Source organism: Polyodon spathula, chromosome 11, assembly GCF_017654505.1.
Source record: "Polyodon spathula isolate WHYD16114869_AA chromosome 11, ASM1765450v1, whole genome shotgun sequence".
Lineage (NCBI taxonomy): Eukaryota > Metazoa > Chordata > Actinopteri > Acipenseriformes > Polyodontidae > Polyodon > Polyodon spathula.
In genome coordinates this window covers 2,924,520-3,048,066 of record NC_054544.1, presented here as the reverse complement: position 1 = coordinate 3,048,066, position 123,547 = coordinate 2,924,520, and the positions used below count along the sequence as shown (strand labels likewise).

The following is a 123,547-nucleotide window of genomic DNA, read 5'->3' as shown; positions in this document are numbered from 1 at the left end:
AATCCGGCCCTAGCTGTAAATCTAATACCGCTTTGCCAAAGTCGAACCTTTCATATATAAAAGCGTTATCAAATATAAGATGGGTTGCTTTTGTGCAACCACAAAAGTGGTAAAAGACCTGCTTTATTTTCCTTTATATTTCTCATCTATCTTTAAAATGCACAGTTAGGAATAGTGCTTTCCTTACATAGCTTCTGTATACATACCAAATCTACCTGTTTTAATGCTTTAATGTGAAACAAGTCAAGCTGGGATTGGAATGATTCATAGATTACAGTCACTAAATAAAAGTACAATTCTATCTACAATCTCTCCATACATATCATACTTTTTTATAAGCACTGGCAAGCATTTACTAACATCTCACATTCAAACAGGACCCCTATTTTCAAGTATTTCAAGAGGTGCTGCTGCAGCTATCACACACTCCAGTTATACAAAACAGACATCACACTCTCTAAACAATTCTCAGGCTGCAATACCTAGTTACCAAACTACAGTAATCATAGAGTCTAGTTCAAAAGCACACTAGTCAGCGCTATACCACATTGTAATAAATTGAATGCATTACTTATTTCCAGTTCCCTAGGACTTGTGTACAGTCCACACATCAGGAATGAAACTGAATCCCATTGCCACACTTCACTTCATAAAACACAGCTATACTGATTGAGTAGGGTTATGGGTTAGGGTTAATGAGCTCTAACATGGGCTGCACAAGGCTACAGTGAGTTCAGATTTGAATGACTTCTCTGGTTTGCTAAAAGCTATTAAAAGAGGCCCACAATTTTATGTCCTGATATACCTGTATCAGTAAGGGACGCTGCTTTAATGAACCAACTGGAATCAAGGGACGTCTTTTGCTTGAACTTATTAGACTAAATGCTCCTTGTCAAACAAAGTACAGACTTTGGACACAAAGGTTCAACCCTGGTTAGAGGGGAATCTAGGAACAATCCTGCATATGTGTGTGTGTGCGTGTGTGTGTACTGTTCTGTAAACATCCTACCTTTAAAGGCCAAGGTTCTGACTGTTTAGCAGACATTAATAGGTTAACCCTAAGGAAAGCTGTTAAATCTTGTGCAGTGCTTGTTACAGATTCATAATGTAAGCGTTTTCTAGATGTAAATGTGTTGGGAAAGCAGCATGGCTCAGGTCAGCAGTTCGACTTCAGCAAAGCAAAGCTCTGTCCCTGATTCCTGACATGCTTGTTGCTTCAGAGTCTCATCGAATGAACGGCAACCTCTACACGTTGGAAACCTTCTCTGGTAACCTCAGAAGCTTTCTTCCATGCGGTTTTCGTTGTACTTGTTTTATTTTGGTTAAATAATGTGTTTAGCTAGCATTACAGAAACATCTGGCACTAAAATCAGGTCACCGCTTTTGGCTGTTACAGAAAGCACTTCATGCTATATTTTTTTTTCCCCCAAGAGCAAGTATTATATATATAACAGTGGAAACTGCAGGGTGCAGGAAACACAATACTGCAAAGAGAAGCTTAATGAAACATTACGTATATTATAAGGGATAACACAAATGGCCACAGAGAAAAATATACTATAACACTGTATCAAACAGATGAGAGACAAGTGTGATTCTCTATGTTTTTTGTATGTTTTTTTTTAAGTTTATACACAAAAACCTATTGTTCTAACTGTTATTTGAACAGACACAGATTTGAAATGCTCCCTAAGTTAAATTTAATCAAATAACTATTATTTAAACAGATTAGTTATGTGACTGCAAACCCTCAACAATTCAAGGTCCATTTTTAAATGTACTCAGAAATAAACAGACAGGGTTTCGAAACAGATCCCTGCTTAAAATAATTCAATGGGCCCAAACGCCATATAAAACATAAATTAAATTAAAATACTCAGTTTACAATGCATGCATGCATGCATTTTTAAAAGCAAGTTGCTTTTCAAACACACACACACACACACACACACAGGTAAGTTTTGTTTTCCTGAACACTGAAGCTCAGTTTTAAAATAGTGTAATACTCAAAAGAGGCTCGGGGATGTTATTATAATGGTGCTGCTGCAACCTAATGTTAATGTTACACCAGAGCTCCCATTATAGATATTAATACTGGAGTTTTTAATACTGGAGATACCTTTCCCCAAAACCAGCACGCTGATATTGTGAGAAGCTGTGCATTGCCTCATACTGGTTTATTAAATACATGTTTGGTATTTAGAGGGTTTTAATTCTAGAAGATTTCTATTAAGCTCATGAAGCATTGCAATTATTAATTATAACAACACTCTGACACAGGTGTAAAGGGCCTTGGAGAATTATAATACAGCACTGCTGTACATTTTCATCCACCATTTTTTCTGTGAGATACAATTAAAACATGGACATCTTGAGAGCACAAGAAGAGCACAGTTTTTGTGTATCATAATCACTAATATCTACAAAACATGAAGTATTTTCCCATATCCAATAAATCAGTAAATAACTTACTAAATGTTTTTTAATAGAAAATAACCTCTTTTTTTGCACTAGAGTTCATACATGCTCATCATACCATTTAATTCTTGCAATAATAAGTTATAATTGAGGTTCTCCCTTTTTAAAATTGTATGCAGAAATGTTGCCGACAAGTAGCCTCGTATGTATATGTATATCAATATTCCCTGGACTAGAGTGAACTGCCCTATTGCAGTTGTAAGATGCATGTTTGTAAGTCAATGCAATATGAGCAACAACGTTTACCATGTGGGATGGTAGCATCACTTTGTACCCATTTAAAACAAAACAAAAAAAGTCAGGAGTGCTTTGTCTGTCTGACACGAACGGAAAAAAAAAAAAGAAGATCATTTTTTTTGTTTTTCTAGGACACAGTCACAAGTGGTGATCGCTTATTTTTTAATAATCTTTTGAGTAATAATCGGGAACCATGCTTAGCAGGGTCCCAGTAACTGTCATGCTGTGCCATGAAGGAATGATGTAGATAGCTTGCTGTTGTTTGAAATCATGAATACGCTGCACTACTGGGCAGACAGAGTGGACACAGGGAGGTGCTCACAAGCCCTGCTTGGCCAGCGCAGCCGTCACGTCCTCGGCGAGGGTGGCGAGCTGTGGGGACTCCAGCAGGTTGATGCTGCCCGAGGAGGAGACGTTGCTGAGGTGGTGAGGGGAGGTGGACCCCGATATACCTGGGGACTGAGTCACAATCTCCGCTCCATGGTCCACTCGGGCCCGCGCTGACTCCCTGAAGGACAGCTTGTGGCTTTCGATCTAGGGGGAAGAAATAAACATTCAATGAGTCAGCATGTAGCACCCATTATAAAAAATAAAAACATTGTGGAATACCCTTATATAAATATATACTACAGTAATGCTGCATCGTCTGGGGGCACTGTGCAATACTGCTGCATAAGCCATCGTACTGGAGCATTCGGAATCTCTCTTGGGAGTATTCCTTCATTGTACTGCAGTAACATTGTGTTATTAAGTTGTCCACAATATTGCATTTTATTGCAGTTTTACTGTATTGTCATAATACTGCAAAAAGAAACAAAAAAAACAACATCTGTCTATTTTTTAAAAGGTATAATTGTTTAAGTATGGTAAAAAAAACGTGCAGCAAAGCGCAGTGAAAGCATGGAAAAAATATGGTGAGCTTTTCTAACTGATGTGATTTCTGTTGCATAGCTTTATTTTCTCTGTGCTACATTTATTTCCACACCATCTCTAAAACTGACCACTAAAGTGTCAGGTATATATTTAGAAAAGAAAAATTGTGTACATATCCTCTCGTTTTTCTTTATGCCCCAACGTACCTTTTAATTAATGCTTTTTGATTGAACAGTTAAAAGAAGCATGTTTTTACTACCCAGTTTAATGGTGCACAGGGGGTTCAATGAAAAGCAGGGGTCTAAGTATAATAAACCTACCCGGTTTCCTTGCTCAAAAATCTCCACAGGGTAAAACCTGTGTAAGATTATACCAGTCAGCATTATCATGTTGTGGTGAGTTGGCACTGTCAATACAGTTTGCAGAGATTCAGCTGACAGAGCTCACCTGTATTTGACCCCCTCCAGGTGTGTGGCGGGCGTTGTCCAGAGAGCCCACCTTTGCGTGAGCCTTGTCTTTGAAATCCAATTTCACACTTTCAATCCTAATATTTCCACCACCTGCAAGAAACGAAGAACAAGACACCCGCATATTATTCTCGATAAGTCAGATTAGTAAAAAAAAAAAAAAAAAAAAAAAACAATGTTAGAAATTAGAAGCTTTACTATCAGGGTGGTGCAGTGTAATGATGGAGTCAGGACATTCTGGGTTGAAATGCCTCTGTGTATGAGGGGACTGGAGACCCTATTCACAAAGCTTTAAGGACTGTTTGAAGCAATGTTTTATTAGGGGCTGGTTTTGTTTTTTCTTCTTTTTAAAGCCCATTTTGCCTTATTACTTCCAGTCTGTGGTTTCGCAAAACCCTTTTAAGGGTTTTTTGAGAATGTTAGTTTTCTCGAAAGAAACATTTCTTTTAAGTTCTTTGGGTAATGCCCTATCCAGCATCTCTCAGTCCAGGTAATTGACTGCATTTAGATTAGAATGTGAATATGTACCACCAGCAGCCGAGCCTGCAATTGAGAAACTTTCCAGCAGATGGCGCTGCACTGTCCAGAAACCTGAGTCCATGATCAAGGCAGAGGACAGTATATGAAGACATGACAGTGTAAATAGATTGCACTGGAAGTTACCTGGTCTGTAGCGGATGTTGCTGAGAGATCCACACTTTGAAGTCACATGACTCAGATCAATCTTCTTGCTCTGAATTTGTATCTGGAAAAATATGACCAAAATTTACTACAGTTTTTCTGTTAAATATATATATATATATATATATATATTATATATATATATATATATATATATATATATATATATATATATATTATTTTTTTTTTTTTTTCTTTAAAAAAAAGTAATACTGTTTTGTTGAGGTGTGTGCAGGATGTGGTTGAGAACTGCTTTTGTATTCTGCTCTATGCGGGGGCCTATCCTGCCACACAGCTCTTCCATCATGGTTTTGAACCCTGCCTGAACAGGAATTCAGTCACAGGAAATGAGTGCTAAGAGTCGTGGGGAAAGGGTCACATGACATCAATGACAGTCACTGTGCTTTTGCTTGGTGGCATAATACAGTGTGTGCTTGCTTTCAATAGGAGAGGCACTGGCTTGCTTGTTTGCTTGTTGCTTGTCTTTATGTGAACATTTACGCACCAAAAGACTGCAATGCACCTATGTAGAAACATTGTGCTACGATTGAACACATCAGTCAGTGACTAGAATAAACAGTAAACACCGAATAGGCCCATTTCTCCATGTAAATTAAAATGTAAGGTTCAATTAAATAGGTTTTGTATATGTATCCTGAGTGGCAAAAGTAAAACCAAAAAAAACAAACAAAAAAACAACAGCATATTGTGAGAGCAAGCATGGCAAAAATAAATAAATGGAAGCATCATAATATATAGAAAGGATTTCTGTTTTATACTCAATTCTTTAGTTTTTAAGCAGGAAAGCTCCCTATTCTTACATTTTCATTTTACGGAACTGAAATTCTGCTTACTCAAGTAGGTATGTATTTTAATCCACATCAAACCAACCCAGTATAAATGCATGCAGGAAGATGGAGCGTGTGGGACTGGAGTGACCGTGAGAACATTTCAAGTAAAAGCCCAGCTTTGTATTTTTGTATGGATGGTCCTGGAACTTTTCTCCTCCAGGTCTGTCATGATTGACTAAAAGGAAATAAATCCAGCCTGTTAAGAATGTACTCACTGTTGAGTACAGCTTGCTTGCTCAGGTGGAGTTTAACTGGGTTCGACTCAACCCAATCCATTCTAGACATTATGTATTGTCTGGGCTTTTTACACCTCAGTCAACATGAAAGACAAGGAAGACAAAGTCTTTCATCATTGTTTAAAAAGCTGGCGTTCAATTCAAATTCATATAGTTTCTTCTAGAACATCTGAGTATTTCACATCCTGTTATTTGTGCCCCTGGCCAAGCCTGACATTCTGACAATGAAAGACATCATACAACATTGATTGTTAGAGGTTAAAAACTCACATTTCCAACTGTAGGGGAATATTGTCTTTTCTCCAGGGAGCCGCATTTAGCCTGAACGTGGCTAAAATCAACTTTTACACTTGGTATGAGAACCTGAAAATGATAGGCACTTTATCCAAACTTAACGACACAGTTTTGATTGGTTTTTTTCACGTGAGCTTGGATCAAGAGAGCCAAGACTAAATCAATGGCATGTGCTTTTCTGGCTGACGTCAGCAGAATGCTAAGGGATTGGCAAGGACTGGCAAGTAGCTTTATATTAGCAAACCTGATCAAACGAGCACAAAGGTCATCGGAAGCAACATGTATTGCCATACAACAAACTTCTTTGTAAAACGCAGCCCAAGTTTTTTTGGTACATGAGTGCTGATTTATTTATTTATTTTTTTATGTTAAAATATGTTCAGATAATAACTTCTGAGATTATTTTTGATTGTGTGACATCTGATGTTGCATATATTTGTTCTGCTGAGGTCAGCTAGAAAGAGGCCGTAATCAAAAAAAAAAATGACACAAAAACGGTTAAGTATAGTGACACATACTTCTGCTTCAATTCAATTTAGAAAGGAGGTCCAGGTCATTCCCAGATGGATTACAAAGCCTACAGACTGCTCCACTCAGTTTCTCTGACATGGGAGCAAGCTTTTATTAAGCGCTGGAATAGGACTCAGATGCATGCTTCACCGTTGTATGATGCTTCATCATTTCAAATGGGATGTTTTAAAGTTGGAATGTTATATTCAAAGACTAGATATCTGGATGTGTAACATATGTAAGCAAGTCTCTATTCTCATAGCTTGGACGGAATCAGTCTTGTCTGTTACCAAAATGCATCCTATCCTGTGGGCAAGTGTACTCTCCAGGGCAAACTAGAACTACTGTATGTCCATTTCATATATAAATAGCTATGAGTTAAAATTCCTGTTTAACCAGCATGGTATGAATGTCACAGCATTTGCAAAAAAAAGAAGTTACTAAATAAAAACAGTTGAGCATAAGACACATTTCTTGCAATGCACAGGATGGTGTGCTTAGTGTATGTTACCCCAATAAAATAATAAAAGAAAGGAATAAGAAAGTTCAAATTAAGATGGCACATTGGCATGAAATGGATCCATGATGATAAAAACACTTACATGCACCTATTTACAGTATCAAAGTAAAACGCATACTGTACTGTAGAGTGGGAATGTGTGTACAGGTGAGACACAAATATTTTCAATTTAATACCCAAACAGCAAGATTACTGCTTGGAAATAGGCCTTTGGAATGGCACATTTGATCTCTCAGTGCCCGACCTCATTTAATAATGAAGTTTGCATACAAATGATACAGCAGTTACCCGCCAAGCATAAAAAATAACTTGCTACTTCAAATCTTAGATTAGATTGCTGCCATGGAACCCAGACAACTTTCCCTTGAAACGCAGCCTTCATTTGTGGTGGTTCGACACAGACTATGGCAGAGGCTTGTGAAATGGATGCTGAGTATGGGAAGGGTCCCAGCAGACAGGTAGGAATGTCCTTAAACAGACTGTTTGTAACCAGGACTGCAGCTACTGACGTCACCATACTGAATCAAACATCCAGGGTAAGAGCCGGCACAGTATATGAGCATTGAGGACACCTGAGTGAGGCAGCAGAGTATACCATCTTCCAAAAGAGGCACAGTACCGTTTACACCTTAAATGCAGGATTGCCAGTAGCTAGTTGTGATATTTATGTTGTGATGCAGACCCTTGTCCATGATATGGGGTCATCAGAACTCACCTAAGCCAACAGCAGCTAGATTACAATGATTTGTAATCACTATGGACCTGGTGTAGAACTCAACATGAACCTAGAGGGGAAAGGCCCTCTTAAGAGACTGCCAGCACATGGACCCTACCAAACTCCTATCGTTTAAGCCTCATTCTATTAAACTACTGTGTCTGAAATAACATCCTTTCTAGTTCTTCATCTGCTGCATAATCTCTCTATGTGGAATTGACTATATTTATCCCACCGGAGGTGAGAAGCAGGGTACATACATTGCCTCCTCCTGGAGAATGCTTCAGGTTATCCTTCGATCCACACTTTGACTGAATGTGGCTGAAGTCCAACTTCCTGCTTAAAACCTGAATCTAGAAAGATATAGAAATATATATTTCTTTAATTTTATATATATATATATATTGACTGGTATATATATATAGTCTAAAAGGGAGTTTCTAGGTCTATTATGCTCACCTCCCCTATAGATTGATGGTCAGGCCAGATTATGACGGAGTTTCGTAAATGGAACATGAATTCAGTGGACACGCCTCTCGACACAGACTAAGAGCAGAACATGTAGGGTGTATTGATCAAGCATTTAGGGCAACACAACGTCTAGCACATACTAGCGCACTCCTGCCGTGTAAAGCACACACCTTAAAAGAATGGAAGGAAAATCTCTGCGAACGTACAGTAAATTTAGTAAAAAAAAACCAGCAGACTGTAACAAGATAGTAACCACCCCGAAGTGTAGTTACAGTAAAGTTCAACTGCAGTCCACTACACTCTTCTGCTGTTTGCACCAATTTACTTCCCCTTCATTGCAGTTGATTCTCATATGGTCAATACATTGGACAAGGGGGGGGGGGGCCTGTTCTGGGTGCAGGGAGCAGGAGGTAAGGTGATGATGTGCCATCGGCCTCTGATAGAAAGGGTGCTATCAGAAGTTATTCACCTGCTGAAACACAAACTGCTGATGCTGTATTTGTATGATCGGTAAGGGATTAAATATATCATCTTTCCACATACGGGAGATAAAGTGCTATCCTTCCCCTTGCCTACACTACTCTCATCTAATGCATGGAGAGAGCAGAGTGCATGATTTTCCTGTCTCACAATTTTTCATCCAATTAGTGCTACTATACATTCTGGCCCTGGGGCATAAGTAGTTATCTTCTTAGGCTTTTCTAACATGCAGATGCAAAGAACTGCCTTGATTTGTTTTTTCTAATGTGTTGGTTTCTTGATAAATGATTGAATGTGTGCTCTGTTAAACATACAGCAGTTCTGAAATTTGCTGAAAACATCTAAAATTAGAATTAAATAGATATAATAACGGCACCATAAGACACAAGTATACAACACAAGGAACATATAAGGTTATACAGAAACCACTGGACAATTGCTGGGAACAACTATGGGTATAGTTCAACAAACAAAAACAAAGCCACAGATCAGTGATAAAAATCACATTTGCATTGCTTAAAATGAATAAGACAACACCTACGAAAGACAAAAAGCTTCTACACTAGAAAACAGCAACGGTAAGCTAGACCACAAAGAGGTACATAAGAACAAGAAAACAGGGTTAACCAAACACAAAACAAGACCACTAATATCAATGTAGAGGCTGTGGCAGGCTAAACAAAGGGAGGACAACCAGTCAGAAGACAGAACTGTTGTCTACAAAGTAATACAGAGAACTGTCGTCTACAAAGTAATACGGACAATAACTTAGCAGCCCCACTCCACCTGACAAGACAGCACTTACCACACCCTTTTCTCAACAATGTGAATTGCAATAGCACTGCACAGTGAAAAGACTCTCAAGTTAAGGGTTATGAATGTGAATTCTTCAACATTACAGCCCCTTCTATCTGATAAGACATGGCCTGAATTTCTTGAATTAGTTCCTGTAACAAAGAGGGGGAGCGGGTTTAGTCGGCCTACTTTACGGAGGCAGAAAAACACGAGCCATGTATAAAACGACTGCATACGAGATGCTGTTTTCTTCTTCTCATTTGTTTTATTGAATACTGCTGCTCGTGCACAAATTGCAGCACAAGTTAATGAACCCACACTCTGAGGCTGCAGTAATATATACTGGCCCTGGAGGAGGACACTTCAGTCCACTTTGCAGCTTTCTTCTAAAAACTAATTTATTACTTTGGCATATTTAGGGGAGGCCTGGAATCTGATGTGGGAAATCCCTTTGCATTACAGAAGCTAAAGTGTTAACAATTATGTGGTTCTATACATCTGGACAGAGAGATGTCACTGCACACCATATGATACGATTGACACTGGTTTATTACTTAAAAATAAAATCACTATGAGAACCAGTATTCCACTGTAACAGTACATTATCCTGCAAATGAACCAGGAAGTTAGGGATGTTTTGAAGCAGATCAAGAGCTGCATTTACTGGCGATATTACTAAAAGTAAATGTGTAGCTGGCATTGTGCACCACTGCAATCATGCATAAAGTGGACAATGGTAAACAGCCATAGACTGATTCAGTCACAAAGAATGAACTTCAGTCTGGGTTTAGAAACAGCTATTTTTTTTTTTTTATCAGTTGATCTGTGTTACCTGATGTTCAGCAGAAAATGCAGGCATGAAAGAATCTGGAAGATCTCAAATGAAATCCAAAGCAGCACACTAAACCAGCAGAACCATCCTCAAGCTGATTTTAAGAAACCAGCAGTGTATTGTCATGCCAGGTAGTAGCATACTGTATCCACAGACAAGGTAAAGCAGGCCTACGCTTCCCCAGTGCAGCTTTCCCTGAGTGCTAAATGAAAGGTACTTTCCTCTAATGAGATGTCTTACACCTAGAGTTGTACCAGGGATCATGCTTTAAGATTAAATGCATGTTTTCTCAAACATGTGCTTCCTTACAAAAGGCCGAGACAAATTTAACTTCCTTTTACCTAAAGTAGTAACTGATGTCATGTTTTAAATTTTAAATTCATGTTGGCTATAACATTCCTTTTTTGCTTCAAAACTGCACATTTGTGACCTATGTAGCTAATGGAATTTCAAAACAGCTAAGTGTTATGGAATTACTTTGTTAGCTACAATTACTTTATAAACATATTCCTCTGACGCTGACAACACAGTCAGACCAGCCACTGACTATGCTGCATCAAACTTTTCACTGTGATCACCATGTTGGTTGTTCCTTGGACCCTCATGATAACAAGCTGTTCTACTGTAGTTTCCCTCTAAGTGTGCCTGTGATGTGAAACGAGGAATATACCACTCAGGAAAAATATATGGAAATATCTTTGTCTAACAATAAATCTTGAACCAGATCATCTTCTAACTATTTCCTCACATCCTGTCATCCGTTGCGTGCAGATGGAGGATACATTTAGACAACTCCAGTCAGCCGTGGTGGAAAATTCCTTATTTCTGCTCTAAATAAACTGAAAAAGTGCTAGACGGTCATTACTTAACTCGGTCCCCAAGCTATGAACCTGATTGCTCACAGACAGCCTGTCATCCAACCCAGAACTGTGACCTGAGCTGCCCGTTTAGGCAGCACTATATTCCAGTCCATCTCTTACGCAACCGCAGAAGGACAGCATGGCTTACAGCAAGATAATCGGCGGTAAAGCAGCACTGTGTAGCATATTAGACTTGACGTGGAATATAACATTGGGTATTAAGGGGCAATCTTTACTTTGTAACAAATACTGCATTTCTGTATAATGCAGTATATGACATTGCCTGTCACACAGGCAAAGCAACTTCAATTTGAAATCTGCAGCGGTTTCGCCATCACTTTCCATTAGGCTGAGGATGACACTGGCCAGCCAGTCATATTCACGCTTCACTGCACCAGACAGCCTTCCCCTTTCAGAGCCAGACATGATTCCGAGGAGTCAGGGAGACAAATCCTCTGCAGGTTCTTTTCTGATTCAAGTCCCTGGCTAGACTCTGTGCTGGATTATAAAAATGTACTGCTTTACTATTAAAGCATTGCAAGGGTATCTTAAATGACATAAAAACCACAGCAAACCATTTCAATAATGTGCTGTAACACTGAATAGATATACCCACTAGATACTGTACATAACACACGATAAGTATCAATGCCACAAAAAAGTAGATCACTATGACCAGCATCCCATAACAAATTCCTGTGCATAGATCAAAACTGCTAATAAATGATGAAGAGTTTAACTAACTGAAGGCTTGGTCTAGTAGGGAAGTAATTTCCATCCAATCCCTTGTTCATGTTGTGTGATGAGCTTTAGGAGGTCTCAGTCCTGTTCCTACATCCCCAATGACATTGTTTCATAAGACAACAACAAAACCATGACTGGCTCTTTTTCAGGCAGCCTGTGAGTTAGATAATGAGCTAGAAAAGCATAACATCTCCTCCCCCATTTCAAGGCGGTTCTGTACCTTTAAGGCAAGCTGGTGGGGCAGCGACTGCTGATGCCTTTCTCTTTTCACACATTTCTTTCAGATCACAATTCAGCTTCACACTCCTAAAACACCTGTTACCAACAGGCAACAGCATATTCTGCACAGAGCAAACATCACAAGCCCAGTCACTTAAACAGAACCAGTCAAAGAGCGCTGTCTGGTATTACAATGCAGTTTGTAAAGCAGGCATTGACCTTCATTCTGTACCAGCTCATAAGGGAGTGAGTCTGTCGCAGTTGCTCATTGACTCACGGCTCCACACACAGGCTCTGCAATAAGCATTATACGATGCAACTACTTCTTATTTTACTGAACCTTTTAGTTTAAAAACCGTGTTAGAAAAAACAAAACAAAAACACACACACACACACAAATAAAATCCCCATGACTAACATACTAAGAACACAGAAACAGAATGATACAAAACACACAAAACCTCACACCACAGTGTATGATTCTTCTTCTTATTGTTCCAGATGATGGAACTCTCCTTACCTGCCCCCCCTTCGGCTGGTACTTGATGTTATCTGTGGAGCCGATCTTAGACTTGACGTTCTTGAGGTCAGGCAGGGGCTGGTTCAGAGGGCGCAGCTGTTTTGGGGTCGCGGGCGACTTGGGTGGGGTGCGGATGATGGCCACCTTCTTCTCCTGGCGTGCCAGGCTCATGGATCTGGGGGTGCCAGGTGTGCGGGGGGTCCTGGGGTAGCTGGGGGTGCCTGGGGTCCCAGGGGTGCGGCAGGAGTAGCTGGGTGGGGTGCAGGGTGTGATCGCTGTAGAGCCCGGGGTGATTGGAGTGCAGGTTCCACTCCGTGCCGATCTGGAGCGAGCATGATCAGTCCCTGTGGATAAAGCAAATCATGTTAACGGAGAGCCACTGTTTTGAGAGAACTCTCGTTCCTCTGTGAGGATTTCATACTGTCCCTGCAAATACATTATAAATCAATTATCTATGGAGTCTGATAGGGGTTTCATTCGTCTTCTCTCTTTAACCCAATTAAACAGTTTGACAGTGCGCCAATCAAATCCCAACCTTCCAGCCCACACTGGATTTATAGTTTTTGTTTTCTGTCTACCAAAGAAATAACATTCCCCGCAACAAAACTCTCAACCCGTGAAACAATGGTATTAATTTTGGAGTAATGTGTAATTCTGGCCCTTTTAAAACCCCAGTCTCGGTTGAATTCCCCTTGGACCTTAAAACACAGAGGAATGGTACTTTTGAAAAAATGCATGTTATCTTAAAAACTTACATCATTATTTTTCCATAAATAATCAAAATAATACTCTGCACTGACAGTATCAACTATCTCATCAACTACATACAGTATTAATCTTTTACGTGCAAACTTTCCTGTGACTGAACATTTCAGCACCACATATAATTTCTTACACTCGTGCTGAGAAATGAAAGGATGACATGCTCAAGGTGGAGGCAGTCCGCTAAGGAGGTTCTAGTGATGTGATGAGGATATGGCGTTGTAAGAAAGAAGTCCGCTAAGAAGGTTCTAGAGATGTGATGAGGATATGGAGGGGTAAGAAAGCAGTCCGCTAAGGAGGTTCTAGTGATGTGATGAGGATATGGAGTTGTAAGAAAGCAGTCCGCTAAGGAGGTTCTAGTGATGTGATGAGGATATGGAGTTGTAAGAAAGCAGTCCGCTAAGAAGGTTCTAGTGATGTGATGAGGATATGGAGTTGTAAGAAAGCAGTCTGCTAAGGAGGTTCTAGTGATGTGATGAGGATATGGAGGGGTAAGAAAGCAGTCTGCTAAGGAGGTTCTAGTGATGTGATGAGGATATGGAGTTGTAAGAAAGCAGTCTGCTAAGGAGGTTCTAGTGATGTGATGAGGATATGGAGTTGTAAGAAAGCAGTCTGCTAAGGAGGTTCTAGTGATGTGATGAGGATATGGAGTTGTAAGAAAGCAGTCTGCTAAGGAGGTTCTAGTGATGTGATGAGGATATGGAGGGGTAAGAAAGCAGTCCGCTAAGGAGGTTCTAGTGATGTGATGAGGATATGGAGTTGTAAGAAAGCAGTCCGCTAAGAAGGTTCTAGTGATGTGATGAGGATATGGAGGGGTAAGAAAGCAGTCTGCTAAGGAGGTTCTAGAGATGTGATGAGGATATGGAGGGGTAAGAAAGCAGTCTGCTAAGGAGGTTCTAGTGATGTGATGAGGATATGGAGTTGTAAGAAAGCAGTCTGCTAAGGAGGTTCTAGTGATGTGATGAGGATATGGAATTGTAAGAAAGCAGTCTGCTAAGGAGGTTCTAGTGATGTGATGAGGATATGGAATAGTAAGAAAGCAGTCTGCTAAGGAGGTTCTAGTGATGTGATGAGGATATGGAGTTGTAAGAAAGCAGTCTGCTAAGGAGGTTCTAGTGATGTGATGAGGATATGGAGTTGTAAGAAAGCAGTCTGCTAAGGAGGTTCTAGTGATGTGATGAGGATATGGAGTTGTAAGAAAGCAGTCTGCTAAGGAGGTTCTAGTGATGTGATGAGGATATGGAGTTGTAAGAAAGCAGTCTGCTAAGGAGGTTCTAGTGATGTGATGAGGATATGGAGGGGTAAGAAAGCAGTCCGCTAAGGAGGTTCTAGTGATGTGATGAGGATATGGAGTTGTAAGAAAGCAGTCCGCTAAGAAGGTTCTAGTGATGTGATGAGGATATGGAGGGGTAAGAAAGCAGTCTGCTAAGGAGGTTCTAGTGATGTGATGAGGATATGGAGTTGTAAGAAAGCAGTCTGCTAAGGAGGTTCTAGTGATGTGATGAGGATATGGAGGGGTAAGAAAGCAGTCTGCTAAGGAGGTTCTAGTGATGTGATGAGGATATGGAGGGGTAAGAAAGCAGTCCGCTAAGGAGGTTCTAGTGATGTGATGAGGATATGGAGGGGTAAGAAAGGAATCCAGCTACCTGCCACTCCGCTTCGACTAGCCCTCTGCTCAGCTCGTCCTTCAGATCGAATCGCTACACAGCGAGTAAAGGAAGAGGGAGATGCAGGGCAGGGAAGGCAGGGGAGAGAGAGGGAAACACAACCGTGAATAGAGGCTCTACTGGCTCTACCACGCCACAAGGAGCACTTGCCAGGGTAAGGAGTAAAGCATTTGTTTTGTAGTACTATTTTTATTTTATTTATTTTATTTATATTTCAACTTTCATACCACAGTATCTCAAAGGTGCTTTACATGTCGGTTGAAACAGAAAGAAGTCTGCAGTGTCAAGAAGCAGTAAAAATGATAAAATAACAATAAACAATAACAATATAAACAAAAAACAACAATAAAAATATAGCAATTGAAGAAAACAGGAAATTAATAAGAATTATAGATAAAACAATTACAAAAATAAGCAAATAAAACAGATCAAAATAATTATGTTTACAAGTCAGGTTAAAAGGCTAAACTGTAAAAGTAAGTCTTTAATCTTGACTTTAATCTTGTTACAGAAGATAATATACACTGCAACCTTATAATACTACTTAATCATTCTACATTTTAAAGCTTTAAATTATAATCTTGCTCATTTGTTGTGCCTGGGCAATTACTCTAGTGGTAAAGAAGCAATGTAGGCTTTATTCAGTGAGTTCAGGTGCCTACGTTCACTCCCATCACTTGGTGTTGTAGATGTTTGCCATGGAATTAAGGAATGCATCATGGCTTTATTATAAAAAGGAAATTTACTTGTGCAAAGTCTCTTCCAGCAAAGTCTCTCATGGGTGGAATGCAGAAGGGAACATTACATTTATAACGTTTAAAAATCTTTCATCTATTCAGTTTAAGAATAATCGTGAAAAACAGATGGTAACAGGTACACGCAAAGCTTGAAGCATGTACACATTTTGGAGTCATTTAAGCACCCAAACTACATAACTATCTGTGTGTGAAAATACATTCTGCTTGTATGGTTACATACAGTACGCGCACACATACACATATACACGCCCACGTGCACACACATACACACACACACACTAATAATGGGGGTAATCATTGAAACACATTCCTCAATTGTTTATTGTAAATTCTGTAACTTGAATTAGGACAAAAACTGTGCTAATACAATGACGCTTTGGAGTAAACAGCCTTGTGAATGTTCCACCAAGTGTTTTCATTACATTTCATACAACATTGTGGTATGTTTATTTTGTTTATTTATTTTAAATCTATTAATTCCACAAATAGATTTGACAATTTAAATGCTTTTTTTGGTTTGTTTTGTTTTTAATGATTTTATCCTCAAACACAAATTATACTGCAATTACATTGTAAATTCTGGTGCAATCAATAACGAATAGAATATTGTTTCCAAAATGTTTTGTCGTTAAATCAAAATCAAGGCAACATAATCAAGCCGCGCAGTGTTTGGTGGAAGCTCTGAGGACACACTCACATGTTGGGCGTCTCGGTGCAGTGGAGCCAGAGCTGGTGATGGAGGTGGAGCTCTCCTCGCGATCGGCAGCACCGGCTCGGCGCGAGGTCAGGATGGAGGAGGGTCTGGGCAGGGAAGAGCGCTTCTCAGGGCTCTGTGTGATGCCATCCTATCAGGGAATCAACCCACAAATCACAATTCTAGTAGCTGGTCCACGTGGGCGTGTGTGTGTGTGTGTGTGTGTGTGTGTGTGTGTGTGTGTGTGTGTGTGTGTGTGTGTGTGTGCGTGCGTGTGTGTGTAGCTACTCTGGTACAAAAGTGAGAAATTTTTTGTAACAAAAAAAACAAAATGCCTGTATAGCTCAAAGCATTACTGGTTCTACACTACAATACATCTGCTGTTAATATACAGCTCTGGCCAAATTGCAGGGTCAGCATGTTTCTCAATCTATTTATATGTCATTTTAGGGAAAAAAAGACCATAGAATGAATAAGGCTCTAAACAAAATGTACAGTACAGTATACAGATGACGGGGTATACAGTCACAAAAAAAAGTGTAATGGATGGATGATTAATGGACCTCAGATTGGCTCAGTTTTTAAGTTGAACTGAGAATGCCTTTTTGGACCTAATCATAAACTTCAAGCCTCAGCTGTCAGTTACAGAAAAATATTGAGATAGTAAGATAACATTCTCCTCACATCCACCTGCTGATCATATACTCTGAAATAAATGATGATCTCCATACACAATTCCCCATGTTCACGGTGAGCCACTGTAGAATCGCTTATTAAAGTTTACTACAGTATTTTTGCATGCCATTTCTGCAGTTTTCCCATGCTGTGAATTTACCAGAGTTTACCCTGGTTTTCCATGTTTATTCACATGCTTTACCATACCTCTCTGTACAATGCTTTCCTACGCTTTACCACCCTATGATTTATTACACGGTGCTATGCTCTTTTAGTGGGAAACTCTTTGGTGCTTGATGGAGCCCCCTTACCTGTACTGTATCATTTATATTGTAGTCCCTGGACCCTGCAGAAGAGGGCCGGACTGAGTAAAGCTCTGACTTAAGGCAAGCATTGTTCTCTGTGAACGAGCAAGCTGAGCTGGATCTCGGAGGAAAGAAAGCTGCTGCTGCTCGCTCTTTTGTGGTAGGGATCTTTGTTTGAGCAGAGGAGGATGAGTTCTTGTGATGAGAGAGAGGGGGGCATGATGGGGAGAAAGGGGGATACAAAATACATGTAAAAAACAAAACAAACAAAAATCAAATGTGATCAAAATCAACAAGCACAGCAAACAACACAAAAAAAAATATGTATATATACGGTCATGGAAAATAAATAATACAATAAATATAATATGAAGTCTTAAGAACGGGACACTTGAGACTATAGTGATGCAAATCTTTAACCCCTTAAGGACCAGGCATTTTCAGTTGACCCTTTCAGAAGCTAACAACAATTTATTATTAGCAAAAGCTATAAATGTGATAAACATACAGCATTTACACCTACTCCAGTTGCAAAACTCCTATTTAGTTTTTAAAAATACTGAATGAATGATTAACAATTAGCTGATATGTACAGTATACAAAAATAAATAAATAAATAAATAAATAAAAGAAACAGAATTAGATGAAAATGAACTTACAGCGATCTTCTCCCTGGATTGTCTTGCAGTACTGAGGGGCTGCCTGCCTTCGACAGCTGCGACCATTGCTGGAAAGAAGGCCTGGACAGTTAAAGGCTGGCATTTGTGGAAAGGCACAGAGAAGGCAGCAATGATCAGGGTAAATAATTACATATGAAATATCAAGTCTAATAAAGCAGCAGCTGAACATGAATATGAAAATTCACCCTCTAGAAAACTAGCGATTAACAAAAACCACAAACTATGGGATACTTACCTAATGTATATACTAGCGAGGGAGATGGTTCTCTCTCTTATGCTCTGTTACCTCTTCTTATAGCTATTATGCACTATTAAATGCTTTTTTTTAAGGTCCTGGATTTAAAGAAGTGTAGTTTGTGCTGCTTCTGCTCTGTGCCTAAGTGTTTATGGTTGAGCATGTGTGATGTTTATCAAAACTGTACCATGTTCTATTGCTATTGGAGGATGACAGTGTTTGGAATCCCAAAGAAAGTGAACAGCATTGTCATTTAATAAACCACAGTGTAAACTGTATAGATAAAGAGATTGCAGTTCAGTAAACGAACCCCAAATGATTAAAGCTAATAAAATACTGGGGCTACTGATGGCTATAAATACCGTCATCATTTAAATATTAAATTAGGACCACAACATATAAAAAATAGACTTTAGACTTTAGAGACTTTAGATGCTGGTAAGTCCACTTATTGGAATGATTTAAATGACAGTAGTATTTAAATTCACCACCATTTCTATCAGTATCTACCTTTAAACAAATGATGGACGTAACTTGATTTTATTTGCATTTGGGTCATGACCCAATAAAATACTAAGGTGTAATTTTCCACCAGCAATTGATTTCATAAACCAGACCATTACTGACCACCTGGTAAGTCTAAACTCTGTGATGACTTCAACAGAATGCCCTGCATGGGGGCAAAGGGATCCCAAATGCCCAGAAAAAGAGCAGAGCAGCTTTGAGCCTGGAATATCAGCCTGGGCCACACTGTATGTCAGTATATTGGTTAAACACACACTTGGCATTGCTGGGCCTATATGGAACTTTCATATGGATGAAAGTTTCTTACAAAATATCCTCAGTTTTAATACCTGCCAAACAGAGAATCCACAGAAAACCTATTTACGCAGGTGCTGTACAATATGCCCATGGTATGGTAAACCAGCTGATGGAATTATTTCTCATTTTGGCACCAATATACAATATGCCTGAACAGAAAGTCATCACTGCCAAATACAGCGAAGTATACGTGAATAATGCACCATGCCAACGTACCGCCATTGCATGAGCACATCTGTAGCTGATACAGTAAAAAGCATGTATGATCATGGCTGCTGCCAAAAAAGATGCAACTAAAACATAATAAAGAAAGGAGGATAACTCACAAATGGCATAAGCATTTAGAACTACAACAAAAAAGCAAAACAGCCCAGCAGTTTCTAAAAACAACAGCAACATCAACAGCGCACAAAAAAACCCAAAACAAATCAAATAAAATGAACAAATTCCACTCTAGCGATGATATACGAATGTCCATGTTTGCCAGCCACATTGCAGATCGTTTGGTTTTGAGTTTACAAAGTCACCTGTCGGTTTCCGTTTAGTAGAGGAATGATGGTGAGCTGGTCTAGGGTACCTGACCGCTGGTTTTAATGGGATTTTCCGGGAAGGAGACCATGTCTGAATGTCAGATTTTTTAGTAAGTTCAGCCTTCTTAAACATTGCTATAAGAAGGAGAGACAAAGTCAGATAGGAAAAGTAAAGCACTGACAAAGAAAGGCTTAAACATGATGCAGGTAACCCCCTTACAAGCTTAGGAAAGCAGTTTAATTTCCAATATTAAAAACGTAATTATTACACATGCTTCTACTGTGCATTTATTAATTTAGGTTGTATTTACTGTGTGGTAAAGTGTGGATATTGTCATTTAAATACCATTTGACATGCCTAGCTTAATCAACAGTTTCTCACTAGTCAACAGCTGCAGCTTAATCTTCCCTATCAACACAAAGCAGTCAGAAGTCACTTTTGCAGTCTGCTTTCTAGGTTCCATCTGGGGACTTCAAGGAGGACCAATGGGGCTTTGCGCATCACATCTCATTTACAAACATTTTGTAAATGTGATGTGATGGTGCAAGAGCTAAGCCTGCATTGGCTTTCCAAAGCTCTTTCAAATCTTTATGAATACAAGGATATCAGAATACCAATATGATAATCACATGCTAATCATTGCACATAAGCTTATATATATATATATATATATATATATAGTCCAGCAGCAAGGGGGTTGCCGATACCATTTATAAAAAAAAGTACAGCGATTGATGAAAGTTTACCTTTTTTTTTACAAATTACATATTATATTGTATTTACCATTTACCAAATACATTGTATAATGGCAGTAATAAACCACCATACAAAAAAGAAGTATTCATGTCTAGGGTAGGAACCTTTTTTCTTCTTCATGTCATCCCTCGGGACCATACTGGGCTCCTTTTTGGCCGCTTTCCTTTCAGGGGTGGACACTCTGCCTTTCCCCCTGCTCAGTGCCTTGTCCTTCGCGTGTTTTTCCACAGAGGGCCTTCTAATTTTAGGGCTCTCAGTTTTGGGGAGAGGTTCGATCTTTTCGGTCATGATGCTCCTGTCATCATCTGCAGTTCAGAATGAGCAAAACACAAAGCCATGAGCTTTGAGTGGCACAAGAACTCTTTGGGCAGGGGGCTTTACACAAGGTATGGTAAACCCAGTTACAAGTACATGGTCTAGATACAGAAAGATATTCTTAATTATACTAAGGTTATCTGGTATCAGGTACTGTAGTAGCATCTTATCTGATTTAAAAACTGTACCTCCACCCACCCCAATATCAGGTTCTCTTATCTTACACATACTTACACACATTATACAGAGATGGCTACATACTCACTATATACATGGCTACCTCTGTTTGAACACTCCCTGCATTAAGGCTGCAATGCTATGCACCCCTTAAAAACACTCCCTTAAAAATTGTGCAATGCAATACTTCCAAGGTAAATCTGTCATTATACAGCAGTTGATTTTAAAAACATACACAAAGACAATGATTTAAGAGTGTATTGTACATGTCAAACCCTATCCTAGTACTAAAAGGCAAAAGTTTAAAACCACACCTTGAGCATCCTGCCAAGCGCTGTCCGTATCCAAGATGGAGTCATCGATGGTTGTTTCATCCTTGTACTCATCATAAGTCTCTGTTCTATATCCGGATACAGGGACTTCCTTCTCTGGAGAGGAGGGAGCTACAGGAAGCTCCTCCAGACTTGCAGCCTGAATCTCTTCTTCTTCAGCCACCTCAGCTTGCCCATCTTCATCTTCAGTGGCATCCTGCAAGACCTCTCCCTCAGCTGGGTCTGAGAATCTCACACTATGGCAGGAGTCATCACCCTCCTCAATAGTTTGGACCACTGTAATGAAATCATCTTCCACGGTGACAACCGATTCTATAGCCACCTTGGTTTCAAGGGCTTGATCAGCATCCACATCCTCTGTAGATTCCTGCATTACAGGGGCGATTTCTTTGATTTCCTCCAGAACCTCTTTTGGTTCTTCACCCACTTCTACAATATCTTCTATAACACCTTCTTCTTCTTCTTTCTGTTCCACAGCTTCCAGGGCCTGAGCTTCCAAAGTCACTGGAGCAGGTTCAACAGCCAGCACAGGCTCAAGAGGAGCTTCCTCAGGCCTCTCTTTATCTGGCCTCTCAGGTTCAACAGCCAGCACAACAGGCTCAAGAGGAGCTTCCTCAGGCCTCTCTTTATCTGGCCTCTCAGGTTCAACAGCCAGCACAGGCTCAAGAGGAGCTTTCTCTGGCCTCTCTTCATCTGGCCTCTCAGGTTCAACAGCCAGCATAGGCTCCAGAGGAGCTTCCTCTGGCCTCTCTTCATCTGGTCTCTCTTCCTTTGGCCTTTCTTCCTCAGCTATCTTAGCTGTTGGGGGCATTTCCTCAACTGTCTGCTTTGACTCTGCAGCTTCATGCACCTCTATTGTTACCTCTACAGATGGTACCTGCTTCACAGGTTTAGGCTTCGCACCTCCTTCCTCACTGGAGCCGAGGACACCCATGAGCTGATAGGCGTCCTCTGCATCCACTTCTTCATAGGCCTCCTGGTGCACCAAGTCTGGCTTGTCTTTCATTTTATCTTTTGTTTCTAACAGTTCTCGCCCTTCAACTGAACTCAGAGGTGTACCCTCGAGCTGTGGTTCTTTTTCTGAATCTGTGTCTGATTTTGGTTCTTTTTCAGAAGCAGAATCTGGTTGAAGTTCTTTTTCAGAATCACCCTCTGCTTTTAGTTCTTTTTTCAAATCAGCCTTCACATCTGTCTTTTCCTCTGCTGAATGTTCAGGCTTCATACCATCAGGGGAGACCTCCTCTAAAGGTTTAGCTTTGGGTTGAGGCTCAGGGATGGCCTCTTGACTTGTCTTGTCTGGCTGCACTTCATCAGTACCTTTCTTAACCTCCTCTTGCTGGTCAGTTTTCAAGGACTCTGAGGCTTTGTGTTCACTTGGAATCTCTTGCTCTTCAACCTCAGGAACAGTCTGCCTTTTGACATCAGGAACTACTTTAGGCTTAGCTGGGAGAGCTAGTTCGCTTTCCTTTTTGTCTTCATTCCCTGAAACACCAGCCTGTGTATCTGTCTCTGCTTTACTGCTTTCTTTACTAACCCCTTCCGTGGTTATACTTTCCTTGATTTCAGAGGAGTTGTCATGTTGATCAAATGATTCTACTTTAGTATAATCTTTTTTCACTTCTTTGTCCTCTGTTGTTTCTTCCTTTCTAGTTTCTTCTGCTTTGGGTTCTTCCATGAGAACTTCCTTCTCAACAGGCTCTGCCTGAGTATCCACAGACTCAGTTGCTTTCATAACTTCTTCCTTGTACTCCTCTAAAACTGGCGTTGTGAAGATTTGGAGAGGTGAGCCCAGTGGGCTGTGCAAATCAGCAGGTGAGGGCATAGGACCAGTGTAATTGAAAACACAGTAGCCAATCTCTTCTTGGCTCTCACTTCTAGCTGCCTTCTGACTCATGTCCACTATAGAAAGCTGAGCCAAGGTGTCTCCCATCAGGGCTGGGATATCAGCAGGGACCGACTTTCTTCTAATCAGCTCAGTATCTGTGCTCTCAGAAGTCAGTCTGGATCTGGCTCCTGCCAAATCTAGCATCTCTGGCAAATCGGGTGCCATCACACTGCCATTTTTGTAATAATCCTTCATTTGGAACTGGGACTCTAAGGGCGGTTTTCTTTCACCAGTGGGTAGGAATGAAGGGGAGTCTGCATCTGTGGTTTCCAGAATTACAGGAGGGAAAACTGGCTTCTTCTCTACAGCAGGTGTGGTAACTGGTAGGTTGTCTGTTGGCTCATCTAGACTACCACTGGTAAAGGATAGAATATCTGAAGCCAGAGGTGAAAAGGTCCTTGGTGATTCCAAGGAAGCCATGGGTATGTTCAGTGAGTAGCTTCTCTGTTCCAACGACAACCTGCCTACACTCAAACGACCTTCATCCTTCTTCTTCTCCAGCATTGGCAAGGTTTTCAACTCGTCCTCCACAGGGCTTTTCAGGATGTCTGGTTTGTCCACTGCTGGTTTCACGTCTTGAGTTTGGGCCAGTGTGCTATAGCTTATCTCCTGGACTGAGGCAGTATCACCAGCAATTTGGAACGTCTCCATCAATCCACTTGCATCAGATTCATCAATCACACCCTGAAAATATTCAGAGGCTTTCTCTCTTGCATTGCTCAACTCGTAATAGCCTTCCCCTTGCTGTGCATCAGCCTTTGCCTCTTCCTCTTTCAAGGCAGATGTCTCAAAATAGGCTGACATTCCTGATTTATCCTTTTCTGCGCTTTTTAAATGTAGATCCAAAGCACTGGAAGGTTCAATTTTGTCATGCAAGGCTGGTTGACTCTTAGCCTCAGTTATCTCCTTCTCCTGGATGGTTGCTTGGGTTTCTTCTTTCTCTGCAGGCTCCTGCTTTGCTTTAACCCCTTTCCCTATCTGGTCTGTTGGTAAAACTTCAGTGTGGGCTTCCTCCTTTAATTTGCTCTCTGGTGCACCTCCAAAAGAAGTTTGGGGCTGTTTGACATCTTTATCCTTCTTGTCTTCACAAGGTTCAGAGGGTTTGATACTAGAGACTCCCTGTTTCTCTGGTTCTTCCTTTGGATACAAAACCGGTTTGCTTTCACTTTCTACTGCAGTTTTTGACTTAACCTCTTCCCTGTCCTCTTTCTTCTCTTGTGTTTTAACAGAAGAATGTTCTTCTTTACTAGAAGCTGCCTCTTGTGAGATAATGACCGCTTCCTTTTTCACACTAAGGTCTACAGCCTGTAATGCATCTGGTTTGACATCTATGTCTTGTTTGGTAATTTCTGCTTTGTCTAAACTGCCCGTACCAGACTTTATCAAACTAATCAGTGGCTCAGGGATCAACTCTTGAAGCTTGTCTTTTGTAGTCTGGCTATCTGCAGCCTGTGGTTTTGGACTGCTTGGTACATCCACGTCTCCTGGAAGTTTGTCAGCTGGGGTGTCTTTGGTTTGGGAAACATCAGTGAGGTTTACTTTCTGGTCCTCTAGATACGTTTTATCTGAATTCTCTGCAGTATTTGTTGGAATCTCACTAGAATCTTCTATAATGTCAGTGTGTTTATCTAATTCTTTAGACAATGGTTTTGTGTCATCTTCAGAAATGATTTTTCCTTCTGCTGGAGAAGCAGTGGCCCCCAATGGACCTGATTCAGCTTTGGGTGGCTCAGTCACAGCAGGTGTCTCTATACCTTTCAAAGGGAGGGTTTCTGAATCCTTGGACTGAGGAGCTGGAGCATGGTCTTCCTTGTTGTCCTCCTCTGAAAGTGAAGCTGTCTGGGCTTCATTTTTACGCTGCACATTAGATTTCTCCTCTGACCCCTCAGCTTCCTTGAGGTCCGAGCCGAGGGTAGGGGCTTGACCGCTGACTGCCCCCCCTTGGCTGTTTGTGTCCATCTTCAGGGCTGCAAGCAAATCTAAAGTAGTCTGGTTGTTCTGTTTTTGCAAGCAACACATTACAAACAGGCAAAGCTCTCCAAAAATGCATGTCTTCATACCACACAATGCACTAGGTGTTTTGAGAATGGTCAACAAGAGCATGAAGGTACAAGAAAAATGGAAATGAAAAAACGACCTGGATGTCACTATGGTAACATGCAGAGGCACAATGCAGATGGGAATCAAAAAGGAAATGCCTCAGAAATAATGCGGGAAGTCCAACCCTTTTCTTTTTTTCTCTGTCAAAATCATGTCCTTGTCATTGTCTTTATGGTGTGCTTATTTCTTGGATCATGGTAACCTTGATCTTGCTTTTGAAGATGAGGACATAACACTGTACTTGTTATTTCTGATCATGTGATGTACTTAAGACATCATTTAACAGTATATGTTTGTAATGAACCTTTTCAAGTTTTAAAGCTTGATTAAACATAGTCAATTAATATTTCGAGGGTGCTTTGAGTGTAAATCAATACATGGCATCACCCCAACAAAATTGATGACAGGCAAAATATTACTAAACATTAAAGGACACTTAAGTGAAGTCTAATTTCAACTTTTATATTTACACTTGAGTTACAGGACCCGTTTAAAGTGTTAATAAACAAATGAAAACACAATCAAAAACAGTTGTGTACATGTGACAGGAAAAAGTAAAGCCAGAATCTCAAAGGGTAAGGTCATAACACCATTACTATAATTGCCTAAAATAGGTCTGTACGGATATATACTGCAACTTTAAAAGACATTAATTGCTATGCAGTTATGCAAGAAGGTACTTTAGACAGATAAAGTACATATGCAATTGCAACTGCAATAAGACACATAATAAACTAGAAACTACATTGTAAATGCACAACTTGTGACAAACTCATTTATGTCTCGAGAGAACGCGCCCCGATCTCTTCATGATTTGCACAGATAAATTTTTGCGAATTTTATTAAGCTATCTTTGAAATTACATGTCCATGGTTTTGGCAAATTTGTATATATATATATATATATATATATATATATATATATATATATATATATATATATATATAGACACACACACACACACACACACACACACACACACACACACAGGAAAAACAGGAATTGGTTTGAAAATGAAAAAGGATGGAATGTCAGCACCAAGACAGAAGAAATAAAATAAACATTTTGAAACAGCAACTAACATCTCTTTATCTAATCTGTTACCTAGAAAGCAGGTGAATCAACAAATTTATCAGCAATGCAGCTGGCAAACACACACTAAGCAATGGGGTTTAAAAACTGATGAGACACGTTGACCCAGCGCTAGCATTAGCATGCTGCATCATGGCTTCAGCAGCTCAACACTTGGCAGCGATAGCAAATGGTACAATGTTGCCCATTAAACCAGCAATAACCAAAAAAGAAAATACACACAAAAAAATAAACAAAACCATACCCCCTAAGCATACTCACGCATCACATTTAAATTGCCACAAGCAGAAATACTGACAAGCTCACGAAACTTACAAGCTCTGAACGCTGAAAGTAGCTTTTTTTTTTTTTTTTTTTTTAACCCTTTCTACAATTATTATTTTAAAACATGCACACTGTCTGGAGGACACACCTTCCTGAGGGGTTTTCCCCTCCCCTGCCTCGTCGCCTCTCCCGTTGGGTGCCGCTGCCTGCACGTGAGCTTCACTAGCTGCCTTAGCCTCGGCCTGTGAACAGGGCTGAGCCTGGGCCTCGCTTTTTAGCTTTGCCTGCTCTAAGTGCTCAATAGCATCGGGCCCATGCTCAGCTGCTGCGGCTGATTGTTTTTCCTCGTCGGCAGCCGAAGGACTCTCTACAGTTTCTTCTACTTTAAGAGGGGGAAGAAGTGGACACATCAAGACTAAGGACAACACAGAATTGGGTTACAGCATGGGTAAAATATGCATGTTAAGCAGACTTTGGCATTGAGCACTGAAGTTTATGTACCTTTATCCTTTTTATAAACTCAGTGTATAGTTCTTGACAAATAAGCACATGTGTTTCACACTGTAATGGAAAGGGTAGCCATAAAAGCACTTGCACTCTCAAATTGTATCTTTCTCTGTGCATTATTGTTGGAAATTAATGGTATTTCTGTAAAGTCTGTTTGAAAATTGTATGTTTCTTTTTTTCAGGTGCTGTGTAAAATGGCAGAGATTTTAAAGCCATCGTACATGTTTCTACAATGTACAGTATGTATGTGTACTGTGTATAGCTTTTTCTGACTGTGAAACAGTATACAAAATAATATTTAGATTGTTACTGGATCAAAAGATAGAGATGAATGAATATTTACATCAATTAAAACATATGACTAGATGCTGTAGATATATTGCTGGTAGAGAGGCAGATATAGGTAAGCAGGTACAGAAGATCTACAGATAGATCAAATGAAATATTATACATGTATAATGATATATTATATATATATATATATATATATATATATATATATATATATATATATATATATATATATATACTGTAGAGAGAGATATATTGGCTGCTTACACAGCCTTTTGCTAAAAATGTAAATATGCAATGTTAGATACAGAGTCTTACATCTGATTTCTGCTACAATTTTTGTTTACATTTTTTTTAAACCTTCCAGTACGGAACCACATTTTCTAAGAGCAGAAAGTCTTCCTGTGATCTACAGCTGCTGGAATTCAGAAGGTGTTTAACACATGGGTTGGTGAGCACTCACAGACTTGGTGTGTGTGTGTGGTGTGACAGTAACATCAGTAACATTTATGTTGTGGACAGATCTAACACAAGAGGCATAAGAAAGAGTGCATACAACTTGTGATTCATGCACTGCTTTTTTCCCAAATGGGCAAGTCCTTTCTGCCATGTTTAGATGCAAGTTATGAGCATGTTCAGTTATTGCATGTACATGTACACACATGTATTTAACGTTATGCATCAGTTGCATGAGCATGCATGGACACACATGCATCGATATGTATCAAAATGCATGTGTGCACATACAAACATGCATGCGCATAGGCCCACATGCATACAGTGTGTGCATGCGGATGTCTGAGAGCAGATCAACTGGGGACTGATAAAATATATATAATGTTTGCACGGAGTGTGTGTGTCTTCTGTACAGGTATGTACATGTCAGGCTGTTTAACATCTACTATATGTGTAAGCGTGTAAGCAATATATTCAAGGACTTGACCATCATATGAAAAAAAAACGAAAGTTATTGATAAACCATGCAAGACAAAGATGGAAAAACGGAAGACGTGAAGGAGAGGAAGTGAAAGAGACAGGGAGGGGGGGGGAGGAGTAGTAGCAAAAAACAAAAATGAGGAACCATGCGTGGTTCACCTTCAATCAGACTAAACAAGGCATCTTCCCCACTGGGGAGTGTGCAAGAGTGAGTCCACTCGGAGCTGAATAAGGGGTGATCATAGTACTCGTCATCTGAGTGGTGGGGATCATCGTCAGGCACAGAAACCGAGATGGAGGGGGCTAGGAACTTGCACCTCTCCCGAGAATTTTGGAACCTTCGGAGAGGGCCAGCCTTCTCCTTATCCCCTACAACTACAAACAGACACAGGAAGAGAACTGCAGGGAAAACTGAACAGAGAGAGACCGGCAAGACACACAGACAAGCTACCACAACAGAGAGAGACTGGCAAGACACACAGACACACAGACAAGCTACGACAACAGAGGGAGACTGGCAAGACACACAGACACAGACACACAGACAAGCTACAACAACAGAGAGAGACTGGCAAGACTCACAGACACACAGAAAAGCTACGACAACAGAGAGAGACTGGCAAGACACACAGACACAGACACACAGACAAGCTACCAGAAGTACACAGACAAACACACACACACTGCAATGGATGAAACCAGCCATGATTACCTATGATGGGGGCAGGAGATATGAACTCATAACGAGCAATATCAGTGACATCTCATTTGAAGTATTGTATATGAAAAAGCATGGCCACTAAAATGATATCTGCATGTTTTTTAAACAGCGTCCTTTGTTCAGGGTTTTCGATCAGCTCTGTGTATGCTTGCTATCCAGACACTACCATGATTGTAATTACCTTCCGTTTACAGTACCTCTCTGACTGACGGTATAATGTACATCATAAACAGGTAAGGGCACTTTAAAACCCAGACACATGCCACTTCTGTGTTATTTTCTCTTTACATACATCAAGTGACAAGCTCCTTAAGGGACGGGTAATAGACAGAGAGCTTGCTGCTCCTCTTGGTATCATGATAGGCTGCAAGGGGAAACAGCTTATTAATATTGAGAGGGCCAAATGTTTTAATGGCTAGAGGCAGAACTGCTTCTTAAAATTTAATTAATTAAAATAATAAGGATTACTGTTTCAATGCAGGGTCTTCAAACCAAAACATGCATCCCACCACCTTTATTTTTTTTTTCTCACTGGGATCCAGAAGTGGGAAGATGCCACTATTGCTGGAATTTTAAGAGAACTCAGTAAACTGGTGGAAAGTCCTTGGTTTTCCACAACTACGGACAAATTGCCTGCAAAACTATAAAAGGCACTTCGGGGCTCTTGTGGCTGTTCCGATTAGCTTTTTGGGCATTGGGTAATTTTCACACCTGGTTTGATCTCAGTCTGGACACCATTTGCTGAGATTTCTAGGGCACTCAAGGCAGATGGTGAGTAATTATCAATTATTTTCCCCTAACCAGCTGAATCATTTATCACCTTGGCCAAGAAAATCTGCATCTTTCACAGATGCTGACTTTGCATGGCTGGCTTCATTCACTTGCTGGTTGTGGAGGACATGTGATCACTAAGCACCAAACATAATGAGTTCCAGTCAACAGACGAAAACCACAACTTGAGGAAAACATATAATAAAACAAGCAAACAACAAAAACAAAAACGAGCAAAAAAATACTTGAAAACTCAAACGTCTCCACATAAAGGGAGCTATTGAGGCCAAGAGGCTAGGGACACCCAGGTCATGACATCATGCAGATGCTATGTTCAGCCCAAACCCCATGAGCACTAATTGAGCAGCCCATGGGAAGAAGGAGAAACATGGCATCAGATACTGGCAAAATGAAAATGAAAACTTCCAGATACTTAAACAATAAAAAATGAGCCTCTGAAAGGATGTGAAGGAGGAGGAGGAGGAGGAGGAGGAGGAGGAGGAGGAGGAGGAGGAGGAAGAGGAGTGATATTAGGTCTGCAATTTGTGAAAATGATACATTTGTTGTCTTGGCCTCAGTTATGTCTTGCTCATGTTACCTTTGGGCTCAACTTTTCCCAGGACCATCACTCTTGGCTAAACCCCAAGCCCATTCTAATAACTTCCCATGGACACTGTGTCATCTACAGAGAGGGTTAGCAACCTGAGGAAGCACAAACGGCAGCGACAGAACCTTTTGATTGAGGAACGCTAGCCACTCGGACTAGCAAACCTCTTTGAGAGCCTGGCTGGGCTGAGCTGAGCATTATAGCAGGCTACGGAGGACAGCTTCAGGTTTCAGCACCCCCTCGATGCCTATAAGAGGCTCTGTTTCACAGCACACGAGAGAGAAAGTGAACACTACCCTGTGAGCTCCTACCTTGCTCCAGAGGTCCGATCTGTCCTGAGGCAGGAGATGGGGGAGGGGAGGGTGGTAGATTGGAGTCTTCAACTGAGTGGAAAAAAAGATTAGATTTTTTAAAACATGTGCAAGCTACCCCACACTGCGCTGTGGAGGAAATCATGTATTATCTTACCTGAGGGCAGCCTTTTCACTGTGTCCTTGTGCTGCAACTCTGTGTCTTGCTCTCCCTTCAGGACCGCGACTGCTTCAGCTGTCACCTCTTGAACTATTCTTGCTGACACTTGCTCTGTAGGACAGAGAACATAAGCAGATGAAAGGTTATGAAGAAAATCAAGTATATTTCCAAGTAGCAGGTTCCAGAACCTTGTTCTAGGCTAAATAGATTCAGTTCAGTTGTTTTTTACACAGGTACATGGGCAGTCCAGTTCTGGCAGTCTAGACAAGCCATTTCTTCCGAGCTTGATGATGGCAGTGCCAGTCAGGCTGCAAACAAGCTTTTAGTGGCACCCCAAAATAGACATTTGTCTGGCTTAGCAAAATAAACAAATACATAAATAAATAAATAATCCAAGGAACAAAAAATGTAAGGAAAGTTCAAGAAAATCATAGTTTTGTTCAATGAAGAATCAGCATACTTAACACAAGTTCACTCATAATAATAATTTTTACATAGTGCCTTTCATAGTGGCCCACCATCACAAAGTGCTTTACAAGATACAAGACTAGGGTGTGTGAACTATGCATCAGCTGTAGAGTTACTTATAACAACATCTCACCTGAAAGACAGAGCACAAGGAGGTTAAGTGACTTGCTCAGGGTCACACAGTGAGTCAGTAGCTGAGCTGGGATTTGAACCTGGGACCTGCTGATTACAAGCTTTTTTTCCTTTAACCACTGGACCACACAGCCTCAGTAGTCAGTAACTACTGTACTATTAAATATTAAAAAAGTGTTTAAAGTTTAGAATTGAGCCGTATGTTCTATGTACAGGATGACATCTGCACACAGGATAAGATGGACTGGAAGCCGTGATATGATCTGTAGCAGTGATGACTTGCTTTAATATACGTGATTTAAAATGAAGGAAAACGCATCCAGGTGTTTGGAGCTCCTCTGAATGTGAAGATCATGAGCTAAACATGGCTATAGAACTCAGCTTAACAATATCAAGTATATTCAACAAAACTACAATAATGCACACATTCTGTGCGCAAGTAATAATGAAGTAGGCTAATGGATTTATAAAATGACAAAACCTGTTCTGCAATGCTTCAAACATTCTTCTATCTATAAAACTTGATTAAAGAAGCTGTTGGCAGTAGAATCTCCAAACACTTAGATAACAACAACAAAAAAAAACCCCTTTTAATTAACAACATTTTTTGCTATACGGTCTAGCTGCAAGGTTTAGTTGTATGGTATTGCTATATCCTGTGTGGCAGAATTCTAGTGAAAAGAGCCATAACCTTGTTAAGCCTTAAAAAAACACATTTATCTTTTACTTCTATACCAGTGATGGTGCAAATCCCTGTTTTAAGATTACATCAATAGAATTCCAGAAAGTTCTTTCGGTGCAGTGTAAACCTATAAAGCTGAGATTAATCTGAAGGGCTTTACTAATGCCATGAAAAGTTGCATTGTATTAACCCCTCAGCTTCCAACCATTTTTGACATGTATGTCAAGGACCAATCAACAGCACCATGTCAATAAAACATCCTACACCTACTGTATTAAGTTTTGTAATAATAATAATAATAATAATAATAATAATAATAATAATAATAATATGATGATGATGATGATGGTAAAAGTTACAAGTTTAATATGATATGGTATGGGGCACACTAGAGGTATGTACTAATGCTGGACAATTAAAGGGATGTGGTTTCAATGCTTTAAAATAAAACAAAAATGCACAAATAAAATCAATTCATATATTAAATACATCAATATTAAATACATCATATATTAAATACATCATGATTAACCTTTATTTGTATGTCGTATTCTTTATTTATTCAGGTCTCCGTACAATCGATTTACAAACCAGACTGGATATTTTTAAGGCCATTTTATGAACTGGTCCATGTTAATAAATTGAGAGTATGTCAGCAAAGAAACGCTTACCAAATATGCATTTGTAGGAGGCATTAGCAAACAAACCCTCACGGAAACCCGTAGCTTCCTAGAGACAAGTTCAGCACATGATGAGATTTTTTACTTTATAGAGGTATTGAGTGGCGACGATAATGTGACGTCACGTAGATACAGCGCCCTTCAAAAACAAGAGCTAGAGTCGGCTCATCGCAAAATTCAGAGAAACTTGAAATTAATCAGAAAGGCTCTCTTGCCAATGTTAAATTTCAAGGCAGCATTACCTTCAAGATGATTTCTAAGTGTCTCTGCCTCGATTTATCATTCCCGTTTTGGTTTATTTGGCTACAGAAAGGCAGCCCAGCAGCTGCCTGACAGTGGGAAGTCCATTGCCACTGCATACAGTTAACAGAGAGCCAAGTCTGCATTGGATGTGCACTGACTACCAAACAAGGCGTTGTTGAGAGCCAATCCAGGAAATTCACAAGCTCGTACAGTTGAGTTAAATGCATCATTTTAATAGCAAGACTACAGTTTACAGAAAAATTACATTTCCAACAGTATTGCTCTGAGGACGATGACGACAGCAGAGCATAACATATTTCACAAGACTTTTTGGTTGATGAAGAAAATACTGCGTGTGCATAGGCAGACTGACTGACGCCTATACTGACAAAGAGACAGACAGGCAAAAAAAACAGTATACAGACAAAAAAATCAACTAGAATATTGTGGAATAGTGAAAAAAATCAATATTGTAATAGAATAAATGCACCTATTTCCATGAGCTGTTCTGTAAACTACACCCACGCTCCCTTGAAATGCATTCCTCCAGCAAGGCTAGTCAAGAAACAAACACGACAATATAACTGATCAAACCTCTGAAATGGGAGCCTCTGAGACGACGGAGAACACGGTGGCCCTTTATCCCTGCAATGCAGCAGTTAAACTGCCGCTAAAACAAATCACCCCTTTGACAGAAAATGAAACTGGCTTGCTCGGTGTGGACGATGGGTGTATCTGCAGATTCTGAAGGAAGTCAATGCATTGCAATGCACAAAAGTCTCTCCATCAGGCGTGCTCAGATGCTTGAGCTCAGACAATAGATGGCTAAATAACCCCCTGGTACACACAGGCGCACACACGCTCTGTGCTGGCTGGCTGAGCAGAACCCTGTGCCAAGAATCCTCAGTGTGTGAGCTGAGCTGTTGCTGTGGCAACGCTGAGCCTGGGCCCGTATTAACCCTGCGGGCTCCGGCACCCTCTGAGTGATGCCGGTATTTGCATAGCACTTTGTTGTTTCACTGTATCCATTTTAATATAGTACAGCTGTGGTCATCTATTATTTGAAGATATTTGTATTTTTTAATGATATAGGAATGGTACAGCACCTATTGGAGCGAGAAGAAAATGCTATCAGCAGCAGTGATTTCACCTTGAACAAATACAGTATAGATGGCACCCAGATAAATAATAAAGGATTTCTGAGACAAATGTTCAATGTATGAATGGCTGGCCACCAATTATTGGTTGTGACCCAGCTTCAGTCTACAAGCTGTCTCTTTTCGTAACAGTGGCATTACACTGGAAGCAATTCAGAAAATGTCTTGGGCGAGGTGACATGTATGTACTGTATTAGGTTGAAAACAGCAAGAGCTAACACAATAATGCATAAACAGATAAATACTTTTACTTTCGGACGTGGGCAACCCCGAAGGAGCCTTATACGGTTCCGCGGGGTGGTGTGGAGTTGTTGGGGGTGTGTTGGGTGGTGGTCGGGGACTGCCACGTTCCTTTCCTTCAACTTGTGTCCAGTGTGGTTGAACATGACGCTGGTGCACAGGCACCAGTGCTCACACAAGGTGCTGTGCCCCTCCGGCGTTTGTTCGCTTTTCGGCCATGGTCGGACGGGAGTTCCCTTGGCGGTAAGGATGTGACTCCCGCTCGTAGCGGGGTGACTTTTGCGCGTGGGCCCCGGCTGACCGAGTCTTTTGGGGCCGTGACTCCAGTGGCTGGAATTTTACATACTCGTACTTCTGCCCCTCACTAAGGTGCCGCCCCTCAAAAAGATGACCTTTGCCATGTTCACGAGATCTTGGTAAGGGAAGTCCCTAGTTGGTTTGATGCCATCTAATGTCGGGAGGCTGAATCACAGACCGAAAACCCTTTGACTCTTCACATATCCCACCCCTCAGAGTGGAGCCGAAGGAACACTCGGAAACCTCTAACCCTTCCCTTTTCCCCTCCCTCCCGGGAAAAAAAATCAGCATTTTGATGTAACTTACCCGCACGATACCTTATTTGAAAGGCGAAGGGTTGGAGCGCCAGGTACCACCGCGTAATCCTAGCGTTTGAATCCTTCATCGTGTCTAACCACTTTAAAGAAGCGTGATCTGTGATGAGTACAAAGGGTCGTCCCAGAAGATAGTATTTTAAAGATTCCACTGCCCATTTCACTGCCAGGCATTCTTTCTCCACTACCGAATACCTCTGTTCTCTGGGCAGTAACTTCCGACTGATGTATAGTATCGGGTGTTCTATACCATCTCTCTCCTGGGACAGAACCGCCCCCAGACCAGTCTGCGATGCATCTGTCTGCAGGACGAACTCTCGGCTGAAATCCGGGCTTATTAATGCTGGGGCCTGACTCAAATTAGTTTTAATAGATTCAAAGGCTGTCTGACACTCTGCACTCCACTTAATTTTATTTGGAGCGTTCTTTTTAGTGAGATCAGTGAGAGGGGCGGCTATAGTGGAAAAGTGTGGAATAAAGCGGCGGTAATAACCAGCCAACCCTAACAGTGATCTCACCTGGGTTTTCGTGGTAGGTACCGGTGAATCCAACAAAGCCTGGACTTTTGAAACCAACGGTTTCACTCTACCCTTACCCATTATGAAACCTAAATATTTAGTTTCTTCTTTTCCAATAGCGCACTTTGCCATGTTCGCTGTGAGCCCCGCCCTCCTCAGAGACTGTAAGACGGCTTCTAATCTAGTCAAATGTTCTCTCCAGGAAGAACTATAAATGACTACATCATCGATATACGCAGCTGCATACTCTCGATGAGGTTGTAAAACCCTGTCCATTAGTCTCTGAAAAGTAGCAGGCGCTCCATGAAGTCCGAACGGCATAGTACAAAATTGAAAAAGACCCTCTGGGGTTGAAAATGCCGTTTTCTCACGAGAGGCTTTCGTTAATGGAATTTGCCAATATCCTTTCGTCAGATCCAGAGTTGAAATAAACCGAGCTTGCCCCAGTTTGTCTAAGAGTTCATCTACTCGAGGCATGGGATATGCATCAAACTTGGAGATAGCATTCACCCTCCTAAAATCGATACATAATCGTAGTGACCCATCTGGCTTGTCTATTGGTACTATTGGGCTACACCACTCACTTCGGGAAGGTTCAATTACCCCAAGTTTCAACATACACTCCACCTCCCTTCGAACAGAATCTCTCCGACTCTCTGGAATGCGATACGGTCTCTGTCTAACTCTTAGACCTGGCGGAGTGATAATAGCATGTTCGATCAAATGCGTTCTTCCAGGCACGTTAGAAAACACATCACTGAACATTTTAATTAGATTGCTTACCTCTTCACGCTGATCAGGAGTTAATTGTTCCCCCATCGGGACCTCAATTGCTGACTCTGACTCAATTGAGGGTCCAAAATCCTCTCCCTCCTGTACAGGAGATATAAAATGGACTTCCCGTTCTTTCCACGGTTTCAGGAGATTAACATGATAAATTTGACTTTCTTTCCGACGCCCAGGCTGTCGGATCTCATAATTGACTTTACCAATTGCTCGAATAACCTGAAAGGGACCCTGCCATTTAGCAAACAACTTAGATTCCGATGAGGGCAACAATAACAACACTTTATCTCCAGGTCGAAAGTTCCTAATTCTTGCATTTTTATTGTAGCTTTGTTGCTGCTTCTGCTGTGCCGCTTTGAGATTGTCATGTGCCAATCGACCGACTAATTCTAAGCGATCGCGTAACTGCAACACGTATTTTACTACATTTTTAGACTCCTTTGACTGTTCTTCCCAGCCTTCTCTTATGAGATCCAAGATACCCCGCGGCTGCCGACCGTACAAGAGCTCAAACGGGGAAAACCCCGTTGAGGATTGTGGTACCTCGCGAACTGCAAAGAGCAAGTAGGGAAGCAGTTTAGCCCAATTGCGTTTTTCTTGATCTACAAAGCGGCGCAACATATTTTTCAAAGTCTGATTAAATCGTTCAACAAGCCCATCCGTTTGTGGATGAAAAACTGAGGTTCTAATTGAACGAATTTTCAATAATTTATATAGTTGCTGAATACAGTCTGACATAAAATTAGTGCCCTGATCAGTGAGAATTTCTTTCGGGATTCCCACCCTAGAGAATATTTTTACCAATTCATTCGCTACAGCTATTGCATTCATAGAGCGTAAGGGAACAGCTTCTGGATATCTCGTTGCGTAGTCCACTACTACTAAAATATACCGATATCCTGACTCTGTTCCCTCCAGAGGGCCTACTAAATCTACACCAATCCTTTCAAACGGAACCCCAATAATTGGAAGTGGAACCAGAGGTGCGGGGCGAACTGACTTAGGGGCAGCTAATTGACATTCAGGACACTCCGATACATACTTCCGCACCAGACCATAAACCCCAGGCCAAAAAAACCGGGCCAGAATTCGTTCCTGAGTCTTTTCAGTTCCCAAATGACCTGAAAATGGAATGTCATGCGCCAATCTCATGATTTCTGACTGAAAAGGCCTAGGAACCAATAACTGTTTTACGAGCTGTCCCGTCCCGGGAGCCCGGGTTATTCTATATAATAAGTGCCCAGATACAGAAAAATGCGGAAATACCACCGGTTGTCCTTCCTGCATATCCTTCCCCTCGATATATCTAACCCGTTTCCAAGCATACTGTAACGTGGGATCATTTTGTTGTTCATATCCCAAGTCAATATCTCGGTCCCAATGGTTAGGTACACAGAGAGGAGTGTCTTTTATTACATGACCTTCCACCTCAGTAACCTCGCAGCCCCGGTTACACTGAATACCTACTCCCTTTCCTTGCCGTTTCAACGATTGGTTTACTTTTGTGTCAGACCCCTCCCCTTGTCGTCTCAGAGTTCCCTCATATTTTTCCACCCGACGCTCTCTTTTTGTTTTTCTTGGGCGGATTTTAGGGTTAAACAGGTCGGATTGCAACGGAAAAATCTCGCCAATTGTTTTCTCCTGTTGCTTTAATTGTCCCCTGGTAGAAACTAAGACCATTTCCCGACCTAAAATACGATCAAAAAACGGCCAGTCTCTTCCCAGGAGAACAGGGTATGGTAAACATTGCGCTACAGCCACTTTAACGCAAGCTGAATAATCACCTACAATAAGTCTAACTTTAGTGGTGGGATAAACCCGAGTTTCTCCATGAATACAGGAGATAGCCACTTTACCCTGTGGCTCCCAGGCTACCCCATCCAAGAGAGCTTGCCGAATCAATGTTTGTGCACACCCAGAGTCCGCAAATGCGTAAGTACTCTTTCCCCCGACCTGTACTCTTAACTGATAAGGGCCCTCCCGACATTCCCCAGTGTTCCTACCTGTTACTGCTGACCAGGATCTTGTCGCCAGGTCCACCTTTCTTACTGGACAATTCCTGGCAATGTGTCCAGGCTCATTACATTGGTAGCACACTTGGTTAGGAGGCATCAACGGAGTTAATCTGTCCTGCGAGTCCGCGACCGGCAGGTTAGGGGGATTCTCTCTCGCCCAGGATGGGGCTAACCTTGACCTCCATGGTCTGAAGGTCCGGTTACCCCCTCTGGGCTTCATTGGTTGGTTGGTCCGAGTTAGTTTAGGGGCAGGAGTGGGGTCTGACCCGGCACCTTCGTTTGCGTCTTCGTAGGCCTCCGCCAGGAGGAGGGCATCCTCGAGAGTGGTAGGTCTATTCCTCTTAATCCACTCTCGATTCCCTGGCGGTAGTATAGACGCAAACTGTTCTATAACTATTTTCTGCACCAGTTCTTGGGGTGTATGTTCTTCTGGCCGCAGCCACCGGGTGCACTGATCTAAAAGATATTGTCCCGCAACCCGGGGCCGCATCCCCTTGGACAGCTGGTATTCCCGAAAACGGCGCCGGTATGTTTCCTCCGTGATCCCGAGGCGTGAGAGAATGGCTTCTTTAACTTTAACATAGTCCCCTGCATTCGTGGCCGTCAGGGCTCGATACGCTGCCTGAGCTTCCCCTGTCAGGCAGGGTGCCAATTTCATGGCCCAGTGTTCCCTAGGCCACTCTGCAGCCTCTGCCACTCTCTCAAACGTAATCAAGAAAGCCTCGGGATCATCTTCCGAAGTCATCTTCTGAAGAATAGGCTGAGCTGCAAACATCCGGGCAACCGCTCTCTCTGATGTTGATATTGATAGTTTTTCTACCAGCTGTCCCAAGAACTGGGCGAGCTGTTCCAGGTGCCGTGTCTCTCTCTCCTCTCGCTTCTCCTCCTGCTCCCTAAACATTGTCAAAACTGTAGCTGGATCCATTTTCACTTCTGACACCACGTGTGAGGCGAGAGTGTATTAAATGGAATGTCCAGACAGTAATTTATGTGTACAGAAATAAAATAATTTATTTTTATTTTCTATACACAACAAAAGGATTAAATAACAAACAAAAAAACAAAATGGTGTGAGGGAAGGAGTGCAGGGGTGAAATCCAAAACAAACTGATGACTCGTCTTTAATTTGTCTTCGTGGTGACCATACATAACAAAAAAAAGACAAAAGAAATGTTAGTATTTCAAAAAAAACCCGCTGCACAAAACCAGTCTCTCCCTTCACCCGTGACTCCTCCTACTTTTTCTTTCGGACCAACCCCGAACACAGTAGTACGTTCCCTTTAGTATGTAATGTCCCGCCTCTGTAGTCAGTGGAACACCAATCCCCAACCGACACGTGTCCTTTATCCTTCACTTGACTCCAGTGGCTGGAATTTACATACTCGTACTTCCGCCCCTCACCAAGGTGCCGCCCCTCAAAAGATGACTTTTGCCATGGTCACGAGATCTTGGTAAGGGAAGTCCCGAGTTGGTTTGATGCCACCTACTGTCGGGAGGCTGAATCACAGACCGAAACCCCTTTGACTCATCACAGTCACACTAACCCTAGACCTAATAGAAAGGTAATAGAGCTGAAGTAAATATAATCTATGTAAATTGAAGCCCACTTCTGCAGGCTAGAACCTGGCATTTTATTTGTTCCTTTCTTCTTTTTTTCACATAAATAGCAATACTGCCAATGTAATGCTTCAGCTAACATTGGCGCTAAAGAGTGCCTTTAAAATGCTAACAAAGTGCCTCTCTTAAAGACCTGAAATGGGCAATTGTGGTTATATCCACCCGGTAAAGAAAATGACACAACACTGGCGAAGAAAGGCACTTCCGTGATTCAGTATTCACCCCCCTTGGATGTTTTCACAGTTTGTTGTGTTACAACCTGAAATCTTGATGCATTTAAATGGGATTTTTTTCCCTTTGATTTACACAACCTACTCAACACTTTCAATGTGTGAAAAAATGTGGGGGTGAAAAAACAAATCAATTAAAAATAAAAACCTGAAAAGTCTTCATTAGATAAGTATTCACCCCCTTTGCTATGACACACCTAAATAAGCTCTGGTGCAACCAATTGCCTTCAGAATTCACACAGTAAGTTAAATGGAGTCCATCTGTGTGCAATTAAGGTGGTTTCACATGATTTCAGATTAAATACACCTGTCTCTGTAAGGTCCCACAGTTGGGTAGTGCATTTCAAAGCAAAAATACTACCATGAAGACCAAGGAGCTTTCAAAACAACTCTGGGATGAAGTTGTGGAAAGGCACAGATCAGGGGAAGGGTATAAAAAGATTTCAAAGGCATTGAATATCCCTTGGAGCACAGTCAAGTCGATCATTAAGAAGTGGAAGGTATACGGCACCACCCAGAATCTGCTTACAGCAGGCCATCCTCCCAAACTGAGCAGCCTGGGTAAGAAGGGCATTGCTCAGAGAAGCCTCCAAGAGGCCAATGACAACTCTGAAAGACCTACAGTGTTCCACGGCTGAGATGGGAGAAACTGTCCATGTGTCAACAATAGCTGAGGTACTCCACAAATCTGGCAAGAAGGAAGCCATATCTGGAAAAACCCATGTAAAATCCTGCTTGGAATTTGCAAAAAGGCACGTGGGAGACTGAAAAGATGTGGCAAAAGATTTTGTGGTCCGATGAAACAAAAATTGAACTATTTGGCCTAAATGCAAAGGGTTATGTTTGGCACAAACCCACCACAGGACATCTCCCAGGTAACACCATCCCTACTGTGAAGAAGGGTGGTGGCAGCATCATGCTATGGGGATGCTTGTCAGGGTAGAGAGCAAAATGGATGGAGCTAAATACAGGCAAATCCTTGAGGAAAACCTGCTTCAGTCTGCAAAAGACCTAAGAATGGACACCTTTCAGCAGGACAATGACCCCAAGCACACAGCCTAAACAAGAAAGTGAATGTCCTAGAGCGGACCAATCAAAGCCCGGACTTGAAACCGATTGAGAATCTGTGGCAAGACTTGAAGATCGCTGTGCCCCAACGATCCCCATCCAACTTGACAGAGCTTGAACAATTTTGCCAAGAAGAATGGGCGAATATTGTACGATCCAGATGTGTAAACCTGATAGAGACTTACCCAAAAAAACTCACAGCTGTAATTGCTGCCAAAGGTGTCAGTGCTGCCAAAAGTATTGACTCAGGGGGGTGAATACTTATGTAACCAAGACATTTCATTTTTCATTAACTGTTGTTTCACAATAAAAATTCTCTTGCCTCTCTGTTGAGTTGGTTATGTAAATCAAAGAAAAAAAAAATCCCATTTAAATGCATCAAGATTTCATGTTGTAACACAACAAACTGTGAAAACACCCAAAGGGGGTTAATAGTTACTATAGACTCTATACCAAACAAATCCCTCTAAAGCCAAATATCAAGACTTAATGGGAATAAGTAAAGCGTTTCGGATGAACGTTTTGGTTAAAAGGCTTGCAAGTGTTAGGGTCTGACGTGTCTTAACTATGTGTACAACTATGGCATGTTGGAACCAAAGAACAGCTGACACAATCTGAATTGAATCTGCTAAAATGGGGAGAATTAAAATACTTAATCGGAGGTAAAAGGTCAAGACTTTTGAATTCTGCTTTATTGCTAAAGACCGATCAAGAAGCTATTCTAGCTATTCCTATTCCAGCTCTTCACTCCTCATTGCTTTAGTGGGACCATAAACTCAGATCATTGATCGGTTTGCTTAGAGGGCTATTGTGTGGTGCTAGAGAAAATATCCAATCATTTTAATTATGCCGGCCTCTCTTGACACAGACTGGGATTGCAAGACATTTTTTAATCTAAAAACAAAAAGCTATATATATCTCTATGCTTGCGGCTAGCAAGTGGGTTTACCACAAATCAATACCAGAATATTTGCAGAAATAGAACAAAGGCTTTGAGTAAGATGTATGGATTTCATAGACTTTTAAAGACACAAAATATTTAAAAGATGTGTCCAAATTGATCACGAGCCACGCCTGCAAGCTGGTAGTATGACCATTCTCTTAATAATATCCTATAAATCCCTTCAAAGCGCAGCTGGAATGCTTAGCTGGAGTCTTCTTTTCCACAGCTGCGTTCAAGACAAAGAACCATTACCCAATGAGCAATTCTTCATTACAGTAGAAATCTGAATTACGTTTTGGAGAAATCATCATTTTCTCAGTTGAAGAGCACTGAAAATTGTTAATTAACCAATCAAGCCACCAGGTTACTATTGCACCTCCCCCCTCCAATTCTAATAAGCTTCTGTGTGCCTCTACATTTTTGTCTGGGTAAATTGTAGATCAACTACACCACCTGTATCTATTTAATAATTTATTCAATGGCAGACAGAATACTGCTCAGGTCTTTATCTAGACATGTTATTGCAGCTAGATTTAATTCATTACATGTAAACTCAACTGACAGATTACAGCTAGTCTGAGGTTCTGAAAAGATAAAAAGTATTTCTCATGTGGGAAAAGCCATCCCTTGATTTTTTGGAAGATTTATACTGCAAGGTAGAGTCCTATGTTTATGTAAAGGACATACATAAACAAAACGTTGCATGACTATCCCAACAAACAGTGCTAGGAAGCTCCAAAGGTATTTACCTGCTGTGACTGTGCCCCCTGACGCCAGGTCTCCATTGAAGCCGTTCTCTTTGGTGGCAGGGTAGGAGGCTGCAGCTGGCGCCCCCCCTGCCGGGCAGTCCCTGTAGGAGGAGTAGCCGTTCTCGCTGGGGGCTGCTGCGGGTGGCTGCTCCTTGTACTCGGGAGGGGTGTGGGGGTGGACAGAGGCTTCGCTGCGAGTCCCTGGCGCTGCCCACTGTGGCGTGCTTTCCTCTGGATGTCTGCTGTCTGCCATTACGATACCGTGGGATTGGGCTTGGTCACGCTCCTGGCTGGAAACAGAGGGGAGAATAGAGAAGCCCATTGGTTTCATTTTAATGTTCCACCACCCTTTCATAAGTGAAATATTGCCAATAGCAGGGTAAAAATGTTTCGGACACATACTAAATATATTTTTTATTTAAAATGTTTTTTTTTTTTTTCTATTGCTTTATATATATGTCTGTCCCCATATAAAGAGTAGATGATGATGTCACCATGCATGAAAGAGTTAACATGATTTAAACAATGTTCAGGGATTCAGCAAGTAATAGTTCTTTAGTGTAATAAGCCACCAGACTAGCACTTCATAAATATACTGTAACTCTGAAAAGTTATATACTGTAACTCCTACAGACCACCCTAGTGCCAACAAATCTCAATATAGAGTAACACTGTGTTTACAAAGGCCAGGCAGTCCCCGGTCAGACAGCTGGTCTATAGTAACAGATATACCACGGTAACCGGTGCAAACAGGGGAACAAGTTTTAATTAAGGGGGTTTGCTGCATAAAGCTGCATATAACAAAGTACTAATCATTATTCACAATGCCTTTAATTATACCCACAGTAATGCAGAATGTTGGTGTAGCTAGCTCTTGGAACCATTAATTATATTCCTCTTTGAAATGCAAGCTCTTGTACTAGAGGTGATTCACAGAAATTGGGATGTCATGCTTATATATAGCTTGAGGTGCATTCAAGAGAGCCGCTATTTAAGAGGCATTAATGCCACAATTCCACTTCCAAAACCTCCTACTTTGTCAGGGTAAAACACTGTTACGAGACCTTGCAAAAGGGAAACAGAAACGATCATTTCAGACAAGTCACTGAAACCCAGCGCACAGGGTAACATATAGCCTCGTATTGTAAGTCTTAAGAGATTCGTCTTCTGAGTTTCACTTTCTGTTACACAGACCACCACTGAGGCTGTTAGAACTTCTACTTGCAATAGAATAACTTAATATTAAAATCAAACCACAATAATGATGGGTATGTTGATAAAAAATCTCCCAGAATACACCACAGCCTTTAATTTTCTTAATTAGGTACACCCTATCGAATTATGCACAGAAAAAATCATAATCATGCAAAAAGATGCTGTATCTCTGTACAAGTAACTCATACTGGATATCAAAATACTAGCTCTAAAAAAAAAAAGCTAAGTAGAAAACAATGTTTTTTTTTTTTTTTAACATTGTCTTTCTAAATTCCAATATTGAAATAAAGGAACACCAGCTCTTTCAGTTTGTCTTCCGAAAGAGAACGGCTCCAATCGGACAGGACAAGATTACACGGCAAGTTGTTGCGCTCAGCATCATGTATTTGTTCCTGCATTTATGCATCTGAAGGATAATGTTTTCAAATTAGGAAGAAGGTCAGCTGTCGATGACCAAAACAAGTCAATGTCAATTCCCCCTGGCGGCAGAGCGCTCTGGATTGCATTGAGCTGACACCTTCACAGTGCAACGCAATCTTTCACTCTCTCTGTTGCTGATAAATAAAGTTGCAACGTGGGATCTTTGTCATGGCATTTTCTGGCAAAATCGATCAATGTTCCCTTTTTTTCCCATTTTGATGATTCATTGAATTACTCTAATCTCCACCTCCCCTTTATGCTATTAATGAAACATATCAGTGTTGCTTCCATTAGCTGACTAAAGCTGCTATACTGTAAATTAATTCACTAGAAACCACGCTTTCAATAACCAGTTTTAACTGCTAAATTAACTCACCCTGAGCCACCAGAAGAAAAAAAACAGGAAAAAAACCTCACTCAAATGAATCCACTGCCCTTTAGTAAAGCTCAGGAGGAAATTAGACAAATTGAGCTTATGAAAAAAAAAACAATGAGATCACAGGATAGAGCCTTAGTTGCTCTATCCTGAATTACATTTGAGATTTTTCAGACGCTTATCAGTTAAGCAGTACCGTCAAAACGTAAGTTACAGTTAAAGATAACTACAGGAACACTGGACTGCTGATTACAGAGATTTCCATTTTACATTCTTTGAAACGTGTTATGAAAGCGCTGACACTGTACAAGTACCTCCAAGTTCTGAAATCTGCTATTCTCCTGCTCTATTTTCATCACAGGCTGGCAAAGTCTACTGGGTGATTTGGGCGCTTTTCTTGGCTTCACTTCTCTGAAAAAAAACCTGTGCTCTATCAGCATCCCAGTGCTTCTGTATAGAGATAAGTGGTTACACCAAACAATGACGTCACTGCTTTGTGATGCTGCATCATTCTGCTCACAGCAGCATGTCACAGTCAGATCAAGCAATGACGTCACTGCTTTGTGATGCTGCATCATTCTGCTCACAGCAGCATGTCACAGTCAGATGAAGCAACGACATCACTGCTTTGTGATGCTGCATCATTCTGCTCACAGCAGCATGTCACAGTCAGATCAAGCAATGACGTCACTGCTTTGTGATGCTGCATCATTCTGCTCACAGCAGCATGTCACAGTCAGATGAAGCAACGACATCACTGCTTTGTGATGATGCATCATTCTGCTCACAGCAGCATGTCACAGTCAGATCAAGCAATGATGTCACTGTATTGTTATGATTCTGTTCTATTCATTGCAACGTAGTGTTGTGACAGAAACCCAAGAGCAAGGGTTAAATGAGTACTGGAATGAAGGTAACAGAGAGTTGTGGAGTTCTTATTACATTATTCTGTGGTTCTGCCATCTACCCACGACACAGAGAAGAAAAATGACCAATGCACATGTGCATCTTTCCAGCTCGTATCCTGGTACCCGGCCCACTCCTTGAAAAGAAGTGGCATGGAACCTGAGACATCATTGTGTACTATAACTATGTCCGATGAAGATTCTCAGCTCATGCACGCACCATGATACAAGAATGTATTGATGTTTACTCCCAATGCTTCATTACTCATGCATTTCAAAATGCAATGTGTGATTAGGAGCACAGACATACACACAGATAAGATCTTAAAGTATTGATTTTTTTCTCAAATAATATGCAAAAATATATATATTAACAGTACTTCGATAGAGTACCGTGGGATGGTGCATGGTTACATTAATGATGGCACTAGTCAAAAAGTTTGTCTACTTCACTTAATTTTCTCCAAGTTTATATTTTAATTGAGAATTGTGAAGTTCATGACGGTGCATTGTTTTCAAGCAACAGCAGATTCTCATATACTGAGATACTATACAGACTGTATACAGTATTTACTCATAAATATATGTGACGGAAAGATGAGTTATGGTGATGAATCTTCCTCCCGACCTGTGAGGGCGCTAAAGAACAAGAGGAGAAGTATCTGGAAGGGCTGGCCCGACAGTTCGTTTCCGGGTCAGGGAAGTGGGTCAGCCTGGAAAGAAGCGCGACTCTGTTGTAAGACTGTATTGCTTTGAAAGGTAAACGAGAGGCAGCTGCAAGTAATAAGGCAGCTGCAACCGTTTATCTCGATATCATGCGGGGCCAGGGTAACGCTGATCTTTTCCTTCGTTTGGGTAACGTGAGGAGAGAAGGACTGAGAGACGAGCTGTCAGAGTGTATTATGTGTTATGTGTTGTCTTTGTTTATAATTGTCTGTCTTTTTCGCACCACTAGACAGTTAACACACACCTCCGGAGCTGGCGCCACGTAAAGCACTATCCGGAGCACCACTGCACAGAGCACTTGCATGTTTGAATATCACCCAGGACTGGTGACCGTGCCTTTGTTTGTGTGTGAGACTGTACTGTGTTCGCCATCCCCGCGCTTTACACATTGTTGTGTACTGCCGGGGATTTATTATTTGACGGTCGCCAGACCTGGAAACAGCACAAATAAACACTTGTTCACTGAATCACTGTTGTCTGTTCATCACTCCTGCATCGCATCACCGCTACACCTGTTCCCCTTACCAACCACTTTGCCACAATATAATATAGATCCTCTTCTACTACTACTGTAAATAAAAACTGTACAACAGGCAAGTAGCTATTTAGCACCACCTATTGATCATTAATCACACTCATGACAGGTCTTTGGACAGATACTTGAAAAGCCTCTGAGATGTTAAGGACCCTGCTCTGTTACCTAAAGCTCAGGGGCAACGGCAATGGAAAGGAGCACTATATAAATACACACCACTTTACAACTAAAGAAACCGCACACTTACCACCATTCCACACACATTACATCCATCGACGTACAAGAGCACGAGAAGCAGGGACTGAACTTAAGACCTCTTGCACCAAAAACAAGGATATTACTGCTAGGATTAAAAAGAACATTTATATTTATTAAGCTCAGCAAAGACTGAAAAAATCATGTATGTAACTCATACTAAATATCTAACCCCCATACTAACATATGTATGTACACTATATGTATGCATGTATACATATATAACTTATAAAACTTAACTTTGAGAAAAAATGTATATATTTAGTACTAATTTATATTTTTATTTAAAATACATTTGTGCATCAATTGTATATTTTACTGGAAACTAAATCACAATCTTCGACAACAAGGTACTTTGAGGAAAGTGGAACAGATGAGGGAGAGAGAAGGAATGTAAGAAGGAATTTAATAACATTTCTTTTCCTTTAACCTTACCGTTTTTTCATGTATGCAGCTGTTCTGTTTATTTTCTGTAGTTTCCTCAGTATTTTTATATGTTGTTCTTCAATTTTCCATGTGCTTTCTTTTCTTTCCAGACATGATGATAATGTTACATCTTCTGTCTAAGCCCTGCCCATATTTCTGATGCATGATGGTTTCTATTGTGACTGACAAGGCATCATATATCAGAAACATCAGCCTAAGCATCCCTGGACAACTGTACTAACAGGCAGAGTTGTGATGCACTGTCGTTATGGCAGGGGTGGGGAATCCTGGTCCTGGAGGGCCAGGTGTCTCCTCTGGCTTTTTTTGAGCTTTACCCCAAATTATTTAATTGGACCAATTATTACCAATTATTGGTCTAATTAAGTAATTTAGAGCCCAGTTGGAACAAAAACCAGGAAAGTCACCAGCCCACCAGGAACATGAGTTCCCCACCCCTGCGTTACGGATCTCAAATACAATGAATGCAGACAAGCTCGGCTCTTTGCGTTGTGGTTAAGACACTCGCTTGTGGTGTGCGGGATCGCGGGTTCGCAATTCTCTGATTCTTTGCTGAAAAGCTGCACTGCGTCTGGTGTCTGCCTCTACTGCACCGTATATAAATTGAAAAGCTTCAGGCTTTTTTTTTTTTTTTTTTTTGCAAGTACTGAATTTTTCACATGGAAAGAAAATGACTTTAGTTCTGGTAGGCATCATTTTGAGGAGAACACTGTGCTAGCAGCAGGAAGGTCTGCAGGACTGGCAGTTTCTAATCAGAGCCTGACAGAGAAGGTGATGGTGGCGCTGATGCACCGTTGGAGACCTGTTTGTCCCTGCAGGCTGATTTGTGCCTCATCTGTGCTTTATCCCAATCATTCAGGGAAAATCCAATCTCAGACAGAGCTGGATAATCCTGTGTCTTAGAGAGACAAGCCTTGGGGCCAGTGGTTTGTTGCAATGCACATAGACACGCTTTACTGGACTGTAGCAGAGAAACTAGAAACTAGAGAAAGTTAGGAAGTTATGAAACAGCATTCTTATACTCAGAGAGAAAACAGCTGGTTTGAAAGGGATTTCAGTTTTTTAAAATTTACACTTAAGCTTATTTCAATATGCCCTAATGTTTAGAAGACAAGAAATATCTGCACAAGCGGCGAGCAGTAAAACGTCTCAGGTAGCAATCCGCATCAGATAAATGGTATGAACAAACTCTGTGTGGATAAAATCCCAGCATGTAGCTCTTACATCACGCTTTCACACATAATACAGACTCAAAGTCATTTCAAATGCTGGAAATCAGATGGCGAAATCCATAAATTAGGACCAGATTGAAACTTTTTTTTTTTTTTGTTCTTGTGGCAAAGTGCCCGCCCCTGTGTATATTTTGTGTTATCTATTATGTGTTAATGTTGGTGTATAGTCATCGGTACAAGGGATATAAAACGGGTCAGTGTAACATGGGTGTTTAAAATGTATATTTGTATTTAGGCATGAGGATTACACAGAACTTCACGTGCAAGTAAAAAGTAATAATATGTGAGCACGGGGAATTGCACTTTATTAATTCAAGTGTAGTTGTACCACGACTCAAACTGAATGATTGATTAGCAGTCGAGTCTCGGTACAGCTGAATAAAAGCAGCATGTTTTCACTCACTCAGGGTTGTGTGTTCGGTGAATGAAGAACGGGATTGGAGACGGAGGTAATAATAATAATAAGAATAACAATAATAATAATTGTTAAATCAGCTCACCGTGTTTGTCTGTATAGTCCGTTTTGTTTGTCTCTTTTGTTTTGGTGAATGTGCCGTGTCCTGTATTTTTGTTTGTTACAACCTTTTTATTTTTTGTTATTAAATGCTGAGCGAAACCATTCGCTCAGCTCCACCAAACTCCACTTCTCTTGTTGTTTATTTTCTGGCTCTGGTCTGACGCCACCCACTCTGGCCGTCTTTGTGACAGTTCTCCATTATGCTTAATAAGCATCTCCTCCCCTCATATTCTCCGCTCAAAGTATTCATTGACATGAGACCTCCGAGCCTCTGCTAGCTCAGTTGCTACGGGGCTGCACTGATATATGTGCCCTCTGCATTAGCTGAGCTAGGGGGAATGCATAGTGAACACTCCACTCCATACCAATCAGGGGGAGGGCTAGCCTATCGAAGTGACTACCAGGGTAGAGAGTTCCACACGGGTCACTTGAACCCCTCTGCATTCCTTTTTTGTGCAATTAGTTTTCTGAATCCTTGAGCAGCTTAAACTATGTCAATTTTCATGGTTGCCCAACTGCAGTTCGCTGGAATGCCACCAGGGCTTTTCAGGGAATGAATCAAGTTTGCACAGCATATTGCATTAAGCTACATTGCTCCAGAAACACAGCAGACTTGGTCAGAGCAGAGCATTTATTATACTGCATGTTAACCAACAAATTACAGCTATAAACAGGTATGATTGTCATAGCATTTATATTTCAGGGATAGCTGTGATTGTCCAGATTGAGACCGCTAGAACTCAATTCACTTAGTGTCTAGTCAGTATAGCTAAAGATATTTCTACCACAAGATAGCATAGACCAGGTAAGAACCACAAACTCCAATGAACCTGGGCGGGATTTTAATTACAGCAGATAAACAGTTTCCAAAGACTTGGAGAGGCCTAGAAAGACATTAGGTATTAACAGTGACCTGGACAGACCCAGATCGTCAGGCTCAGCCGGGCATGCTGTGGTCTGCAAAAACATAATTCAGGTTTCTTATTATCTGTTAACAGGTTTGTCAGTTTCTGTGTTCTGTGGGCTGCGGGTGGAGAATAAGTGGCACAAGCATTCCTTAAATGAGGCTGTGCACATCATATAACTACCATGCAGTCTGGCACGATGTAGCACAATTAGTTTCTGCTTGGGAAAGATCCAGGGGTGGATGGGGAGGTTGTTTGTGTCACGGTTATTTGGATGGACAGTATTTGTGAGTCTTCTGTGGGAAGGCTTGCACAGTGCATGCTGTAGCGAGTGTTGGTATGAATACCAATTATAATTAAAAAATGCATTGCACCTATAGTATGTAGTAGGACTGACAGAGTATATGAAGAGATCTCAGTTCAAATTGGGTCTATCCAGACCACTTCATTTTGTTCTTTCAACCAACAATGCTAACCTTCTGAATGACTGAAAAAGAAGAGGCTTTCAGCTGAAATATAGCCTGTCATGCAGAATGACTGTCATGTTAACAAGCTGTAAAAGACCAAACATGCGCGCCTCCCTTGGCAAATGTCTCTGCTGCACCAACAGCAAAAGCCTGTGGTCTTTTGGAATTTCTAAAATGTTCATGTGTGTTACACTGACTTACACAAACCAAGCGAAAAATATTCACATTGGAAAGAGAAACCAAGAGCATCTTACACTTGATACAAAGTTCAAGCCATAGAAAGAATGGGGGCATTGCTGTGACATCACATAGGTTCTCGTGTGTTGAAACAAGATTAATAATGAATTTAAATGTACCAATGCTATTTCTTTCTAGATATTTTGTATCGAATGCAGACATGTATTCCTTTACCATTGATATTACTTTATTTCATTCACTTACATGCAGCTAACAAAATATTTCTGACTATACAGGTACTTGAATTGCTATTGATTTGTATATATTGTGGCATCATATTAAAGCTCCTACATTGCCCTTGAGTTAAGTTCCCTTCCACACAAGTCACATTTAACTTTTCAAGAAACCACAACCCAGTGCAGGCCTACCGCACTGCCGAGGTTTACCACATCCATCCCTTAAAGCAACAGCCCATCAAAGACCATGCTTCTCTTATTGAGGCTGTGTTACAGCACTACTGTACTACAGTAAAAAACAATACCGAGCATCAAAAATCAGCCATTCTCGCCCAGTAAAATCTAGTATATCACAGTAAAAATGATGCAAAGGAGAGTGACAAAGGACTAGCATAGGGAAGTCAGTTTAGGCATAGTAAATGCTTGGTAAAAGTACAGTTCCAATCACCACACATACTTTCCACGATACCTTTTATGTGGAGAACACAAATATATCTAAGAAATGGTTCCTTGGGGATCAGGTATTGAGTGAAAGACAGCAGTAAGGTGAGATAAGAGCTCTCGACTTTCTAAAGAAAAACAGTATTTGGTTGGTTAGAATTTGATTTGTTTACCAACAGGAATAGCAACAAATCCAGTGTCAGCTAAATATAATGAGGCATGCATTCAAATATATCAATCAATATGGATTTTTGATCAGATTGGGTAATTCAGAGTGAACACAAGCAAGAGCAAGGCCAGGAAATAGGAAAAGAGAACACAAGCGACTTTGTGGTGTTCACTGAAGGGGTGTATTGATCCGCTATTTAATGCATGGTACACAATATTAAAATCAGCTCATACATATGCCCTATGTAAAAGGGCAAGGAATCAGACACTGCATGCAGCTCTCCTTTGAGAACCAGCCTGAACACAACAAACACAAGACCTGCCTGTTAATATAGGCTAGGAATCCCAGTGGATACAACTGGTCCTGCAGACGTTCTTCTTCTTTAGGGATTATAGAGTTCAATTCCAAACACAGAGAAAGAAATCAAAGAAGGAATTCCAAACACAGAGAACAAAATCAAAGAAGGAATTCCAAACACAGAGAACAAAATCAAAGACAGAATTCCAAACACAGAGAACAAAATCAAAGACGGAATTCCAAACACAGAGAACAAAATCAAAGAAGGCACACACCTGGAAAAGAAGAAAAAGAAACAGAAATACAACAGTGTTATAAGAGCTACTTATTTGTATTGTTTTGAATATTCCACTCCAAAGGGATATTAAAGATGCTTTTCAAAGGTTTTGAGCATTGACCAGACAGGATCCAATCTAATTTAGTGAGATTCTAAAACTCAATGTGAAACTTGACTTTTGCAGAACACTGTACCATTTCAAATTATTTTTTTGTTTACAGGTTAAAAAATAATCAATAATAGCCAGTTATCAAGACTACAAAACAAACATGTACTGAACTACACAACACAATAAATATTCTTGTTTAAGGCAGACACACAAAATAACACCAAGGCTGTTTAAGCAAGTAAACACAAAAGGGCATTGTTTTCACAGAAAAACAACTAAACGAACAATTTATGTTTTACTGCAATATTATATGCTACATTAATATGCATCTGACACTAATGAAAACATATTGCTTTTACTGAGACTGAGTCAGGTTTTAATGAAAAGCATTAGCTCGGTTGCACATTACATGGCAATGAAAATGGAATGGTAGGTGTATACTTCCATTAACTTTCTAGCTGGAGGGACAAGTGGAATATATATATATATAGAAACCTGAGATGGAATTATTTTCCTGTACCAGCTTTACATATTTTTGTTTTTTTAACATATTCTCATTTTGTTGATCATTAATGCACATTTCTGTATTGTGGGTGTTGTCAAGTGATTGAAAATGAGACATTTTGTGTTGGAATTGAAAGTGATGGATTTGAAGGCTATATCGTTCCACATTGGATAATGTTTAAAAGCCATCAACCTTTCCCTCTAGCTAAAGTTGAAATGTAGATACTACAAGTCCTGTTCCCAAGCTTAGCCTCTATTGCTATAGGCCATTTGTGAACAATGATGAACAATAAGATGACTGAAGGCTATGGCTTTGGTGCTTCATCAATAACTTCCTTCCAACAGCAAGTATGTCACGCTTCAGATCATATTCCTAGTGCATGTGCACTACAGGGCAGCAGCTGCTCAGTACTGGGACTGCAGGGTTACCATGCCCAGCATTACATGTTTAAGGATGTCGAGGGCTCAAACTCACAAATCAGTGTCATAATCATGCATGCTTAGTTTCCAAGGATGTTGAACGCAGGCATTACTGCTGGTCAGTGATTATTTCAGACCATACATGCAGTTTTTACAGTCAGACAGATATGGGGTCAAGTATTGTATATAATCTGTATTCTCACTATCCAGTTATGAGAGATTCTGAAACTGCTTTGCTGATTTTCAAATGTTGAACAAGGGCTTGGGAAAAGAAATGTACTAGATTAGATTAGCTCAAAGCTGCTCTGATGTAAACACTGGCAGCACAATACATCATTAGAACTGGCTGTTTCATATTACTCAGCAAGTAAAGTGCACTGCGTTCATTACCAGGAATTATACATTAAAAACAAAACAAAAAAAAACTTTTTCACAAGCACATCAGTGAAGTTATCGATTCTCTTCACTGACTGGCATCTTACTGCCTTGGCCAAGAAGGATAAATATCTTTTAGCTCTTAAATCTCTGGGGGTGTGAAGGGGTTTGTGGACTTGTCATGTAGACTCTTCACTTACACCCATATCCCGGTCAGTAGTCCTGCCTGTTGTCCATCAGGTATTAAACACTATCACAACCTTAGCAACCAAATCAGATCACACCATTGCTGGAGGATAGGTCACGACACACTAGAGATATTGATTTCTGCAGTGTAAGGAATGGAACCAGTTCAGCAACGTAAAAAGAAACACGTTTAGATATAAAGTGCAGTGAACTCATACGCTACAAATGATTGCTTAAATATATTACAGCTTATATTATAGGTGACCTATTGTACTTCATTTTGCACATGATGGTGTGAACGGACTTGGATCAGGTGCACTGCCGAATGTCCAGGCCACTTACTAATCCAAAATACTGTGCAGGCAAGAAAGAATCAAAGTTGCAGCTCTACTACAGCACTGTCATAGCATAGTGCTGTTATATCTTTATCAGTGCTAGGATTGCATTTAGTTTGCAGATATTGAAGGAGGGAGTTTATTTCTGGAATTAAAAGGGACAGTAATAAACAAACAGAACATAGTTAAAGGAATGAGGAGGGTTAGGGAGCTGTAAGTAAACAGATAGGAAGAATGCGTTCTGAGCCAACAACAATGAATTAGTGCAAGTGCTTTTCAATTGCTTCTTTCAGTTCCTCAGGGAGACAGTAAACAGCGGTTCCAGGAGCCATAAATCAGCAATGGACCAAAATAACAGTAAGAACCAAGGAAGTAACTGGGTCTGTGGTATATGTTCCGGTGCTGGGTCGAGTTTAGTCTGAGCTCACGTTAGGTTGATGATATTCAGGACATGTGAACACTGAGGAGAGCACTCTTGCTTAACTCATTTGGAAAGGTGGATAGAGTGTCAGCCTGCAAGCTGCATCTCCACACATATACACCACTGTATACAGTAACTGCCTCTTAAAAGATTTTTTTACATGCAAATGTATTTTGCATTTGAGGTGAATCTGCAAATCTCAAATGAGATGCTCTATGATTAACACTGACAACTGTATTAAGTGCCTTAGCAAAGCATGTCCATTAAAGTAGTGTGCAGAGACTACTGACGTGCGCCACAAGCATCCCAAATACATTAGGTGCATTTTGTGATGTGGGGCTATCTCAGCTAACACCAGAACCCAGTTCACCTTGCCACCTCCTTGGAGAAACTGAAAAAGTTCCCATGTATGAAGAAGCCCATTGCCCCGTGTAAAGGCATTTCCACACAGATCATTCCCATATGGCAGAGCCCAGGGCAGAAGCACAAGGGGGACCCGCAAAGAGAAACAGGCAGAGACCTCATCCACAAATTGACCAATTTATCCAAACCTCACTGTGTGTTGCCGTCTCCGTTTTTTTAGGATATAATTATGCAACCTTTAGATTAGTTCAGCATCTAAATAACCTATTTTTCTTCGAACAATTAGCATGGGTTAGCATTACAGGCCTCAGGGATAATCCTAGCTGCCTTCTCTTAAATGGAAACAGCTTTCCCAGCAAAGAAATCTGGAATGCTTCCTGGTTAAAAACGACTTTTAATTCTATGATGGGGACGACGTAAAGATACCTTAAAATGTCTAATAATATCCTAGAGAAGCAACAACAGCACCATAACAAATGCCCAGTGTATTGCAGCCAGGCCACAGTCTTTAATAAGAGGGCAAACAAGACCCTTATCCAAGTGAAGGTTTCATGAAGAGGGAAAGCGTCTTTTTATTGTGCTGATGCGGTGGAAGAAAGAAGCAGCAGCAACGGTTGCACAGTGCAATGAAACGCTTTGTTTTGGATTAATACATTTACTCCATCATTTTCTTTTTTAACATTAGAATTATGCACATTTAAATAATGGTATTACAAATTGGTCTAGAAAGATCATATCCTAGGTGCTGAGAGAACCAGCCGCTTACTGCGTTGACATTGTCTACACCATTAGGGATTTTACACAATTATCTTCTCCATGAACCTTGATTACAGGTCCTTGTGGCTATAGCATCTTGACTGACCCTGGGGTTATAGTGCATATGCCTTATGTATATAACCTTTAACCCCAGGGTGAGTCAAGCTCCCCTTCTGTTTATTTTACTCTTTTTAATATGCGTTTCATTTTCGTTGCCAGCTACTGTGAGACCTCATTGGCTTATTGAACTCAACAAGGAGAACCACGAAAAGCAAAGCTAAGGAAACAAGCCTGTCAACAACTGAGGCAGTGTAGTGTAAAATGCGGTGTTAAATTTGTGTGGCACCGCGATAACGTATGCTGGCAGGTTAGCCTTTTTCATGAGGACTGCATCAGGGATAAGACAACCGAGTATTTGCGAGGTGGTGTTAGCAGAGGGTCTGCTTAACGCGTCAGAAATGTGGTTGTAACGGGTGAAACTTTCAAGTGGTTACCTGCTCCACTGCTAGCAACAGTTAAGCATTTGACAGTGAGCGTGCTTCATAAAAGGTAATGTTATGAAAAATAATTTCTGTGTAAAATATGCTCCATTGCACTATGATGCTTGAAACAAGACTTCCTAAGCCTAAGCCTAACCCTAAACCTAACCCTATGCCTAAGCCTAAAGCTAGGGAAATAAATTGATAAGGACCGATGAACCTGGTTAGCTGAAATGACCCTGGAGCATTGTGTGCAATTCATTCTCAAAAGCCTGTTTTGTATGTATTACATTCTGTTACTAATTTTAATCTGGTATCAAGATGTATGTGGCCTGTTTTTCCTCCAAATAAAAAAAAAAAAACAAATTGGTAATTTCTCAGTTAAAAAGGCCATTTGTAATGAGTCCTTTTTGGTTCACAAACAATAACGATGGTCAATCTCAAAAGGTGAAAGGTTACAACTTGATTTCAGTGGAAAGCCTTCGGGTTTAATGAGTAAGCGAGCTGCAAGTCTTTAGACTCAGTTATCTGTTTAAATTATACTGCTGAGGTGGTTATTATTCCATTTACACATGAACTCCTTTTTAAATGACTGTTTTTTTAAAAAAAAGATAATTACTTACTGTCCATTACTCACTGTTTGGTCTTTTGAGGACCTAGCTAGAGAGATTTGTTTTCTCATAAATACATGGTGAGCAGCCATCCGTACGACAAATGCCACTGGAATAGATAATGTAGTATGTGCATGTGCAACTGAGATTAAAGTAAGAACACATGAACAGAGTTCAAACAAGAACAGGCACTTACAGGAATTCCTATTTACTGATACTGTATGGAACACAATACTTGTGGAGGTATGTGGACCTGTAGCTGATCCATTGCAATCCTTTATCCTTATAAAGGTGAATGAACCGCAGGTATTATTACCTGTATATTAATCAGTAGTAATGAAATGGTGTTGCAAAAGCCTTTTGCTGTTTATCCAAAAATGATCTCCCAAGGACAAAAACACATCTCTTTCCCAGTAAGACTAGTCATGCAGTTATTAAAATGAAAAGAGGCATGAATTACAAAAGTCGTCTTGTGATGAATTAAAAGGGTTTCACAGTGACAGGTGCTGCGATTACTGTATCACACCTCAACTCCTTACCGCTACCATGCATTATAGCACTCACTGCCCTCTTCTCACAATGACAACCTGAACAACATTCTGAATAAAACACACACACACACTGACACACTTATTCTCGGGGGGTAGGGGAGGGGGGACGCCCCACCCTCAGCACCCAATAAATGAAAGCTATTATGCCAAGATGAACTGCTCAATCGAAGCTTGTGTCGCCTGCAGAAGAAAAGAAAAGAGAAAGAGCAGCTTCATGAAAGCAGGGAGTGCTGGCTGGGATTGCATTTTTAATGCTGTCTGGGGTCCCTCTTATTTTCTCTGCTGTAGCTCAGCAGCTAGACAACACGTCACAGAGGATCTGCTGTAAATGTCAATCACAGCCGGCAACATCAATCATGCTCCTGACATCAGAGCTTCAAAACAGCTTGTCTACTGCTAGCATTTCAAATTTTACTTTTTTAAATTTGTATTTATTTTAACAGTATGCCCCCCGAGCAGCATGCACTAAACTGGGGTAGGAACATCAAGGATCTTGGTTCATAGAACACACCATCTACAGGTCTTAATCCACCTGAGCATTGATGGTTCTAGTTGAAGAGGATGATGAACAGAACTGTCTAAAAACAGCTAAAACTGTGCAGAAATCTTGCACAAGTTGTCTAAATACAAAGGAGTTCATCACTGAATGATTTTTTTTTTTTTAATGCACTTTAAAAGAGACAACATTAAAATGAATCAATCTTGTGGTCTTTAAAAGGCCTCAAATGAAATATTTGACTGTTTATATTTTTCGAATAAGCAAGTTATTTATTTTACCACCATTTTGTATTCTCATGTACAACAATTACAAAGGGGGTACGCACACCAATAAAGTAGTGAGGTTCCAGTTTACAAGGCAGTGCCAAAACTACCTTTTACAAAAAGAAAATAAACTGCACACTCAAAAAGCAACCCCTTCAAAATAAAATAATTTTGTTTTATTAACCAACGTTTCTATACAAAGTACCTTCATGAGGGTACAGATGTGCACACATACAGTACCACAGCCTACATGTTTCTGTTTGCTTTCTGTGAAAGCTGTCAATGCCTGTGTAAATATAGAAAGTGAGTGAAGGTAATGGGGTTAAAATTGGCATTGAAAAAAAAACAAAAAAACACAGGACTTTTATTTCCATAGCAACACTTGTATTCCTATTGTCAGAACTTACCCTGAAAACATTGAAAGCAATGTGGTAACCATGGAAACCAAAATCCATTCGGGGATCGAGTAGGCTACCACTCTGATATTAGCTTTGAGTGCTTTGTGCACCGTACGCACATGTACATTATCATACAGAGGAAACACATAAGATTATTAAGTGAAAATTGAAGAATAACATTGAAGCGCTCATACAGCATAATCACTGTACATTATAAAACATCAGATAACCCTCATTATTGCTTTCTGGCATACCTTTAACTATGTGACTAAACCATCCTTAATTAGGTGAGCTTAGCCTCTGCACGCCTAAACATTCCTTCCTGATGCACACTCCTTGGACGAAAAAAGAATCCACCCAAATAGCAATCTATATGTTATACCCTAATCAAAGATCAAGGAGGGGATCAATATTCTTTTTTTTAATTTAAATTTAAATGCTTAAAATGCAAAATAAACAAGCAGAATAAACACTTTTGCCTGAATACATTTAAAACAGAAAACAAAATGCAAACTGAGCTTCTCGGATTTATTAAAAATGATAATTACACAGTAATTTCTGACTCTCTTTGTTATCTGAACCTTAATCTGCCCAAACATCCTTATGCAGTGCAAATGAATCCAGATAAGTGACTCTTGACAATACAGTGTCTGGACAGTTTGTATTTCCCACATCAAACAAGCGCCAAGTATATGAAGATTTAATCTTGTTATTAAGTACCTCATTCAGTACTTGCTGTCATGTTTTGGGATTAATAATCCTGAAATGCTTAGATTAAACACATTCATTACTGAAATTAATACAAAAATAAACCAAACATCTCACAGCCAGTATGAGACTAATACTGGCAACCAAGTATCTATTCTATATAAATAGCTTAAAGGTTTACCACTGACACATAACACATAACACAATTACCATAGATTAAACACTGTTTAACACTGTCAAATCACAACGGGTCACTGCAACTGCTTCAAATTATAAGCTTCAGAAAGGCGGTGTAAATCTCCAAGAAGGAACAATAAGAGAGTTATCATAATTCTTGTACAATATATCCTGTTTTGTCATGTCATCCTGTGTATAGAACACAAAGTTGGAAAGGTTTATAAAAATCCAGGCTTTAAATTTAGTAGAAGTTTTGGATATTCATGAGAGATGTCAGTGGCGGTGTTTACATGCACGTGTCACGACAGTTTTCTTCATGACGTGTTTGCTGTACTTTTCAGGAAATGCATTGCTATGCAGTCCTGATTCAGAAAAAAAAACAAAAACATCTGTACCAATGCAGATTACTCAATTCATAGTCATTGAGGGGAGGGGATATTTAAATGACTGTGTCTGCTTACTAAGTAGGAAAAGAACGACTTTTAATATCATGAGGAGAGTTTCATGCGCTGCCATGAAGATAAAAACATTTAACAAGAGAAATGAATTCACGTGCTGTCGTGCACTTTCTGAATTACACCGCGCAATAGCTACTTGTTTGTCTGGTTACCTTTCAACACTCTCACACGCACACAAAGACACCCCCCCGGCAGGAAAGAAATGCTGCAACATGGGGTGAAGATAATCACTCAGTGCCATTAAGTAGTGATTAGCATTGACCTTTCCTTCTAAGGGAATGAGTGCACCCAAACCATTCCAGGAAAATGCACCCCACAACATTACGGAACCACCAGAACCCTTCACTGTTGGAACCAAGCACAATGACATTTCTCCACTGCTCGATAGTCCATTGCCTGTGCTCTTTGCACCACTAGACTCGCAAACGTGCATTGCCAGGTGTGATGAGCGGTGTGTGCACTGCAACCCGACTATGGTATCTGAAAATTTGGTTTTTGCTGAAAATGGTTGCTCGTGCCCCAGTCTCGTCTGTTTTGCCTTGCACTTCGAATTAATGCACGGATATCACGATCCTGGAGTATGCACTTCCACCCACTGTTGCCCTTTGCTGATGATGTCTTTCCCTCAGAGTTCCATGCCGACATCACCTTAGACAACATTGCTAGTGAAACATAAACAAGTTGAGCTGTTTTGGTCAGTGAAGCTCCTGTCAAATGCGCCCCAACAATCACCCCTCTTTCAAAGTCACTGAGGTCTCCTCTTGTAGCCATGCTAGCCATAATTATAGGCAACCAGGCATGTCCAGCATTTTTATACATGACCCTAAGCATGCTGGGATGTTATTTACTTAATTAACGCACGAGCCACAACTGTGTGGAAGCCCTTGCTTTCAATATACTTGGTGTCCCTCATATACCCAGGTGTTTCCATTTTTTTGTCCACTACCTGTATATATATATATATATATATATATATATATATATATATATATATATATATATATATATATATATATATAAAAGTTGTTATCTCTACTGCACCTGGCAACCATCAATTCCTACATTTTGTACAAGAAGTTCACCGGGGAAAATACCAGTAGGAGAGATTTCATCTTGAACCTAGCTTCAGCAGAAACATTTCGATCAGAAAACTGCAAAGCTGTAGGCTGCAGCAGCTCAGCCTGGATTCTGTGCTGCGAGTGACACACATGCAACAGAAATCATATGCTACTTTCATTTTAGATTAAAAACTACTTTTGTTTTTACAGTTTTGTTTGTACATAAACCTGTTTACACACTAGTTTCTTTTGCAATGTTTATTTTATTATAGTTTTTCATTTTTTGTAGTGCTTTATATGTGGTAAGTTAGAAAATAAACCCCTTTGTGTTTAATTGTTCATTTAAATATGGCTGTGCAGATGTTTGATATGATGTGCTTGAATAAAACTTTTGAGTTGTATCCGATAGTTTGTCTTTCATTTTAATACTGATGATGTTTAAAATGCACTGTGATAATGACTGCTGTTGGCAGTTGTAGTTATGAGTATAACCGCAGCTGTTCTAGTGTTAAAGTAGTCCATAAATGCACACTGTGTGCACGTGTGTGTGTGTGTGTGTGTGTGTGTGTGTGTGTGTGTGTGTGTGTGTGTGTGTGTGTGTGTGTGTGTCTGTGGGTGGGGTGGGGTGTATGTTTTGTACGGCCTTTCTGCTGGAGATTACGTGAGATTAAGTCAGAAGACCTGGATCTTGACTGCTGAAATCTAGTGAGCCACAAGCACAGTTCCTGCTCTGGTTTGCAAGGGTTTTTACAGCTATTTTTATCATGAGAAAGCGATTGACCCTGCCCTTAAAGTCGTGATGCCAAAAGGACGTCCTTTTGCTGTTTCACGATGTATTCACATGACAACGTCACACAGTCATGACTGCAGAGTCGATTTCCACTTGCATGTAAATGCAGCCAGTGTGCACAGTTTGAGCAGCAGGACCTGCTGTTGCACTTTTTCTCCAACCCAAACTACCCAAGATAATATCTCTTACATCCTACACACGACATATTAAAAAAAAAAAAAAATATATCAAAAAATGATTCTGTTTGAAAATGAATAACAGATCCATTACCAATGGCTAGCTTTCTCAGTGTCGAGCTGTGGTGCTGCTAGTGTATTGCAAGTATTCTAGAACTCCACAGCTGTACTGCATTCATCTTTAGCTATATAGTGCCGGTCAAAATGGCCCACCTGAATTCTCTTTTGCTGCACTTGATTTTCAAATGCATAAGTAAAGGAAATCCATTCTGTACCTATTTATTCAAGCTAGCAGAAGACTGCTGGAGTGTACTATCATCCAGATCAGATAGGCTTAAACTTGCTGCCTTTCTGTGTTTTTGGAGAGAAAACCTGCAGTGACTTAGCAATACGTTAAGGAGGAGTAACGGTTCCAGACCTCTAAAGCAGGCGCTATGAAGTAACGGTTCCAGACCTCTAAAGCAGGAGATATGAAGTAACGGTTCCAGACCTCTAAAGCAGGCGCTATGAAGTAACGGTTCCAGACCTCTAAAGCAGGAGATATGAAGTAACGGTTCCAGACCTCTAAAGCAGGAGATATGAAGTAACGGTTCCAGACCTCTAAAGCAGGAGATATGAAGTAACGGTTCCAGACCTCTAAAGCAGGAGATATGAAGTAACGGTTCCAGACCTCTAAAGCAGGAGATATGAAGTAACGGTTCCAGACCTCTAAAGCAGGAGATATGAAGTAACGGTTCCAGACCTCTAAAGCAGGAGATATGAAGTAACGGTTCCAGACCTCTAAAGCAGGAGATATGAAGTAACGGTTCCAGACCTCTAAAGCAGGCGCTATGAAGTAACGGTACCAGACCTCTAAAGCAGGCGCTATGAAGTAACGGTTCCAGACCTCTAAAGCAGGCGCTATAAAGTAACGGTACCAAACCTCTAAAGCAGGCGCTATAAAGTAACGGTACCAAACCTCTAAAGCAGGCGCTATAAAGTAACGGTTCCAGACCTCTAAAGCAGGCGCTATGAAGTAACGGTTCCAGACCTCTAAAGCAGGCGCTATGAAGTAACGGTTCCAGACCTCTAAAGCAGGCGCTATAAAGTAACGGTTCCAGACCTCTAAAGCAGGCGCTATGAAGTAACGGTTCCAGACCTCTAAAGCAGGCGCTATGAAGTAACGGTTCCAGACCTCTAAAGCAGGAGATATGAAGTAACGGTACCAGACCTCTAAAGCAGGAGATATGAAGTAACGGTTCCAGACCTCTAAAGCAGGCGCTATGAAGTAACGGTACCAGACCTCTAAAGCAGGCGCTATGAAGTAACGGTTCCAGACCTCTAAAGCAGGCGCTATGAAGTAACGGTTCCAGACCTCTAAAGCAGGAGATATGAAGTAACGGTTCCAGACCTCTAAAGCAGGAGATATGAAGTAACGGTACCAGACCTCTAAAGCAGAGCTTTTTATTTCATGGCCAAAAAGTGATGGAATAGGTCTATAGAATTATGCAAAGGAATTAAAAGGAAGTAAGCGGCACATGGTTTTACTGACACATACTGTACCAATACAACAGTGGTGGCAATCAGGTTTTTGGTATGTACTAGCAACAGCATTTGATAAACCACCAAAAAGTGAAGGCTGGTGGTTGTTTTGTTTTGTTTAATGTGATATAACCTTCTCATGTAACCGTTGGTGCATTGTTTAGCGTAACACTCTCCAGGTAGTTATTGGGGGTGTGTTGATGCTTTAAGAAGTATTTATCGGCAGGTATTAAACAAATCCATTCAATAAAGTCTTGATTTCAAGGCAAGAAAGCCTGTCCTTCCCTCAGCTTTACAACTGAGTAACAAATCAACAGCAATTAATTAATGGATTTATTTAAAACCTGGCAATAAAGACCTCTTAAAGGCAACTACGAGTATGAATATACTATACGAAACAAATATGGAAACGCGCCTGCTACCCACAGCAGTAGGAGGTTATGAAACTCTTTATTAACTCATAGCCAAAGGGGGTGTTTTTTAACATGGGGTTTTTGCTTGACAGATAATAAATACCTGAAAATATGATATATGTACCTTACCCAGGTTGGCGTAGTGACTGCATGTTGTGATCCCTAATGGGATGCACATGGAGCGAGTCCAAGTTGTACAGTACCTAAGGTGGGTGGTTCAATATCGATTGCTTGTGTTATGACTGCATGTCATTTGGACAGCCTTTTAACCCAAATGACACGCTTCAACAGGTCTGGTATTTTCAAATACAAAAAAAAATTAACACAATTTCAGTCAAACAAATAACATAATTTTGATGCCATTGCAGCTCATTGTAATTTCTGAAATCTGCAGATGCACAGCACCTAATTAAAAGTACATTAAAACAAAGAAAGCAGATCGAAAAACCAACCAGGCAACCTAGACAGTGCAAATCAATACTACCTTCTCATCCATTTCATTTGCATTTAGCAAAGCAGAACATGAACTTTGCTACAACAAACTCACTGACTCGTTGCTGTGAGCTGTATTCACTGGCTGGAATAGTTTCTCTGCAACCTACAAACAAGAGCTTCGTATCAGATTATATTACCACCACAATAATAAGCCTGGCTTTTCAATAAATGAATTGATATCACAGTTTGTTTTGCGTTTTTTGTTTGGCTTGTTGGGGTGGTGCTGCTAAACAGATGCCACTGGCCAGGATGATTCCTCAGTTACCATCTCAATAATCGATTGTGTCTAGACACAAACCGTAAAAAGTCTCAATAAAAAAAAAAATGACAGGATCAAGATTTATGGCACATAGATAAACTGGTCAGTTTTCCAGAAGTGATAATGGAATAATGATCACTTGATCCTACACAGAAACACCAGGAATTAACTGTTACAGAACCATGAAGGTAATATTTTATTTAGAGTATGCACACATATTGCATAAAGACAATGGTGAGAACAACAAAGGCAGTCGACTTATAAAATCGATTTACCATTTATTACAGAATTAAAAGACATCAGAGTGGAAAGCAGAGGCTCATCAATGGGTCTCGCTTGCCATTAGAGCCTAACAAAGAAAAAAAGGGGCTCTGTTACATTTGTAATATTAACAGGCAATGACACAGCAAGTCTGCCATTCAGAAGCTGAAGAGTAACATACCTTGTGGCTGACTGAGAGATGGCTGCTTCAGTGCTTCAGTTCAAGGGAAGAAAAAAGGAAACAGAGGAAACCTGCAAGATGTGAGAGAGAGAAAGGAGGCAGGTTTAGATGCAGTGAAGAAGCAGCTGCAACATCAGCACAGGAACCGTCAACAGATCTCCTGCACAGTAGATCTCATCGGAATACCATGAGACAAATGAAACAGAAGCATTGTCATCACTCAGAGACAACCCTAATGCATCTAACCCACCTTCTACTGCAAATCAGAAACAACTGCTCCTCTAAAAACAGAGAGACCTGCACATGTTGTGAGCCAGCCAGTCTGCTGCAAGGGAAGGGAGGAGGGATGTGTGTGTGTGTGTGTGTGTGTGTGTGTGTGGGGGGGGGGTGTGTGGGTGGGGAGGGGGGGGGAGTAAGATAATAGGGGCAGCAAATGAACATAAAGAGAGAGGACAGAGAGAGAGAGACAGAGAGAGGGGAGAGTGAGGGGGGAGAGAGATGAGAGAAGAGAGAGAGAGGAGGTAGAGAGAAGAGAGACAGAGAGAAAGTTTCTCGGGGGCAAAGAGAGGGGGCGAGAGAGAGACAGAGGGTGAGAGAGAGAGAAAGAGAGAGAGAGAGTGGGGGGGGGAGACAGTCTAGGAGATTTCTAGAAGGATGCGATAGCCTAGCCTGAAATCTCAGTGCTTTGCCATTGCAATCAACTGAGATGCTAACTCTCTCTCTCTCTCTGTCTGTCTCTCTCTCAGTCCCTGCACAGATTGGTAACTGCATTTATTGAATCATGTTCTCTAGACTCATGTTCCCTAATACTCTACGTAGGTCACCATAGGAAATGTCTGGTGTCAATGGCTTTTATATGGCAGGTGAGCTCATATCCTATTTTTAGCATCATACAATAGTATTGTGAGATCATATTCCAAGAATAATGGTCCCAAAGCACTGAGCAGATCATTATTATTATTATTATTATTATTATATACTTATATCAGATTTAATTGCTATCTGTTATCTGAGAGCAGAAGAATACAGTTTTTAGCTTGGCTTATTCAACAGCACATAGAGAACATGTGGCATTACGAAATGTGTGTGTGTGGTGGGGTATGTGTGTGTGTGGTGGGGTGTGTGTGGGGTGTGTGCGTGTGTGTGTGTGTGGTGGGGTGTGCGCGTGTGTGTGTGTGATGTGTGTGTGGGTGTGTGTGTGTGTGTGTGTGTGTGTGTGTGTGTGTGTGTGTGTGTGTGTGTGTGTGTGTGTGTGTGTGTGTGTGTGTGCGGTGGGGATGTTCCCTTCATTATAAGCACTGCATGAGGAGGCACGCTGCACAACTCAATTAGTGTTTTTGTTGAGGATGACAAAATGACCCTATACATATTATATAACATGTATATTGAAGCAGGTGTAGAAATTCACACTTTCATAGATCCACCCAAATATTCAGCAAGATAACAGCGGAAGTAAAGAATTGATTTGAGAAAGTAATACAGAGGTATTACTGCCTGATTTCATTTTTTGTGGGGCACTACATAAAGAAACTTGACTCCGTAGCTTCTTGTTCTCAGTTAGTTGTGTACAGTCCATGTGATTATTTTGTGCATAAGATTCTGACATAGATATCTATTATTGATCTATTTGCTGCTCTGTACAATTTCTTTTGGTTCATTTTTTGAGAATTAATATTTCATGTACAGTCCTTTTTAAACAGTTTTTTGTTTTAGTTCATCATCCATCCATGTTAGCACCCTCTATATGAGGGTGCTACATACGTTTTTTCAGTTTTCTTTTGACAGTTGGTGTTGTCACTAAAACAGGTATTTAAAACAGGATGAAGAAGAAGAAGAAGAAGAAGAAGAAGAAGAAGAAGAAGAAGAAGAAGAAGAAGAAGAAGAAGAAATCCGTAACGGCAGTTGGAAATTGAGGAAAACCACTAAGCCTGACCCCCTCCCGCCCCCTCTGTTTTCATCCTGCAAGTAACCCAGTAACCAGACAGTTTTATCATTACTGAAGAGCAGGCATCCTCAGGGGATGTAAAATCTACAGAACCTTTAAAAGGAAGAGAGCATCTCGCTAACCGCTGTCCCAGCCATTAGAAAGGGGTTACTTAACTATATCCAACAGCATCCATAAGTCTAGACGAGGAGGAAATAAAGAGCTACTATTGTACCTGGGAATAATCTCCCAAAACCGATGCATGCGCAATACTGCACTGTGTCCAGGAGGTGCATTTTTAAATAGGATCAAAAACAGTGAGGCGAGGATGGGAGGTGGGGGCCAGGCTATTTCTAATCAGTGTCTGGTTTTAATACCACCATTCTAAATGTAGAGTCATACCATCCACATATAAGCAGGACAGGGTCATTAGAGAATATCTAGACTGAAGCTGCAAGACCTCTTTTCAAAAGCCACAGTCAAACATTCCTTTCCGAAGAGCCTACATCTATCTGGACCGCACCATTCAGAGTACTTATATGCCTTTCCTCTCTATAAATCAGAGCAATGACCCAAATTCCATAATTGCACACAACATTAACTAATCCTTGCATGTCAGCAATACAAACACTGCTTTAGGGAACTCCATAACAAGTTGTAGGCCACTTACCAACTTGAAATGTTGGTATAATGTATTAAAATAAAAAACAATACAATTTAGAAGGTGCTGAATTGATATTAACAGGTGTCCCATAAGGATGCAGGTTTTAGCAGGAGGTGCTACTCTCCGGGTGGGGTCCATAAGGGACATGTTTCCAGCTGACACCTTTTCTTCTTTAGCATGCGAAAGTCTGCTGAAACTCCTTAAGCCCTTCCTGATGAGGGCTGGCTGTTTCTTTGCATGATTAATCAGCTCTGAGCTGCAGCCCTAAACCTCCTCTGCCATCAGGATTAATGCACCAAAAGAGTCTCCCCAGCTGGCAGAGCAACCATCAGGTTTAATTGCGATGAAGAACTCAAAAAAGCTTGTCAAATACAGCACATCAGTGTTGGGTCCAAACAGATAGAGAGCCTCTTGCTAATCTAGACCAGTTTGGAACGAACCCTGTCCAGATGAGTGACCTGTACTGGAATCTGTACCATACTAAAAATACCTGGTCTAGTCAACCATTCATGTGTTTGATATTTAGCATGTATTCAAAAATCAGTGGTAACCCATTAATACAAAACAGGCTTTATTAATGTCCTTTAACATGACATAATGATGTCAATTAAAATAAACCTGGAAAAAACAAACACAATAGCATTACAACAATGCACATTTGTTTTCAAAGGGTAATGGAAATGATACTGTATCTTTTTAAATCTAATTTACTCTGCCCTTTATTTATTCATTCATTTACTTACTTCGTTATTTAAAATTATGGGTAGTTTATACAGTAACTAGGCAGCGATGCCGATAGAGGATGTATAAAATGCAGTTTGCGCAGGTCTGATTCTGCAGCGATTGCTGTAATCCTCCAGGGCTGAGACACAGAGGCAGACAGGAATGCAGATTAAACTCAGCACAGCTCAGAGGCAGTGCAGCACAATGCAGGGTCAGGACTGCCAAATCACACACACCTGCCGAAGACAGAGGACCCTCCACACTGCCATTACACAACAGAGCAGCCAGTACAGCTAGTCTGCAAACAGCAACAGAGCAGCCAGTACAGCTAGTCTGCAAACAGCAACAGAGCAGCCAGTACAGCTAGTCTGCATACAGCAACAGAGCAGCCAGTACAGCTAGTCTGCAAACAGCAACACAGCAGCCAGTACAGCTAGTCTGCAAACAGCAACACAGCCGCCAGTACAGCTAGTCTGCATACAACAGAGCAGCCAGTACAGCTAGTCTGCACACAACAACAGAGCAGCCAGTACAGCTAGTCTTCACACAGCAACAGAGCAGCCAGTAAAACTAGTCTGCATACAGCAACAGTGCAGCCAGTACAGCTAGTCTGCATACAGCAACAGAGCAGCCAGTACAGCTAGTCTGCAAACAGCAACAGAGCAGCCAGTACAGCTAGTCTTCACTCAGCAACAGTGCAGCCAGTACAGCTAGTCTTCACACAGCAACAGTGCAGCCAGTACAGCTAGTCTTCACACAGCAACAGAGCAGCCAGTACAGCTAGTCTGCATACAACAGAGCAGCCAGTACAGCTAGTCTGCAAACAGCAACAGAGCCGCCAGTACAGCTAGTCTGCATACAACAGAGCAGCCAGTACAGCTAGTCTGCATACAGCAACAGAGCAGCCAGTACAGCTAGTCTGCAAACAGCAACAGAGCAGCCAGTACAGCTAGTCTTCACTCAGCAACAGTGCAGCCAGTACAGCTAGTCTTCACTCAGCAACAGTGCAGCCAGTACAGCTAGTCTTCACACAGCAACAGTGCAGCCAGTACAGCTAGTCTGCATACAACAGAGCAGCCAGTACAGCTAGTCTGCATACAGCAACAGAGCAGCCAGTACAGCTAGTCTTCACACAGCAACAGAGCAGCCAGTACAGCTAGTCTGCACACAACAACAGAGCAGCCAGTACAGCTAGTCTGCATACAGCAACAGAGCAGCCAGTACAGCTAGTCTGCATACAGCAACAGTGCAGCCAGTACAGCTAGTCTGCATACAACAACAGAGCAGCCAGTACAGCTAGTCTGCATACAGCAACAGAGCAGCCAGTACAGCTAGTCTGCATACAGCAACAGAGCAGCCAGTAAAACTAGTCTGCATACAACAACAGTGCAGCCAGTACAACTAGTCTGCATACAACAGAGCAGCCAGTACAGCTAGTCTGCATACAGCAACAGAGCAGCCAGTACAGCTAGTCTGCAAACAGCAACAGCCGCCAGTACAGCTAGTCTGCAAACAGCAACAGAGCAGCCAGTACAGCTAGTCTTCACTCAGCAACAGTGCAGCCAGTACAGCTAGTCTTCACTCAGCAACAGTGCAGCCAGTACAGCTAGTCTTCACTCAGCAACAGAGCAGCCAGTACAGCTAGTCTTCACACAGCAACAGTGCAGCCAGTACAGCTAGTCTTCACTCAGCAACAGAGCAGCCAGTACAGCTAGTCTTCACACAGCAACAGTGCAGCCAGTACAGCTAGTCTTCACACAGCAACAGTGCAGCCAGTACAGCTAGTCTTCACTCAGCAACAGTGCAGCCAGTACAGCTAGTCTGCATACAGCAACAGTGCAGCCAGTACAGCTAGTCTTCACACAGCAACAGTGCAGCCAGTACAGCTAGTCTGCATACAACAGAGCAGCCAGTACAGCTAGTCTGCATACAACAGAGCAGCCAGTACAGCTAGTCTGCAAACAGCAACAGAGCAGCCAGTACAGCTAGTCTTCACACAGCAACAGAGCAGCCAGTACAGCTAGTCTTCATACAGCAACAGTGCAGCCAGTACAGCTAGTCTTCACACAGCAACAGAGCAGCCAGTACAGCTAGTCTGCATACAGCAACAGTGCAGCCAGTACAGCTAGTCTGCATACAGCAACAGTGCAGCCAGTACAGCTAGTCTTCACACAGCAACAGAGCCGCCAGTACAGCTAGTCTGCATACAACAACAGTGCAGCCAGTACAACTAGTCTGCATACAACAGAGCAACCAGTACAGCTAGACTGCACACAGCAACAGAGCAGCCAGTACAGCTAGTCTGCATACAGCAACAGTGCAGCCAGTACAGCTAGTCTTCACACAGCAACAGAGCCGCCAGTACAGCTAGTCTGCATACAACAGAGCAGCCAGTACAGCTAGTCTGCATACAGCAACAGAGCAGCCAGTACAGCTAGTCTGCAAACAGCAACAGAGCAGCCAGTACAGCTAGTCTGCATACAACAGAGCAGCCAGTACAGCTAGTCTTCACTCAGCAACAGTGCAGCCAGTACAGCTAGTCTTCACTCAGCAACAGAGCAGCCAGTACAGCTAGTCTTCACTCAGCAACAGTGCAGCCAGTACAGCTAGTCTTCACACAGCAACAGAGCAGCCAGTACAGCTAGTCTTCACTCAGCAACAGTGCAGCCAGTACAGCTAGTCTGCATACAACAGAGCAGCCAGTACAGCTAGTCTGCACACAGCAACAGAGCAGCCAGTACAGCTAGTCTGCATCAGCAACAGTGCAGCCAGTACAGCTAGTCTTCACTCAGCAACAGTGCAGCCAGTACAGCTAGTCTTCACACAGCAACTGCAGCCAGTACAGCTAGTCTTCACAGCAACAGAGCCGCCAGTACAGCTAGTCTGCATACAACAGAGCAGCCAGTACAGCTAGTCTGCATACAGCAACAGAGCAGCCAGTACAGCTAGTCTGCAAACAGCAACAGTGCAGCCAGTACAGCTAGTCTGCAAACAGCAACAGAGCAGCCAGTACAGCTAGTCTTCACTCAGCAACAGTGCAGCCAGTACAGCTAGTCTGCATACAACAACAGAGCAGCCAGTACAGCTAGTCTTCACTCAGCAACAGTGCAGCCAGTACAGCTAGTCTTCACTCAGCAACAGTGCAGCCAGTACAGCTAGTCTTCACTCAGCAACAGAGCAGCCAGTACAGCTAGTCTTCACTCAGCAACAGAGCAGCCAGTACAGCTAGTCTTCACTCAGCAACAGAGCAGCCAGTACAGCTAGTCTGCATACAACAGTGCAGCCAGTACAGCTAGTCTTCACACAGCAACAGTGCAGCCAGTACAGCTAGTCTTCACTCAGCAACAGTGCAGCCAGTACAGCTAGTCTTCACTCAGCAACAGTGCAGCCAGTACAGCTAGTCTTCACTCAGCAACAGTGCAGCCAGTACAGCTAGTCTTCACTCAGCAACAGTGCAGCCAGTACAGCTAGTCTGCAAACAGCAACAGTGCAGCCAGTACAGCTAGTCTGCAAACAGCAACAGGGCAGCCAGTACAGCTAGTCTGCAAACAGCAACAGAGCAGCCAGTACAGCTAGATTCACTGTCTGAAATGTTTTAGCTTTGTTCAATGTCTGCCCACTGGTCTTCACCATGGCAATTTTAACAAAAAAAAGGTACACTTCTTATCCAATACATTAATTAATTTGCCATTAATTAGTGGATTCATTGATTAATTGATTGATTGATTAAACAATTACTCCTAATCTGCAGAGTCACCTGGAACTGAATTTAGTAAACAGTGTATCCGAGGGGCATCAGATGCAGTCTGTCAATGAACTGCTGACAATTGTATTGTATTGTCCAGTGTGAGGGCTGTCAATCACCTTGGCTGACAGCTTCACAATGCGCCTGTAATAAAGTGGAATAGCATTTAGACCTGTAATGATTTGTTCTAGGTTTTTTTTTTTTTTGTCAGCTGCAAATGAACATCACTAGGGGATATTTACTGTACACAACACCTTATCCTTTTTTAACATGGATGGTCTGATCTTGCTGCAAATATGCTAACAATTCATTATGGTGAACGCATTTAGTCCAAGGTTTTGGAAATCAGAAGAATATGTGTCTGGTATTCATCACAGCGAGTGAAAAGTGCACATGGAAAACATTTGTCTACTTGAGTTACTTTTTTCTAAGATTGACCTCATTATTTGAAGATACAGTACAGTATAGCTCCATCGACTGCAATTGTATTAAGGTTCAAATGCTTGACACAATGACACTGAGCCAACTAACTAACTAACAGCCCATGGTACAAAGCAGGAAGGTCTTGGTGGTATGAACGCAGGAGCTTTTTACTGTCTGTCGGAGCCTGGGATTGATGGGTGTGGACAGGCTTGTTTTTATGTATTAGTGTTCCCGGGATGGTCTCTTTGAGATTGAATTCTCTCCTGGGAGCAGACAGGAGAGGCAGCACCTACCAATCACAGAATCGCTCTTTGAGAATCTGGGGAATCGTTTATTCCCTTCACTATTTATTTTAAACTGTATTTTAAATCTCATTAGTTCAGATTTATAGTTTGAGGTATCTGGAAGCCGAACAATAAAAATACTGTAAATAAACAAACAAACAAACAAACAAATAAATAAATAAATACAAATAAAAAATAGGACAAGACAGGCATGTTTGGGAACAGAATTAGGAAGAATCTGGTGGGTTGAGTTCATCAAGTTGCACTGAATAATTTGTACTCATTTGTTTGGGTTGTTCAATTCTGCCAGAGTTTTTTTTTTCTCAAACTAAATCTTTCTTTCTTTCTTTCTTTCTTTCTTTCTTTCTTTCTTTCTTTCTTTCTTTCTTTCTTTTTCTTTATTCTTTTCTTTTTCTTTCTTTCTTTCCTTTCTCCAATTGCTCTAAGATTTTATTCTTTCTCTTTTATTCTTTTCCCCTCTTCATTTCTCCTTCCTTCCTTCCTTCCTTCCTTCCTTGTTTGTTTGTTTCTTTCTTTGTTTAGCACGGCAGAGCTCTAGGGTGGCTGTTCAGAGCAGGGATCTCTTCAGAAGGACTGAGACAGCACAACAAACTGAAACCGGATGCTGAAGAACATGCTCTTTGTTTTGAAGTTAAATTGAATGAACGTTTGTATAAAATGCCACACTGACAGCACTGGAGACTGAATAACTCTGTTTATCTGCTCTGCTTACACTCACACACACACACACACACACACGCACACACACTGGTCACAAGTCTAGGAAATCAGGCATTACAGAGGGTGACAAACATAGAAAATACATCACGCTGCTTTCAAAAACTAACAGCCTCAGTATCACTTCTAAAATATCTCAATACCTAGAGGGCTTCCATTATGTCTAATAAAAACATTAAGCCATTAAAGCAAGATTTACAAAGAAAACCAATGCAAAAAAACAACAACAAACAAAGCATTTCATATGCACGTGGAAGGCAGAGGATGTTAATGCTGTTGTTCACAATAAAGACACAAATGGCAAGTATTTCAAGCCTATTGGTATTGCAGTTCACAACACAGTCCCTTTAACAACATTTATTACAGTGTACAGTATAAATATAATCTACTGCATGATAATAATAGTTAATGGACCAGAGGACAGCATGCAGCCGTCCTGAAGTCATAAAGAAAACCTGACAAAAACATCCCCTTGTAACCCCAACAACAGCAAACAGCACGGACTTCTGCACCTAACCAAGTAATGCAGACCAGAGCGGCATGTGGGGTCACCGGTCCGCGCCCAGCTTCTGTCATGTTCAAAAGCAATCAGATTTATTAAGCTCCCTGCATTGTGAACCAATTGAGGGGGATATGGGTGAACCAGGCCAGCCCAATGCACAGGAAACATATACAAACCATGACATGGTGACTATGGGGCTGTAAGTACTTACAGGTCAACATACAGTACAGGCTGTGCAAGCTCTGATCGAGAGGCTGGGTTTGTGATCTGGTTAAGGTTAGAAGATAGGCTTTTTTTTAATCTGTAAAAAGATTAATTTAGTTTGCAGTTAGGAATTCTCATTAGTTTGCATTCTTGGCGGTTTTAATCTAAAGAAACAGACAGATAAACGATCAGACAAAAACGGCACGCCTAATTAAACCATCATTACATATATATAGTAGTGTTTGACATTTATGTTTTAAATCTGATGGATGATCCATTTAAAAAACTTTCTGATTCTTATTAGTAGGGAGGGTTGTTTGTGGAACACCTGCCTATTTGTTTTTCTTCCTGTATTACATCACCCTGTTACTGATTCACTGGGCGGGAACTAACTGTGTGTTACACCTGCCAATGGTGCCTTTGAAATAACAACATAATAGAGTGTTTTTGCAAGGAACTCAATCACTAACACTGTCAGTATGGTGCACTGAATAGATGGGCACATATTTATAAGTTTCACATATATTATTCTGATTACAGTCTGAGGTGAAGCACTTGATCATATCAGGGTATTCAACATGTTTTGCATAATCAGTCTTGAAAAAATCAACCTTTCAAAAAGTCAGTGGTGCTTGGCAGCTGACTGTGAATGTGCAAAACCCATCCCACAGCGTTACCATGGCGATGACACTCTTGTGCCGTATTGTATGGCTATGAATGTTACAATGGTAATGGGACCTCAGTGCTGTGGATCTCGTTCTAGTGGAACAGATTAAAAAAAAAAAAAAAAAACAGGTTAGAAATGTAGTATCAGGAAAATCAACATGAAAATAAATGAACGTTCTGTTCCCACTTCAGCAAACTCCATATATCTGTGCTGTAGGAGAGGCACTAGGAACACCTGCATGGTTGGCATGGTGCTAATTGCTGCCTGTCAGCTGTCCTCCCTAATTTTCATTAAGTATCATGTAGCGACTCCAGCTTTCACCAGCCACCTAATGCTGCCTATAAGGAGAATTTCTCCATTAACTTCTTGACACCTGCAGCTCTCCATTCCTGATTAGACTCATAACAGACAGGGAATTATTTCCTGTGTTATTAGGGCTTTGCTAGATCTGTTTTAATTTGCGTTACTTCAGGGTGAAGCAGGAAAGCAGAATGGAGTCATTTCAAACACTCCTTCCAAGGCTTCTGCATGCACGTCAATCACATACACGACTGGCTTAATGCAAAACAGTAAACTTAACAAATAGACCTGGCTGCTTCACTTGACATTGCCAACAAATCCACAACTCTTAACTGGGATGAAGATCCGTGTTAAAAAAACGTGTGTGCTGTTTCACCTCTGAAATGTGGAACCTTCTTTGTCCAACCCTGCATCTGTCTCTGTAATCACTTTCCCAGAGCTCCTGTTTCTAAATGTATTTTGTCCTGTGCCTAAAGCATTTATCCTTCTGGGGGTTCCTCCAGTGTTCAACAAGGTGCAGAGGAGTGGTGATGCAGACCCCCAGCAGAGAAGAGATCAGTCCAATGGGCACACGACACAGGTTGCAGGGCACATCTTTAATTTCACCGTGCAGTACTTGGTGTTCTTTAAGTAAACTTTCTGAGTGCTGGCTCTTCACTCTAATGAAGCTCCAATACTCTTTCCCTCTCTCTCCCTCACTCTCTTTCTGCTCTTGTGAAGACTTCAGGAAATACCTCACCAGTAAAATATGCATCCCAAGGGCCAATTTAGACCAGAAGCATAATTTGTGTGGGGAAAGCGTAGAGAGGATTTTATTTTTGTAGTGTTGAGTCCCAGTGTAGTTTGTTAGATACTCTGCCTGCCAGTCCTAGGATATCTGGAAAGAGATGGAAGGGGTACAGACTTGCGGGTGGGAAGAGGGTTGGGAGATTACGGCAGAAACCACAGACCTCTGTTATTCCAAATTTAGTCACAGGACCTCATGCAATCACAGTGCATTAGGATATAATTAAGTTCCGGACATGCATTCAAAATCAGCTGCATTTGATGGGATGCAAAACCCAAAAGTCAAATCTTTTGATGTAAACAGTGACAGGGCAGCACCGAAAATGATTAATGAAGGTCTTCAATCATTATGTATAAATACAAAATTAAATAAACCACAGATAATAAGGAGCAGGAATGGAATAAACCAAGCATGGCTGTACTTAATGCAATTTAAAAATCAAATGTGCAGAAATGGAAAACTTAAAAATAACAAATATGTCCTCACCCCTTGAGAGACTGGCTGATCACTGGGGGGGTGTAGTCTCAACTATCTATGCACACTTGTTGAAACAAGCTTGTAATCTGTTACCAGTTACCAAAATTTGGGAACATGAAATGGAAAAGTTGGCATCTCTCTGGATTGGGACACTGTATGGAGCAATACATATTCAGCTTCCAAAAACCCAACTCATCAGCTAATACATTTTAAACTCATACATAAAGTGTATTCCACTCCATACATACTTTTTAAATGAAAAGGTCCCCTAGTCCGCTCTGTGCGGTTTATCAGATTGGTGCATTGGGCACAAACCTACATATGTTTTGGGAGTGTCCAATTGTGGCTGCGTTTTGAGTAGCTCAAACTATTTCTGAGCTGACAGAGGTTCAAGTAACAAAAAATGTGGTTGTATTTTTACGGAACGATGATTCCTCCCTGGGCCTCTCTCAACACCAGAGCAGGATACTTCTGGCAGCTTTAATCGCAGCAAAGAAATCTACCTTACAGCTTTGGATAGACCCTACTCCTCCTGTGACTACTGTCTGGTCTTGGACTTCAGAAGCATTGCAAGGATTATTACAAGGGCCCAGATTAACCTGTAAAGGAGTGGCTAGGAAAGGAACTGGCTACAATACGAAGACTCCACTCTGAAACCCAGGGATTTAGGTTTGAGTTACCTCTGTCGGAGTTTAAACAAATAAAATTAAAACTACAAAGAGTCTGGGATGTGGTTTAATCACTGCTCTAGGTTGCTGCCTAATTGCCTAAATGCCTAATTGGTCAATTTGTTGAGGGGAATGCTGCCTTTTCTCGCTCAGTACTGTTCATAACCCCCCACACCCCCCCACCCCCCAGTGTTACGGCAATTATATTTAAATCCTTGTCCGACCCTGAACACAGATAAATGTCCAATATACATTGATAAATTAGATACACAAAAGGAGCCTAGTTAACCCTGTCTGGCAGCAACCCTGTCACTGTGTCTCATGAGCACTACTATTCACAAATCACCACATTTAGAAAGATAAAGAAAAAAGTTGGCCACATCAAAACTTTGGCTGGCACAGAGGTTCTTTTTAACTAGCTCCCAAATCTCCCCCCACCCCCAGGCAAAGCAATCTCCACATCATGGGGGCCTTTCTTTCCAGGGCTGCGAAGAGGACAAGTGCTTCATTCACTGAAGCACACAGCGGCGGCAAGCTCTCTCGGGGTCCTGGGGTTTATACGACCATGACTTTGAGCACAGAAAAGGAATCAAGGCTTCTTTCAGTAAGGCAAAGCTTTACATTCAAAACAAGCTCTCTGTTTAAGCTAAAGTGCTTGTTTCTCTCTTTCTCTTCTATTCTCTTCTTCTATGAGAGAGCTAGGATCAAACAGGAGCCCTGATAATGGGAGAGAGAAAGAATGAGGGACGCTTTTCCAATTCATAAAAGATGACTATTGGCTAGCTAACCCCATACGGGTGTATCTCAATCCTATTGTCAGCAAGTTGCATGCGACTTGTAATCCCCAGACTGCAAACTATGTTCCATGGGGTTTGTGACAGGCAAATAGCTTGTAATCCCCAGACAGCGCAAACTGTGTTGCATGGGGCTTGTGACATGCAAATAGCTTTAATGTCTTGTTCCAGGCAGTTACTATAGCATTAAACTCAGTGCAGATTTTTTTGTTCCATCCGCTGTGCTCCCAGTAGTGAGTGAAAATCCCTGGTTTTCCCTGGTTTAGTTGAATTGTGCTCTGTTGGGATCCCTGCCTCCTGTCCACACAGTGCAATTAAGTCATCCTGGTTCCTTGCAGGGTGTATAGGGTACTAGTTAGGTCACTGCTAAGAACAGTGTGTTTATTCAGTATTCAAGCAGCAAGCAGCTTACATTATCATATAAAATCATCAAGACCCTGGGACTCAATAGCTCTCACTTACCAGACCCTGGGACTCAATAATCCTGACCTGCCAGACCCTGGGACTCAATAACCCTGACCTGCCAGACCCTGGGACTCAATAACCCTGACCTGCCAGAACCTGGGACTCAATAACCCTGACCTGCCAGAACCTGGGACTCAATAACCCTGACCTGCCAGACAATGGAAATCAATAACCCTGACCTGCCAGACCCTGGGACTCAATGACCCTGACCTGCCAGACAATGGGACTCAATAACCATGACCTGCCAGACCCTGGGACTCAAAAACCAACAATATATATACAGTGTCTTGCAAAAGTATTCAGACCCCTGACCAATTCTCTCATATTACTGAATTAGAAATGGTACACTGAAATTTCGTTCTGTTCGATATTTTTTTTATAAAACACTTAAACTCAAAATCAATTATTCTAAGGTAACATTGGTTTTATGTTGGGAAATATTTTTAAGAAAAATAAAAAACTGAAATATCTTGCTTGCATAAGTATTCAACCCCCACACATTAATATTTGGTAGAGCCTCCTTTCGCTACAATAACAGCTTTAAGTCTTTTGGGGTAAGTATGTACTAGCTTTGCACACAGTGTCGGAGTGATTTTGGCCCATTCTTCTTGGCAGATTTGCTCCAGGTTGTTCAGGTTGGTTGGACGACGCTTGTGGACCACAATTTTTAAATAGTGCCACAGATTCCTAATTCCTCATTGTCCTGCTGAAAGGTGAATTTCCTCCCAAGCTTCCGTTTTTTAGGGGACTGAAGCAGATTCTCTTGCAGTATTTTCCTATATTTTGCTCCATCTATTCTTCCTTCAATTGTAACAAGATGCCCAGACCCTGCTGATGAGAAGCATCCCCACAGCATGATGCTGCCACCACCATACTTCACTGTAGGGATGGTGTGTCTTGAGGCATGGGCAGTGTTAGGTTTGTGCCACACATAGCGCTTTGAGTTTTGGCCAAAAAGCTCTATCTTGGGCTCATCTGACCACAAAACCTTTTCCCACATCACAGCTGGGTCACTCTCATGCTTTCTGGCAAACTCCAGATGTGCTTTCTGATGGCACTTCTTTCTTGCCACTCTCCCATATAGGCCAGTGTTATGCAGAGCTCTTGATATGGTTGACTGGTGCACCATTACTCCATTCCCAGCCACTGAACTCTGTAGCTCCTTCAAAGTGATTGTTGGCCTCTCTGTGGCTTCTCTCACAAGTCTCCTTCTTCTTTGAACGCTGAGTTTTGAGGGACTGCCTTTCCTTGGCAGTGCCTGGGTGGTGTGATGCAGCTTCCACTTCCTGATTATTGATCCAACTGTGCTCACTGGGATATCCAAACACTTGGATATTATTTTGTACCATTTCCTTAATTTTTGCATTTGTATTACTTTATCTCTAACTTCTGTAGAATGCTCTTTGGTCTTCATTTTCCTTCAGATTCACAGTCTTACCAATGATCCTTCAACAGTGGGGTTTTCATCCAGAAAATGTGACAGCAACTTTAATGGTTCACAGGTGGAGGCCAATGGTAAGGTAATTGTGTCCTCGTTAGGGCAATTTCTTTCATCGGTGCAAACTGGGAGCTTCCACAGCACAGGGGTTGAATACTTATGCAAGCAAGATATTTCAGTTTTATATTTTTCTTAAAAATATTTCTCAACATAAAACCAATGTCACCTTACAATATCTGATTTTGAGTTTCAGTGTTTAAAAATAAAATATCGAACAGAACGAAATTTCAATGTACCATTTGTAATTCAGTAATATCAGAGAATTGGTCAGGGGTCTGAATACTTTTGCAAGGCACTGTATATAAAAACACCTGCCTTGTTTTATTGCAGTGCTGCATTCAGAGGAAGTCTTCTTGTGTCTGGGAGTCTGAATTGAAGTGAAGCAAGTTCCTCTTACTGGTCTGTTCAGCCCCTAAATCTTTATTTTAAATTTATTTTTTAGGCTACAATCTAAGTGGGAAAACCACACTGAAGGGGCTGCCCAGAGCCTGCTTTACAGATGTTAAAATCCCACTGCACTCTTCAAAGGACAGAAGGGGTAAATATGCCGCTGGGACCCTGGCCAAATTCTCACATGGGGCCTCCTTGGAAACACACTGATGGGGTTGTCTTTTACAGTTATCTCAAACAAAACAGGACACATGGTCATTCTGATGACCTTGGCTCTTGGTGTAATGCTGCTGAAAGAAGCCAAGGAAGTGGCCTGTTATATAAAAGACAGGGGTATGCTGATGGGAAAGCAGCACAGCGACTGACTCTACCAGTGGCTGCCGGTGCCACTGGAGTTTTTACAGTGACACAGTGTCTCGAACCAAATGAACATGAAAAGAAGGAGACCACAGTGCAGTGATTCATGTTTGGGCAGTTCTTTTTTTTTTATGATGATGCAGGATTTATAAATAGATTTACAAGGCGATGTGGGAATCATGTAGAAACATGGAGCAATTCTAGCATGCTGGGGTAATACACTGGTGCTGTACGCACTGAGAGCAGTCACAATTATTTAGTGGGTTTCCTGGGTTTCCCTCAATGTAAAAACTCACAGATTAGTTGATTTCTAGACATTACTTTTTACCAGATGACTAATAGTCTTTTTTTTTCTGACTGCTTTATTATTCTCACCTGAAAACATGTTGTTGTGGAGGCACAATGCCTGGTGTACAGAGATGCTAGTACAACCCATCTTTAGCAGTTAATACATTAACACTGAAATACACCAACTACGTATTTATTGGGAATCTAGACACCCACTGTCTGGCGTCTCTATCTGACAGTTTCCATGGAAACACTGCAGTCCAAGTGACTTTACAGCAAACTTGTAGATAAACAGCTCTTCCATGGCTACACACAATGTGTCCACTTGGTTTGCACGCTTGGTTTGCATGCTTGTTACTCATGCTTGGTTTGCATGCTTGGTACTCATGCTTGGTTTCACTTCTTGCCATACCTGTGACTCCTCCTGGAACAGGTTCAAGAGAGATAGCATAAGTGTAACAGGGTGGAGGCGTGGCACGAACCTGCACCCACACCTACCTCAAGGGTGTATCTTAACGACTATGCAAAAGAGCCAGGCTTCTTCTCTGCTTTCGTGGTTATAGAGCATTTAACCTCATCTCCTCTCACCAACAGGTGTGTATCACCCAACACTGTCCATTGCACACGCTTATTGGCATTAAAGAGTCTGTGCAAAGAACAGCTAAACATACTACAGGCAAGAACTCTGTTTATATACTGTTGAGCCCATCACCCTCCCATGCCAATGATGCCTATATCTGTGGCCTTCCTGACCCTTCGTTTAAGACCTGATTTACAATCTGCTCCATCTCGTACGAGAGGATTTCATACCGCAACATTATCTTCCGTAAGCACAAAAGGAGAGCTGTAACACAGCTGCAGCCTATAATCATTCGATTCCTTTTTACAAGCCCTACAGAGGCCCACATAATACATCTGGACCATGTTTTAAACAGTCAGACTCCAATACGAATGGCGACCCAAACACTAAGAAGACAAGCTGCTGCGCTTGTTCCAAGGACACCACAATCTTTTTTGTTTCTGAACGTCAGCTCGGGGATACAGTTCCATGAAGCCTGAGTTTCTACAGTACAGTATTTTAAAACTTCTCTCTCGTGTGAAGAAGTGAAGACTAGAGCAGCCACGTGCAGTTGATGGATGGTGGTGTTGCTGCATCTGACACTGACAAATCGAAAGAAATGAGTCAAGTGCTAAGCTGTGGGGAGTCGTTACGAGCTTTTCGGTTACGAATGGCTAAAAGTCCAAAATATCTAGTTGCCTACAGTACATTAATTACTTTTTTTTTTTTTTTTTTTTTTGGAGTATGCAGAGAGAGAAGAATCTTCATCATGCATTTGGGGGCAGAACATGGGGAATCTGGTAGTGATTTAAGTGCTGTTAAGTGGGTTGAGGCAAAGCAGTATCTGGGAAACAACACACTTTACTGAGTAAGTTTCTCATGGCACTGCACCAGCGTTTATAAGTGCAGACACTGAAGCGTCTTGTTTAAAAGGCTGGACTGGGATTCTTTAAAACATTTATGGCAGATTAATAACATGAAATCATTTTTTCAGGCACCACATTTTAATAAGATCCTTAAAATAGGGTTACAAGCTCCTGCTTTGTGAGGAGTCACTAATTAAAGCAGAACATTTTGCATTGCTAAGAGACACGCCAGTCCCACCCTCTGGAGACAAGGCTGCGTTTCCTGAACAGTGATCTTAACAAGCACAGCTCCCTCAGAGCTCCCTCTCTTATTATCAGTACTATTGTTTCTATTGCTGGGAGGCATTCGAAGACTTTCAAAAGTGTTTTCCCCCTTAAATTGCTACCACAATCCTGGCACACCTCAATTTTCTTGTCAAATCTCCGGCCGCTGTGCGAAGTGGGTGTATGAAAGTGACACGAACCAAGTTTCCAGACCATGGGCGTAGATCTATCCCCCACTTTTTGGTCAGGGGTATGACATGCAATCATACCCCCCAGTTTTCAAGCTTAACTGTACTGTAATTGTACTATAATTATATTTTTGTATCACATCTTGTACTAGTAAAAAAGAATGATCCGCTAATTTTATAGAGCGGAAAAAACTACGTCGTATTAAAAAAAAAAAAAAAAAAAAAAAAAGGAAAAAAACAAAGTTACACACGAACTGTACTCGCAAAGCTCTGCACGCCGCCTAGCAAACAAAATTCTGCATTGCACTGCAGGAGCTAATAATCTCGCGCCACTGCGGCAACGATGAACACAAACTGCGAGAAACGAGCTTCGTCAGCTTGCAGCTTGAACAGTAGAAGAAAAAACGAATGAAACGTAAGACGATCACGTCATTCTTTTCACCATCCATATCCACGGTGACTGATGAGTCAGGTCAGATTTAGTTTACTTTTTTTGTTTATTTTATTAATTTGTTTATTTATTTATTCTTTTTTTCTCTTTTCGTTATTTATTTGTTGTAGCCTGTGACCTCTATTGGGCTTTATTGTTTTAAAGTGGGCGTTATAATACGTCAGTATGCATACAGGTAAGAAAAAAAAAATGACAGTATGGCATATCAGCAAAATAAAAAATAAACATCTATAGGGGAAGAGCAAAGGAATTCACAGTCCCTCCCACTCTGATAAGCCTTCATCCTGCAACGTCTGTATTTGAAGAAACAGAGGGATTCAACGCGTGGAGGAGGGATATTAAAAATAGAAGCGGGAGTGTCACAATTATAGGGTCCATGAACACAAGCATGGTTCAGTTAGCTGTGCGCACTTTTCCACTTCAATCATAAGGTGATTTTAACCCTCTAAGGTACAAGGGAACCGTAGATGGTTAAAACAAAAATGAAGCTCACTTTCTTATTTTTGCAATTAGGTGCACAAAACAGGGTTTAAAATCTACCGACAGGATGGATCTGTTCATCCTCGTGACACTTAAGTCGCGCTCAAATGTACTTTAAGAAGAAACCGATTGAACAAGCGTTCAATTCCTTGTGTACATTAAGGGGTTAATGTACGAGCAATCACAAAATTGCAGTGTAAATTTACCATTGCAGACTTGCAGAAGCCCAGGCAGGGGTAACAGAAAGCTACTCTAATCAGCAGCTGCTTTTAAAAGGGACGACTGTTCCCATGGATCGCAAACCTCATACATACCAGTGCAACAGGCTTGTGCTTCAAGCAGTCAATCAGGGTCACAATTTTAATGTAAACATTGTACTGTGTAACAGTAGCCAATGTCCCATTTGCAGCGAGAGCTGTACCAGGGATGCACACCAGACTTGTGATGTCTGGCAGTGTGCAGCAGGTCCGGTGAATGGTGCCGTTATAGTAATGACACTGTAAAGACACGGAACGCTGATTCACATCCCTGTTCTCTGGATCTACCATACCCCATGAGAAACAAAAAAGCAATATGCCACATTTAGCAAAATCATGGTAATGTCTAGGATTTGAATATGTATGTTTTTGAATTTCTTATTAAATAATTTGGTAGCATTTAATACCGGTATTAGTAATGGTAAGTAGAAACCACACAAAATGCAGGTGAACAGGCCAGTGCCACTGTAAGCACTGCTGTTTGTAGTCCAGCCTTTTTGTACACGTCCTGTATTGTAGGATCCTTCTTGCTGCCACAGAACTTGACTCAGAAATTGTGCTGCCTGCTCAGATCAGAGGGGCTCTGCTGGAAAGCGCAGAGAAGCGCAAGAGAATCGACCTTGGAACTGGAGGAGATTCTCCCAGCTATCAATAGCGAGGCAGACTGAGATCCGCCAATCAGCAAGGATTACAACTCGGAAAAAAAATGTAAAAAATGTAGAAATAAGAAAGAGTCCTGTTTGGTTCTCAGTGAAGGAAGAGTCCCAGCAGGGATGCAGCCTGTCTCTCCACATGTCATCGTCGGCAGGTTGGGAAGTGCCGGGGGGCAACATACTCGCCCAGACGCAGCGGGGGGTGGTGGTGTGCATCATCCAAACACCACCTGCCAGCATCATTAGCACTCTCACCTTCTCACAATTAAACTAATAAATGCAGTTTTGTCACTGCAAGTCTGAGGCCAGGCTTAATCTCACTGTGATTCAATCTTATGGTCTTACTGCATGTCTTTGCTGATAGAGCTGCCACTGCATATGGATTGACAGAATAGTTTCGCTAGCTAAAACAAAAAGGACAGAGGATCGTATCAGTAAACGTTGTTTGAAATGCTGTACAGTCCCAAGGATAATGCAACTAATTACAGTATGGAGGCTTCTTTCCTTATAGCTAATTTGAAAAAAGTAAATAGCAAAACAAACTACAGCTGTGATAAAGGAATGGTTTTTTTAGCAGTTTTGTTATCATAATTTTTGTTATACAGTACTTTTTAAAGACCACTAAGATAAGTGGCACCATGTTTAACCCTTTACTGCCCAGGGTATGTGCCCATACCTATTTTCTCACTGTCAAATATAATGGACACTGGGCAGCAGAGGGTTAAAATGTAATCCTATTGTATATGGAGACAGTGTGGTCCAGTGGTTAAAGTCCAGGGCTTGAAGGCAGAAGATCACCGCTTCAAATCCCACCTCTGCTATGACTCAGTGTGTGACCCTGAGCAAGTCACTTAACCGCCTTGTGGCTGAAATGTTAAGTCAATGTCTTAGTGTAAGTGACTCTGCATGTAAAGCACAGTTCACAGCCTACCTCTGTAAAGTGCTTTGTGATGGTGGTCCACTATGAAAGGTGCTATATAAAGATATTACTATTATATCTTTTTTGTAATCCTAGCGTATATGTTTTTAACATGATTCCTGGGGTAAATCCAAATAACTATTTGCCAAGGGAAAGTTATTTCTACTCTCCCCTGTAAGGAGGGAAGCAGGGCTACTCTACTTACTGTCCCTCGTACATGTCTCCGTGTCGCCACGTCCATGTGAACAGATTTTTAACAGCAATGAAGCCAAACTGAAATAATTTCAAACTATCCTGATGTTTTAAAATAAATGTGTCAGTGGGGTAAAAGTGAAACCCATTTCTATAGGGTTCATTTCTTTAACTTTTTATATATATATATATATATATATATATATATATATATATATATATATATATATATATCCATATCATGTTTAGTGGGTGTGTGTGATAGTTCTTTAGTTTTAGTAAAATGAACAGGTGTGAAAATATGTTCCTAACAGTGCTGGAAATCTGAGTTGGTGGTGGTTAAAACATCGTCTACCCAAATAGTGCCCCTGGGTATTTGAAATGGTAATCTGTGTGGTTTCGGAGACTAATTGAACCAATGGTTACCTCACTACAGCAGTGACTGGGTAACGTACTATACTGGAGTTGCCATGGAAACCACAGAATCAAAGCTGGAAATTCTGGGCTCTGAAAGACTTTATAGATGGAACAGTTCTTAGAGTATAACATGACCTCCAATGGCTGTTTCTCTGAAGCACTAAAGCAGGCATGTCCACTCTCTCACCCTGAACCTTACTGGGAACCTTACTGCCCCTGCACAAGCCACATACACTGTCAGAAATAAAAGTGAGATGGAGCAGGATTGGGATAATCCCAATGAAACATTTAGAAATATTAAGAGTTAAGGTTTCTTAAGAGCATGTGTAGAATGCATCACACATTTATGTTGTTCTTACTAATAATGCATTTTAACTTTTATAGCACAGGGGCAGTCAATAAAAAAAAAAAAAAAAAGCTCCATTATTCCCATAAAAGTGTAACTCACCAAACAGCAACCAATCAATCAAATGTCACGCCTTCCTTACAAAACTAACCCTCATATATTTGTATTCAGGCAGCAATCCCTAACATTAGCTTCCTGGGACTGAATTACATTTTCCTTTGATGCATGCAGCAGCAGCAGCAGCAGTGGCAGGGCAATACAAAGTGAAGTGCTTGAGCCGGACGAAGGGATTGTGTTGTAATTGCAGTTAGGGGTTCAGCTGCCACAGCATGGATCAGAGCCAGATGCTGGTTGCACCAACTACACAATAACTGAGCAAGCAGATGGCAACAGATTAACATCTAAATAAAAAGAAACAGGGATCCCCCTCAACTCGGCTGAAAGCAACTTGACAGGTCAAACAATTGCCACCGCACTTGAAGTGTGTACCTCATTATTGTTGGGACTTTGATTGGGCCAGTGGGGAGAAAGGCAAAAGTGTTAAGAGTTTCTAGAAGGGTGTGATAGCCCAGCCTGAAAGCTCAGTGCTCTCTCTGCAAAAGGAAGTTCCTCCTGCTCTTTGTCCTGATTCTGTCTCCGTTCAATCTCTAAATGATTCCTCTGGTCCTGGTCCCTGCGTTAAGTTTGCAATCTATTTTCCAGACTGTACAAATTCACTTTCCTCAGCCCATCCTCTACCACTATGTGAATCACTATAATTCCCTGAAACCTGCTTCAATGCACTTCAACACAAGAGAAGCCAGAATTGAACGTGTTGCCCCGTCAGTCTGCACAGTGCTTCCTACTTTCCAGAGGAGACATTCTTGCCCTGGAGAGCTGGTGGTCATGATAAAGGAAGAGCTGGCACAGGACAGTCCCTATTAGACAGCTCTGCACCGTGTCCTGTGCTCACATGCTACAGCAGATCAGTCTCCAGTGAGTGCACGTCTAGCAGGCCCCAGGCGCTGCAGCCATGCAAATAGGTGTCATGATAACAAGTGTCTGCACTTCTGCCAGTAGCCATTAGCAGGTCGGAAAGAGGGCAAAGCATTTCAGCCGTGAATATCAAGACTGAAAACACCTATCCTGTTGTATTTTCTGAACGGCAAAGTAGGCGCACCAGTTTATTTCACCTCAGGAGGCCTGGGTTACTTGCCTTGTTTACTGGAGCATTCTTCATTGTATTAAAGCCAATTTGTTGTCAATTGACTCATCTGGATAAATAAAGGTTTTGATCGATTGATTCATTGGGTTTGGTCACATCGTTACCTTCATCCACAATCTGGAGACAGACAGAAACCTACAGAAACGGGTAATCGACAGAAGATCCGTTAAAGATGCTTATCATGGAACTGTGGGCATAGAGGCCATTGGCCAGGCAACAGAGATGAATGACAGCTGTGAGGGGCTGCAGCAGTGCTGCTGTGTTTCTATCCTGTTTATGCTGCTAAAGCTTTTTCAGAATGCAAGACTCAGTGGTGCTTAACCTTCTCATGACCCTGCGTCTAAATCACTTTGCAGGTTATTTTTTTTCTTTATCACTGCAGTTTTTAGGATGAACTGAGAAGCGGGAACCAGGATTTATATTTTAAAACTTGAACTGATATTTGTATGGGCAAAATTGGGATGCAATATCTACAGTATGAGCGTGCTTGGAGACAACAAGATCAACCCCTTGTTGAGGGAGACCTCAGTACATTGCTTTATAGTGCCGTAGGGCGTCACAGCTCACAGCACATGAATTTGAGGTTTGATTTGAATCTCTAATTCAGCATGATGCCAAATTCTATCGGGTACACGAGTCCTAATAAAGTGGCCATGCAGTATATATGGGTGAAGATTGTTCAAGAAATAAGAGGCAAGCCTTCAAAATGACAAAAAAAAACTACCTAAATAAGTCAAAACAAGTAAGAAACAACTTGGGTCACATAGGAGCATCTAAATGATTGCTTTGAGTTGTTTCCTGTGTTAATTTTTATACATTCTCATAACTAAGGCTGTGTTACTTTCACTGCATTTTTACTAACACTGAGTACTGCGGTACAGGGCTGAGTGCGCTCCCTCCTTCATCTATCCAGGACCTCCAGAGCGTATTCAACAAGCAAAGACAACAACGGCACAACATCCAGATATCAGCAGCAAGTGCCACACGTCAGCCTCCGCTCTGTTGTACAACAGCACTGACTCATCAGAAACTAAAACATAATAATTCCAATGAAGAATGCTCAATGGCTCTGTCTAAATTAAAACCACACCACTGGGCTTCTTTCAACGTTTTCAAGGTTTGGAGCTCCGATCTCAGTCTGGCTTCACTTACCATGATCGTGTGGAGGAGGTGAGCATTGTGATGGACACCCAATAAATGCTATTCACTACAGTGTAGGTAGAAGGGTTGCTGCTCGGGTGGTCACTCCTAGGTGTGACCATATCAACAGTATTGATGGTGGTAGAGTTGCTGTCCTTCAGATCCTAAACAGAGGTCAGTTCTGCCTCCTTAATGGATAGTAAAGACTTGCAAGTATATTCACCCCCACTGATCTGGGCAAGATCATGTGCAATTCCTGAACCCCTCTAAATGGGAACAGGACAACCTGTTGTTATATCAATTCCTGTAAAAATATCTTAAAAACTCGCTATGCTGAAACAGCCTCATAGGTGCAGTAGGTGACGTATTAAACTATCAAGGGCACTTAATGCATGCAACTCCACGAGCGTGCAATAATAAAAAGATAATGAAGATGCAAATGATACGAAATGTGCAGCTTCTGGAAAAGTCCATTAAATTCCAACCATAATTAAAAAGCAAACCACAATAACATTATACAAGCTGGACGTGAACCAACAACCAGAGTTCTACAGTCTCAACCCTACAAGCTCTGGAGAGTTTGGGACAAAGGGAGGCCCAAGGATTCCCTTGCGTTTTCCTACAGAACACTCACATCAATGAAAGGCTCTCCATTTGCATGTATAAATAATGAAAACCGATTGCAATCATTTTTCAGCTCTTGGATAGCAGCTCTGTGTTCCAGTCCAATAAAATTAATTTTTATCTGACTTAATTATCAAAGGCAGAGACTCCAACACAATGCCGAAGCAACACTGCTTAACTGAACCCCCCCCCCTGACCCATCTGCACGACTAACACATGTTCAGCACCCGTTGTGTGAATCTGTATGGACCTTGCGCCGGAGAGGAGAGGGAGGTGGATTACTCAATGTGAGTTCCCAGCGTTTGCTGTCTCCCACTCTGGCAGGGCTGGCTACCGCCTCCACACTGCTCAGCTCTGAGGCAGCTCTTCCCACACACGATTCATTCAATAACAACATGTCTGCAGTGCAGCAGTGTGCCCGCTGCCAGAGACAGAACACCCACTTCAGCAGACTGAAAAAAAACAGGCTGTCACTTCCAGCTTTAAAATGCAGATTCTTTATGTTATGAGCATACAGTATTTTCTGGACTTGTGCTGCTGTTTTGTTTTGTTTTTTTGTTTTATTTATTTATTTATAACAACAACAACAACAATAATAATAATAATAATAATAATAATCTTTATTTTTTATAGCGCAATTCATACAGCACATTTCAAAGCGCTTTATAGTTTAAAACAATAAATACACAGTGATATTAAAAATGGACAGAGTTTTTTTTTTTTTTTTTTTTGGGGGGGGGGGGGGTGTTTATAAAAAACCATATGGTTCCACCGAAATCTTCAATGAAATGACCAGTGATAAGTACCTTAAATCTGCAGGGGCACTTATTATAGTACAATAAATCAACTGTAACCACACTGAAATGCATGTCTGTCCTGCATCACCCCTCCAGCTGTTTTACCAGTCACACACCCATCCATTAAAGACGTTCCCTGCTTCCGCGCTGTGTATACTGGACTCCGCAAGCACTGCCTGTGTTTATCTGAATGCTGCTGGACTGAATGTTTGCTCCCCGTCTGCAGTCACATTGTCACAATTTTGTTGTTGCTTTTCTCTGAATGCTTTGTTCAGAGCTCTGCTTGTTTACCTCTTTGTGCTCCCTACTTATCCATGCTGATTGGTCTTTTACACACAGCACCTTGAATAAACCACTGAAAAGCAGCACAGCAAAGCAGCACACTTACAAAAGCAGGAGCAAGTGTGCTGGCATTAGCCGAATGTTTCCCTTATAAAAGTTTTACTATGGTAATTGTGCAGTTTTCCAATGCTTTTCCCATCATAATGATATGCATTTGCCATAGTTTACCATGGTTTGGCATGTTTTATATAATATGTTTTACTATCCTCTTTGGGCTGTACAATGCTTACCTATGCTTTAGCTTTGCTTTATCACACTTGGTGATGTTTTTATTATGGCAAATGTTTATAGTGTCATACCCATACAATATATTTCACTGGACTTGTTTCAGGATCAAAACAGATTTTGATAGACTCATTAATTTAGAAAACCTTTTTTTCCATAAGCTAAAGTAAAACAATGCTATAAACCCCTCTTTCTTTCTTTCAGTGGAACAGTAGAGATGTTGCTGTTTCATATTATTGCTGCGATTCAAACCTCAGACATTCCCCACAATGTCATGTTTTGTTAAACAATTTGGAGTGTGCCTTGCATTGCTTCTTTTTGCGCCAACAAAAAAAAAGTGAAAAAACACAAGCCAAGGCATTTTGTCTCGGGGCTGAGAACTGTCTTCCACACTTAGGACAATGAACATCACTGGCAGCTTCATTACTGACCATCGCAGCTCTGCTGGTACCCACTCTGTGGAGATGCCAGGCAGCATGGAAACACACACATTCGCTTAGGCTCCCGGCTCAAACATGAGAGAATGAATTCAAAGCTTTTTCATGCAGTGTCTGGCTGTTCAGCCTACCGGCACGCAGCACAAGAACCTTGCACTCGGTCTTCGGGGTTCATCAAGAAAAGACTACGGAGTATGATTCGATACACAGAACCTGAAGAGAGCAGTGAGGTTTAAAATGTACCCCAGAGGATTCGAATCAATGTTGAGGAGGATTTCAGAGTTCATACTGACCTTAACTCAGGACTGTGCTTATATAACCATGTGAAACTTTCCTATTTGTTTAGAGCAGTTCAGGTTCTCAGAAATGTCAAAGTGTCCAAAGTAATGTACTGTAACTGTACTAGTCTTGGAGTTATATTAGGAGTTACATGTCTATTAAGGAATCTCAAAACTTTTAAACAGCAAAGGTAAGCATGACAGGGTAGTGCTATGGTCCAAGCTGTTACCGGCTTCGAAGGAGACTCTGAAGCTGGAAAGTTAAGTGCTAACGCGCATGTTTATTAATCCCACAGGGGGACAAAACAACAACGAACAAACAAACAAATACGACACGAGGGCCAAAATAAAGAGTTAAAACCAAAACTAGCATGAGGCAAGCTGAGCTGCGCCTTCCCTGGCTTTCCTTCTCCAAACACCACCCCCAAAGGGCTTGTCTCCTCCCTTTTTATACAAGTGGTCATTCCCTAATTATGCATTGGGAATGAGCACTCCTGTGATTGCTGGCAGGGATAGATTTAACCCCATCCCTGCCACAGTAAGTCTGTTTGAAGTAGGGGGTGGGAAAAATATCCAAATATTCGAACATGAAAATAAAATATTTGTATTCGTCAGAAATGGATATTGTGCATTTTTAAAAAAAAAATTATTACAATTGTTTTGCAAAGTAAAAAGTACATAACACATGGTGTATGTACATAATACAGGGTTTATTTTAGCAATAGACTAAATACTGTAATAAGCATCTTGTGTGTTTGCTCTTCCGCTTCATTCAGTCATTGCAATATGGCAAAAGGCCTCAGTCTGACATGTGGAATTATTTTGACAAAATAAATGAACAACGTCTGTGCAAGTGCTTACAGTTGCTCTCGATCCCCAATTTAAAATGCTTAAGTTTCTTTCTGATGTCCAAAAAAAAGGAACCCAAAAGAGAAACTGTGTCTAGATTACGTGTACGCAACCCAGAGCTGGCAAATACTGCACACAGAAGACCCGCTCTTATGGTGGAAGCAACATGCCTCGCGTTTTCCAACACTGTCCCAATTTGCAAGGGAAATGTTCTGCATACCGGCAACATCGACTCTGTCAGAGAGGGTTTTTCAGCAGCTGGTAACACCGTTACAAAGAAGCGGCCCATCTAAGTGCAGAAGTCGTGGATGCAATTCTGTTTCTGAAAAAAAAAACTGAACTTTAAAAAAACACAAAAAAAGAAAATCAGATTTTTAAAAAAATTACTTTCTGTTGGACTGTAAAGTAAACAACGCAAGGCGCTGACTTTCTGCCTGTGGTCTCAAATGTCAATGAACAGGAATAGGAACTGCAGCACAGCTTGAAGCAATCCTGGCTCAGGTATCAAGGAAGCAGCCCCAATACCTCCTAACTTCATTAAAACAAAAGACAACCTTTTAACAGCTTGACAGACCTTGTTCTTTTTTTGCTCGAAAAACGGCAAGGCCTAGCACTTCCTTGTGTCTTGGTTTCGCAGACAGAAAAGGGCCAATTAGTCCCTCAGACCTCCTTGTCAATCTTAAACCGCTGTACCAGAACATAGTAATGAGCTGGGTTTCCCACGCATCCTTAACTGTGGTAAAGGTTCACTAAAATGAGGCTAATATAGATCACGTGCCACTGCAGCTATAGTGCAGGGTGGAAAATAAATCTTCCATAGAGCACAGCAGCCTTAGCCATTCAAGACACGGCTATACCTGAACTCATTGAAGCACAATGAGACAGAACATGCACAAGCAGGGACCTCAACTGCATTACCAGTTGAGGGCTATACTTCTGCTGGTCTCATTTCTTATCACCCCACCACTAGGGGTCAATGTGGAGCACAACAGCAGCCAATGGATAAAAAGGGAGAAGAACACACACCCTATAGCCAAAGAACAACCTGTGATTACACCACAATCCTGTTCCTCAATGCATACAGTTAGGGGATATTTTGGATGCTGACATATTTCTCCAATTGGATAGTGGGTTTGGTGTGCTTGGCTCTATAGAACGTTCCAGGGGAGGTGTGCAGAAACTGGTTGATGTGTCTGTGGTTTGCTGAAGTGTTTTATCGTTTTTTGTGGCTTTTGTTGTGTTCACAACTGCAGTGCATGTGGGGAGTTGTCAGTAGCTAGCTTCTGGGTGGCTTGCTGCAGCAATGTGTAGAAGAATACCATAGATGAAATGTTACTGCTTCACAAAAACTATATATATATATATATATATATATATATATATAAGTAGAGATATATATAGATATATATATATATATATATAGACACGTTTGTGTTTGAAGTGATTTACTTGACTAGTGGCTATTTTCCGCCTTACGATTTACTCCCATTTTGTATCTGTTAAAAGTGTAAGATGCTACAATATCAGTGGGAAATGTAAACGGACAAACTACACACAAACTGGTCAGTCAAGGAATAAGGTAAATACACACAATGGAATTCTGATTTAACATTAAATTGGTTGTGGGAAACTGCAGGTTTAATAAAGCGTATTCAAACAGTACTGACTGTACCTGCCTAGCAATGCAAACACGATGCACAACACAGCAAATACTCCTGTATAAAGTCACGTGAAAAGCGTGAAAATAAATACTACACTGTAGACTATAGCAAAGCCATCTAAAAAGCATTGTTTGGGCAATGCTCCACGCTATGTGCATTACAGTCAACACTGCCACAGCATGTCTGCTTCTTTTTCATCTCGCCAGCCAAGCCTTGTCCACAATGTATCGGATAACCATGCAAAGTTAATCAGGACTAGCAGTTACCAAGATAAAGCTTTCACTTGACTTGTGTCCCTGAGTAGAAGAGAATAACGTACAGATGGTACCGGTATTGAACTTAGACTTTCAAGCTTAAAGCACTAAAGGTTAATTCCAGGTGTTATGCATCTGAATAGAGTCTGGCTTGGAAGGGCAAGCTTTGGCCTACGCTCTTGTCTCTCCATCTCAGTGTGTGCATGGGGAAGATAAAGGGTACTGTTCAAGCATTCCGCCAATACAGATGCAGAATAGTTTATATCATATACTGTACATTAGCCCAATGTTTATTTACTTAAATCTTTGATATTGTGATATGAGTTTTTTCTGTATATTTCACAATTGTTGTTTCAATGTTTTCCACATTAACTTAAGTATCCCTTTAAATTGGCAAAATATCAAGGCTCATCCAGTTCCAACTGCTGAATGTTAAACGTCTGTAAAAATCAACAGCACTGCATTGTACAAACAGGGCAAGACCTGCAACACCCTAACAACAAACCCAGGAGAGAGTCTGAAAAAAAAACAAGGCAACCCAGAAAAGTCTTTCAACTCAGATTTTCAGATAGTTTATGCTATGGTTGTTCAGTATTTTCCATTTCAATCTGAAATTTAAGAGGACCTTACTGAAAGGCAGCCACAAGAATGCAATCAGCTCTCAGTTTAACCAGGCTAGCTGCTGCCCGCAGTCACGTTTAAAGAGATACTTACACCATCTGAAGAAAATGTACATTTTTAATATCCTGTTTTATGTGGGTTGTCTCTGCTAAGATCATTTGTTACCAGGCTTACCCACTTTTTCAACCAAAAAGAGCTGCTTTTTCTACACACTCTGCAACTGTGGTAACTGTTCGTAGTAAATGGAAAATCTCCGTTCAACGGGGACCACAATAATAGCCGCACAGCCCGATCATTTCTCAAACCACCCACTTTAGAAATGCAGCTCTTGGGAGTCTTTCCAGAAGCAGACTGGTTGTTGAATAATATGCATGATAATAAACAAGGATCTAAACAACAACAGAGGACGATACAATCCCAGATAATAGGATATTCAACATTCAGGCAATGTGTACAACCCAACAAGGCTGTTTAACATAGCACAGAGAGCCAATGATTTATTACACAGCAAAAGGACAAATCCAACCCAAACCATGTAAATATATCTGGAACCCTCAGCTATACTGCTAGGCCTGCCTTACACAGGCCAAGGTTCAGCTACACAGCACACCCAGGTTAGCTCCATACACGTCATGGTGCCACCTCCATTAACCTGAGCTTACAACATCAGTCCTTTCAGTTGTAAAACCGCACTGATTCTTCCATACATGAAATGGCTGATCGCAATTTGTTTTGCAGCCCTCAAACAGAAGGTAAGTTTGACAGAAGCATGACGTCACACTCCACAGACATGACGGCGAGCCACTCAAAAGCTTTTTTTTTTTTTAAGTGCACAGCAGAAAAAGTTTTTTTTATATTTGAATACGGTCTGAAGGGAAGAGAAAGCTGTGTGTCCTTTTCCTTCACAGAGATGACCTCCAGTACAGAATCACACAGCCAGTGTTGTGAGAGCTAAGTTACTATAGAAATTGCATTGGAAAAGCTGCCAGTCAGCTTCAACCATTTATTCTGCAGGCCACATATGCTAAGCAATCGAACACCACACACAATATGAAGCCAGACCATGCCTTTTAATCAGAAATAACATGTTTTGTAAGAATGAAGTACATTCGGAAAGGTGATACATATCGGGTCCCCTCCAGACCACAGAACTAAAATAAAAAAAGCTTCCTTATGGACTTCAGTCCTTTAATGTACATTTATCAGCTAGCTTTATGAATAGAGCCCCGGTATTGTCAGTGCTGCTGATTTTGTTGCAGGATTATGAAATTATTTAGTGTTTGCTGGTTCTGCTCCAAATTAGTATTTTCTAGTCTGGCTCTCAGCACGTGTACCTCTGTTCAAAGTTAGAGAAGCAGTCATTCAAATAGGATTCCCACACATGCAGGAAACAAAGCAGCTAACTGGCATTCTCACACCACTTTGCACCTGCATTGGCAGCTATTACAAAGCCCTAGAGGGAAGCTTCCATAAACTGAGAAATGAATTAAGTGTATAAATGTAAATGTGCTTACTCTGCTACTGATTCAGATTGCTTCCCTAGAAATATACATGTGAATCCTTTATGGATTTTTTTTGGGGGGGGGCCTTTTTATATTATAGATCTTGTTTTATTTGTCAATTGCTAACAATAAAGTGGACTGCTTGCACTTTGTTTGGATATGATGCACAGTGGGCATCATTAACAAGCCCGTGTAAAGGCCAGAGCCAGAGGTTCAGCCTCTCGCAGTGCCAGTAGATTTTTTCACTGTCATGTGGTCTCGGCAGTAAAGACGGCTTCTAACTGGGGTGCCGTCCACCCAGCAGGCCTGACAGGGAGTTCACGTTGGAATATAGTTTCCTGTCTGCGTCACAAGATTACAAGCATGAATCTCTGTGAATCCCAACGGCTTCTCCGTCTACCTTTCTACAGCTGCACAGAGGAAATGCGATTGAAAAAGAGGTCTTCCTTTTTTCTATACATGTCAAAGGGGCCTGCTGTTGGACTGATGTACCAATATCCCAAGCATCTGGATTTTGTAAAGGATAAAGGATAATAGGTCTATGTACAGTATTTGCTGGAAACATGCTATTATTTTATTCAATATTGTAGATCAGATTAACAATGCCAATCTCTGTCAATAATGACAACATTATTAAGGATGAGTTAGTTCTGAAGTACAGACCAATATGCAATCTGAGAACAGGATACTGTTGCCATTGATGGTAAGAATGTGTTTTTTTTAACTTTATTTGCAAGAGAGAGAGAAAAAAAAAACAATGCAACTTTAACATGAAATACTTGTTTATCCCAAGGATAATACTCCATAGCACTGCTGTCATGTGCAGTTTTTATGAAGTTACACACTTGCCAATAACAGACCTCACCTCATTTGTAGTACTTGTAACACGCACTGTGAGATGTTGGGTTTTCATATCCTCACATCACTCTGTATTCATTGGATACAGCGCTGGCAGACCCCACTATAAGTGTGTTCAAACTTCTCTATAGAAACAGTTTGCTCTCCCCAGGATATATAATAAAGAGTTGTTTCTTTGCAAAAATATACTAAATTAATTGGACAAGAGAAGGAGGTCATAACTCTGAGAGCCTTGAAGAGATTTGATGAAATCAAGTGGTCAGTTTCTTTTAGTTTTACAGGCCAGTTTTATGAAGGGTTGTACTCCCCATATGACAGTCGCTGCACTGCTTGCATTACAAGACTTCTGAAGTCCCTTCCACTGAAAGTATAAACTATTGGAAACATTATGCATTCAAACAAGCGCTTGCGTTGTCATGTAATTCGATACATTTCTCAAGCAGTCATAGCAACAGTTTTTTCCCCCCATCTTATTGTCATTTTATTGCATGTAGAAGCTTAGGGAGTCTTCCCAATGCATTGTATTGCATGTAGCAGCATAGGGAGTCTTCCCAATGCTAAACGCTCTTATCTGTGTTGGCAGCTATAGGCATAATATTGTGGGATGTTGGCCATATGGTTGCCAGGTGCTACCATCCGTAAGATCATATAGCCCCGCTACTTTAATCCTTAGCGTCCACCCCCACTTGAAGAGACAGTGGACCTGATTAATTACGCTTTTTATAAAGATAATATTCTTAAACCACGTCTCCAAACAGTCGTGAATACACTGAGCTCAAACCGCCAGACTGCTCTGATTTTGATGTGGAATGAATATGATTTGCTGAGGTGGTTGATCTGTGGGTTGATCTATCTGTGGGTTTAAATATTTATTTAATTTATTCTTTTTTTAAACGATGAATCACATAAAAATGTGTTGGTGCTTATGTTGTTGAGCTTGGGAAATGAATTACCACAGGGAACAGACTCGCCATTCTTCCACTCATGTTTGCATCATTCGCTGAATCACACAAACACGCCCCTTCTGTAGAAATTGTTAAAAATGCCTACAAAAAACACAGCAGTGTGACTACTTGTTGAATACTGCATGCAAATAACAGCACAAATACACACAAGGGATGTATTTCTGTAAATTGAGACACTCTTATAAAATGGACATTGTTTTTTTTTTAAACTAAAAAGAATATGTTTCAGGTCCTTTGTGCACCAGGGTTATAGAACCCAAACATCTCAATCTCTTCATAGTATTTATATACACCACCATGTTGAGCAATTGAATAAGATATGCATATGAAACTGTACAGTCTGGCCAGGGTGACATGCCTACAGTAGTGAGGTCTTAAAACATTTAATTCAGCCCATGCAAATTCCCAGGCTTCCCAGCCTCTGTGCTGTATAACATGAGTGGGGCTGTGCACTGGGGAGTAGCAGTTGTGTGCCACATCAGTAATGCAGCCAAGAACTGGGAACATTTATATTAAAATATGTCTAACTATATATCTCACAGCACAGTAGCTTTACCAACACAGTAAATTATGTAAGAACTACTCCAGGGGTGTTTCCGGTACACTTTAAACCCCAAAGTCATCCAAAATAAATTCAATCAAGTTACATTAACTTAAAAATTCAAATTGTATTCATAACCCTCATCCATTTAAAGTTAGCTGAACATTCAGATTTACTTTAGTGAATGGTTTAAGTAGAATCAAGGGACTAGATTCCCATCAGCCCTTGCCTGACTTGTACAATTTATTTTTGGAATTGTTTGTTGTTTATGGTGTTGTTTTGTGTATATGTTGTTGCACAAGTGTTGCGTTTGCTCCGCCTGCTCCCTTACATGTGTTCTACTTGTGTTGAGCATGTGGCCACCCTTAGCAAGTCAGTTAACCTCCTTGTGCTCCATCTTTGGGGTGAGACATTGTTGTAAGTGACTCTGCAGCTGATGCATAGTTCACACACCCTAGTCTTGTAACTTAAAAAGCACTGTGTGATGGTGGTCCACTATGAAAGGCACTAAAGATTATTATTAAAAAGTAAATTTAACTCAAATGGACTACATTACATGAATATAAGTTTAGGCAGCCCCAGAGAAAGTTGTCATAACAAAAACTAAGAGTAGGTAAACTTAATCATATTAAGACAATGATTTTACTCCATTTTTTTAGTAAACTTGACTTCTCAGGGTTTACAGTGTAGGGATTACGCAAACAGGCACTATCTTGCAATCCTGTTGTGTCTCGTCGTCTATCTGTCAGTCTGGCTATGGCTAAGCGGGTTCCTTACATCATCCCTTTCAGTTCGTCAATGCGTCTGATACTGCCCCACACTGGGTTAAATAAAGCCCTCATTCTGCATGCTCTACTTGGACTTGCCCTTTCTGAGGTCATTTCATCTCAGCAGTGTCTTCAGGTTCAAAGCCTTTAGGTGAAACAGCTAGGGAGTTAATGACAGGAAATAAGGTGCTGAAGGTGTGGAGAGAATTCCCCTCTGCAGGTGAAATGTCCTACAGTAGGAGGTGCAGGTAAAACAGACTACCTGCATGTAAAGCGTGCAAACTTTAGCTAAGCTTGTACAGCACCAGATATCTTTATACATGCTTGCTATCGCAAGAGCTGTGCATGGGAGCCAGTGCGCAACATGTATTATTTATGAGACTGTAAATTTTCTGTTACCGCGTTAATGTAAATAGTATGCCTAGCCATTATCCATGCATCACTCCCCCCCAGTTATAACTGCAGCAAATCCTGTTCATAAGGCCACTCAAAGTTTTGTCCAACAGTAATCTGTATGTGCAAGTAGTAATTTAATATGGGGATTCAAAGTCTTTGACAGGGATACAGTAGGTTGGCTGCATTCAACACAAAGGCAGGATATCAATGGGGTCCACAATGGTAATCATGAAGATGCCAAGTGGCTTTATGATCCGCTTGTGCTGTACAGTTTGGTCAGACATCTAATGCTCACAGCCTTGTTCAAGGAAGGCAAACTAATACCTAACTGTGAGAAGGCAGCCAGTCATTTTGGAAAGGAGCAAAGCTCAGTAACTCTGCATGCTGGAGAGACCGGCGTGAAGCAAATTACAGTCACGAGACAGCAGACAAAACCTGGTCAATCTGTAAAGTTAATCAGAAATTCAAGTAGCGCCAGGATGCACTAGCACTCAAGTGAAAAGGGAAGGGGAGCACTGCTGAATTTGAACAACAACAATTGTGACAGACAGACAGAAAGAGAGAAAAACAGGCAGACAGAGAGACAATTATTGGAGTTCAAAGGACCTCAACCTCTGTTTTTTGTTGTTGTTTTTTTTTTTTGTAAAGAAAACCATTCTTACATTTTCAACAGCAAACTTAAAAAGTACCTGAAGTTCTTGAGTTTATTTTCTATTCTGCTTACTGTTGATTATCCATTTTCACAATGCCAAAGATTGAGGGCCATTCGCTAGCAATTCGTTTTCAAGCCTCTTCTTGTCATTGTGATTTAGGCCACAGCAACTCCTATATTAAAACCCATGCCGCAATCGCATGATCCTTTTTATGCTGAATATAAAGCACATTTGGAAAGGGATGTTTTCAACAGTCACAGACTAGGCATGGATTCCTCAGCAACCTGAAACACGTCACAGAAACAAACAAATGGCATAAGTTTGTGTCTGATGTCTTTTGACTAAAATGATGATTTTTAAAACAATGATGAATCCTGGAGTGGGTTACTTCAGATGAATATTTTTTCAGCAGTGGCTTAATGCATTTTGCCTGAACCCTTCCACAAATACAGGACAGTACGCTCTTCCACTCAAACCATCAGTCTAGCCCGAACACATACCTTTCCTCACCGAAATAATATTAACAATAAATATCTGCAGTGAGCACAATACACTGCATATATTTTAAAGTACAGTTTTAATAGAAATCACTGTTAATCAATCATTAACGGCTAGACTCATTTTATAAGCAGATGCAAATTCCCTTTGTTTTTATGCAACTATAAATAACTTATTTCTAATGGAGCAGCACTCTCAGTTTTTAAAATGGAAAGTTATTTAATACATGCTCTAGCACAAAAATAACTTCATTTTGCATGCTAAACACTTTTGCAATTATAGACACATTTTATTGAAAAATGCAAACATGCACAACCACTGTATACAGTGCAGCAGGCTCACAAGCCCCAGCCTCACTAATTGAGCTCAGTCCTATCCAGAGTATAAACAAATTCCCTCTTTCTAAAAACCCAGACTATGCCCAGACTAGTTTATACAGTGGGGTCTATTCAATTGATCTGAATAGTTGCAGATCTGCAAACCACCAGTGTTTTGATATTAACTCACGACCAAAGCTGTAACTTTGAGGCAAAGCTACCCTAAAGAGACTCACGCACACACTGTTGAAGATGTGGGCTATGTCAAAGTCTCGCGGCTGTTCTGTATGTGCACCAGTGCAATATCGCCCTTTTCTCAGCTCACTTGATTCACAAATCTGGCACTGGAACCATAGCGATTGCACTGAAATTCACAGACTTTGGCAACATGGTGCAAGACTGCAGAGTTGTTAATTCTGCAATTACAGTATCATCAAAGAAGGGACACTCAGCACTCTAGAATTCCAGAAGGGAAGGGCTTCATTGTGAGGTCAGACTCTTCTTAAAGAACATGGTTCTCACGGAGTTACATGCTGCAATAGTAACACACACTGCCAAATCAAGCCCAGGCTTCGAGTCCCAATCAGATACTGTCTGATCCATACCTACACTGCAATACCAACACAGTGTGTGGAGAGAGGCAGCCCTTGCCCGGAGCTGACACTCCCCCATCTCCACCTGTCTGTGAACACCTTATTCACCAGCACCCATTTAAATAGCTGGCTAATGCCATTGCTTACCTGTCTGTATCCACACCTCTCTCTTTACAGTGTGTGTCACTGGCAATAAAATAAGAGAACAAAAACGCAGGAATGTAATTCTAACCCTTGCTGTGATCTCGGGTCTCTTAAAAAATGAAGGAAAAGAGGCAGATATTAATTAGCAACATGAAAAATGCAAACAAGCTGCTAAATAATTATTTACCGTTATGCAATAAAGAATGGGTAAAAGAAGGTTCTGCAAAATGTTGGGAGAGAGGGGTACACAATGAAATAACACGGGACAGGATTTATTAATCATTTCGTCGTCTAAAATAAGGGTGGATTGAAAAAAAAACTGCGGTCACAATACCCAGAATGGGCAGGGGGAACAGAAGGCATAAACAAATAAATAAATAATATAATTTATTGTGACACCGGCAAATGTCGCCGCCTTTTTCATTGTGAATAACTGTATGTACTTGAGATTTTAATAAAATTAAAAAAAAAACAAAAAAACAGGACATTATACACACACACACACACACACACACAGTGCATAATCATAATAATAATAATAATAATAATAATGAAAAAGCTTAAAAATCCTCCCCAATAATTAATCAGCATTAAACCCGTTTGAAGATGTGAGCCAAAAAAATACGCCAGCATATTGTTCCCAAAAGACCAATTGTCAAAACAGCGGGCAAAGTTATAAAACCATTTTTATAAATCAACAAATTAATGCTGGAACAGCAACGTCCCAGCTGCAAAAGCTAGTTTACACACACGCACACGCACACGCACACACGAAAATAAATACACAGAAATGATGATGTTATTCTTGCATCTCTAGAAAATGGCAGTGAAAAAGCCATAGTACACTGGGAGCGCTGTAATCCGCAAGTCTGAAACCAGCCTGATTGTAACGCTTTGTTAAACTAGGTCCAAGCTTATGGTGCTGAAATCTGCCATGCACGCAGGAAAGGGTTAATAAATACACTGCATTTCTCATGCCAACCCTCTATTGTCGCAGGAGATCTCTGGGGTTATTAATCAATATATGTATATATTACCATCCAATGAGCAAAAATGACAAAACCTGCGGAAAACCACTGTATTGATCGATGGTTTCACCGCGTACAGACTCTCCTCGCTACTTTGTTTATGCAGAAAACAAAATACAAGCTTGCTTGTGTTGCTAAAAGAAACAGCCCACTGAAGCAGGCAGAAACACCCTAGAAATTACAGGCAGCAGCTACCAGCGGAGAATCATTTTAACAGCAAGATTGCATTCAATTGATTCGTTCTTTCCGTGGGACAAACTGGGATTAGCTATCCCTGTCATCCCTTTCTTTTTATTAAAAAAAAAAAAAAGATTGTAGCCCATTAGAAATGAGTGCACAAGTGTTTATATCACCAGTATATTTTCCATATAACTGTAAGTGTTTTATTTTCTTACCTGTTTTTCACTGACCAGTCTTGAGTAGAAGCCGCTCAGAGCTCAGAAAGAGATTCTGCAGAATAAAAGAGTATTGAAAATGTTCTGACCACGCCTCCATCCAGCCACCGGCCGTAAAGATGAGAATTGAAGCGCACTCGCTTTTTAAAGATCTTTCAATTTGATACGTATTTTTAAAAAAACTATATATGTATTTATGTTCTAGTCTTACTGTACAGTAAACTTTGATGGCTGAAATATGGCATTTTGTTTTACTTGTATTATTTGGGAAATTATGAAGGTATTTCTGCCTCTATGAATTCCAGCACTGGTATTTATTTATTTATTTATTTGCTTGCTTTGTTTTGTTTCCATATTTCATGTTATTTTAACAGATATGAGGGTTTTTCAGAAATAAAGATTTTAAATTGCCAGAAATCTTCACATTTAATTAAAAACGTTAACATTCTGTCTCACGTGCAGCAGATGACCTAAATAATGTATAATTAAGCACCTCAAAGCGCCCCAGGGAAAGTGCCTCCCTGACTCTCTTAACCAATCTGTCAAATGACTGAATGAATCTCCTGCAGTAAGGCGTGAAGGTAGCCGGCCTGGCAGTGCAGCTGAACGAGTGGCTGGAACAGCAGAGCTTCCTTAGAGAGGTGTTGGAGGTGAGGCAGGAGGCGTAATAAAGGAGAACACGCTGCCATAGACATTCATAGGCTGCTGGCCAATGCATCACATATTTCTGACAGCTTTCTTTATCTAATGCATTATATTATTAATTGTTTTAGATGTTGTATAATGATATGCATTATTTGATTACATCTTAGTTGAGCAGATTACTAGATCACAATACCCTTGGACTTAATAAATGAGTTGCAGGTGTTTAGTGGTATGTGTGAATGTATGTGTGTGAGCTTCGTTACTGTCATGTAAGGATGGATTGGAGCTGTGTTAGAGTCATACAATGATAGTTCCTCTTAAGTCCATGGTGGCTGTGGTAACGTATTGCTCACTAACACAACCACACACATTAAGAGAGCTGCTATTTTAACTGTTGGTGTTGAGTGTGTGTGTGTGTGTGTGTGTGTGTGTGTGTGAGACCAGGAGACCTGCTCCCTCTGCAGTTTCTTCCCTTCCGCTGCAGGGAGAACGGAGGTTGAAGCCCCAGGAAGAACTGCCGCAGGCGCCGAAGGAGGGGGATGGTCAGGAGACCACACCCCAGCAGCTTTTCCGCTGCTAGGACTACCCTGGCAGGAGAATGCTACCCTGCTGTGTCCTGGCCAAGGACTTTGGGTGGGACTTTTGGGCTCTTAAAGGTGGCCATTGAGGCCATGTGTGCTTTGCAAAGGAGGGGGTATATGCAAACCAGTCCCCTGTATCTTTTGTGTGTGTGTGACATATATATATATATATATATATATTATATATATATATGCTCAGCTTCCTCCTCCGTTAATTCATGTAACTATATATTCTGCCCCGTCATTGGATCTGCCCGACCGGTCCTCTCCACCGGCAAAAAAAGAGCAGAAATGGGGAGAAGTCAGCCTCCGAGGCTAAAGAGGTGAGGGACAGAGCAGCAGGAGCTGCCTCTGCCTCCGCCACCACCACCGGCAGGCCCAGAGCAGCAGGAGCTGGCTCTGCCTCCTCTGACAACGGCAGGAACAGTGAATTGCCAATTGGTCTCGCCTCCGCCACCAGCAGGAGGGCAGGAGCAGAGCAGCAGGAGCAGAGGGTCTGGTGGTGGGTGTTCACCGGCAGGCAGAGCGGGCAGGAGACTGCCTCTGCCTCCGCCAGCTCCACCAGTCATGAGAAGAGGAGGAAGAGTGCATCCGCTCACCGTCCACCGGCAGTGAGGTGAGCACCTGCACCCGTTTTGTCCACCAGCAGAGGGTGAATGCCTGCTTTGTCTTTGTTCCACCAGCAGAGGGTGAATGTCCTGCTTGTATCACTTCCCCCACCAGCAGATTTTGCATGGAGCTCTGCTGCCTCCACAGGCATCTTCATCACTTATCTCCCTTCAAAAGAAGGACCAGGACTAGATACTGTCAGTCCTCAGCAGCCTGTGATAGGCTGCTGAAGGAAGCACGGGGAAGAACCATCCGGCGGCAGTGGCCGAAAAGAGGGCCAACAACCCGCACCCCAGCTTGTCAGGGATGCCAGCCTCGCTTCGCCCAGGTATGCCAGCCTCGCTTCGCCCAGGGATTCCAGCCTCGCTTCGCCCAGGGATGCCAGCCTCGCTTCGCCCCGGGATGCCAGCCTCGCTTCGCCCAAGGATTCCAGCCTCGCTTCGCCCAAGGATGCCAACCTCGCTTCGCCCAAGGATGCCAGCCCCCCTTCGCCCAAGGATTCCTGCCTCGCTTCGCCCAAGGATGTCTGCTTGGCATCGCCTGGGGTTGCCTGCCGTTCTGCATCGCCTGGGGTTGCCCGCCTCTCTGCATCGCCTGGGGTTGCCAGCCACTCTGCAACGCCTTGGGTTGCCAGCCGCTCCGCATCACACAGCCTTAGTACGTGTGGGCCACGGTAACCCCACGAGGGTAGCTGCCGGCCATGAAGAAGTGGGAGGGGTCCTTGGAGACCACGCCAACAAAGCCCCGCAGCAGTTTTCGGCTGCCGGAGAAGGGAAGTAGTCTGGAGACAGCCAACCCAGCAGTCATTTTCGCTGCCGTAGAAAGGTGGGCGGAGGTCGGATGACCCGCCAACCCCCGCACATTTTCGCTGCCGGAGAAGTGGGAGGAGTCTGGATAGAGCCAACCCCAGCAGCAGTTTCGGCGTCCGTGAAAGAAGGTGGAGTGGGTCTGGGGACCGCCAACCCCAGCCGCAGTTTCGCTGCCGGAGAAGGGGGAGGAGGTCTGGAGACCTCCAACCCCAGCAGCAGTTTCTCCGCCGGAGAGCGTGGGGGAGGGCCGGAGACCTGCTCCCTCTGCAGTTTCTTCCCTGCAGGAAGAACGGTGGTTGAAGCCCCTCCAAGGGGAGCTGCCGGCGCCGAAGGAGGGGGAAGGTCATGAGACCACACCCCAAGCAGCCTTTCCACTGATAGGACTACCCTGGCAGGAGAATGCTACCCTGCTGACAGCATTACGACCTGTGTGCCCCTGGAAGCCTCTGGTCCTGGCCAAGGACTTTGGGCGGGGCGTTTGGGCTTTTAAGGGGGGAGGTGGCCATTGGGGCCATGTTTGCATTGCACAAGGAGGGGGTATATGTGACAAAGGCCCGCCCCTGTGTAATTATCTGTTATGTGTTGCATGTTGGTGTGTTAAATGTGGTTAAACATTGGTACATTTGTGTGGTCAAGAACTCTCACGTGACGTATTAAAAAACTGTTCAAGTAGATGCACGTTTGCAACATGGACTGGGTTGTTGTGTGTTTGGTGAGTGGAAAACGGGATTGGAGACGGAGGAAATGTTTGTGTATAGCAATGATAAGAGGTGTGTGTGTGTTTGTGTGTGTGTGTGTGTCGGCCGTGTGTGTGTCTGAGCTTCCTGTCCTGGGATACTGTCATATATATATATATGGAGCTGGCCATTCGTTACTGTCTGTAAGGAGGAGGGAGCTGTGTTAGAGTCATACAATGATAGTTCCTCTTAAGTCCATGGTGGCTGTGGTAACGTATTGCTCACTAACACAACCACACACATTAAGAGAGCTGCTATTTTAAAGAGCAGTGTGTGTGTGTGTGTGTGTGTGGGTGTGTATATATTATATAATATATAATATATATATTAATTTTATATAAACTTACCTGACTGTTAACTTTGGCATGGATTCCTGGTTTTATCTGCAGGTGTGTTTACTGTGGATTTAAAATCATTTTCTTGTTCTCTGTTTTTCTTTAGTTTGAAAGGACTTGGAAGACGTTGTTAAGCTAACGAGAAGGAAATCATAACCTGCAATGATTTTAATTTTTTTTAAAGGCCCTGGTTTTCTGATTGGGGGCAATTGGAAAGGGAACACTTCTTGTCCTCCAACACAGGGCAGAGGTGTGACCCGAAAGGGATTAATTACCCCGAGGAGCGTGGAGTGCTCAACATGTTAATCACAGACGTGTTCCTGCCTTGGGTGTTGTGCTGGGGAATGTCTAGGAGTTTTAGTGCTGATATAATACACAATGACAATGAGTGGCTCATGTCCTATGTGTTGAATTCCCAAAGCAGCTTTGCATTTTAAAGTGTTCATGTCAAACCACCAGGCAGTGCATGATTAAGCACATACAGTGACAGTAACAGCACTGAGTTGTATGTTTACAGAGCTTCAGTTTTTCAGATACTCGCTGCATACTTCTAACAGGTTGCATCAACACTATGCTCTTACTAGTAATCTATTAATCTGCGGTGGAAAATCTCATTCCTTGACGGGTTTTAAAGGCCTTGGTTTTCTTGGTTGAGAAATTGGAAAGGGAACACTTAAGAAAGTTTACAAACGAGAGGAGGCCATTCGGCCCATCTTGCTCGTTTGGTTGTTAGTAGCTTATTGATCCCAAAATCTCATCAAGCAGCTTCTTGAAGGATCCCAGGGTGTCGGCTTCAACAACATTACTGGGGAGTTGATTCCAGACCCTCACAATTCTGTGTAAAAACTGTCTCCTATTTTCTGTTCTGAATGCCCCTTTTTCTAAACTCCATTTGTGACCCCTGGTCCTTGTTTCTTTTTTCAGGCTGAAAAAGTCCCTTGCGTCGACACTGTCAATACCTTTTAGAATTTTGAATGCTTGAATTAGGTCGCCGTGTAGTCTTCTTTGTTCAAGACTGAACAGATTCAATTCTTTTAGCCTGTCTGCATATGACATGCCTTTTAAGCCCGGAATAATTCTGGTCGCTCTTCTTTGCACTCTTTCTAGAGCAGCAATATCTTTTTTATAGACTTCTTGTCCTCCTTGCTTTTCCACCGTGGAATAAATCACAGATAAAAAAAAAAGATTGCATGCTGACATTGTAACTGCTTTCTGAACTGTCTTTAGAGGGGTATAGTGAATACTGCACTCCCCTTTGTGGTGTAATTGATTACCTTTGTGTGCTGGTAGAACTGATAACCCTTTGTGTGCTGGTGGAGCTATGCAAATCGATTACATTGTATTCTAACCATTTCAAGCCCTGCCTGTACTGGTTGCAGCAGTTATAATAAAACCAAATATTTTGGCAAAGATGTGTATAAATGCACATCTCTTAATAATAAATCCTGAGCTCACATTAATCTTCATGCAATTATTAAAAAAGGTGTTTTAATTTCATCCTGGCATAATTATTTTACACCAAGCTTTGTTTTGTCTGATGTTTACCAGACACTGATGTAAGTGCATTCGATCAGACTGGCAGAAGCGCACACATTAACCTGATTACAAAGGGAAATGTGATAGCGGGGGGACGGGGGTTGGAGGGAGGGGGTAGCCATTGACTCCCTGTCTAACAGCACTGCTGCTCAGCTGAGTGACAGGGAAAAAAGTACATTGCCATGGCTACAGAGGCAGCACACACTGAAATGTTCAAGGCTGCACCCAAAATGGGCGTCAGTGCAGCTGCTCTCGCAGCCATCAGGGTGACGGAAACTGCAGCTAAATACTGGAGGTGGAGGCTAGCATCACCAGTTGATTTAAATCTAGTGGCATTTTAATCAAGACCTCATCCCATAGTGGCACTCGCTCTCATTATATCACTAGTTCAGCCTGTTTTCTTAAATAATACAAACAAATCATGTTTGTCCTTTAAAAGCATCCAACGTGCAGTAAACCTTTTCTGTCTCCGTCTGCAGACTGCATGCTGACAGATGGTTCCCACAATGCAAAAAATCATCAAAGCACCACATTTCTGGCTCCTAAAGGCCAGTTCTATTGATCTGAATATCATTGATCGAATTGGCCAGGTTTACAGAGTGATCCAAGAATAGCTTGCAACAGTGCTGCAATCATCTAGATGACTCACAGTTCTTGTTTACTAAGCTAATGGAGCTGTTACATCGGACAGTGAATACGGTGTCTGACTCTGAACGCCATGACTTCACCAACTATTATCAAAAATAAGTAATTGCATCAATGGCTACCACCACCTCCAAATATTGTGCTATACCTTTTTGCTGACAGTTGACAAGATAGCAGAAGAACAAGGCTAGGATGCAGTCAACAGTTCTTATTTTACTTTCAATCTACTGTCAGTTCGACCAGCCAACCCCACTGGTCAGCTGTTCCAGACCATCTTTAAATTGAGGATAGGTTGATTCTACGAACAAAAAGTTATTAGCAGGGTGCCAGCATGATTTCTGTGTAATTAGAAAGAAATCTCAGGGCTGTGCAAATCTGGTGCAACTGCAGAGTTAGAGATTGAGGTCCGGTCAGGTTTTGATGCGAGTAGTTACAGGGATTGTTTAGGGAACAGCAAGGAGGGTATAGTGAATCATCATGTCATGAGATTTCATGAGGTGTGTGCTCGAGATGAGGTTTTAGGTATTTAAGAATGAGAGAATCCGATAGACTAGATGTCCTAGAAAAAGGTGAATCAAATTTCCAACCATTTTTGACTCCCAAGCTAAAAAAAAAAAAAAAAAAAAATTGTTCCCGTTACATTGTAGATTAATCATGGAAAAGCATTGTAATGGTTGGTTGATGATTTTATTGTTAAAAGACCAACTAATTGTACATGAAAAAAAAAAAAAAAAAACTTTATGTAAAATATAATAGCCCTAATTTATAGTTGAAGAAGGGCCAGGCAGTCACTGTTCCCTTTCAGTGACCTGTCTTTTTATTCCCCTAAATCCCTGAGAAGCTTAGCAGCTCATCCTGCTGGCAAAACATGGCTCCTGTCTGTCAGGACCTGGGAAACCAAGTGGTTATCCCTTAACCTTCTTGTTATTCCACTCCAACTGTGGAGGGTTTGCTTCTGCACTGTTTAAGCAATTTTGCCCAGCATCTGTAAACTCATGAGACATTGCAGACTCCACAGTATTAATCTGAAAAGCAGGGGTATTTACAGTGCCTCGGGTTCAAAACTAAATTAAAATACAGGACTTGTATTCTTGAACAGGTCAATTTTATTTTAAAATGTCTTCGGTTCCCCAAACACAAAAATGAAATCTACCCTGCTAAAATGTCCAAATACCAATAAAACGATTTAGTTTAATTTCTCCAGTGGCAGTGATGTTAAACCATTCTGATGTTTTTGAGCCAATATAAGGCATTTTAATTGGAATAGATATTGCAATTCCGTGATTCTATGGCACTGAACACTAAAATATCCTCTTTGTAAGGCTCCAAGACCAGTGTTTTTTTCTGTTTTGGCTTGTGTTGTGCATAGTCTAATACAAAACAACAGCACCCCCTTCTGGATATTATCGGGTTCTGTGGTATCCTGTTTTCTTTGCACTACAATATAGCTTGTAAAGTAACTAAGCTTTTAGAGTAACATTTAAAACAAAACAAAAAAATAAACTTGCGGGTTGAAATACGTTTTTACTTGGGTACTAATTTCTGACAGAATGACTGCACTCTGGTGTACTAGAATTAGCCTTAGTATCACTTTCAATCTCCCAAACAACGTGTGGTTCAAGTTGTTTGTGTTTAGGTCTGTCATCATTTGGATAAGATTGAAAAGGCCAATGGTATTTGAAATACCTTTGACATGTACAGCCTGTAGATCCAAAAGCAGGTCTTTCATTGGACACCAGTTCTCTAAAGGCACACTGAAGAATTGTCTGAATCCCCAGATGCTAATGTTTTGGCATGATCGACCTCTGTGGATTTATTTACCTGGGCTGTTTGTCCACAAAGTGATGCTCCGTATATGAGATGCTTGGCGTCAGTTCAATAACAAGAGATTGATTTATCTCTCCATATTAATATCACACAGTGGCCATGCAGAATACAGAAGTGGGACAGGCCTAGGCTTATTTTTATTCAGTACATACTGCTTGTGCATTGGGATCCTGTGGGTAGAATGGTGGTGAGACTATTGATTTAAAGAGAAGCCAATATAACCGGTATTGTTTCTACATGCAAGGGATTCCACAATAGCAGGTCACTTCTTATTCAATCTTTCTTAGAGCTCTTTTTTATAGGGGAAGTTTCCTCCTGACATTTATGCAGTCTGATTTTGGAAATATAATTTCAGTAGTTTTTTTTTGTTTGTTGTGGTTTACATTTTACCTATCAAAAACATATTCATTTTATGTATTTGAAGCTCACTCATAAATTACTTATTTAAAAAAAAATACAGTATATTTGCTTATTCTTGTAAAAATGTATATCTTTTATCTGTACATATCTATGGCTCAGTAATTTGCCCGAGATCAAAAATCAAAAATAACAAAAACAAATACTCAATATCTGAATTCTTACACATTTTCTGTAACTAGTCATTTCTGACCACTATTTATTGTCAGAAAACAAGCAGGTAGAGAAAAGACATGCAAGAGGCTACTACTGAACAAAAGTCTGTGCACACACATTGCAACAACAAAGAAACACCAAGGGATGTGACATGGTTACCGATTTGCTTTAAAATAGTCCAAACGTGCTAACAGCAGATGGTGGTATTTGGGGAGAATTTCAGCGAGATAATATGTCAGTATGTTTGCCAATAGTGTCAGTCTGCAGAATTTTAAAGAATGCAGTACTGTGTCAAGTTAAACCAGCATATACCTAAATGTAATGTGTAATATATATATATATATATATATATATATATATATATATATATATATATATATATATATATATATATATATAGTCTTCAAGGAAAATTGTGATCATGGTATTAGGACCAATTAGTGGTGTAAAATCTACACGGACTCCCAGCAGTCCTTAGTAATCCTTCACATTTCTCTGTAACAGAACGGCTGACAATGAAAACAGATGTCAGCTTGTTTTAGTACAGAAATTTAAAAAAAATTAAAATCTAAATACTGCTAAAATAAACAGATTTTACAATATAAAAAGACAATACAGTACAAAAGTTAAACTGCATTTGAATACATTTCCTTCTAAAGTGTTAGAATACCAGAAACATGTTGGTATAGCACTGCTTGATCCTGGTCTACCTGCTGTCCACTTCCACTCAAGCTCATTGTTAGCATATCAGTGTGATATCCCTTCTGCTTTCTGTCTGCCTCATAGGAAACTGTAAAATAGACAAAATATAACTCATACAAATCAAGATCTTACAACAAATAAATACAGTATATACAGTATACACTGTCTGAACAGTTTTTACTTTGATTATATCAATATTTATTGTGATCGTCAAATGAAATAACAATGAAAATGACACAACAGAATTTAATAGAATATTTATATGCCCCTTGAACTGAAATGAAACATGATTTTAACTCATGAAGATGATACTTATTATTTTCTTTGAAAAAAGCACTTTCATCCCTGTCTGCTCAAGCACTTTCATCCCTGTCTACTCATAGTGCTTACCAGTATTCTGTATACTATTTTGACATCCACTGGAAGTCTGGCGTTCCTCCATGGGAACATGCAGTGGATCTCCAGCAGGTGGTGCAATGGTGGTACAAGCAGAGGCTCCTGATGTGTTCTCATACAGCCCACCATCTGAACTGCAGGAAAAAGTTCTTATGTGCTGTGAGGTCTGTTCCTCAAACGGTGACACTTTCTGGGACTTTAAGGATTCAACTTCTTGGTCATCTAAAGGAAAACTTCTGCTTTTCCAAGGCAATATAAACTAGAAGAGAAAATTATATAAAAAAAACATCTCATTAAATTCTTTAAATCTTTAACCTACTGATGTGTGGTCATTTTGCTATGTAATTTTGTCCAGGAATCAATTTAGGAATACTGGTTTCTAGCTAAGTAAAGAGTAAAATAATTGAATATATAAATAGTTTAAGTACATATAGCTAACAAAATAATTTCAGTAAATCCAGGACAAACCATTCTGAATGCATTCTCTTGGAATGCATTTTTTAAATACATATTTCTCCACAAAAAAAAAAAGAAAAACTGTTTGCCATGCATTTTCTTTAAAAGAACTCAAACTCGTGCAACTGTAGGAAGCTGACTGGAAGTACAGCACTGAAAAATCACATTCACCTTTAACATAATGTGTGCCTTTCTTATATAGGGAAATCGAGACTTAAAGCAATATATAGGCTGTTAGTGCGACTTTCTGCAATTACTTTGTTAGCACCATGTACTTTAATAGGAAGTGAACTAAAGTCTTAAAAAAAAAAAAGTGTAAAACGTATACAAGATCTAACAAACAAAATGTACAACAAAGCCCATGCAACCTTTCTCACATCCAAAGCAGTATTCAATTAGAAACCAGGATTTCAATGCATGAAATGTATCGTTACCAGACAGTTACAATTAACATTTCATTAACAGAACATGCTGTACAGTATTTAAATCATTCTATGCCAACAGGAACCTGTAATCTTTTTATCTATAATCAACCTTATTAAGTTAAACAGAGCATGAAAAGTATTGACACTGTAGAAATAAACCCTTATAGAAAGCTGTGACGTGGAGCCCCACCCCCTTTGTACATAGTATTTGAGCACTGTTATTATTATTGTTAATATTATTGTATATATGGTTTATTGTAAAATATGACAGGCAGAAAGCCTTATCAGTATAAAGCTATGGTTTAAAATAGAGGAGGAGTGAGAATGCCGTTCACTATTATTTGTTACTGTTTGGTTATTTAGTATTTAGTAGTTTAGTGTACTGATTGTGAGTGCGTGACCGATCAGTGACTTATTGAACTAGCTGATGGTCATGCATAATTAAAGCTTGTGTGCGATGTGGCTAGTAGTTGGTTAATCGCAATTGTCTAATTAACTCCTACCACAGGACGTAAAGCCTGGCTCTACCAGTGTGAGGGGGGAGAGTGTCTCGGAGGCAGAAAGACGTGAGTAAGCTAAACTTAAATGCTATGTATGCTGGGAGCTGTAACCAGCAAACAACTTACAGTCTTGTGTTTGTTTTGTGTTGGCCTGTGTGCCGTTTATTTAAAGTCTGTTTATTATTTAATAAATAGTGAGCGCTGTAGCATCTCACATTTACCCCGTACAAACTGCGTTGTGTGTTGCCTGTACTTCCTGCTTCTGACGTCACCCCCACAAGCCAGTCTTGTGATAAAAGCACAGTTTAACAAATCTGGATACAGAAGTTATTGCTACAAAACTTCTTATTGTAACTTTTTGTACAATATCTTACTTTTTCATCTTGGTCATCCTCCTCTAGGCCAGATGAACTGGGAGCTGTGCTTCGGCAGGTGCAGTCTCCTTGTGTGGATGGCATGTTCTGAGTGGCCCCAGGTGTACAATTCCATGGGGAATGTAAAGGATACAGAGTGCAGTCTGTGTTTTTACTGGAGGACCTGCAATGACAAATACAACACAAATAATTACATTTCTTTCATTTCTAAATGAAGATGGTTTATGTTTTTTTTTATTGGCATGTAATACACTTTTAAATGTGGGTTCAGCTTTTTAAATGCATCAGATATCAGCTAGCTTAACAAGAATACAACGCAAATTGAGCTTCTACAGTATTCAAAGTGTAAACAATAGCTCTCAATAACTTGTACCATAAACGCTGCTTGGAAGAACAACTTTCAAGTTCTTACACGGCTAGCTACTGTATACAGTGGCTCTAAAAAGTATTCACCCCCTTGGACTTTTCCACATTTTATTGTGTTAAAACACGGAATCAACATGGATTTAATTAGGAGTTTTTGTCACTGATCAACACAAAAAAAGTCCATAATGTCAAAGTGAAAAATAAAATCTACTAATTGTTCTAAATGAATTACAAATACAAACCAGAAAATAATTGATTGCATAAGTATTCACCCCTTGAGTCAATATTTGGTAGAGGCACCTTTGGCAGCAATTACAGCCATGAGTCTGTTTGGATAAGTCTCTACCAGCTTTGCACATCTGGACACTGCAATTTTTGCCCATTCTTCTTTGCAAAATTGCTCAAGCTCCATCAAGTTAGATGGGGACCTTTGGCAAACAGCAGTTTTCAACTCTTTCCACATATTCTCAATTGGATTGAGGTCTGGGCTTTGACTGGGCCACTCCAGGACATTGACCTTTTTGTTTTTAAGCCTCTCCAGTGGGGCTTTGGCTGTATGTTTGGGGTCATTGTCCTGCTGGAAGATGAATCTTCTCCCAAGTCCCAGGTCTCTTGCAGACTTCAGCAAGTTTTCCTTCAGGATTTCTCTGTACTTTGCTACATCCATTTTGCCCTCTATCGTCAAGAGCTTTCCAGGCCCTGACACAGAGAAGCATTCATAGCATGATGCTGCCACCATCATGCTTTACGGTAGGGATGGTGTTCTCTTTGAGGTCAAAAAGTGATATTCCGGGTGATATTCAATGCCTATGAAATGTTCTTATCTCCTACCCGATTGGTGCTTCTGAAGAACCTTATTCCAGATTTGCTTCGAATGTTCCTTCATCTTCATGATGTAGTTTTTGTTAGGAAATGTACTAACCAACTGTGGGACCTCCCAGAGACAGGTGTATTTAACCTGAAATCATGTGAAACACCTTCACTGCACACAGGTGGACTTTATTCAACTAATTATGTGATTTCTAAAGACAACTGGTTGAACCAGAGCTTATTTAGGTGTGTCATAGCAAAGGGGGTGAACACTATTGCAATCAATTATTTTCTGTTTTATATCTGTAATTAATTTAGAACAATTTGTAGATTTTATTTTTCACTGGATTGGCTTAAAAACAAAAAGGAGTGTCCTGGAGTGGCCCAGTCAAAGCCTGGACCTCAATCCAATTGAGAAAATGTGGAAAGAGTTGAAAATTGCTGTTCACCAAAGGTCCCCATCCAACTTGATGAAGCTTGAGCAATTTTGCAAAGAATGGGCAAAAATTGCCGTGTCCAGATGTGCAAAGCTGGTAGAGACTTATCCAAACAGACTCATGGCTGTAATTGCTGCCAAAGGTGCCTCTACCAAATATTGACTCAAGGGGGTGAACACTTATGCAATCAATTATTTTCTGGTATGTATTTGTAATTAATTTAGAACAATTTGTAGATTTTATTTTTCACTTTGACATTATGGACTTTTTTTGTGTTGATCAGTGGCAAAAACTCCTAATTAAATTCATTCTGATTCCATGTTGTAACACAATAAAATGTGGAAAAGTCCAAGGGGGGGTGAATACTGTACAGAGCCACTGTATATGCAAAAGGTATACCATAGTTTTACTCTTTCTACTTATAAATCTAAATAAAAAAACAAAGAACTGTAAATGTTTGTACATATGTGCAGCAGGCTGCCCTCTTGGTTTTGAGTAAACCACACACAGTAATGTGTTAATGTTCCATTTGTAAGTCAAAGCTGTTTTTTGTGTGTTGGGACCTTTTGGCATTGCTGTAGCAAAGTCCTTTACATTCTAATGGCTTTGGAAATAGAAACTGACAAGCAAATGGTAAGACACCTAAAATACCCCTTTTATACTTTCCCCAAAATATACAACAGAATGCAGAAAACAGACAGTAAATGAGAAACTTCATAAAAACCTGGAAGATAACTTGGAAAATAATACTGCTGCTTGAGAACTAATTCAAAATTTGGGCATGGGGAAAAGATTTGAATTAAATTGTAAAACAATGTATCTTTACTGAATCTTAAATATCTGTTTCTATTTAAATGACTGCATATGTTTTTAAAATAAAGTATTTTCCATGACAATTACTGTATTGGTATTGCTTATTTCTGAGGCTACACTGTTCTGAAATACAGGACATACAATTTGTAAGGTTTGTAACTGTTGCAAGGTTGTAAACAAAAAACACCTTGATCTGTAAAACGTAAACATCAAGCAATGCATTAGTGAATTTCTTTAGGTTTATCTCAAAGCCCTCTAAGTACACCTGCCTGCTATTTTGTCTATGCCATCTGTTTTCCTCCCAAAAGGTCCACCTTGCTTTTTCCTTTTCTTCACATTTTACATGCCTTGAAAAAAAAGGCTGATCTGATAGGTCTTCCGCCTACAAAGAAGAACAAGTTACTGCAGTAGACACTTTGTCACCAAACTGTACTGTATGTCACCAGCGCAGTTTAGACAGTAATCAGGTCTTGGAGAATGGAGTGCCAGCTGTACTTATTTTAGGGTTACTTGTTTTATTTTAAGTAATACTAGAACGAGGGCTGGCTTTGTTCTTTTTTAACCCACCATTATTAACTTAGTTGGTTTCTGGGAGGCAATTTTTCCTAGGAATGTATTGAAGTGATTTTTCAAGTGTGTTGTTAGTCTGGAGGCAGACCCTTCAACCATTAAGGAGAATCAGAGTTGCCCAAACCCTGCAATCACTCCAAACGTACTGACTATCAAGCATAATTAAAAGCAGGATTTTTTAATGCTGACCAACATTGCTTTTTCTATCTGCTTCTGTGGTCTTTCTGACCTCTTATTTTACTATCACCCTGTTTATTAAATCTTTGTACTCTCAGAACTAGAGAGGTGCACCTCAAAGATCTTACATTACTCAATTCAGTTACTCAATATGGCTAGGGATTATTATAATAGGAACATTAATAAATACAGACGATTCTAACTAATGATGGAATACAAGTGTGAAACATTGTTAAAGTCGACAATGTCTTACCTCTCCTTCTTCAAAATGAATCCCCTCTAAAGGCTGAATGTCAACAACTCGCCAGCTGTTGTTTAGAGACAGACATTTTATCGGCAAACAATATTGAATCCAGCCTTATTTCCCATATGTTCCCACTGTCATCCTGACTACTTGCAGGTGCTACAACTCAACAGTAATGAACAAGTCAACTTAAATTTTACTCACATTTTGTTTTAAGTTCATTAACTGACAAACTACAGGGAACACACACAATGTTTTTACTGTAGCAATCTACAGAAAGCCATCTGCTAGAAAGTCATCCACAACTGCAAAAACAAAACGAAGTAGCTAAATACTTAACACATATGCTAGTAGCTAGCCTACCATTAGAGTGGGACCTTTTGTGTTTTAAGATGTATAATGTAAGTGTATAAACTTATGAGATTACAGTTAATACTATTAACTGGCTGAACACTGTGTTCACCTCATAATCATTAAAAAATACAAATAAACTACCCATTTTATTCCAAGGCAGAGTTGTAGTACTAGAAATGATCCAACAGACCTTAGTAAAGACCTTTTAAAATGTCTTAAGATATTGGATGGAGATAGTTCAGTTACTATCGTACAAGAAATTACTTACATTTTTTATTTCACCATCAAAGCTAAACAATCAACAAGATGCTTCAGCTTTGGTTTCTAATGTAGTATTGTGGTTTTATGAGGGGAAAAGTATTTCCCTAAGTTCTGATGGTTCTGTACATTTTATAATGTTAATAAACTGGAAAGTGTACCTTGGAGTGACAATGTCCTTATACTGCAGCTTCTCGACCTTACTGGTTGCAGCTAGTGACATAGGAATCACAATATTGTCAATGTCATAGAAGCACTCACTTCGAAGGCGTCTCCTTGCAGAGTTCTGTGAAAAGATATGTTTGATGGTTTAATATAAAGTGGGTTATACTACCTCTTATGATTACAAGACAGCTTGGGTGTCACTACATCAGGTGAAATGGACTGAGAATTGCCACAATAGCAAAGGGAACACAGAACTCAAAATCAGTGACTTATTTCAGTAGTTCAAATGACAAGGATCGTCATTATCACTTCACTTTTTTCCACTGATACTTAAAATCAATATAGTCTTGTGACTTTGAGCTAGAATGTCAAGCTAGCATGGTACCTGAGTGGGTTGTTTATGGGACAGTGTGGATTTGGATGTTATGATATGAGAAGCACTCTCTTCTGGATAGGGAGGTAGGTGAAAGGGAGGCTTCATCAGTCGGGTCAGAAAAGCTTCTTCATCTGGAATAAAAACAGAACAGCAGATTAAGTTTTCATCAGTCCACAGTGGTAATACATGAGTTTCCTATGACTAGGATCAGATTATCATTTTGGTATGAAGACCCAAAGGGTAATACAAATGGGCATAAAGGCCTGAGTGAAATAATACAAAAAATAGTAAAAAAGTGTTTTTTCTTTACCCTGCACTGCCTCACGAGTATATTTTCTTTTCCCTCCTTCCCTATATAGCTGTCTTGGTGTTCCCTGACCGTTTGGAAGTGTATGGATAGCTGACTGACCAGCCCAACCATGAAGTTTTGAATAATGATCCTCACAATCTGTATGATACAAATACCCAGACAAAAATAAGGGATAAACTCTAGTTAACAACTTGGTTGGGTTATTAATACCAATGTGAAAAACACGAGTCATAGTAAAAATGGGAGCTTGGACAAGAGAGAGAATTGGATAATCTAAAAATATTTAAATACATGATAATTAATTTTCTGATAGAACATTTAAATAATTATCCACAAATAAAAAAAGAAAATCACATGCCACTGTCAAAGATAAATAAGCAAAAAAAATATATATATATATATAAAATATATATATAACCACGCAGACATAAGGAGGGTCCCACAGACAGAAGCTATGAAATTATATATTAGCTCCACACTGTCACCTGCATAATATGCTGTAATATGCTACAGACAGCACATCTTCTCTTACCAATCAATGTTGTGAAAGCAGGCATCTCATTTCCACCGCTGGTAAAGACTGGAGGTTTGACATCCTTTGTTGGTGGAATTGGCCGCTTCACCCAATCCTCCTGTTGCAGTAATGTGTGCAGATGGACAGGCAGAGGAACATCTGCAAAACATCAAGACAGAACAATCTGAGGAGAGCTGCTGACATGCACTTTACACTGTAGATAAAAGTCTCATAAAAAAAAAAAAAAAAAAAAGTTTTCAACACAAAATTTTCTAATCTACGTGTAAACTTTGACAAACATATTATAGATATAGATATATAGATATATATATATATATATATATATATATATTATATATATATATATATATCTATATATATATATATATATATATATATATATACAAATCAAACTACAATACTGGGTTGGGCCAATATGTTCTTAACACTAGCAAACCCCAATCATCTAACCCTTCTAACAAAATAGTATTCTTTTTTACCACGTGGCACATTTCTCTCTGCCCCAATGTATAATGAAGAATGGTTGTTGAATGATGACTCTTGGATAACAGGCCCAACCCAGTACCCAGTGTTTTAGTATTTCCAACATTTTCTAATTTTAACCGCTGCATTGTTAATCGTTTCCCAGCCGCACTGCAGCAGACTTCTACATATTCCTACTGGCTGCCTTTCTCAACGGACCACAATGAGACAATGATCCTTACTTTGTGTCTCTACTTGTATTTTTTACAGAAAAAAAAAAAAATCTAAATAAATGTATTCTTCACTTTTAAGCTTGCTTTGAAATGTGTAGACGCTCATTTATTGAAGAGCCAGGCTTTTGCAAGTTTCAGAGGAGTAAAACCAACAACAAAGGGGAAAAATTTGGTTGCCATGGATGCCACATTCATCACAGGTACTGCATACTGAAATGCTGAATAGCCCTAATAGGAGTGGATGCTTTAAAACAAAACAAAATGGCAACTACACATTTTGATATAGAAAAACATTACTTATAAAGAATGGGTACTGACTGAGCATTTATTCTTCAAAGGTGTATTACTATTGCATCAGGCTTTCTGCACAGCAATGCACAAACAGAAGTGCGCTCCAAGATGTGCATGGAATTCTTAAATCTAGATCCCTTGGGAGCAATACACAGATCACATCATCAATTCAATACACACAAATGACTTTCAATTCAGTCTTCTTGGTGAGATGCCTCTATATTTATTGTATGAATAAATGGGCATGTATAAGGCGTTTCAGGTACAGTGATATAAATACCCTACTGTGCATAACAGCACTTCATAAGAAGTCCTAATTTAGAGTAATTTACATGCTTGGACACGAACGTATAGAGTAAACATGTTATTTGTTCATCAGAACAGTTTTGCAATATCTTGAAAGCAAACAATGAAGCAATCTACTATAATGAAATTAAATGAATTGTAATATCTTCTGAGTAAAGTAATTTACCTGACGATACTGACAGTACAGGGTGAAAGGACGATTCCAGCAGTCCCATCTGCTCCGTTTTTGTCATTCTTACGGACTCACAGTGGTGATCATAGTAACTGTTACATTGACATGGGGCAGCTGGAGGTAACTGCGCCTGCAATAGCATATTGAAAAATAAAATGTTGAAGACACTTTTAAAATTGTAAAAACTGGATATAATGTAATCTTCCTTTGTTTTATCTGTTTGTTCAAAGCTGTACTTTGTGGTTTGAATGGTTTGTGTGTTGAGTGCTGGATGTGTACCAGTATTGGATTATCTAGTTTAGATCTCAGATTTTAAGGTTGGTGTGCGTTCATTGATGTTTAAAAACAGAAATGGGCAAACATTTAAAAGATCAGCTTTTGCTTTAAACAGTTTTGTCTTGAGATTTCAAACACTCCAAGTTGCACCCAGCAGATAATGTTTCTCCTGTATTCTCCAGCATGCCTACACTGTCTACATGGTAAAACATGTTTTTTTCCAGTGTGTGTACAAGTTTAGCCATGAAGGAGAAGCTGTTTCTCATAGCCAGGGCAAATGGATCATCTGAAAGATGTGGGTGTTGATGTTTCACAGAAAGGATGTTAAACAAGCCCGTTTGTTGATTTTGGATTGAAGCAGTTACACCATGGCAAATAACAAGACAATTAGTTTTTCTTCTTAACTGGAGCTGACGTCACATGACACTGAGATTTACAGGGATGTATTCATTGACTGTTTACTGGAACGCTCTTCTCTGTTTGACTCCCAGTGCTCCTGCTGAGATCTACAACACTGACCTCTGACTTTACAGAATGACATCCACACAGAGCTACATGGGGAGCTTTCCTAAATACATGTCTCATTTTTCAATAGAAATGCTCTGTGGTGCTTTATAATCATTGTTTTCGGTTGACTCGAAAGAATTAAATGAAAAAATCATCTGTTCCTTCTCCCACGTGAGCCTTCTTACTAGAAGTAGGCGTCTATTTAAATGATCTGAACCGTGACAGAGCTTAAACTCACTCTAACGTATATATCCATCCACTGTAATTTTTAAGTAGACAAAGAAGAAAAATATCAAATGAAAGGCCGATTGTTGTAAGATATGCTGTTTGAATTCCTTTTTCCTTTTTAGGCACATTAATAAGACAATAATGCTTATCTAAAGGCATTTTCAAATCGCAATTGACTCGCACTTGGAATGGATCTTGTCAAGGCTCACAAAATTCAAATTTACCTATCACCCCTTCATCTTCATACAGTACATATTCACTGTATTAGTATAAATATTTGTTATAGTTTTG

At 40.8% G+C, this 123,547-nt stretch overlaps 2 protein-coding genes across 21 annotated transcripts in view; both read right to left on the bottom strand.

The window, feature by feature from the left end:
* Positions 1-1,931: 1,931 nt before the first annotated feature.
* On the bottom strand, positions 1,932-104,275 carry map2 (microtubule-associated protein 2). Of its 19 annotated transcripts, none has more exons than XM_041263249.1 (21): positions 65,888-65,992; positions 65,638-65,708; positions 65,471-65,544; positions 43,277-43,566; positions 31,135-31,248; positions 30,978-31,049; positions 28,727-28,942; positions 26,982-27,215; positions 21,475-25,344; positions 20,773-20,973; positions 19,909-20,046; positions 18,304-18,371; positions 17,651-17,839; positions 16,668-16,815; positions 15,192-15,245; positions 12,784-13,127; positions 8,123-8,215; positions 6,094-6,186; positions 4,719-4,800; positions 4,036-4,148; positions 1,932-3,249 (listed from the first exon to the last, which is right to left on the bottom strand). In XM_041263249.1, exons 4-21 carry the CDS (start codon positions 43,527-43,529, stop codon positions 3,034-3,036), a joined length of 6,498 nt encoding a protein of 2,165 aa, XP_041119183.1. In that variant the 5' UTR covers positions 43,530-43,566; positions 65,471-65,544; positions 65,638-65,708; positions 65,888-65,992; the 3' UTR covers positions 1,932-3,033. The 19 variants fall into 19 exon arrangements, with proteins under 19 accessions (XP_041119183.1, XP_041119182.1, XP_041119180.1 ...); XM_041263248.1 differs by lacking the exon at positions 65,471-65,544 and adding an exon at positions 52,619-52,676; XM_041263259.1 differs by lacking the exon at positions 65,471-65,544 and adding an exon at positions 3,909-3,945 and having other exon boundaries at positions 3,162-3,249.
* An 8,132-nt stretch (positions 104,276-112,407) lies between these two features.
* kansl1l (KAT8 regulatory NSL complex subunit 1-like) overlaps positions 112,408-123,547 on the bottom strand; it is a 25,949-nt gene continuing 14,809 nt past the window's right edge. Inside the window, exons 7-16 of one of the 2 annotated variants that reach the window (XM_041264812.1) lie at positions 122,240-122,375; positions 120,779-120,919; positions 120,247-120,384; positions 119,946-120,067; positions 119,557-119,681; positions 118,793-118,847; positions 118,062-118,174; positions 115,367-115,529; positions 113,606-113,870; positions 112,408-113,303 (exon numbers count right to left, since the gene is read on the bottom strand). In XM_041264812.1, the coding sequence (XP_041120746.1) occupies positions 113,167-113,303; positions 113,606-113,870; positions 115,367-115,529; positions 118,062-118,174; positions 118,793-118,847; positions 119,557-119,681; positions 119,946-120,067; positions 120,247-120,384; positions 120,779-120,919; positions 122,240-122,375 (1,395 nt within the window). In that variant the 3' untranslated portion in view covers positions 112,408-113,166. The remainder of the gene's footprint in view (positions 113,304-113,605; positions 113,871-115,366; positions 115,530-118,061; positions 118,175-118,792; positions 118,848-119,556; positions 119,682-119,945; positions 120,068-120,246; positions 120,385-120,778; positions 120,920-122,239; positions 122,376-123,547) is intronic. The other variant, XM_041264813.1, reaches the window with a different exon arrangement.

Excerpts from the sequence above, each read along its gene's own strand:
- map2 (XM_041263246.1), bottom strand. The coding sequence starts at position 43,529 with ATGGCAGACAGCAGACATCCAGAGGAAAGCACGCCACAGTGGGCAGCG. Across the intron at positions 31,050-31,134 it reads AGTGAAAAGGCTGCCCTCAG|TTGAAGACTCCAATCTACCA; the intron begins GTAAGATAATAC and ends TTTTCCACTCAG. Across the intron at positions 3,250-4,035 it reads CTGGAGGGGGTCAAATACAG|ATCGAAAGCCACAAGCTGTC; the intron begins GTGAGCTCTGTC and ends TCTTCCCCCTAG.